The following is a 104,330-nucleotide window of genomic DNA, read 5'->3' as shown; positions in this document are numbered from 1 at the left end:
AAATAAAACAAAAGTAATAAAAAATAACCAATTTAATCTCATTTATTGTTGTTGGTTTATTTTGAGTTATCAAAACTCGAATTTAAATTAATATTAAACAAATTAAATTCAAATTAAATTATTTTTGAATTAAATTTAAATATTACTGCATAGATCTCTTGTTGATATTTTGTTTTTACTAAAGTCATATCGAATTGAGTTTTATATATATTCTAGCTGGATGGTACCTTGCATTTTTCTATTTTTCCGAAAATAAATTATTAATTAAATTAATAATAATATTTGTTAGATAGACTGACAATATCAGGCGCTGCCTTGACCTAAACTATTTAATGTGCATCCACGTGGTGTTATGTGGACCGTTAAAAATACTGGGTGCACGGCTTTTAGCGTGCCTGCCATTTCGAGACGTGGCCGGTTACTAGATTGATGGTGGACTGGAGCGAAACGATTCGCCATGTATTATTGTGTACTGGACAGTCAGTTCAACAGAACTCACCGCTCGTTAGTTCTATGTATTTTCACCAAATAAAAAGAAAATTTAATTGGAAATTAATTTTCTTTCTATCAAGAACGTGCTTGACGCTGCATTATAATCTCCAACGAAATCAGAATCCATGAGCCCCGAAAAAACCAGAAGGATAAGTACGTTTACACTCTCTTGAATTAAGATCATTTTAACTTATATTCGTGATTTGAATTCAAATGAGAGGGAATCATGTTTTTCAAATGGTACCTTATTTATAGAAGGATTACAAAATGATCCAGACAAGTTCCTTTTTGATACAATTGTGACCACGACTTAGAAAAACTTCTTCAGTTTGCGGACTGATGAGTTAGAGTTGCCTTATCACTAGTTATTTTTTAAGATATCTTTACTTTAAAGAAGATTTCAATGGGCTGTGGATTGCCAATTGGAACACTGTTCAGGATTAACTTCAGCGAGAATTTTTTAACCTACTTTATAAACAATATCAATTTGTGTTCTGCTAGAGCTGGATTTAATTTAAGTTAAATTTAAATAAAAGTTAATTTAAGATTTGGCTCGAACCTAAAAGATTTGGATCACAACCTATAAACCAAGACTCAAACTCAGTGAAAAATCAATTTTATTTAATTTGAACCAACTTAAATTTGACTTGTTTTATAAAAACGATTTAATGAGTTTTTTGGTAAAATTTTGTAGTTGGTATGGGCTCAAATCTAAAAGCTTACAAATGAATAAAGTCACGCATGATCATTTGACTAAATATAATTTTGATTAAATGTGCTTCAAATTTTATATGAGAATCAAATTGTCAAAATTGTTTTACATGTTGTTTCAATAATGATTGAGACAACCCACCGGTTTGATTGCTATTTAAATAAGCAGACTGGTAAAGCCCGACCAACTCCAAGTTTTAAAAAATAATAGTGTTATGGGTATTTACTTTGAGTATATAAATAGATATATATTTATATAAATGTGAATATGAACTAGGTCAAGTCTAAACATCTTTTAGCTTGAGTTTGATTTAAATAAAAATAGCTCAGTTCGAATTCATTGAACCAATATTAAGAATAGTTAAAGTTTAATTTGAATTTAGTTTGAGTTTAGCTCAAACTTATGGTTCAAATTCATCACTCAAATATATGACTCAAATTCATGGTTTATTGATAAAAACAACATTGTTTAACAATTATTTAACATAATTCGAATCAAGTCACGAGTCAAGTTCGAACCGAATTAAACCATCTATCCAGCTCAGGAGTCAAACTGAATTGAACTCTTTATAACTTGAGTTCGACTTGATTTTAAAACTAATCGACTCTCTTAACTCGAACTTGATTTATATTTGAAGTAAACAAATTCGAATTGAGTCAAGCCGGTTTTTGAGCTCGAGTTAACTCGGTTTGAGTCCAACCCTATATTTATATATATCATCATATGATTGAATATTATTTTATCTTTAATTCAAAATTATTCAATTACATGATAACAAACATCAATTATATAGTTATTTATACACACAAAAGGCCAAAAGACTTACTCCCACCCAAGGTATAGTGAAATCCTAAACTCCCATCGTCCAATTTTCAAAAACTCAAATACACACCCATTATCCAAAATCTGTTAAATTTTTAGTTATGGTTAAAGGTAAAATTGTTATTTACCCATAATATTTAAAAAAACAAAAATTTATATCATTTTACCTCCTTATTTAGAAAACTAACAATTTTCTCCCAAAATTAAGTTTTGAAAAGTGATATTTCCCCTTTACCTAGATTTTTTGAATTTCACCGACGAATTTCTGACCAACGATGGCTGATCTCTCTCCCTCTCGATGTTGTTTCTCCCTTCAATACGTAATATTCAATCGATGATATTTGGATTTGATATAACCCAAACAAAATCTAGATGAAAAGTTAAAACTCTTTGTCTGAATTTTGTCGCATCCAAACATTGTCAATTAGATATTAAGTACTGAAGAGAGAGACAATATCGGGAGGGACAGAAAATTCATCGATGAAATTAGAAACCCTAGGTATATCATTTTCTAAAACTTAATTTTAGAGAAAATTGTTAGTTTTTCAAATCAAAGGGATAAAATGATAGAAACTTTAAATATTATTATTAAATAATAATTTTATCTTTAATCTTAATTGAAAAATTTAACAAATTTTAATTTATAAGTAAATATTTAAATTTTTAAAAATTAAAAGTAGGAGTTTGAGATTTCACTACACCTTATGTGGAAATAAGTCTTTTGGGTCCACAAAGTGAACAAACATAATTTTGTTGTTTAAAAAACTGTTATAACTAGGCTCTCCTTTCTTTAAGCTGCAAATTGATGTCATAGCTTGCTAGCGCAATCATAGTCTTGTAATAATAAAATTATATGTATCTATTTTAAGTAAAGATAAATATATATAAATATATATTTATTTATATATAAAAAATAAATATTCATAATATTAGTTTAATTCTAAATAACAGTATTTCGAATAAATTAGTTATCCAAACAGATCCCATACCAGAGTTACAAGAGAGAGTATAATTATTGCACGTTGGGTACATATAGTATAAGAAAGCCAAACATAGTAAATTTCCGAACAACTTTAAAGAATAAAAAGACATACCGTAGCATAATTAATACGAAAAAACAAAGCGATTGAAGATGGCTTACAGCAGAAGTCTTCAATGCATGCTTGTTTGCTGCATAATCGTTGCAAATGCAATCCTTGTGAATAATGAGGTCATTGAGGCGGAACCTAAAGAAATTGCAGACCTTCGAAGCTGTGAAAAGGAGTGTGCGAAGGAGCGACCTAGTGGAACCGACTGCCGCGAGTTGTGTGCAACTGAATGTGCATTCGGCGATGGTAATACTCGTGAGACTTTTTCATTTCATTTCAATACTCATTAAGTTTCATTCTCCACTTTTTTTGTGCCGGTAGGAACAATGTCTTCAGACCGGACTACTTTAATCCAATGGTTGAACTACAAATTGGGACAGTTTGAGTAATTCGACCATGTCAAAACTAGGTTTGATATGAACCAAGTTATCTCAGTGGCAAAAACTGATTATGCTCAAATTCGAGATAAGAGAGTCAATTCATTTTTAAAGCCAAACTAAATTTAAACTACAAAGGGTTTAGCTCAATATATCTTTCAAACAAAAAAATGGCTCGATTTGACCCACATTTGACTTGTAGTTTGATTTATTCTGAGTTTAACTTAATTAAATCATGTCAAATAATTTTAAAAATAACATTATTTTACCAATTATTAAAGAAAAATACTATCATTTTATCAATAAACCACTCAAACCATAAACTTAAGCTAAGTTTTGAATTTCAAATTTAGAGACTAATACGAACATATATCACTTTTAACTCTGGTTTGATAAACTCAAAAACACTTAATTTTTATCCAAAATTAAACTTTCCTATATGGGGTTGGGCTCTGGATTTTCAGTTGGATTTATTGAATTGATCGGTCTAAATTCAGGTTTCAAAACCATGGTTGCGACTAACAAATCTGTTGGTCTGACTAAGGTATTCAATTCACGCATGTGACTATACACTCAAATGTATCACACCATATATAATATTGGTAGATTGTGATGACGTGGTGATTTAAAATCTGGATTTTCATGGAGTTCGGTGGATGGACCTTTTCTTTGCGCATTGACCAATAGTTTTAGTCCAATATTTATGCACCATTTTATTTCTAGCTCAACCATTGCATGTTACTTTACATTTAATATAAATATGCAATCTACAATTAGGGTTTTTGTTTCTCTTAGTCTTCAAACTTCAAATCTAATAGAAAACTATCTTCCTAGCCTGTTATTGTCTTCTGGATTTCATAACTATATTTAAAGTTGAGTTTTGCAAATGATAATTATTCTTCTTTCTTCTGTCATTACACAGGGGAATGCTGAGACTATGTTCCGAAATTGCTCACCATTAAAGCAACATATGATATGCGTGTGCCAAAAAACTTGAAGATTGAAAGCAATAAGAAGATGATGATGGTTATGAATTATCAATATACTCTATCCTGTATTAACTCTGCTAGCCACAAATAATGCAATTGACGTATCTGTGTATGACCGACCTATTAGAACTTGCTAATTATTCAATAAAACCACTAATTTATCATCTTATTTTATTTCTATTTAAGGACATCAATAGCCTTTTAGCGAGAAATAAAAAAAATTTAGATAAAAATATGAAAGAAAAACAACTAAAATTTTCAATTAAAATTGTACCAGAACAATGTATATCGAATTTCAAAATTTTAAGGTTTTGATTTGAAACTTCACTGTGGCAGACATCTCTCATAATACGTGGCATAAATTTAGAGGTTCAACTATTCTTGGTAGATTGAGTGTTCAATTCATATAAACACAATACATACTAACATACATATATATACTATACACTATCTATAGTTTCAATCACATTTTACTAATTGATCTCTCTTTACGTCCAAATTTTAAATCAGAATAACCCTATAATCACCATTAGTGATTTAGTGGAAAATTTTTCTTAAAGACAATAGGGCTTCTATTATAATATCAATTTGGTAATGCTGTCGTACCTGTAGCATCACCAACTTTGCTGATGATAACTGAGGCATAATTGGCAATGGTGGATTCTGGGGATTGGCGAAGGCAGCCGATCACTGGGAAAAGCTCTGATGATCGTAGAAAGTGTCTGCAGGGTTGGTGCGCACACATTTTTGCTAATGAAAATAGAGCTATCTTTAGAGGAGACTCGTTTACTGCATCTTTCCTACTTGGGTTTAAGGCCACTACTGAACAGTCTGCAACCAACTTCAACAGAGCCTGTACCATAACAATCAAAAGGAATCATAGATTCATGAGCATAAATGTCTCGTCTTTCAAAAAGATTTAACTAGAATACAGACTCTGTTAATGTCCTAATTTCTTATAGACCTTGCAAAAAAAATTCATCAAGAACCTGCTTAAAAGTTTCAAAATGTTGGTTAGAATGGCCATTTATTCAATTGCTACAAGGACAAATCCAATTCGGAATATGAAACATAAATGAAAATGCCTATCAGACTGATCTCAGGAACAACATATATGAAAAATTAATGAAGTCACGGAAATCCTGGTGATTGGTAATAGTATTTAAAGTTTCATACTGTAAACTTTAGATCATTTATATTTTCCTTTTTAGAAACTTGCTTTCAGGTTTGAATCACCATAAAAATAAAAATGCTTATTTTAACACTTAATGAAGCACGGTTACGAACCTGCATGGCTCCTTTTGATACAATGTCTTCACAGAGCTTGTTGGAATTGCGAACAAGATTACTTAGAGCACCAGCAGCATTCGCTTTGGTCTTGTCTTCCTCAGCTGAAAGCAGTATATTTGCTAACTGTGGTATGGATCTCCTCAGTTCTTCATACAACACATCGTTATGGTAGGAAGCATTACCAATCTGGAATTAAATGAGGTTTGCTATGTCATTACAAATCTAGCAAACTGTGAATTTAATTTTTGAGAGCGTAATGGGAGAAATGTACTATCTGTTTTACAGAAAATTTAAGTTAAAAAGTATATGAAAACAACATTCAGAAAGAACAAAGTGTACCGCAAAACATGCAAATTTCCTCGTTCGTTTGTCTGGATCAGCACATCGATCTATGAGGAGTCCAATAATCTGATGCTTTGCCTAGACAGTATCACATTAAGTTGCAAGGACATGTTAACAAAATTAATCTACAGGTTCATATGTTTAAAGCATGCACTAAGAGATTTACCAATGAAGTATAAAAGTAGGAGCTGTGGCGACACATGTTGCCGAGAGCACTGCAAGTCTTGGCACGCACATTGGGATCTTCATGGGTGAGATATTCTTTGAGGAACTCTAACATGGAAGCTCCATTAATGTATTCATAGAAACCCTGCAAGCTCATATCTTTTCAAATCTAACTAAGTGCATCATAAACATGAGTTCTAATAAATTATGCAAAAATTAGAAGATAATGCAGGATAAGAGAACACTTGAGCGATAAAACTGAAATCACTAATGATGAGTTAAAAGTTTGTATAATTGAGAGCTGAAAAACTGTTAATGGAAACAGAACCTAACCTTATCCATACGAGCTAGATCAGAAACTATCATCAAAACATCCAGTGTGACCTCTCTTGGACATGAGCTATCAAGCAGCCTTCTCACTCTGTTTGCATCCAACAAACCTTTGCCCACAAGCTGAATTGCAAGGGGCCGATGTCCTATCATTTTGGCAAAAAAAGCAACAGGCCTTCCCAAATCTTTAAAATCCATATGATCCAAGCAACGAAGTATAATGACTGGTACCCCAACCTGAAATTTTCAAAAATATGCGAATTAGCAATGTGCCGGTCTCTCAGCACTAGGAACACCCCAGTAAATCTGTAATAAAACATTTTAAATGCAGCTTATCCTCTGTCTCCTCTACCAAAGACCATAAAGGAAGAAGAAAAAAAATTTGACGTTGACATAATTTTCCAAATAGCCAACACTCTCTGAAAAACATGACAAAAAAAAAACCCCAAAAGCAAGAAGCTTTCACCACTCCATTCCCTAGCCTAAGATAGAAAGGAGAAGGAGATCTGACCTCTAGAAGGATCCTTATATATTTTCCCATTTCTTCCTCGATCGCTTTCACCATTTCTTTGTCTTCCATACATACTCGCCCACCTGGGGAACCCATGTTAAGAATAAACCCACTGTTTACAGAAGCAGTAGCAGAGGGCAAACTAGGAGCATTTTGTACAGCAACGAAGGGAAATGCTAAGACATCAATTACTGCATTTATTAAATCCCTAACTCCATCCTTCCCTCCACCAGGTCCACCCCAGCACTTCACAAGCTTGAGGTGAACATCGAATACCAAGTTACAGATGAGCTTCATGTGTTCATTCTTAAGCAAAATCTGACGAAAAGTTAAAACTCCACCCGGAAGGCAGTGACATATAGATGAAATTGCTGACACAACTCCAGTAGGTGATAACCCTACTCGATCTCTCGTGCTGTCAATTTCTTGAGGAGTATCACCATTGGCAAGTAAATCAATAAGAAGAAGGGGTATACCACTGGCAATCATCTGTTGTACAGCTAATGGTCCTCCCCATTTCAGTCTGGATTCTAACAAGCCAACGCATCCATCCCTAAGACCATGCCAATAGGAGAGAATACTATTTGAGTCACTAAAGCAGACTTCATCTGAATTACCTGATGTGATCTTAAGGTGATCACAAAGTGAGGCAGCTCGAGGAATCAAAGGTACTGCAATTTCAGAGATGGAAGACTCAACAGAAGCACCACTTTCAAGGGATAGAATGGATGCTAGAGCAAGCATGGCTGATGCACAATGAGGTTGAACAGATGCTTTAATTCTATCATCCGAAGAGAAGTGATGTGCAAGGATTGAGAGTCGAGAAAGCTGCTTCTTTGGGGTGGTTGTAAGCATAAACAGTGCTGAATTTCTTGAAGTTGACTTCAAACATTGAGCAACTGTTGCTAGGAGAAGGCAGGAATGCAGGACTAGGGCACAAGGATTGCTCCATTTGTACTTCACATTATTTGTTTCGCCCATTTGTTGATCTTTATTTAAAGACGAAGCACATAGAGATAATATAGAGAATATCTCTGCAACAACAGTGCCATCTGCTCCACCACTGACAACAGTAGTAACAGGGAGGGAACTGGGCAGGCCACAAAGTATGTTTGGAACAATTCCACTACGGAGGCAACACCTTGATAAAAGCTGAAAATTGACCAAAAAAATATATTTATATGGAAAGTGAGCATTTACTATCTCAGCGTGATGCAAATAAAAGAAAACAAAATTTACTTGAATAATCTCAAATGACCAATATCTCCTGTTACTACACAGCAAAGAAGAAATTTCAGGAAACTAGGAACAAATACCTGAACAACAGCAGACAATGTTGCTTCTGTCCGTTGATGCAGGCAATGATTAATAGCAAACTGCACAGCCTTTGATCGGAGAAACCCTCTTGTCACTGCATCAACTATTCTTGCTGATTCCATCCCAACTGGTGATCCTCTGTCAGGGTCCCTGATGTCAAGCCGAAGTAAAGAATGACTCCGGAAAGCATTGAGAGGAAATAGGACAGCATTTTCCTTTGTAAAATGAATTTCCAGTGTGTCTATCAGTGACCACAAAGCCCTACATGCTTCACATGCAGCATGTAACATATTTGAAGAACCAGCACTGAGACTTGCGCCTGATGTTGCTAAACAGAGACACAAATGGTCCACTAAACCAGATGTTTTAGCATGGTCTAATATCTGTTTCAGTGTTTCATTAACCACGGGAGCAGAAACTGTCTCAGAAGCAGGAGTTCGGGATGCTTTAAGATCCTGGGCTACTTTAGATAACATAATTGTGATGCAAGCAGTAGACTCAAAAAGAACCCTTCCAGAAGTATCTTCATTGGAAGAAACAACCTATATATAAACGGGATGAGAGAGCTGGAAGAAGGCACATAAATTGTAGGAGGTCATTTTATATTATAGAAAGCATATGACCTGTGAAAAAATTTCCACTATGGCAACCCAGTGCGTGAAATATGAAGTGGAGATGCTGCTTCCACTGTTGTCAACCAGCATTTTAATAATTGAGAAACCCTGCAAACGTTGAGAATCACAGTTTGGCAACCATTATCAGTCATCATAGAAAAAAATAGACAACAAATTAATTTAGGACTTTTCAAGAGCCTGGAGCAAAGTTAGTACGTAATGTCAGCATGAATTCCATCAAGTTAAATTAAGAAAACAACATACTTACCAAGAGAGAACACATTTTCTGGAAATTCTATAATATTTTTCAATTATATCCAGTGTTTACATTTTGCACAGTTTTTTCAACATATAGTGCATAACCAATGAAAAAATTTCATGAGCCTATGAGTTTGGATTACAGTTCAGGTGCTAATTGTGATCGTGATGATTTTGTCAATCGAATTATGTCCACAGATAATCCCTTTTTTAAGTAGCATGCAAAATAGGCATGACACATACAGTTCAATTGAAGATTACAAATCAAATATAGAAAGCGGTGGTAGATACCTTTACTATTAGGTCATTGAGTTCTGAAGACTTTAAGCTTACTATTGTGGCTGTGAAATCAAGAAGTTCAGGTATTATTACATCCAGCAGCTCACTAGAACGAGTAGCACCTGCTGCAACTAGGTTTGAAAGAATTCTCAGCGACTGGTTTGAATTAAGAACATCTTCTTCCCTGTGTGTGTTTGAAAAGAAGTTAAATCTTGCCAATAAAACATACTAGGCATCTATCATAATGAATCAAGAACATGTGAATGGTTTAATAAGCCACAAAAACTAGTTTCCAGAAAAATGTCTACTGAGGTAAGTCAGTAACATTATAAAGCATCTTTTTATCGAACTCCCAACAAATGATCCCTACATGTGCTATATATCCTTGGCTCATCCTCTGTAAAAAGCAAATGTTGGAATGAGCTTAAACTGCTACCACGGATAGTTCATAGTTTTAGTCCGATTTTCTAATCATTTTAAAGGATCATTGTAGGAGACTTCTGCCCATCACCAAAAGTGTGAATAATTGAGAATATGTTACAACAGACAGTCCCTCAGAGAAAAACTATATTATTCCTGCAACTTTCACATTCCCTTTTTATGTTTTATATTTATATAGAAAGTTCAACTTCATGATCTCTCTTTAGACATAAGACAAATAGAGATTGAGTAAGCTGCTTACTAACAGCTTAATCAACTATGAAGCTCAAATTAGAGTTGTTCTAAAACTTCAAAGAATATTGATTGAAATATAATATTTCCTACTGTCACATCTAAAATAAATAAATAACGAGGCCTGAAGCCTGATTTCACCTCATATTTTTGGGTCCTTTGGACCATCTTTTGAGTGGTTGCAATATAAGTCTTACTGCTTCATCATCTTGACCAATTGTTAGTGCACCTTTAACTGTGCGTGAGTTATTTTCCAATCTGTTCAATACTTGGTTTCCTGAAGACAAATAACAAATGGATGTGGTATGTAAAGATTAAAGCATTTATGTGCAAATATATGACACTAATAATTTTGATTAATAGTAAAGCTAAACAATATCTAGTTGAATAATATGAACTTGCAACTCCATTGTTAAATTGCAATCCTTTCACCTGATGGCTTAACTTCGGTAGGACTTGCAAATCCTGGGAATTCCTCATGAGGTGAAGAATTGCCTTGTGTTGTGTTAGAATTATTTAACTGAGCATCACTTTGTGAGCCTGGTGCAATATTCTTCTGAAAAGCAACTGGAGAATTGCCTTTACCTTTGACATTACAATTTGGAGTGTTAAAAAAATGCTAGAGCCTAAATATCTTAAGTAAATTCTGTACTCATAGGAATTGGAAAGAGTCAAACCACTAGATGTTTGATTAGCATTTCCTTCACTCTTCCATGCTGCATCACATCCCCTGACCAGAACAGTTGAAGCACGCAACTCCTGGAGATCGTTTGGTAATTAATAAAGTTTCTCAAAATTTATCATCAATTGAAGAAAATAGAATCCACAATAGATCTAAGAGATAAAGAGAATATAACATCAATATAAGCTAACATTACCCTAGCCTCCAATTCATCTGAGGTTTCTTTAACAAATGGATGTTCAAGAAGGGCAGGCCAAGTGAGTCGACTTTGTGGCACCTATTTCATATGATAACAGATCTCAGTTTAGAGATCATAAATCAAAATAAGTCACCAAATAAACTGTGCATTTGGGTTACAAAACAACCTTATTAAGCAGTCCCTTCAAAAAGCTTCTGAAATTTGGACTCATATCGTCTGGATACTTAACTGGATCCTGGTTTACAAGGAGTAACTTAGCTTGAAGGTTTGCAAATATAAAGGTGAGCTGGAAAGCACAAAGTCATTAAAGATTTGAACCGATATACCTTGACAATATGCCTAATGAGTGCATATACTGAATTTGTATAAAATGGTGGTTGGCCAACAAATAATTCATACCTAGTAAAATGAAAAATTCTTCAGTTTAAGATGAACAACCAAAATTTCAAACTAATTGCCGAAGGAATTTAAGGAATTTGAACTATATATCAACCATAGAGTTGCCTTAGAAGACACTGAAGGCATACCAATTCAGTGCCTCCATCCTTCTTCCTGTCCTAGACATTTTAAAACGTAAAGTAAAGAGAGGCGGAAATAAATAGATAAACTACCATAGATATCTAGAATTTTGATCTGGCAAAAGTGCAAAACATAAAAGAGAAATCTATCAAACCTATGGACTATATTTTCAAATCAGATATTATTTCTAATGTTACTTAAGTCATATAGCAAAATGAAATCGAATATAACTACAGATAAATCAACAATATAAATTTAAAATTGAAAAGTTGATTGGTACAGAGAACTTAAATTTGTCATGTACAAATAAATTTAAAGACAAATGAGCATACGATAAAATCCAATTAATTAGGCAATAAAGATAGTATGAAGTAAGATCAGGGGAATTTTTTAATGTTTTAAAAAAATGATTTAACATACAATATAACTCCAAGGGACCACAAATCTGCAGTGTGGTTGTAGGGCTGTTCCCGTACCAGCTCTGGAGCCATGTATAGAGGAGTTCCTGAAATTCATTAATAAAGACAGTGGTAAAAATTCTCAGCATTCCTAGAATCTTTAGGTTCACTTCCACCTTAAAAAGGAAAAACACATGAATTACTGAGATCATCCAGACCTTTTATGGATCTCAAAACCACAGTATTTGTAGACATTGCACGTGCAAACCCAAAATCACAAAGCTGACATGGAAAAGAGGATACACATTAGAAACTAGCTAACACAGAAAATTTGTAGAACATATCCTTAGTGAGACACATAATATGACCATAAATAACAAAATCATAATAAGCTATGTTAGTAACTCATGTGATTATAGTTCAGAGATCAAACTATGGAAACATTTCTTCATAAAGTCAATGTTTGAAATACAAGAGTAGAGTCAAGAATGCACATGAACCTTTCTGCAAAGCAAAGTGAAGAGGAAGGTCTATTTGCTTGAGTTTGTGAGACCCTAGACTAGCCAAAGCAACCCCTTAGTTGAGAAAGTGAGAGACATCAATAGGCAAAGCAGCTGGGATTTGAAAATAAGTAGGCAGTAGTATGGCCTGTTGTAAATCTAATATCTTTATATCCGTTAAGATCTGTTCATTGCAAGCAATATTATGATTCATATACTAACTAAAACCATACTTGTTTTCTACTTTTTCCTGTCTTTCAACATCAAAGTCATGATATCTAGCAATTATGTGCTTTTACTTAAAGTCCTCACCACACAATCAGTGCTCCTAGTTAGGATAGACTTTCTAACACCAATGGAAATTGAAATATTACTTTCAAATAGATAAGCAAAAAACAAGATATTTGAATTCCATCAGAAATTGATTGTTTAGCTCATTTTAAACACCAATAGTAAGTAGCTCTTTGCCAAAACTCTGTATTTTTCTCCACAAAAATTGACACAATGCATTTCCTAGGAACCTATAGATTCTATATTGGAATTAAATTAGCTTACGATGAAATTATCTGGATTGCCTCTACTATGTTATTGCATTCCAAACACTAGATACAATGCCTCAATTGACAAAACGAAGAAGCAAGCATACATTAATGCATCCTAGGCCAAGATGGCCATAACATTAGACTATTATTTATTATTTGGAAAATGAAATATGCTTATTGAGATCCTTAGCATTTAAAATGTTCTCTCTACTGATTTCAACTAACAGTCACAAAGTCAAGTATGATTATTCTTAGTCCCATAACCGTTTGAACCATCCATAAAGATAAGTATTACAAATATGATATACAGAGTTGAAATTATAGGATCAGTGAATCATCCAGCTCTCCATTTTAGTGCATAGAGCTGCTGCTTGGGATAATCAGGACACTAGAACACTCAAACTATTAAACTAAAAAAAATAACTATAACTAAAATTAGAAGCAGCTTTACACAAGACAGTATAATGTTAGACTAATAAAATTGCACATATGAATTATTCTTATGCCAAATGACAGTTAAAAAAACAGATAAGAAAATTTTAAAACAAATGTATGTTATTAAACCATTCAACCTTGACAACAGAACCAGCGCCAATAAGAATGTTTTGTGGCTTCATATCACGATGGATGATGCGGTTTGAATGCAAGTAATGCAATGCTCGCACCTGCAGTTTGTTAAACAGATAATTCAGATTGAGAGGGCAAATTCAAAGCCAAAAGAACAGATACTTGAATCTTGTGTAATCAATTAATAACCATGGTTAATAAGTAGGCAATATTTAATAAGAGGGATGTACCAATTGCTTTGCAATTGCCTGTACTTGTTCTTCTGGGAGGCATTTATCATCCTCAAGAATCTCAAATAGTTCACCCTACATATCAAGACACATCAACAATGTCTCAACCATTTGAACATGCTTTTTAAAAAACTTTTTGGGTATATTAGTTATTTTGAATGTCAAGTAGAGAAAAGAGTATTGATAATAGAGGCTACAAAAGTAGTCTAGATGTCTGCTAATGTAACAGCAACCTCACTGTGCATTGGGACAAATAACAATACAAAAGTTTACAGTATGATACAAAAACATTTCAAGGAAAATGCACCAGTCTGGGCAAGTACATTGCATAAATCCATAGTTTACAGCTGCACATAATGGAGAAAGGAAGAGATTACTTGTGCAAATTCTGTAACAACACAAAACTCTTGTGGGCTTTCAAAGGAATCAAGCATTTCAATTATATTCTCATGCTTCAACTTTCTTAGAATCTGCAATAAAAATCAAAGAAATTAATAAATTGTTATCACCATTAGACAAAGGGTAGGACTTTCAAACTTGATAAATTCTCATGGACAAATGGTAAACAAAACTACTTTGCTAAATATGGAAAGAACTTGAGTGGCAAGGGGCAACCAAGTCTTCTATACAATTTTCTCTCCATGAGTTAGTAGTGCATCAGTAGAAAGCACTTTCTATAAATATACTTAAACAGTGCTTTTTAGGGGGCAAACTAATCAAATGCATCTCTGCAGAGCATTTCAAGTACCTTTTGTACTCAAAAAAGTGGTTTCCAGGAAACACCTATAAGATGCTTCAAAAGGAACAATATTTTTATATGCAAAAAGTATTTTATCTATTCAGCAAAGCAATGTAAAATTAACATAAAAGGCATAACATTTGAATTTTTGAGAGCACTATTAGACATGTTAAATGCACAATGAATTTTACTCTACCATAGACATCTTATTGATTCTAGCTTTTCCAAATGATATATCACTACCCTTAAGAAAGAAAATAAACCCTTTTTCTATTAAAAAGGTTTATTTCATACAAGAACAAAGTAAGTTCAATACCTCAATTTCCTGGCGCAAATTGTGTATGTCTTTCTCACTTTTTCCGTGCTTCATGATAAATTTCATTGCAACAGTCTGAAATCAACAAAGAAAATTGACGCTCTTACACTAGAAAATAAACTACTGACAACAGCATAAAGAAATTGAAAAAGTACCTGGCCTGTGTACTTCCGTCTCCCCTTGTACACCTTCCCAAAGGACCCTTCACCTACAAGCTCAATTACATGGTAGTTTTCTACTCCCATCTTTAAGCAGCCAATCAAAACACCTAAGTCTCTGCACAAACTAACTATAGCCCAAACTTAGCTTTAAACTTCAACAAATTTCAAAACCCAACTTCCATACCTAGTCATATTCACTGAATCTCCTTCATTAATGAAAAATTCTTTAAAAAAAAAAAAGGCTATTAAAAATTAATTCCCACCAAATCTAAAATCCTATTTCTTTAAACTACATTGTAGACTAACCTATGCTCCTTCAAAACTCAAACTCACTTCATAACTTATAATTGCTTAAAGTTTATCAATCCAACGAAGATCAAAACCCAATTTATCTGAACCCCAACTAAAACTAAACAATTCCTTTAAAACTCAAATTCTCTGAGTAAACAAACAATTCATCAATATGAACTTTCACACAACCAAATGCAAAAGTAAATTTTAATAAACCATTCAAATTTGACTAATGAAAACCTAAACCTACAGCAATCACAACCAGAGATCTTTCAAAAATGAAAAAGAAAAATAGAAATAAACAGAACGAGCTAATTCTCAAAGAACCTGAAATGAAAAACTATACACATTCAAGTTATCTCTTTCATAACAAGTAAATCGAACGAGCTAAACCTTGAAAATCTCAAATAAGTAATACCGGTTAATTAAAAAGAGATACGAAGGATCAAGAGAGAGAATAGCTGAGATTATCAGCTACACATTCAGATTGTCAGTAACGGAGAATCTGAAACTGGCGAAACTATATACAGTCAGATCAGCAAGTTGAAATTTTAAAAAAATAATAAATAAATGGAGCGAACTTCAATATGGAGAATCGATTAATTACGAAGAAATGAAAGATCGAGACTCTGAGAGAGACAGAGAGAGAGAGAGAGAGAGAGAGTAACCTGAGTTCAACGGTTACAGAGTTGAGTGAGTTGGACTTTGAGAGAGAGAGAGAGAGAATTTGAAATGAAAATGGCTGCAACTCCCGCCCGAGTAATTTTGAAGGATATTTAGTTTGATTTTGGTTTCTCTACGGTACTGACGGTACAATTCATGCTGACAGTACCACGTCAGCAGTAAAGTTTCTGCTAATAATGCCACGTCACCAGTGAAAGATGGGTTACTAGACCTATTATCTGCCACAACTTGTGATGGCTTGAGTTTCAATTGATTTCATCAGCTTCTTGTGGATGGTTATGTAGGTGGTTAATTCGATCGCCATTGAATCCAAACAAGAGTCAGTTTGAATTAATTCCAATTCAGAAAAAGTCACTATAAATTTGATTAAAAAGTAATTAAATTTGAATTTTATCTAAACAAGTTTAAACATATATATTTAGATCGATTTAAATATAATTTATTTTATTAAAATGAATCTAATATTTAAATCAAATTTTATTTATTTAATCTTAACTTGAATTTAAATTTTAGCAACTTGAATTAAATGTAACCTTAGTTAATTCAATACGCTCTTTTTTTTTTTTAACTATTAAATATCCCCTTAAACATACCAAATGGAACTCTGGAAAATGTCCTAGTCCTCCAGTAGATATCCTCTCTCACCTTCCTTCTCCTTCTAATTGATCTATATTAGATGACTCTTGGACGCCCAAAGTGAAAACTTAATTAAGACTAAATTTAGAACTTGATCAACCAACTATATCTCAAAAACTTGGATAGAAGATCTTGTTTATTGGTGCATTTGAGTTGAATCAAGCTCAAACAAAAATTAATTTAAACTCAATTCAAATTTAAAATAATTAACTCGAAAAATAATAAGTGATATTATGAATAAAAAAGTGAAAAATTATGAAAGTAAAATAATAGATAGAGAAAAAAATAACTAAATAAGGAGAATTCTAATATAACGACATTAATTAATCTTCAAACTCGAGATAAATTATCAAATTGAAACTTTAATTTGAGCCCTTTTTGAGTTAATTTATTCAAATTAAATATGAATTCAAATTTAAATTAACTCGGTTTAAATCCACCTTTAATCTTGTCTTTGACATTATTAAATAATTTAAAAAAAAACTGGTACATAGTAATCAATAAACCATGCGATGTTGTAACCTATACGTAGTCTAGCAATACATTTTTACGTGCACAACTTCTTAGTTTTTTTTTTTAATTTCTTTGATAATTCAAACATAGCAAGGTTGGATTTGAGCCGAGTCAAGTTTGAACTCAATTCGATTTATATATAGTAGAGCTCAAGTTCAAACTTGTGGAAGTCAAGCTCAAATTCGGTTCAAATTCAGTTTGACTCATTTTGAACTCAAATTTTTAACTATTTTGTTATTAAAATGACATCGTTTTAATATATATTAATCAAAATGACGTCGTTTTATATTAAAATTTTTAATTAAAAAATTTGGTTAGTAACTCGAGCTCGAACAGACTCGGTTCAAGTCTAGTGCTAACATATAGTCTAGTAATGTATTTTTTCACTTTTAAAAGTATAGGGCTATACTACAGTTCTTGAACCTTTGGGGATCTACCTGTATTTTACGCTTTACAATTTTCAGTTTAACTCGCATGTTTTCTGGGTTCTTCAGTGATCCAGTTCTAGTCTATATCTTCGTCAGATCGCCAGCACGACCCGATTCGTCGCGTTCGCCCCAAATCAGGTCCAGCCTCTCCAGTCTTCAGTAAGCTCTCATCTTCGTCACGAAACCGAAACTGTCAGAGGTTCGTAATATTTTCTCTTTGTTGTTTCGTTTTATCGGCTTTGACAGCACGCCGACTGTTTGTGAAATCGTCTCAGCGGGAAATTTTATTTAGGCTGTTTCTCTCTTGCTTGTTTATTTGATGCTATTTCAGTAGGCCTTTTTATACTGTCACTTATAGTACCGAGCTACTTAAGAACTATGGGCCGTGATAAGAATGCTACTAACCGTAGGTTGGGCAATTGATATTGCTGGAACAATACATAGTTGCCCACATTAATGTTGTTTTTTATACGTTGTTATGTTAGGTATCAAATTGATGTTGGATGTTAGAAATTGGAATGGTAAAAAGTGTGATTATATGATTTTGTGTTTGCTTGAATTTTTGATCCTGACAGTGGTTCCAGGACTGCTGCTCTTATCCTTGTTTTAATTGGTTTGAATTCATGAATTCTTAAAGTTTTTGTCAACTTAGCATCCAGCGTGGATGGCATCTAAAATTTTTCTCAACTTCGCATCCAGTGTGGATGGCATCAAAGGAAGGCACTTTGCAGTCAGTTGATGAACATCATCCAGTTGATCAGCAGCATCCAGTTGAGCAGGAGCATTCAGTTGATCAGCAGCACTTAGTTGATCAAGAGCATTCAGTTGAGAAAGAACATGTAGTTGATAAAGAACATTCAGTTGATCAAGAGCGTTTAGTTGATCATATCCATGACAAAATGGATGCTGATGTCTTGAACCATGGGTACTTACTACTTTGTTGCATAGTACTGGATTCAGAATAAATCTTACTTTTTATTGTAAATTACTTAGCATATAAAGGGTATTTTTGGATTTGTTTGTGTTGAAGGCCTTTTTTAAAAGCTTTTGGGTGAAAGTCATTTTATGAAAAGCACTCACTGGGAGTACCTATGATATGCTCTCCAGAAAAAACTTCAAGTGTGTTTCTTATCTAGAATTTTCTTTCTTGAGAACACTAACCAAGTGTTCTACTTGATTTCAGAGTTTCAGAACCAAACCCTGATTTTAATGAAGAAGAAGTCAGACGCACACTGGAAGTCATTGCATCCAGTGGGAAGTTTTGGTATGACTTACTCATATTCCCTTATTATAGTAGTGCATGGCAATTTGAGTGCTTGTGTTGTGTAATGATTTGTTCTTCGCTATATTATGTTGCGTATGATGCATAAGCAATGGTACACTATATTATGTTGATTTGTTCTTCACTATATTATGTTGCATATGATGCATAAGCAATGGTACACCTCCTTTCAGCCAAAAGAGAAAAGTACAAACACATACTCATATGTTTGCTGTGTTGACTATGATTGCCTATGGTACCATTGTCTACCTAGAAATCCTTTTACTTTATTTTCATCTTGATCATCTTTCAAACTGACATGGCAGTAGTTAGTATATGAATAGGGTGTAGTTTGCTTAGCCAATAACTGTAAAGTTCTGTAGCAATATATTGCTTTTATAGAGTATTTTGTTTGACAATTAAAACAGTCTGCATCAATTTGTTCATTCATTAAGATCATACCATCTGAGGAAAGAGAAGTCTAATCCAAAAAATATTTGTTCTAGAGAAATGAGGAGACAGTTAATAATGATTTGGGACTTTAAAAGTTGTCTTAAACTCTTACCATTAGATCCTTATAAAAGCAGTTTCTCATGGAGTTATATCTATTAGATGCTTGACCAGAAGAAGACATTTCTCTCCCTTTTTATTACTTCTGCAAGCACAAATAAGTGATTAAAGGTCAGCTTTGGGTCCAGCTGATGAAATGTCTTGGGCTATCTTCTTTTGTTCTGAGGTTTCTTAAATCAAGTTGCATTGCCTGCATACTTGTAAGTAAAGGCACTCACCTTGGTTATCAACAGTGGGCAGCGGCACCAGCACTGTTACAGTGCCACTACTTGGTCTGGCATTCACCAGAATGCTTCTACTCAATCATGATTTTCAACATTGTCATTTTTGTCATTGCTTTATGAGATACATTTGCATAGTGCCTTTTTTGCTTCTGTGATGATCTGAGTTTTGGAAAATTTTTATTTGGGGGAAAAGGGTTAGGGGTCATTCGATTAGTTTTTAAAAGGTGCAATATTGGTGGTTATTTAGTGGTTGGAATCTGAAAATCAGGATGAGGTGGGGTTTAATGAGATAATGAGTGCTAAGGTTGTAATAGGGCTTATTGTTGCTTGTTAAGAAATGATCAAGGCAAGCAAGAAAATATGATTCAGGTCAATTAAACCTGTATTGGATAGATGTAGGAAAATACTAGAGGGTATTACAAAAGCATGAGAAGGAGGAAGAACGGAAGAGGAGAACATTTACAGCAGTCTTTGAGTGAACTCAATGGAAGCAAGAGAAACTCAAGCCCCTATTAGTTCTTTCTGCCATCCTAGTAACAACATTATTCTTTTTAAGATACTAATTAACGTATCATTATATAGTCCAATGTTGGATTCTGTGATGCATATACTGAACTTACCGTCATAATACAATCAGGTAGTTCATATTGATATTGATATTAATAGCAAGGTAATGAGTAGTGTTAGAGTTTCCTGGTCATAGATAGGCCTCTGCTTATCCAGTCTATGGGGTTGGGCTGCAGAGCAATAATCCTGCTAAAAGGATTTAACTCCTTTTAAAATTAAAGTCTTGAGAAAGTATTGTACCACTGCTTTTTGTTTATTAAATTGATTGTGATTAAATTTGGTGAAATCTGGTGGTGCTTGTACAACTTCTGCATGTTATTAATTTACAACCATTCTGAGGACTTGTTATCCATGATTGTCCTTTTAAATTCTGAGCTGTGGGTACTGATTTTGTATGATTTAGTACTAGTATTTAACTGTGTGCAGCATATATATAGTTAATTGCTCTTCAATATCTTTTTGGCCATGTACTTTGGAAGTTCGCGTGTTTTTGTCTTATTTTTATCTGCTCTGACTAAAATACCCAAAAGGGTAAATGCAGTGGTAAATATGGATTCCCGTTGAGTAATAGAGTGTATTCTACTGTAGGCATGATTGGGACAAACTGAAGAGCATGCTATCCTTTCAGCTGAAGCAGGTATGGGGAGGTATGCTAGTATGTGGGTCTCAAGTTACTTGACAATGGTCACATGCAGATTTTTAAAATCTTCCAGTAGAAGAGTGTACACCATTGTTCCTGCAATCTTTTAGTTTACAGCTGATCCTAATTCCTTTCTCTTGTGAATTTATCATGAAGGTCCTGCTAGAATATCCCGAGTCAAAAATGACTACTGAACAGCAGACTGCTTCTGTAGGAGAAACTTACCCTGAACTGTTGAAGCGACTTGATGAAGGTAATTTTCTTGTTATGCCATATGTCTGCATTTTTATGCTGTACTGAGATGAGTAATAGGCAAACTGTGAGAGTTATGGATAGTGCAATGTCGGTGACAAATAGATAAGCCAAGTTCCTTATGTGGCTTGTGTTTGATTGAAGTGAATTTGTTAAGGGCTTGAACTTGGGGGACTACCCTATAACTAATTGATTGAGTTGGTATCTGTCACCTGTCTTCTTGCTTTTGTGGTAAAATAGAAAAGTTTGAGGAGAATGGAAAGATTAGGTGGTTAATCTGTTTTTTATAGGAACAAGAGAGACCACATATATGTGACATTGATTTCTTTTTACCAAATTAGTGTGTTCTATGATTTTTTTTTTTTTTTTCATTTGTCTTGCAACTATTTACATATGTTTCTTTATGCTTTACAGCACTTTTAAGTTTCGATGAAGGTCCTCCATTTACCCTGCAGAGGCTTTGTGAGGTTACTATCTTTTGTCTACATTTTCATACATAGTTGTTCATATTTATTGAGAACATGCCCATTTTACCAAATATTGGGAAAGTTGACAATAATGTCCAAATATTGTTCCCTGATTCTTCTTTCTTTTTAATTTTCACCCTGCTTGGACCTTTAAAAGGAGATCAATAATATGGTTGCAAGCTTGATAGGATCCTTTACCTTATGAAATTTGCAAATCAAACATTACCCAAAAAAAAAAAAAGAAAGAGGAAGAAAAGGCTTCAGCAGGGAACAAAGTCTAGGGTTTGGTTACTATACTTTTCTGATATCTGTTTTAGATATTATCCAGCTATAACCTTCAATACTTATGGAGTCTGTCTTATCTTCTAATTTGGATTTTGTATTGAACAGATCCTTTTGGCTGCTCGGAGTATTTATCCAAAACTCTCAAAGCTTGTTTTGGCACTTGAAAAAGTATGTTGGTTGATAAGACATTTTTATATATTCATTTTTTTAAAAAAATTTTTGGCACTGTCATTCAATGAACTTGGGGTGTAAGTGAGTTGAGCTCGAGTTCAACTCTCAAGTTGAGCTCAAACTTGATGTTTGCTAGCTTGATAAACTTGCGAGCTTATGACTTGACTTGAATAAAATATCAGTAAACCTTTAAAAATTTTAAATCTTACATCCCTAGAATTTTACTCTTGAGTTTGAATGAGGTTATTGATAAATATATAAGCTATGATGTTTAAATATAATTTTTGAAGATTAAGAGGTTTAAATGTAATTTTATGAGCTGAGCTTAAGTTTGATGTTCCTTTGGCGAGCTTGAGTTAAGAAATTTTCAGTTTGGCGAGCTCGAGCTAAGCCTTAATGTTATTGAGTCAAGTTCGAGTCAAACACTCTTTGATTGGGGTTGATAACACCCCTAAATAAAGTCATGGTGTGCCCTACTCGATAGATAGAAGGAGCCAAAAGATTGGTGATATTGCAAATATAAAGATGCCATGAACTCTGAAATTAAAGAGAATCGATGCATCATGCTATTTGGTTCACGTTTGTTCATTTTCTTGCTATATTTTCCAGGTTATTATTTTGACGTTGGTTGGTTTGCAGAATTTGTCAGTGACATCCACATTGACTATTTGTACTGATCCATATCCACAAGCGATGATTCAAACTCCAAATGAAGCAGAAAAACCAAGCGAAGAGCTCCACTTGCAGTCTAATTCAATACAGAATGGGGTTGAACCTATAGTTGAAGACAGGGACGAGGTGATGGCAGAGGTAGAGCAGGGTGATATTGATGATGAAATGGCCATCGATATGGAAGCTTTAGAGGAGATAGTTGGATCATCAGAAACAGATGCCACACCAACGACAAATTCCTAGGTTTCTAGTAAGTCTTTCCAGTCAACTTCCTACCCCGTCTTTACACATCTCCTGATTCCATAAATTTTCTCTTAGAGAGTGACATGGCTGAGGTTCATATTTCTAAAATCTTCAACTAAGAGTCAGCAAGGAAAATGCTAGATTCTTATCACATGAAATCACCACAAATTATATCTATTCTTGTATTTCCTTGGATGCTATGCTTTTTGATCAGGGTTCCTGGCTTGTCAAATCTAATGTGTTTTTGTTGTCTCAGAAATTTTATGAATGTTAGAACGGTTCTGTTTTTTTTTTTTGGTTCATGGTGATTTGGTAGAGAAATCTGAACTTGATGCAAAATGCAATATATAACCCAGTAGATAAAACTGCTTCGGATTGAGTTTAATTCATTCAAGTCAAACATCGAGCTGAACTCAAGATCCACCCCTTGTTGAGGGTCTAATTGACTTGATATTTTGAAATACACTATTTTAGAACTTTTATTTCAGTTAATGATTCTGGATGCCTTGTTTATGGTGACGGTCTAATTGACTTAGTATGTTGAAATTACTTAATCTGGAGTCTTATTTCCGCCGGGCTCAGCTTGAGGGAGCTAAATTCAAGCTAGGGTAGCCCTAACTTGAGTTTAGTTTGAGAGGTATTTTCTAGCTTTGAGTTGAGTTCAAACCACTCTTATATTCAATTTGAACCCACTCTAGTTAGAGGGAATTTTGTAAGAACAACAATCCCATAGGGATTATTGTTTGAATACCAACCAAGAATGACCTCAATCCAAAAGAACTATGAATAAGATAAAATTAGAATATTGAATTTCAAATAATTTTTTTTTTTTACTTTTTTAGATTAATAAAATTATGTATATCAAATTTTAAATATTTAATTAGGTATCTGGATTATATTTTATTATTTGATTATATAATTTTGAATTAAAGATAAAATAACATCTAATTATATAATAAACAAAATATTTGAAAACCCAATTGAATAGGATTTTCATCCTTCAAATTTCAAATTTTAAGAGAAACTATTTCAAATTATATGATAGACACAATATGATTAGATAATTTGGGGTAAGTAGGCATTAAAGTATTTTAATTGAGGAGTTATTATCCCCTTTAATACTCAAAAGAACTATTTTCTTTATTCCAAGAGTTTACATCCCATATAAAAATATATTCTTTTTCTTTTATTCACCCTTGGGCAATTGAAGGAAGTGAGGTGAAAGAATTGTATCATTCGATAAGAGGCTAAGAAATTAAGTTTAAATCTTCTCTTTTATTTTATTTAGTTACGTTCAATTTTCGGATTTTTTATTTCTTCTATTAGATTATTGATGACTTAGGTTTTAGTTGTGTTAACATAGTATTCGGGTTAAAATTGTGTCAATGCATATTAAAGAACTGAAAATTTAGATAGTTTGTTATTCTATTTTTATTAAATATTTTGTCGAAAAAGTTTATCTCATTTGTAATTGATAAATTTTTAAAAAATTCTGTAATATGTTTTTTATATCATATTAATTTTTTATAATTTTCTGATAATTATATAAATTATTAAAAACCTTAGAACATTGATTGCTCAGCAAAAATGCGACATTTGGGGGGGCAATTTGGAAGTATGATTTTTTTGGACATTTTGATCAAATATTTTAAACTCAATTGTATCTTAAATTTTTTACGAAAATTTTATTATATGTCTATTTAATTATATAAAAATTTCATAAATTTCTAATACTTACATAAATTATTAAAAATATTAGAACAAAGATTGTCCAATAAAAATTTTCAAATCTGGATAATTTTATGTTATAATTTTATCAAATATTTTGAATATAAAATTGAATCAATTTAGATTTGAGAATTTTTTTGAAGGTTTTATTATTTGTCTTCTACATTGTATTAAATTTCTAAATTTCATGAATTTATGATGAATGGTTAATGTATTAAAAATCATATGACAATGGTTGTTCAATGAAGGTTTTGTATATGTACAACAGGTTTTGATAGAGTTTCTTATGATTTAACTCTAAGATTATGAGTTATACGGTTTATACACTGTTAGAGGGTAATTATAAGATTAAGATTTGATAGTGTTAAATATGATTTAAGATTAATAGGACAGTGTAAAGATATTGGTATTTCATTGAACAATTAAAGACGGAAACAAACACAGTTTACTTTTAAGGTAACTAAGAACTTACATGGTATTTAATAAATTGTGTTATTTTATTTCATGATGATTTATGTTTTGAATGATGCTATGTTATTCAATGTTTTAACTTAAAGTACTTTGAAAATTGTCTTCTAAGATTGTTCTTTTTTTTAAATAAACAAAACTATTGATGAAAGTATTGGATGAATTTCTTGAATAAAGATTTTTCAAAGATAAAGGTTTGTTTGAAAGAAAAGTTCTATAAAATAATTTTTGTCAAATGTTTGTTCTAAAATGAGGAATTGATAGGTTATGAATTGATAAATATAATCAAATCATAAAGTATTATGAGACATATGTTGATCGATGAAAAATCTGTAGACTTATGATGAATATGAATGATGAAAGGTTTGTAAACCTATTATGAATATGAATATAATGAAGGGTCTATGAACATAAATGATAAAAAGTTTGCGAACTTATAATAAAAAGTTTGTGGACGTATCATGAATATTAAAATAATGAAGAGTTTGTGAACTTATACAAATATGAATATAAATGATGAAACGTTTGTGGACTTATGATTAATATGAATATGAATATAACTGGATCATTGAGGATACAGGTGACACGATGTCGCAAATGCTAAATATGAATTTTATGTTTTTTATTTATGAGTTTACAAATTTTATGTATTATATTTATGAGCAACATTTTAATGAATTCTTTTAAGATAATTTTATGAAAGGAAGGGAAATTCTACTTGTCCTTATAATTGATGAATATGAAAATGTTTATATTTGTTTTTCCTTATGATAATAAATATGAAATTGTTTTATATAGTTTTTCTTATGGTTAATGAACATAAAAATATTTTATTTTCCTTATGATTAATGACTACGAAAAGTTTTATTATTGTTCTCTCTCAGGACTAATGATTTTGAAAGTAAAGAAGTTTATATAATACAATGTTTTTAAAAAATTAAATATTATGATTATATTTACTTACTGAGTTGATGATTACTCCTCCTCTCTAATATTTTACAAAATAAAATTTCTAGATTAATAAAAAGGTGTGGAATAAAATGAAATCAAGGTAAGTTAAGAGATTGAAGAGTCTTTATATTTAGATTTATTATCTGTAAATTATGTAATTACAGATTATTATTTATAAAACTTTGATTATGTTTAATTACTTTTGAAATTATTATCAAGAGGAATTTAGAAACTTTAATGATGAAGAATTACTTTTATTTTTATAATAAAGTCTTGGCCATAAGCAACATCCAAATCCAAATAAGTTTCTAATTTGGGGTGTTACAAGAATGGTAACATGCGATGCGTCTCCTCTTAAAGAATGATGAGACAAACTTCAATAATGACATTAAATCTTGTAAAAGGGGGGGGGGGGGGGGGGGGGGGGGGGGGGGGGGGGGAAGAGGTGAATGTAATACTCTTAGACAAATCTTGTATCAACAAAACACAATGGATATGTTGGACATATATTTGCATCCCACTTTGCTTGAATATGTTAATATGTGACTAGTTAAATATCTATGAACTCCTTAAATTGTTAAAACGTGTTTTGAGTTATAAAACCCAAAAACAAAATCATGATAAACTGTGTATATAAAGTGAACAATATCTTGATAGATAATTGGATTGCTAGACCAATGATGTTACAACATTTGTATTGCGTTTGAGAATTTTCAGACACTATGAAAGGTTATTCAATTTTAATGATTTAGCATTTTTTTGCACACATATAATGTTAAATAATTAATATCATACTTAAATTTCGTTGTCTATAAAAAGATTTTTAAGTTGGGTATGTCTCTTTAAGTCCATATTTCGTCTAGAAATATGTATTTGGAAAAAGAGTATTACACGTATTACCTGTGCCCTAGTTCACGATAATATTGTGGCTATAGACATTTTTAGATCCACCGCCTAATTTGATCGTAAGGTGCATACGATTAAACAATTCGTTGATCCTTTTATGATGGTTCCACCAATCTAAGAGCATTCATCATATGTAGACAACTATAATTAACAAATGAAACCATGCCTTTTATAATAATGATAAAATAAGTGCATCATAGGATCGACTATAAAACACTTACTCTATTGGTGTCGTTAGATAAAGAAAGAATTGTTAGGATTGTGTTGATTGGCTAGGACTTACCAGGATATAGAGAGTTTGACAATTGGGGTCTATATATTGATAAGGTACCATGACTAGTAAGCCTTAGAGATTGGTCACTAGAGTGGGTACGCATATTCCCTTTATTCAGTTGAGATCCGACAACCTTAGATTGAAATAGAGATAACCTGAGTTAGAAAAAGAAATGGATAAATTTGATTAATGGATATTGTGGGGTAAATCATTCCTACTTAATGAATGTTTTCAATCACTTCCTTTTATTTTGTAGGTGATAGATATAAATGTGACAATGGTGAGATGGCTGGCCAATCATCGCCTTTATAGTTACTATAATTACGACAACATGTTAGGTGATACAAAACCATATCAATCCTTATACAAGACAGTTTGGTGATCTCAAGTTTAAGGATCACATGTACTTGTGAGTTAAAACATATAATTTATAGGCACTAGAATAACCATCCATATGAATATTCTAAAGTTGGGTTAGTTTAGTAGATACATCTATAACGTGAACAATTGTTGGCTAACAACTTCGATGCGTGAGAATTGTTACCACCTTTTAGTGGAGTCGTTTAATACTATGATATCTTATCATTATTACTTATACCCATAGATCAAAGTAATAATAAGATTATAGATATTTCTAGAATGACTATCTAATGTGTTCATAAAGTTTTACGGTTAGTCATTTGATGCTCTCGTTTTGATTCTACTATTTTAAAGGCATATTATACTTATGAACACATTATATACACATTAATACGAATGAATAATAAATACCTTTAATTAATAAATAAATAAATTGCATTATACACAAGTATAAACCGATTGGCTTTAGGGCACCACCCTAACATGTACGTGATCTATAATGAATAGCAAATGAAAAGAAATGTGTTGTGTTTAATAAGTTGTCTTGAAAAAGAATATGAACTTTCTTGGTACACAACAACACCCAATGTGCCTAAAAGAGATGTTATGTAGGGCACTAGAATAACTTATAGACACTAGAATAACTTATAGGCACTAGAATAACCATCCATATGAATATTCTAAAGTTGGGTTAGTTTAGTAGATACATCTATAACGTGAACAATTGTTGGCTAACAACTTCGATGCGTGAGAATTGTTACCACCTTTTAGTGGAGTCGTTTAATACTATGATATCTTATCATTATTACTTATACCCATAGATCAAAGTAATATTAAGATTATAGATATTTCTAGAATGACTATCTAATGTGTTCATAAAGTTTTACGGTTAGTCATTTGATGCTCTCGTTTTGATTCTACTATTTTAAAGGCATATTATACTTATGAACACATTATATACACATTAATACGAATGAATAATAAATACCTTTAATTAATAAATAAATAAATTGCACTATACACAAGTATAAACCGATTGGCTTTAGGGCACCACCCTAACATGTACGTGATCTATAATGAATAGCAAATGAAAAGAAATGTGTTGTGTTTAATAAGTTGTCTTGAAAAAGAATATGAACTTTCTTGGTACACAACAACACCCGATGTGCCTAAAAGAGATGTTATGTAGGGCACTAGAATAACTTATAGACACTAGAATAACTTATAGGCACTAGAATAACCATCCATATGAATATTCTAAAGTTGGGTTAGTTTAGTAGATACATCTATAACGTGAACAATTGTTGGCTAACAACTTCGATGCGTGAGAATTGTTACCACCTTTTAGTGGAGTCGTTTAATACTATGATATCTTATCATTATTACTTATACCCATAGATCAAAGTAATATTAAGATTATAGATATTTCTAGAATGACTATCTAATGTGTTCATAAAGTTTTACGGTTAGTCATTTGATGCTCTCGTTTTGATTCTACTATTTTAAAGGCATATTATACTTATGAACACATTATATACACATTAATACGAATGAATAATAAATACCTTTAATTAATAAATAAATAAATTGCATTATACACAAGTATAAACCGATTGGCTTTAGGGCACCACCCTAACATGTACGTGATCTATAATGAATAGCAAATGAAAAGAAATGTGTTGTGTTTAATAAGTTGTCTTGAAAAAGAATATGAACTTTCTTGGTACACAACAACACCCAATGTGCCTAAAAGAGATGTTATGTAGGGCACTAGAATAACTTATAGACACTAGAATAACTTATAGGCACTAGAATAACCATCCATATGAATATTCTAAAGTTGGGTTAGTTTAGTAGATACATCTATAACGTGAACAATTGTTGGCTAACAACTTCGATGCGTGAGAATTGTTACCACCTTTTAGTGGAGTCGTTTAATACTATGATATCTTATCATTATTACTTATACCCATAGATCAAAGTAATATTAAGATTATAGATATTTCTAGAATGACTATCTAATGTGTTCATAAAGTTTTACGGTTAGTCATTTGATGCTCTCGTTTTGATTCTACTATTTTAAAGGCATATTATACTTATGAACACATTATATACACATTAATACGAATGAATAATAAATACCTTTAATTAATAAATAAATAAATTGCATTATACACAAGTATAAACCGATTGGCTTTAGGGCACCACCCTAACATGTATGTGATCTATAATGAATAGCAAATGAAAAGAAATGTGTTATGTTTAATAAGTTGTCTTGAAAAATAATATGAACTTTCTTGGTACACAACAACACCCAACGTGCCTAAAAGAGACGTTATGTGGGGCACGAGTTATATTTTAGGGTGAAAACTTAAGCAACCTGAGTTGATAATGTCATAGGGTTGTTAGATAGGACATCATGAGTTTATACTCCTTACTAGGGTTAGATTTGAAGCGAACTTGTTTTGGGCTTGAAACAAGCCCTGCTCGAACGAGCCTGAGCCTGAACTTGCCTTGAATGAGCCCCAATATGAACACGAGCTTGAATTTTAAGTAAAAAATAAATACGAGCCCGAATCTAAACATCAGTTAAGCTAGTCGAGCTCAGCTTGTGAGCCGTTCACTCAAATAAAAAAACATTTAACTTGGAACAAACGACATCATTTGTTCCTTGAAATATGAGCCTAAAATTGAGCTGTCGAGCCTAAAATGTGAGCCCAAAGCAAACCCAAACACGAACACATGAACTCGAGCTAAGTGCGAGCCGAGCCCAAACATTAAAATTATGAAACGAGTTGAACACGAACATATGCTTAGCCAACTCGGTGAGCCCAAGCCTGAGCTTAGACTCACTGAAAATGAGCCGAAAACGAGCTGGGCTCTGTTCGGGCTCAGCTCGGCTCGTATCCAGCCTTACTCCTTACACTGCTTGTATTAGGTCACGTTCATAGTAAGACACGATGCTTGTAATGGGGAACCTTGCTCATAGTAGAGCCCTATTTTAGTTTGGCAATCCATAGTAATGTAGCCGAGTTGATTGCATAATGATGCTCACATGGTCAATGTGTCAAATCCCTATATCGACTTAGTCTAGTTGATCTAGTATATAACTTTAAATGAGATAGAACTTTCACCTGAACAAGTAAAAGGTGATGCAATCACTCCAGTTTAGAATTCAAAGTAGTTCGTATTGATAAGTGAGACCTTAATAGTTTTGAGAGATATGTTATAAGGCCTAAAGGTTTCCGAGTATTCATATAAGAATAATAATGCCCTCATCATCACAGTAAAAGTTTAGGGATAAACTTCTAATAACTAAGTTACAGTGGGTCGTGCAAGGGTATTACAGAGATTTAGCAAAAGTTAGTAGAGTCTCATATTTATTGAGTGACTTTTCACCCACTTTCCTTCTTTTTATGTTTTGCAAGTATAAGTGATCATAATGGTTGTGATGCAAGAAGTGGTCAACGAGAAGGTTTACTTGTTTACTTCTAGAGTTCAGTTTGTGTATTTGACTTTTTAGTTATCATGTGGACACATTTTTTGTTATTACTACACTCAAACTTTTGTTGGGATGTTTTTATTATTTGGATGTTATTCTGTACACTTTTATAAAGTTAAATTAATAAGGGTATTTTAGTAGTTTGTTATGTTTGTGGAATGTTTGGTGTTTATTATGTAGATGCATGCTATTATAGTCAAAGTAAGTGACATATTCTTCCGAAGAACAATATTTCGAGAGTGGGGTGTTTTATGCAATCATAACAAACTCTTTTTTGTTGTGGAGTTTTGAAGTACTCATGTTGATTTGGTCTCATACTTCTCTCTCACATAACACCTCCCTTTTAAAGAGTCCTATGAAGCATTGCCAATGTGATAGGAAAATGCACCTCACATCTCAATTATAACACCCTATTTGAACGCTTCCCAAAACCACAACCTTATGTAGACACTTATTGCTCCAGTCTCAACGTTGTGGAATGAGATCGTGATAGTAAGCACCCAAAGCCTAAATTTAGCTTCGCTACTACCTAAAATTAGATTGAGAAACATATATTTATAATTTATTTTAATTTTCAATTCTTATAAACTTTGTAATACCTCTGGGCAAATAACAAATATGAGAGAGATATTGAGTATATATAAATATTTCATATCGTTTGACAATGGTAACAAAAGATGGTTAATTAGCCTATGAGTTCTTAATTTGTCAAAACACATTTTGATTTGCAAAACTCAAAATTAGAATCGTAAAAGATTATGTGTCTAAAATAAATAATATCTCAACAGTTGGGCTAAACTATTGAACTAGGATGTTGACTTCATACATGTTTTTGCAAGAAATTATAAAATACAAAAATATTCATCAACAACTTCCTTTTATTTTCTATTTGTCTTTTATTAAAAAAATATCTCCTATATATGGATTATAATCACTATTAGAATTTAAATAAAAAGAAATTCATTAACTTCATTACCAAATGTCTTACAAAGAAAAAAATAAAAGATTCTTTTAATTAATTTCTTTGTTGTCATAATTTAATGGTCCGTTATATAAAAGGGTAAAAATAAACATAAAAATGGTCATCATTTGAGCTTTAGAAAGAGGAAAATGGCAGACGAAGGCAAACAACAAGAGAAGATGATCCTAAATATTGAAGAATGTGAACTCTCGATTAAAGGCGAAAATGATGATTCGGCTCAAGTAAGAGTTTTTCATTTAAAACAGTTAACTTTGTGAGATTTTTCTATCATTTTTCCCTTATAAAATTACATTTCCGTAATTACTTTTGTTTTCCTTTAAGGTGTAAGTTCATATTTGTTTATTTATTTTATAATTTTTATATCTTACAATTTTCCAAATCTTTGCTCTATATCTCAAGACCATAAATGATATGTCTATTTCAAACAAATCTTATGTTTTGATCCATTACTAAGAAGTAGGGTTTCCAAATTCATTGATATCATTCAATTTTCGTTCTTATTTAAGGCCGATTCGAGCTTAATTGTCTTGAGCTTTCTGCTCCTAAATTATCTACAAATACTCAAAATAATATCTAGATCAAATATTAAAATTAATAGATCAACATCATTGTGACAATTTCTTTTATGTTTTTATGTCAACATAAATAGTAAAGAATGAGTCTATTTATGGAGGCTTTTTTACTGCTTAAAATATATTTCTTCATTTTACAATAGCAGAGCTTTTAGGCTTATGGTCCTAATCTTAAAATGAGGGCCACAAAACTGGTTAATCAAATTAATTTGATAATATTTCAAACCGAACCTAATTTTTTATCGGAAGAAACTCATAAATTGAAACTAAATCAATTTAGAAATTAACTGATTTTAAACTAAATAAAAAATACTAATCAATCAAACCAAACTTTTTGTTAACTAATTTTGAATTGAATTTCAAAGGATCATCCTAATTTATTTGTTTTTTTAACTTTTCAAAATACGTTTCAATATTTTTTTGAAGTCTTGTTCCATTTTCTTAAAAACTGGTTCGTTTTGGTTAATTGGTTTTAAAAAATAGACAAATTAAGAACTGAACAAAAAATCAATTTTTTTATAATCTTGAAATGGTATTTGAACTAATTTTTTAAATAAACAGTTTTTTTGTTCAACTTTTGATTCAAATATAAGTTAGAATATCAGATAATTGACTCTTGTTTAGATTCAACTCAACGCCTAATCCTTGTTTAGTTTATATTTTTCCCCTATATATATAGAAACGTCATGATGTTGGATGTATTTGTGTATGGTTTAGTTGCTTAGTGTTGATATTTGCTGTCCATTTTTCAATGCTTTGTTAAAATGGAAGGATATTAGGCTAATTATGTTGGTAAGCTTGAAATTAATAGCTTAATGATGTTCTCTTTCTGTTTTGAAAGTGCAGGAAGTTGAAGAGGAAGTTGCAATGGAGCTTGAAAGCACTAAAACGGACAGTACTGAAGAACATGTCAATTCTAAAGGAAAATCGATCATGAATGATGAAAATTATGAAATCACTGAAAAGGACAGTGTTGAACATGCCAATTATAAAGGAAAATCGATCATGAATGATCAAAAATATGAAAGGTCAGTAAACTTCACATCTCATATATATATATATATATATATAACTATGCGTATCAATTTGATATTAGATGACATCATTGATTCCCAAATTGACACTCATTACAAGTATACAAGTATACGTAGTTTTATTTTTGAAGCCAAATACCAATAAATAATCTATAAAACTATGTGCATAATTTTTGTGTACAAATAATGATATATTATCATGTGATTGTGTATTATTTTATCTTTAATTTCTCATTGTCTAATTACATGATTACATATCGTTATTTGTATACAAAAGTTATGCACATAACATTACTAAGTAAATAATTGATTATCTTAATACAATCAATTAGGCATGATAAGCAGTTAAAAAATATATAACATTAGTATGACTATTTCCAAAGGCGGAGTAAATTTCAAGAAGAAAGAAAAAAGTTCATGGAGATTCTGTCTTCCGGGGACAAATGCTCTCCATCACCCATAAAACTAGAGATTCCAAGTCAGAGACTCCCCATGGACCCAAGCAAGGTATTTTTTTTTTTTAAATTTCTGTTCTGTATTGTAATTATAAATATCTTGAGTTACTTCTGACACACTAAAATTGAGAATTACTAATTTATTTATAAAAATTGTTGTGTTTAATATGGTTGAATGATTTTAAATTAAAAAAATATAAATAAATAATTAGAGCACATTAAAGATTTTGAATTGGATGATTGGATCCCTCATAGGTTTTTGAGAGAGGTTTAAATAAGTAACTGATGTGTTAAAGTATTACAGAAAAAACTTGAATAATATATATAAGAAATTAATAGACTATTAGACCGACTTATCAAAGGTTCAATATTCCAAAAGTTCAATATAAATCCATAGGACCTTAAGGTTTTTCTATCCACTTTGTTGGACCTTCACAAATGCTATTAGATTTCTCTAAACATAAAAGCTATAGCTCAAAGAGCGAGACTTCTACGTAGAATTGTAACAATAACAATTGAACTATTTTTTATCTTTTGTATTTTCTCTTAATTATTTTGGTTAATCATTTAATGCGCATGCATATAGGAGGTAAATAAAGAAATAATTTACATATACTGATTTATATCATTGACAGCTTAATTGATGTAAAAAATTTGAATTGTCATACAATGTTAAATGTGTATCATAGATGATGTTGTTGAAAGCCCCGAAAGTATTCGATATTCAGCCGAGACAGTTTGATCCTGAGACACATGTTGAAGAAGAAGAAGAAGAAGAACAAATGGTTGACGCTGCTGAGGAGGATGCTAATCTGAAGAAACCTTCATTTTTACCAAAGAGTGTTGTTCGTTGGAGGGAAGTCCAGAATGAAGACGGCACAATCACTGTTAGTTCATAATTATTGTTTATTTACACTTAATTTTATAGCATTATAAATGTTCAAATGGAGATTTTATATTTGTCATCTCAACCAATCACAGGATACCATTATTTTTGTTCTACTCTTTGTTAAAATCATAATCTATAATTGAAAATTGCAAACTTATTTTGTAGAGAGAAAGTAATGCACGATTTATAAGGTGGTCTGATGGAAGTCTGCAGCTACAAATTGGAGACGAATATTTTGATGTAACAGAACAAGACATACAAAATGAAAACAACCATCTCTTTCTGCGTCATGATGAACTGGTATGTTTTAATTCAAATTTAATTTACTATAGGATGATGTCATGTGCCTAAATTCTAATTTATATATATATATATATATATATATATATATATATATATGTGATTAGAAGATAATAATATTAGTTTCATAAGATTTAGTAGAGTTTTTTCTTCAAGTCGAGTTTAAATCTCATTTCGTAGATCTCCAACCCATTTCAAACTCATTCTTTGAGATTTGAATTGACCTCTAATTACGCTTTGTTTGAGCTCAATTCATATTAAGTCCTACCCTGGTTATAGTTGTTAATTCCTATATATTTTTATATTAATTTCTATTATAATTAATTGATGATGATGATGATGCAGAGAATCCTGGAATCACAAGGACAGATTCAAAAGAAGCTACTTGTACGGCCATCATCTTTATCTTCTGCTTCTCATAACTCATTAGTTGCTCAAATAGACTCTCAACAACCCAAGAGTCCCAAGGTTAAGAGCTGTCCCACAGAAATTGATCCAGAATGGGTGATGATGCAAGAGGCTAAAAAGGTAGTACTAAAATGTATTAATTATAGCTGATTAAAGGATTAATTTGTCACAGTGAAAATTTTAAAATGAGTTTTAATCATATTGACCTCAATATGACATCATGCAAAAGCTAACATGATAGTTGGATTGGTTTGACCTGATGGTTGAACTGTAACTCAATACGATCAAGTAATTAAAATAAGTTTTAACTGTGATCTGAATTAGATTTATCACGGATTCCCTATCAAACTGGCCAGTACAATTTTATGTTGGTAATTTACTGGTAATTTTGCAGGCTGAGGAGAAGAAGGTCCAAGAAAAAGAAGAACCTCCAAAAAAGAAGAAGAAAACCAAAGGAACAACATCAAAAGAAGAAAAAAGTAAAGAGGTCACAAGCTTCAACTAGTTCAACTATTTTTCCTACCTTGAATTAATAACAATTTGAAGTAATAATAGCACTAATTATAATGTGCCCAACTAATTATCTAGGCTAATTAATAAACCTTCGATATCAAACTTCATTAATTATGTTATAAGTAATTACATAGTTGTTTGGTTTTCTCATTGTGATTCACATAGCATTAATAACAATAACAAAATGGGTCGTAACATGTATTAATGGCTGATGTGTTATCATTTGAATAATTTTGAATTAATCATAATGTAAACAATTATATCACCAATCATATGATGAAACACTTGTTAATAGTAGAAAACTAGCTAGATTTTGATTCTTTTGGTCATTCATCTTATGCTTTACAGTGTTTTTTAGTGCTTTATGTGTGTGTGAAATTAATCTAAACATAATTAACTACTAGAAAAGATAATCGTATGAAATGCATGTATAAAGATTTTAGAATTGGAAGACATGAACAGAAAATAACATACAAATACATTGTAAAGAGGTAATGATATAAAGATTTTATTATTTTGACTTAGGCTGGATTTACTTACTTGCAGCATGTGCCGGTTACATCCACATTGGCCTTTTGGAGTGAACAATATCCACAAACAACAATGCCAACTTCAAATGAGGCAGAAAAACAAAGTGAACAACTACAGCAGCAATCAAATTCAGTACAGAATGGAGTTGAACCTATTGATGGAGCTGGGGATGAGGCAATGGCAGAGGGTGACATTGGCGATGAAATGACCACTGCGATGGAATAGCAATCTTGACAATAATAATAACAATAGAAATTAAGAATAAATCTTAGCCAGAATGAACTATAATCAACAGCTAAGACAGAATTTCTTTGATCAAACTCTGATTGTCAATTTCATACTCAGTATAAACAAGGCTTCTTTTGACGCCAGATCTGGCATCAGTTTACAATGCCTCTGCTGACAGGATGGGGCGTCTGCATCCTAATTGAGAGATTCTTTTTTATGGTGAATTTTGCTTGTATGACATATAAATATAGAGCTACTACTAAAAGTTGCTGCCCTTGACTGCTGCAAAGTTTGCCGTAGAAGTCCATTGACATACAAGTATAATCTGAGAGCGCAGCCTCGAGAGCTTCAATCAAGTTATACTATATACCTCGAAACAATCATATAGTATATACTTTGTTTAAATTGTGATTGATGACTTTCCAAAACCCTGTTGTCTCCACTAAGTCACTAACTGATTCAACCATGGAGTAGATTTACTTACACTCTAACCTCAACTACATCACCATCTTTGAGCTCTGTATTGGGTAAAACCAACTGACCATTAACCAGAACTAGCTTCCCTTCAAGCCCTACTCTTCTAGCTGCATCTGCTGCAGTGCTGCCTGATCTCAATCTCATTATCTCACCATGGGGCCAACATACAATTACCACTTCCCCAAGAACGACTGAATCCAAATTACCATAAGATTGCCTACCAAGGTTTGATTCTCTCAGACCACCATCAGATCGTAGTTGTTCTTCCCACTGAAGCATTGTCCTCAATAAACGGACCTAGATTCAAGTATAAATTAGTCATAGGCAAAAACAAATTTGTTATGCTATTTGTTCTCTAATGCAACAAAAACATATAAATAAAATTATGCATTAGAATTTAACATGAACACAAACTGTCAGTTATTTGCATAGGAAAAACGGTTTTGTAAAACAGCATTAATACTTCCTTTCACTATGGTTATTGACCTAGTGAAGACACCTTTTAAAGTAAACCAAAAACTGCATGCCAGCGCAGACAGAATGAAAGCAATGGGAACTTGAAGATTAGCTTTGGGCCAAGGAAGAGTATATATGCAAGACAAACCTCAAGGAAACCATTTTGAATTGTATGCACCCATAGCAGATACTTTCACAAATACTGGGAAGAAAAAGTAGCGTACCCAAACAAGCTTCAACAAATTAATGATCAACATAATGAACTATAGTGCAGTAAGTTAATTTTCAGCAAACCTTGTTATTGATGCTAGCTTCCATGGAAGTTGAAGCAACAGAGTCTAAGCTTGGCCTAGATGTAATAGAATCAATCGGTTTGCCCTCAAAAACAGCAGAGACAACAGCCCAATATTCAGATTCTTCTTGCTCCGTTAAATGAGTGACCTGGATGAAGGTTGGCAGAAGGCGCTCAAACTGGTCTTGCTGTAGAAAGAAATTTGTACAATAGAATTCATAGTCAGTTCTTACATCATTGTTTTATCATTTAGACACTAATGTAATCAGACAAAAATTCCACTTAATGCAGTGGTTTTCTATATTCAAATAGTAAGGCAAAAAAAAACAAGTACTTTTACAGCTTCCATAAATTAAAATAATAAATTTTCTTAATGTCATAATTCACACATTGTAATCTGTGAAATCATTCAATGATTATATAAATGTATTGTAGAGTGCCGTAGCATCAGTTTGTGAAGTCATGACTATTTATCTCAATAAATAGTGACCATACCCTATGGTACATGCCATCTCGACAAAGTGTATACTTCTCTAGGCAAGTACACCAATCACCATGTCCTGGTTGACACCACCACTCATCCGACACCTGCAAAGCCAAGTTGATAAAAATCGAATGCTGTGAGGTAATTTGAATAACAACCTTGATGCATTTACAAAACTCGTGATAAACAACTATTACATAGTCAAATAACGCTAAATATAACTTAACAAATTTATTCCTTTGCTATGTCAAATTAGAGTGAGCTTTAAGCAGTACAAAGTATTGTTAAAGCTATGTACAGCAATTTATCACGACTTCGCTGTTGAAGAACTGGATTTAATGTTTAAAGGATTTCGATGGATATTACAGGGAGATCAACGGCCTAGGCAACTGTAAGAGAGTATGAGAGTAAGATTTGGTGAAACTAACAGCATTCTTAACACCATATGTCCTTGATCATACCATAATTCAAGCTAAAATCTTCAAGTTAAACTTAATCTAAGACCCAAATTTTTTGGAGATTAGTTTTATTTCCTAGACTGTGTTTTCATTACCCTGCAAATGAGCAGTAGTTTCTAAACATTAATAATAAGATTACTGTTACAAGTTCATCAAAACCCAATAGAACCATCCCTTCCCCCCAAACCCAATATAATTTAACTATCTTACTCCAAATAGTCATTATATTTTTTTAACCATACTGAAATGAACCAAACAACAATATTAATACTAAAACCATTGATCATCAAACTATAATTCTCTGGCAGTAACTAGAGCTATAATTTGAAAGATTAAGCAATTAAGATATATAGTGAAGCAACTCAACCTTTTTAAATAACCTTGCATAAGCTTCCCAACTTTTTATCTGTAAGGAAGATCTTCTGTCAGCTACCACTTCAGAAGCTGCCAGTCCAAAGCTCACAGCAACAAGCAATTCTCTTCCACCCTTATCTACTCTGAAAAAGCAAAATTTAGGATAAGGTTAGTAAATGAAGTTTAATGTTGGATACTAGATAACTTAGACATAATGTAATGACATTACCGAACTATAACAGCAGCAAGTATGTGGCTTCCTTCCACCCTGACAACTGGGTGTCCCACTTTCAGAGAACCATACTTCATAAACAAATCATCATCCAAAGAATTATTATCCTCCATTTCTTTTGACAGATAAGAAGACGCTTCCATATCAGATTCATCCATGCTGCTTGTATACCGCAACTTGTTTTCAGTTTCTTTATATAACCAGTGTGCAGCAAGCCCATGTTCAGCATATTCATGCATTTTCTGAAAAGGAAAATGACTAATATTATAAGCCAAATTAAAATACCTGACATAACTTTGACATCATACAAAATTAGAACCAAATACCGCACCTGTGTTCTTATCTGAACTTCCAAAGGTGAACTGTCAGGACCTTGGACAGCAGTGTGCAGTGACTGCAAGTAGCAAATAAAAGAAGGTTTTAGGTGTAAAATGTGACCTGAAAAAAGTAAAACATTTTAAGAGAAATAGCAATTTTATAAATATCCAGAATCAAACCCGTATTAGGTTAAATGAAAATTACTGTTGAACACATACACTATCCCACACATGAAAAAGATGAGATACTTTAGCGTATAAAGACACAGGAGTATTGCTTAAGTGTGGCAAATATGAATTAAAGTAGAATCCCACATGTCTGAGACCAAGAAGGCCCATACCAGTTGGAGAGTTCAGTTGTAAACAGACAATACCCATGCACTGGGAGGTAACAGACCTTTTATCGGTAAGCTTAGTGGATGTCCTATACCAAACAACTGATCCAACTGATTTCAACAACTCCAACAATACCCATCAAAGTTACATAAAACAGATGCTAGAGATAAACCACTTCATCTCTATTACATTAAAAGCAACTTGGATCATTCTTCAAGTGCAGAGATGCAGGCTATGCCTACTCAGCCAATTCATCTCTCTATCTAGCCATAGCACCACAATATGTGGGGTTACAGAAATATCTAAGTAGCTTTCTGTGGCATTCTTCTTTTTAGGTGGAAGTGTCTTTGTAAATGCAATATAAATGTTTGTGGTGCAAATATGCATAATGGTCTCCACAGTAAAGTATTCAAGGTGTAAAATGACCTGATAACCACTAGGTTTCGGATTAACAATGTAATCATCAAATTCACCATCAATGGGGGTCCAGAGCCTGCAAAGAGAGAAGTAATCACCACAATCAGTACATCTTAAGTAAGTATCTGTGCAGTACAAAGGTTCCTACCTATGTCAACCTAGTTACATAGAATACTGGATGAATGATAATATCCAGAGACTTAATGGCACTAAGCTCTGGAAAAACTAGTTTAATTTCCTCAGTTTAAAAAAAAAAAATTCATCGTGGCTCTAATGAATCATGTCCAAATAATTTTTTCATCAAATGATAATGCAGTATTGTTTACTCAAGGCAATTTTGTACAACCTCTAATAGAACAAATCAACTTGCAACATAAAATAGTAAAGGAGCAACACAGTTTAACCTATGTATGATGTCTAGAAGATTGTAGCAACACTGGATTGCTGGTCCTTGAAGAGTTCCATTCTTATCCCCCACAACCACCCTTAATGCACGTGCATCATATACTTTATGGATGCCAACATCTTTTCGTCTCATCTAGAGGGAGCAACAGTATAAACACAATTAGTCATGAACTCCCCAAAAAAAAATGAACTGTTGTGAGGACCTTTTGGGACAAAATTTAATCCATGAAGAGAAGATTTATATAACTTAACTAGCAGACTAAAATAAATTGGAAAGTGAACCAAGTATGGTTTTATGTCCAACAAAGGCTAGTCAGTCAGCCAGATTACCCCTCAACTTAAGCTTCTTTTTTGTTTACCTTAAGTGTACATGGTAAGTAATGAGACATATAGCTCACTTTTCAATTGATAGGATTATAAGAAAAGATAAAGGAAAATAACAAAAGCTGATATAGAGTATCTACCAAAAATAACTCAATGAAAAGTATAAAAGAACAAGAATTTCTGAAATTGGCAATCTCTTAAAAGGAGTGCAAGACAGTAATACATTGTAATCATAGAAAAATGACACATATTCAGTGTTCACAATTCCGAGCTCCATGCTTTATTATCAACAGGAGAACTCCTCACAACACACTGTATCATTAAAAACTCAAGTACCAATGTTATGGCACCTTCGGCATGAGGATAGAGATTAACTAGAAAGCAATGTAAATTTAATATGATGTCAATGTTTACTTCTAGATTTTCCAGAGAAACCGAACATCATAAATACTACTGAACCTCAAAACAAGTTCATATCATAGTACAATCTTTCATGTGCTTTTCTCAAAGGAACACTGCATAATAGGAACATTCTTTTCTGTCTGATTTTAAATATATGGACAAGCTATCAATAGGTTTTTAAAACTAAAGCATGGGGATTCATGGCTAAGGTGAAGAAGTAAAAGCCCAAATGCTCTAGACATTATAGCTTTAATCTAACGATGAGCTTCATTAGTACCTTACTGAAGATACCATACAAACTTTTCAGTCGGCTCGATAAAGTAACCTCCATTCCTGGAATGTAACTACAAGCATAAAACAGGGAAAGCCATTGAGCAAGAGAGAAATTTATTTTAGATAGATAACAGCTCCTCCACTGTAAGCATTTTTAGATAGAAATAAAATTAATGAATAGATAAAATTTATGTTTTCTTGACAATTTACAAGCAGAAAAGCTAATGGAAGAAAAGAAGAAAATGTACGAAGTTGATATAAGTATCTCCTTCTCAAGAGCTTCCTCACAAACTTCCAGGGATGCTAAAGCAATTCCAGCGTCCTGGACAACCTTGGCAGTTTGACCGTCTGAACCTTTCCCAAGTTCATACAGAAATTTAGTCCGTTTCTTCCGATCTGATAAGATATCAAAAGGAACCACTGCTTCCAAAAGATCCTGCAAAGAGCATGTATGTCTGTGTTATTTATAGAAAATAGACCAGGTTCCTCAAGAATGAAAGAAAAAGCAGCTCTCAAGGAAAAAAAAAACTTTAAAAGCATGTAAGGAAGTTTCAGCCTGTGGCTAGCTAAACAATATAAACATATGATATGTTCTTGAAATACAAAATTAGTAATAAAAATTTCACAGTTTCAAGCATATGTTCTCAGAATCAGGACCATGGCATCACATTTCAAGATCAAGTAAACCAATATGAGTATAAACTCTCCCTTCTCCTCACTTGCACTTGCAAGTGGACTGAATAAGCCAGAACCACAAATAAAACAATAACCATAAGAGTAATATTATGTGCACAACTTGATACACAAACAATGATGTGTCACCATATGTTTGGATAGTTGAAAATTACAAATAAAACAATACCCAATCATATGGTGACACATCGTTATTTATTCACAAAGTTGTGCACATAGTTTTATTGTAACCATAAACCCAACTTCTTTATAAATTAGGGAGATCTGAACATAAGACCACTAGGTCAACCAAGCACAAATATCATGTTAAGTTACCAATAGGTTTAGAATCTTAAGCTAATAGGTAATGACGTAGAAACAGTAATCTCTAGCACATTTAAATAACCCAGCCTTTAAAGAAATCAAGAATATGGGGGCAACCACTGTTTACATACAAACAATAACCATACCTTCATGCTTGGAATAACCTCTTCAAATGCTGTTAAACTTTCATCACCAGGAGAAGAAATTGTATCATCCAAAGATAGTGAGCTGCTTTTCGCAGATATTCTTCTTGGACACCCTACTCTGTTGCTAGCACTCCACATGGAAGCTAGATCAGCCCGCATCTTCCGGAACATTTGAGGCTGAACACAGTTTATTAAATATAAAGAAAAAATATTCATTATTTAGTACAAAAAATATATATAATTCTAGAACAGTCAATAATTAAAATTCCTAATCATATTATGCTACTGGAACTGATATGCATTTAGAACTGCCATTCTTAAAATATTACATAGTACATATTCACATAAGTATAGCAAACTGTTCAGCTTCTGGCATAATCAAAGTGCACTTAAAGCCCAAAAGGTTATGAGCAGACCTGAAGAACAGCAAAGCATAGATCTTCCAGTTCAGCTTTCAGTGCCCACAGACCCAATCTGGAAGCAAGTGGGCACCAAATTAGTAGAGTCTCCTGTGCTACAGCTTGAGCCTTTGATTGTGGCAGGGCATATCTGAAAGAAAAAATCACAATCTAGGAGTCCAAATCCATATAATAATAAAAGAAACCTAAAGTTACTTATCAACAATGCCATTTCAAGATTTTTTTTTTTTTGATTACAAAGTTTCCAGATATCTAAAGACCAGTAGTGAATAATCATAATAATTATCAACAGAGGAAGAGGAAGATCTAAAAGATCAAAAAAAGAGGAAGGGGGGGCACAGTAGAAATTAAAACATGTTGGTTCCAGACAGTTATTCTTCAGATTGAAATATAATGTAACACTGTTTAACAAGCATAACTTAATGGTTCAAAGTGAAGATTCAGTACATGGTTCTCATGTTGTGAAGACGGTCTGCAAGCTTGATGAGTACCACACGTGGATCATCAACCATCCCCAAGAGCATAACTCGTAAGTCATTGGCCTTATAAGATTAACAACAGTAGCATGAGAATCGGTAAACCATCTCAACCATGCATTCATTTGCTTGTCTTTTCACAAGAGAAAACCCATCCATTGTACATCTATTACCTTACGCTACTGTATTCATTGAACTTTAACCCGACAATGTCTCCTTTATGTCTTATATAAAGGGAAAAAAAAAAAAAACTAAAAATCCTTCTCACTCAACCAGAGTACTCAAGTAGAAAATAACTGATATCTTGAGAATTTAACTCATATTTCTGAATGAAATTGAAAGCAATAAGTATGTGCTCAATTATTCAGTATCTTCTACAAGCACGGATATTCAGACTGCAGGTTATGAAATTTGATTATAATATATGATAGATTCCAATACATAACTAGATCATCTAAAAATCACATGTGAATTGTTACTCAAGTTTACAAATAAATCTATAATTTCTATATTTGTGGCAAGGTTAATAGCAATTAAAATTCAGGATTCATATCTTGTACCTCTTCATGACCAAGGGTACCCTGATCCACATTAATCCTTCGATGTCTCCGAAGTAGCTGCAAAATTATATGTTAGTTATAGCAAACAGGAGAACAACAGATATAACAGGGCAAAATTTATCTCTAGAAATTGCAAGCTTGTGATAAAACTGAGAAGATTTCTTATTGAACTACAGAAAGACATCATAAATACTACATCAGGAAACAAGAATACTGACAGTAATAATGTCCTTCATGTCACTGGACAACCAAATGAATAGATAAAGTAAACAAGTTTATTTAACAAAATTGTCTACTTCAAGCAGCATCAACCTTAACTTGTCCCAACCTTACAATATTAGATATTACTTACAAACAGGTACATGAACTTCAACTATTCAACAAATTCAAAAAGGTAACTTCAGTACTAATGCAGCTCACAAATGAAAAACTAGAAATGAGAAGAAAGAACAAGATATAATGGACAAAAGCTATCAAAAATTTTTTAAGAGGACAAGAAATAAACTGGTGAAGATATCATCCAGAAATATCTAAAGATATACCAGTACATTTTGACTCCACTAACAATTTCACTCTGGTTTTAGTTTTTTCTCATTATTGTTATAGAAAACAATGAGCTACACGACTTGAGGCAGGCCCTCTCCTCAAAACCGAACCGATAGTCCTCTAGACAGAATTATAGATCTAACCACAAACAAATCACAGAACCAACAGCATGTGAAGGAAAGTACATTGTTTCACTCTCAAGAAAAAACAAAAAAAAGAGAGAAAAACATGATAAGCTTACTGAAATAACCACTCTATAGTACCTGATTTATGTAACTTAATCTGGAAACACCAGCTACCAGTTTTGCAACATCATCGCCAAACTCTTCTTCTATACTGCAGAAAGTTTTACATGTATCATCCACAACATCATGAAGAATCCCAGCAACGACTGTGTCAACAGCCTGCATCAGATTTTAAGATCTTAGCAATGAGTCAATGGCATAATAGTTTGAGCAGAAAATTTTTTATTTGTTGCAGATTGCACAATGGAAGAATGTTGTAAACTTCTATTGACTATATGCTCAACATCATAGAAGAAATAATAAGATTATAACTAGTAATGAAATTCCAATAAGCCCACTACTATTTCCGTCTTTAGGATGTTTTATGTAATTGCAATCTAGATATGTTGCATATAGCAGCAGACAATAGGATGGTGCAACATAACTTTCCTGAAAGAGAATTATTGTGAAAATCATATTGTTCTTTGGCATAGTTATGCCATCCCGGTTATAACATTCATACACTTAATGAACTTCATAATTTTTTAAAGAATTAACAGAAGTTTTATCTCTGAAGCTTCCAAAAGATTAGAATAGCAGCTTCCCAAACTAATGAGATACTTCTATACCCTGAATTTTACCTGAATGATACAAACCATTTTTTAAATACTTGTCTCATATTATATTTTGCTTGGCATGACACATTTCATAATCATTCTTCACTAGAACTATATATCAAAATGAAAATTTTATTTTCACTATTTCAAGGTCATTACATTCACTAATTCTGTATTTCCTACTTTATATAATGCAACCACATATCAAAATGAAAATATTTCATTCTTGACATGGAGCAATATAACCACAAGAAATCACAAAAATTAAAACCATAAAAGGTCATAATAGAAATGCATACACGATTGCCGCTTGATGGGACCAGCATGGCTAGGATTCTTCCAGTATGGATACAATGTGACAAATAAGGATCTCCTGTTTTTCGGAACTGGCCATTGTGAGCTTTTTTAGCAAATGCAATAGCCTTTTGCACCTGCCTTCACATATATGGTTTTAGTGGCAGAAGATGACTACATATATGCAAGTCATGATATGAGAGAGATGGTACACCTTTGCATCAGTAAATATAGGGTACCCAGTTACATCAACTCCATCCAGTATAAAGGAACCTGCAACTCTTTCAAAATAGATAACTCAATGGACAATTAAGTGAAATGAATAAATACTATACATACAACAATAACCCGAAGTCAACTTATAAGCTAGCTTGAATCCTAGTGAATGAAGCAAATCTTATACTTACAGTCCCTAGGAAAGAAAGACTTAACAGGAACAGTAACAATATGTAAGGTTGATATAGGCACTTCTATTCTCAATATTGAAAATTAACACATGCTTTTAGGATTTTTCTTCATGACCTCCAACTAATTTTATTAAGAACAAGAAACTTATAACACGAAAAGAAAAATTCCTATGTTTTAACATTTACCTTCCTTGTTTCAACATAAATTTCGTCAGAAGTTGATATTCAATATTACAACCAAAACAACTAATCTCACATTGTCGTATGTAAAAACATGTTGACCAGTAACATAGATAGTTGCTTCAAAAATAAGAAGAATTGTAACGTTTTGTGATTCAGTAATGTTCAACATGTACCTTATAACATCATAATTCTAACAACAAACTGTAACGATAACATTAATAACAACGCACTTTATTTGAAAAAAAAAAAAACACTCCGGTGAATTTTGTATGGATGCTACAAGTTTAAAGTTCCAGTAAAAGAACAAGAGACTATATTAGTTTCTGCGCCTAAATGAAAAATAAATTATAGATTCAAATAGATAAGGTAGCAAACAGATGATAAGAAACTAAACATACCAGGTTGTTCTTCAGATTTAGGCCATAAGAAATCCACCTTAGTAGAGAGACAAGCACCAGAGGCGATAGCCACGGCGGTGACAGCGACGTGCGTTATGGCAGATGTAACGGCTCCATGGACCTTGCCGGCGGCGGCCGCTGCGGCGATGACGTTGGTATGGTCGAGAATGCAAGTGAACCTTGGGCGGTGGCGGAGATTGCAACGGAACTTGTGGAGGAGCAACGGAAACGGAGAGGTCTTATGCGCTAACATTTTCGTTGTTCCTGATGGAGAAAGAGATGGAGAGGAAAGAATCTTTAAAAAGGAAAAATTAAATAAAAAAATCTGGAATAATCAGAGATTCAAAGGATTTGAGATGGGGTAGAGGAAAATGAATGGCTGTGATTCAAGATGAACGGAATATAATAATAAATTATTTAAGAAAATAAAATGACAAGAATAATTAATGGAGGGAAATTATATATAGAATGATGCTACGGTTACATGGTTTGGAGGGAAGGAAAGTGACAGTTAAGTTTTGTGGCAGGGATGGTTTTGGTGGGAAAAGAGAAAATGCTCTCGTTGAGAGTCGAACTCAAGACCTCCCGCTTACTAAACGGGTGCTCTAACCAACTGAGCTACGAGAGCTTTTTGTTTTGTGCGTATTGCATAATAGTATCTTCCTTCACACTACGGCCATCTACAGGCAATAAATGGATTTGGTTTGAACCGATCGTGGTGGGAACATTAATCAGCTAAACTCAAACCCTCTCACCTCACCACAACGATTTTTAATTGAGTAATATTATGTGTATCTATTTTTGGTATATAATTCATATATATAATGATGTGTTATCATGTAATTAGGTGATTTTAAAATATGTGTCATCATATGATTAAAAAATATTCAATTATATGATAACACCTTATCTGTGTACATAAATTATATACCAAAAATAAGTATAAATAGTTTTATTATTTTTAATTTCTAATAATTCTTTTTTTTGGATAATTTTTCTAAATTTAAACAATTTTATTCCCCACAATTAATTTTTTTTTTTTACCATTCTATTAAATTTTAACAATATTGTTTTTCCTTATCCATCTTCCACAATGATTCAAATAAATTAAACTTGATTTTAAATTAATCATTTTAGATTCCAACAAAGTTTTAAATAAATTTTGTTTAAATTCAATTTGACTCAAATTAATTTTACTGATTGGGATTGATGGTTAAAACTCATATCACAAAAACTATTTGAAAATCAAAATAAAGTATAGGCTCATTAGTTCTAATTTTTTTTCCCATTTAAGTAATATTACTAACATTATAATAATGAAAATTAATTATTTTACCTCAACATTTTATTATCACCTAGTCTTTCAGAGGGTAACAACGCCAACAATTACGTGACGGAGCGCTCAGCTACCGCATGAGTTAATACTTTACGAGTTGTATAGTATCAAAATTTCATATCGCCCCTTCAGCTTTTATAATTTGCACATACAACCCAACACCAAAGTTTAGATATAAACTTTGAGTTTTAATTGTAATTTCTTAAATCAAACTCAAGTTTGAGCTTAAGCCTACAACTCCTGAGTTCATCGAACTCGAGCCTTGGATAATCCTAATCAAGCCAAACTTGAACCTAATAATACTCGATTTAGCTTGACTCAATTGCAGCTCCAATATAAATAATACTGTGAGCGAGAGCATTGCAACACCTTTTACCTCAAATCTAGAGGCAATCAAGGATACATAAATCCCTGAAGCCAAGCTAATTTTGATAACAGATTCCATATCAATATACACGGGGGAACTCATAATACTCATTCATCAAATTGCTGACTATGGTCAAGGTAAGCAAAACAAGTTAGGCTTCATTAGCTATGAATAAAACCCAAAAGAATTTGACAACAGTCAGGGTTTCACACGGGGTAAATAACTCTTAAGCTTCATTATCGAATAAACCTCACAGTGTCATAATAAACGTGCTTAGGTAGAAAATTGATGAGAATTTCTAGTTTTCGCAAAAAGAAATGTTCTACAAGGATGATATTGAAGGGGAACGACAATATACAAGTTTTTGATTAGTAAGGAGGTAAGAATTCCAAACTGGAAGACTAGATTGTCGAGGTGCCTGCAGATGAGTATCCGGCAGCTCTCATCTCCTTTATAGTTGAAGCCAACCAATCCAAGCCTTCGTAAAGTCCATCTCCTCTAAGTGCACATGTCCCTTGAATGTGCCATCTTCGATTCCTGAGATCATAGAGGCCTAATCCTTCGCAAACTTCCATTGGGGTCATTGCTCCTTTCTGCACATATAAATTTATTACATCAATACCATATTGGATAAACAAATAATTTTCTGGGTACATCACATTAAAGTTATCAAAAGCAAAATTTGCCAAAAAATTGAAGAGAATTTGTAAGTGGGACTACTCTGTCAGTGATTACCATGCCACCAATATCAATAGCCACAAAAAATAAACTAGCACAGCTGCCCACTACCTTCTCATACTCTCACAAGACCCAGAAAGAAATATGGTATATTGGGAATTCATGAAACATACCCAAATCATGTTTCTTTGTCACACTAATGCTTAATTAACCAATCAATAAGAAACAGAAACATATACAAAAAAGTCAAAGGACTCTCACTAATACTTTGATGTTTTATTCACAATAGCATAAGTTCAACAATCATACAAACCAACCATTACTAACTCCACTCCCAATACAAGGCTGGTACCATGCAGCCAATATCAATACCAACAACAAAAACCAGCTGAGCCCCTTCAATACCCTCTCATACTCTTACAAGACACAGAAAGAGACATGGTAAATTTTTAATTGAAGAAACATTAACAAATCACATTTCTTTGTCACAAACTAGCGCTTAATCAATAAGAAAAGGAAACGTATTAAAAAAAGTCTAAAGACTCATTAATACTTGAGGTTTTTATTCACGATAGTCTAAGTTCAACAATCATACAAGACACTTTTCTAAAGATTTATGAGGGTCAATGTCAGAGGGACTATACTAGCTATAGTTTTTCATGCATCAACAGTCTAATAAAGTTTTTACTTCCCAGACCAGAATTCAAGGAGCCGCAATGGTCAATGGATGTAGGAAATTCAGTTAGGTGGAGTTCCAGGCTGCAAATCATGTACATTGAATTGTGGAATTCATAAGGAATCTATTACTGTGCTTATGCATCAGTGTTTCTAGTAAAAATTGCCAAGAACAAAAAATTTTATTACTGTGTCTGAAATTAACCACACAGAAATCAAAGTTTCTTACATAAGCCAAAAAGATTATAGTAATAATTCAATCTCATAAACTGCAAGTTTTGCTTTCAAATTACTTTTATGTTTAGCATAAGCTTCTAAATACACTCCTACTCACAATAAAACTTGTTTAAGAGTCAAGAAAATACATGAAAGCTTATAAGTGATGGATAATCTAGTATCTATATTTAGAATTAGAAGAAGCAATTTGCTTTTTAGATATGTAGATAAATAGATTGGCATAAATTTAATGCTAAGAGGCAAATCGATAACAAAAGGAATTTTTGTTCTTTGCTAGCAGCTTCATCAAAATATTTTTAAAAATTGAAACAGTGAAGTAACCAGATCTGCAGAAACATAAATGGTAAATATAGGCTTTGAGTGCGATAAATTTTGGCATTCTTCTTCCTAATTGTAAATTCATCTTTAAATGGCAACATACATTATTTTCTTGAGCAGACAACTCTAGTTAAAAGCTACTGCAAACAAACTTGATATAATAAGTATTTTTCTTCTTTTTCCTGATTATCCAGAAATTTGTAATCACCACATTGTAGTGCATGGTTTGTGTATCAATCCATATTGAATGAAGACACAACTCTGTCCTAAATAAAAATGGCATACAGAATTTGTCAACACTTTTACAAGGACACAGGGCAGCAACAAATAAATAACATAAATTCTTTGTAGATCCACTCATTCAACAAAAATGCAAGCACAAAACATATATACAGATATCTGCATGTCCAAAAGAAAACTGTAAATTATTGTGTATTTTACCAATATGTGAATAAATCAAATTGGAAAATAATAATGGAAACATACCATATCCTGCTTATTTGCAAACACCAAAATCACACTGTGGAGCATAAATGGATCTTTGATGATAGCCTGCAAGATATAGGGGTTAAACTCAGAAACTATTACCCACATTTTCTTATATATTTATATAAATCGCCAAACATCCACAACCTGAAATTCTTGCTTTGCCTTTCCAATTCTCTCTCGGTCCAAGGAATCAACAACATAGATCTACATAGTCAAAGATACCACTTTGAATACAAGCAAGTGTGATAGAACCAACAATGCAGATTATCAAATGAATTTATAACTACAAGCAAAGTTGGAAAATGTTAATTTGATAACTGGAACATATTCAATACAAATCACATAATAGCAGCACAAAATGCAAAAAAAGGTCCAGCAATAATCATAATCTAGCATGATAAGTCCATAAACTGAACATTACCAGTCCATCGGTATTATTAAAATAATGCCTCCATAGTGGCCTTAATTTCTCTTGCCCACCAACATCCCAAACTGTGAACATCACATTCTTATACTGAACTTTCTCCACATTAAAACCTGCAGGAGATAAAGAAATGAATACAAAAACAACATCAACTTGTTGATACATTTAACAGCACAAATTCACATGCTCCAATTTCACTTCATTTTCTAACTGAAATTTTGAATGTCACTGAGAAATCTCATGTGATTATTGATAACTTTTTTTTATGATATAGTCTATGTTTCTTATTAGTCCACTGCCATAATTTTTTATGATTTTGACATTACACACATGCACAGAGTGTAATTCCAGTCTAGTAATCAAAATGGATCAGTGTAGTAAAATAAGGTAATGACAACTTACAAACTAAGAAAACCCTTCTTATCCACAAAAGACAATGGAAGCAAAGTTACCTACCAATTGTAGGAACAGTAGATAACACTTCTCCAATGTGCAACTTGTACAGTATGGTTGTTTTACCAGCAGCATCCAAACCCAGCATCACAACCTAAACAGAAAAAAAAACCAGATCCAAGGAATATTAACAAATCAATGACGCTCATTGTCAATATATAAGAACTAACTAATGACCTGAAGAACAAATATTTACAATAGATATATAAAGGATTCTTCACAGGGTGTTTGAGCCAAACCAAGCTTAAACAAGTACCAGCTCGAGCTTGGCTCAAATGCAGATTGGCCAACTCGAATTCAAGATCAACTTGATCGGTTGGTGAACATTGATGCCAAAGAAGAAGAAGAAGAACCGCTGGAGATCAAGAGTTCTGGTGTGGTGATGTCTGTGAGCCCTCAAATGGAGCTGTAGAGGTAGATCTTCAGCTCAAGTTAGACTTGTTCAAGCTGAATATGGATTCAAGTTCGAGCCTACTCAGCGTGAATCCACCCTTAATTCTTGACAAAATAAATTGACAATGGCAAAGGACCTAAGAAGAAAAACAAAAGCACAAAGCTACAAATACATTACGAAAATAAAAACACGATGAGAAATTCAAAAGACCTCCCCTCTTCAGCACTAAATCAGAGCTACAGCTCATACAATGCGTTGTAACCCAGAACTGGCCAATAATGTTTGTTGCCAAATAAAAGGAAGCGTAAATGTCATTAACTTCTATAAAAGTTTGGACTAATTAAAACTCAAACTCAAACTTTCAGAAATTAGTCATACACTTCCCTTGAAGAAGAAATTCTGATATACAGAAATTCATGAGAGTTCCTATATAGATTTTAAAAATACTATTTTCCACCTGTAATCATCCTCAAATTATGAACCAACAGTAAGTTCTTCGGATTTCAGGACCTTTAAGTATCAAGCGAAATCACTTCCACAAAGAAAATATAATAACAAAAAATAAAAATCAGATTAACTACAAAATCAAATTTCCATCTCTCTCTCTCTCTCTCTTTTTCTCTTTTCAGGACATCAAAATGAACAACCAATTGCATGCGAACTCAACAAAGAACATTCAAAAGAAGAAAACGAGCCCTGGCCGTGTCAGAAGAAATTGAAGAAAATAAAAAAGAAAGAGAGGTAACTTACACGCATTTCACTGTTGCCGAAGAAGGTATCAAAGAGTTTGCGGAAGGCTTGGCCCATGCTGCAGCGGCTGGCGACGCGTTGTTGTTGTTGAAGTATAAGCTTCAATTTCGGGAATCGATTTGAGAGAAATTAGAGAAAGCGCGACCGAGAGATATACGTATGCGCTTTCGTGCTTTGGTTTGGATTACCGTTTTGCTTAAGCTTTCTCTCTTTTGTTTTATTTTATTTTTTTGTCCTTTCGGAAGAACAATCAGAACTGTGACCTTTTTGAAAATCCGTTTACACCCTAGTATTTAGAGACGATCCTCTAGGCCCAAATATTAGTAATACTGTCAATTTAACATCTACAAAGTTAAATCAATGTTTTTAGACCCTGACTGGACCTTAACCCAGTGAAAGGGCCAGTCTTTGGGTCGAACGGTTAGTCTGATAGGTGACATCTGAAAAACATAATAAAATTTTATATACATTAAATATATTTGTTGAACAAAATGGTATATGTGTGGCCAAAGGACTATTTCCCATCCAAATTATGTTGAATTATCAAAGTTCCTCCCGTTAACTATAGAAATACTGTTTATTCACCTATGAATAGTTAAAATTAACGAAACTCTAACTCCTAAAAATTTAATCTCATTTTCCCCCCTAAAAGTTTAAAACCGAACATTTAATTCTCTAAGCCAAGTTTGAAAAGATCGCATTCCCCCCCTAGGATTTAGTTTCAAAATCCGTTCACTTTTTCCGACGTCATTGCCAGTCGTCTCTCCCTCCCGATGGTTTCTCTTTCACCGACGGCCTATCTCAACTCCACTCCAACCCATCCGGCACCGAGAAACTTCTTCTAGGAAGAGAAATCATCTTTCCAGATGATCTCATCGTTTGGGAAGACGATCTTTTTCCTAGATGAAGACGTGTCTGGTCTTCGTCTGGAAAGATGATCATTTTCCCAAAAATGTTTCTTGACACCGGATGGGTTGGGGTGGAGTTGAGGCAGACCGTTAGTAGAAGAGAAGCGTCGAGAGGGAAAGACGGCCAACGATGGTGCCAGAGAAAGTAAATGGATTTGGAAACTAAACTCTATGGGGAAAATGTGATCTTTTCAAACTTGGCTTAGAGGAGAAAAATTAATTTTTTAAATTCAGAGAGAGAAATGAAACCATATTTAAGTTTATTTTTAATATTAAATATAAAATAATGATTTTACCTTTACTACCATTAATTTTAATTGTTTATGAATGAGTAAACGATATTTTCATAGTTAATAGGAGGAACTTTGACATTTTAGCATAGTTTGGGTGGGAAATAGTTCTTTGGCCTATATGAGTTCATCTGTTGACGGTTTTCTGTTTTTAATCGTTTTTTAAAGTATATCAGATTGTTCAGAAACTAAGTCTTCTCTTTCTCGTTTCTTCTTTTACAAATTTTCTTTAACCTTTTCTTGTTACATGTTAGGTTGTTAGTGCTTATGATTTCTCCAGTCTCTGCCTCTTCACATAAAGTCCACTTGGCAATTATTGCTCGAACCTTTAGAGAATTAATCTCTATCTTCGATCTTGTATCACATAAGGACAAAAAAAGAAAAAAGAATGAATTTGGTTAAATGGTAATGCATAAGCTTATATAACTAAATATGTGAATTACAAGTGACAGATACCAACACTTCACCAATATTTACATAAATTTCCTAATAGAGACAATTAAACTGACAAGCTGTAAAGATGGCTAAGAAATGCAGTAGGTGTCCAAGGCATACATTTAACCATCTCCACCCACAGACAGGCAACTAAATCTAGCCATGTAAAAGGAAAAGAAATGCCAAACAAAAGAAACTAAGAAACTTACAGATTGTTCTTTAACTTGCATTCCTCATTCAGCACATCCTATCATTGCACTCTTGTACCTTCAAACTAGAGGGAGAAGAGAACACCATAAGATTCAAAGCATTAAAAGAAGGAAAATGTGAGTAAAAAATTTTAATATTCTATAGAGATTAGTCAGAATACAAGACTGTCTCCTCATGTGACAAATAATCCATCAGTCTAATTCAACCTTAAAGGAAAAAAAAGGGACATTGCAAAAAGGGATAAAACTTCTGACTCTCTAGCATCAGGTAAGTTCCTAGCATAGTCACCAAGAACAGGATCCATCACTGGGGGCACAAACTGTTGTCCGATCTGGGGTTGATCTTCAGCCTTGTCCAAGAATGTCTCAATGAGCTTCAGAGTCTCCAGATTAACAGAGCTGCCCAATTGACAGTAAATTAAGAAAACAACAAACAATTAACTTAAACCAATCAGAAACTAATTCCAAATCATTGGTTTTACAGCAGACGTTTCACATATGATGTTTTAGATGCAAAAGGCACACCTTCTGCAATGCTACTTGATATAAGCTCACTATTCATTCTGGTAATAAAAATTGTAAATAACAAGATTAGTTAGTAGTCAAGAAACAAACAGCGCTTGCATTTATCATCAGTAATGAAGATGAAATTACTTGTAGACATTTAGCATGTCCAATAAGATCCCAGAAATTTGCGACAAGAAGAACGTTCTAGGAGAACTGGCAACACTTGTATTTGTCTGCAAAATAAAAATGACTTAAATCACGAAGCTAAGGAAGATGTGAAACCAGCAATAAATTTATTATAGAAGTCCATATACCAGAACAAAAGAGTCGGCACACATGAAAGAGAATAAGTTTAAGAAAAAAATTAAATCCATCACAAATGCCAAAAGAAATATTCTGGTTTGTAAAGAAACAATACAACATTTAACGATTGTAATTTCAGAGAATCATTTTCCCAAAGAATCCCTTCATTTTGATAAAGGAAGCCATTGCATAATTCTCATTAAAAGCACCAAAAGAAGTCACATACCTGTAAAATATTTAGCACAGTCCTTATGACATCTAGATCTTTCAGAAAATCAACGCTTTGGTGTGCCTGTGCTAGAATTTCAGCCCATTTCTGCATCAAAACATAAAGCCACAAAGTCATCAATAACCAGCAAAGTTCAGATTGGGAATCTGAGAGAGTATGAAATACACGCCAATCAATTAATCTCCTGAACAAACCTAGGTTGGAAGAGCCATCAACCTCGGCAAGTATTCGTCCCTCTTCTGGGTATCATGCTCAGCTTGAATCTGATAGGTACCTGGATATTCAACACCACTGCCTCATGCTCTCTTCACTTTCTAGGCTGCTTCCTGCAACTCAAACTCCCCTTTTCCACACAAAACCCACACAATTCAACAACAACAACAACATAACAGTGCAATATAAATTCTGGAACAACGTTTTTATTGATATCTGAATAAAGCAATCTTAATACATTGAAACAAAATTACAAAAGGTTCCAGACAACCAAAATCCAGCTGGTGTAATGTTCCAAACACAAAGAACCAACAACAAAATCATGGGGTTTGCTTGGCATTCGAGAGGCCAGCACTCTCCTTCGATTCTCTCAACTTCTGTCAACTTTCCAGGTACCCCTCTCCTTGCCTTTTCGGCTCCTTATTTCCCTCCAGCCTTTAACTCTGTTAGTACATAAGGAAGAAAAAGAGGAAAGGAGCAAAAGTGCCAGATTACAAGAAACAGATGGCAAGCAGCAGGCTGAGGAAAAGGTAGCAGATCAACAAGCACACAATGAAGAAGCAGCAGCAATATCACAACAGAAGCAGGGGACCATTAGTATATGCACGATTGATGGTGTGGCAAGGCTGGATTGACAAGGCAGTTATGCAGGGAATGAGAGTGATATAGGCCTGGAGGTGGAGAAAGCAAAGGCAGAGAAGAATTTGAAAGGAAAAGACAAAGTGGGAGAGAAGCAGCCTCTTGAAAGCTGGAGGAAGATGGATTAGACCTTGAGTGTCAATTTCTTGTTTTCAGTTTGCTCTTGATGTTCATGTAAAAAGGAAAGCTAGTAGAGTTTCAGTAAACTTTATTTGTATTATATTCAGAAAAATTGCTCGATACAAAAATCTGTCTATTTCCATTAATTACATCGCAAACTTCTGTGACACAATCTCAATATTTATCTATTCTATTTTCTGCACTGTTATATCTGATTGTTGCTTGAGGAGGAAAGATTGGTGACTGCAGCTGGGTGTATTCTGGCGTTGAACTTGGATATAATGGTCTTGCTGCTTGATAACTCCAGGTCTGTATCAAATTCCTCTCCAAATAAGACGTGTGCACTTCCTTATGTTTGTGGTCCTGCTCCCTGAGGATTTGCCACCTGTCCTGTCATTTGCCACTGAATTTTCCTTCTCCTTTTGCCCTTTTTTTTCTGCAAGAAATGTATATATGAGTTCTAATGGAATCATATGACCAACCTGAAAACAAGATAAGGAAAGGAAGAATAAATGTTATGGAATAGTGAATTTGATGAATAAATTTATCAACATGGACAAATAAAGGAATACAGATTCAGTTTAAGATATAATCGAGTCTCATTTATATTCAACATAAGCACGGCAATGGGATGCCACATGCAATGAAGGCCCACAAGAAAAAGTGGCATCCTTTGTTGATGGTCCAAATTCATCTTTTATCACTGAAGTAGAAACGGAAAGAAGCCAAGTCCAAGCTAACAAACAAGGACAAACATCAGAAGGAAAAAAAGGAAGGAAGCCAAGTCCAAGATTTTATAAAGCAGAATAGTTACTGCTTTTCAGTATCCTCATGGATGGTCAAGGTGCGACAAGTATATTAACCTCTCCCTCATAGTCTGCAAGACTGAAGTTCCATCAGCCATAAAAGACAACAATGAACATGCAAAAAAGATCATGCAAACACAACATAGACTAAGGAAAGAAAAAATCATGAGAAAGTAAAGTTCTGAAAAAAGAAAATTATTTTAAGCCAAGTCATTTTTAGATTTACTAATAGGACTAATCATGCAACTTATAGTCATTCAAAATGGTCTCTCCACCACAATCACACATACACAAATGCAAATACACAACATCTGATAAGTTGATTTCATATAAGTCCTTTTGATAAATAAATTTCATATTTTGATAGATCAATTTCTTATATGTTACCCAATCATATTTAAAGGCATGTATATGTGTAAAAATTCGACTTCTAAACCAAGAGGTTTATCACCTTATATTGAACAAGACTATCATTGCCCTTTATGGTTTCACGGACAATGTTCCCATTTTCATCTTCAACTGTCAAGCCTTCTTCAGGATTAGCCATACAACAGATCATCAGCATTCTCAACTTGGACATTGGAACAGCATAAAGCTGCCTTCGCTGCATTAGTTGTGTTCCAATACCATCAACCACAGCTGGGATTAAAGGAATCTGATTCAATACACAGAAAACCACTACAGTTTCAACTTGAGAAAGCAGATCACTTTATAATATTAAAACATGAAACCATAAGCAGCAAAATCCAACACACCGGCAGACCCATCATGTTTGCAGGTTGTTGGGAACCTAATCACTAGAGTTTATCACCGCAGGCCCAAAGGAAACATTACAGAAGGCAGCCCAGGAAAGAATGACCCAGCTGAGTACAGAGAAGAAGACCAAATGAAAGAAGGCAGCCCAGGAAAGAATGACCCAGCTGAGTACAGAAAAGAAGACCAAATGAATGAGGGCAGTCTGGACAAAGCACCCAGGCAGCTGAATTAATTGAAGCCTCCTTTCCAGAATTCTACAGTGGTGGGGTCCAGTGATGGTTAGGGAGCAGCACATAAAATGGGAAAAATGCAGGAATGAGAGCAGATTATGTTGGATGAAGTTTGAGTAGCAGAAAAGGATTTGGAGAGGGCTGACTCTCGGAACTCAGCATTCCCTAGCTTTTATTTTATTTTCTGTTATTGTTCTGGTGGTTGTTTTGTGAGAATCTTGCTGGAATTGTTGATGAATTTGTTGTTGCATTTGATTTTGTGGATTGGAGCAATATTACTGGAACATTATTTCACCATGGAAATGGAAATGAAATAGAAAACTTGCTTGAATTTTATTCAAATAGAATGCTGTCAAATTACATTTATATGTTACATGTGAATGAATATGGAGAATAAATCAAATAGTTCTTCCTTTGCTTGGCTGTGAACAAATGCTTGTGAGATTAATTAGTTGAGTTGATGCTGGAGAGATTGTTGTGTTGAATCATTGTTGGAGAAAATTCTGGAACCTTGAGACTGCAGGAGGAGGCTGTTTCTGGAAAACTTGCTGGAGGAGCTGCTGTGGAGCTGCTGGAACCTTTAGTTAGCTGGAAATCTTGGCCATTTTTCCAGGTCTGTATCACAGGTACTGCAGGGCTATCCAGATTATGATGTGCACCAAACAACTCAAAAATAAATATGTTCCAATAGTCCAAGCAAACCAGCTTATCCAAAATACCTATAAGAATACGAAAGAGCAGAAAATCAACTGCACTCAGAGCAAATGCTACATACAAGGGAAAATGAGAAATCACCACACCTTAAGTACCTCTGTGTCATCCACAAATGAGATATTAATTAGATATTCAGGACCCATAAGCAATGCATTGATATTCTCTTGAGTGGATTCCAAAACTCAAATATGAAACTGCACCACAAAGGAAAGTCAGTTCAACAACAAGAATCTCAACACTGAAACATGAAACTATGCCAAAACATTGATGAACAGGTATAATGTGTGTGTGTCTCTGTTCTTCTGCTAATAAAATATCTGCATAATCGCATTCACTAACCTATGGTTTGCCAATTTTCAAAAAGCAAAGCCAAGCAACTTAGTGAGTCCTAACTGCATTTTGTGCTTTTGCGAGAACCTAAGTATCATATAGAGATTTGAAAAAAGAGTGAAAATCTAATTGACAGTATATCCACCATTCAAGATTTAAAAAAAAAAAAAAACCAAGAAAATTATAGCTGGAAAGAAAATAAAGTTAGCTCCGGCAATAAATATTGGTTAAGAAAACATATTACTCTGCTCCATTTTGGAACATTGAAAATATATATGAAAAATATTAATGAAGAAAAGGAATAGAAAATTTTAGAGTCAATGTTCTCATTCAAATTTCTGTCATTTTTATTCTTAAAAAGAAACAAAAGAAGCGAAAAAATGACAACTGTAAAACCTATTGTTCTAACAAAATGTACCACTCAAAGGATCTATGTTGTACATAGGTGAATTCAGTGAAATATCTGTTGTGTCGGAAGATTACCATTACAAAAGCTAAAAACTTCATCAGATCTTCCTTCACAATACAACATGGAGAAATTTCAACTATCAGACACATCAAGTCTAGGCTAACCAGTAACAGTAAAAGAGTTAACAAGGCAGAAACAAGAAAAATCTTTAATTAAAATCATCCCATTCTAATAACTTGTTCAGTGAAAGACCAAAAGAGAAACTTGCCTCGTAAAATGATGCAAAATAGAGTGCCAGATTCTGGATAAATGCCTGTAAAAACAACATAAAGAAAAAAAAATCAGTATATAATGTTATTATTAACATACATATCATGCTTTAGATTCTAAGGAAACTACAAGTAATGAGAGCAATCACCTGTTCCTCACTAGAACCATGTGCATAAGCCTCAGGGATGTTTGTAGCCGGTGGGAGAATAGATTTCAGTAAAGTCAACCTCTGATTTCATAATTTATTTTTTCTCTCGGTAATGTGTACAGTCTACAATTTACAGTATACAAATCTTTTTCCATTTTCTTTCAATATCATTGAAGAAAAACCATGACTGAATCATATGGCCCAACAAAGTCAAAATACAAAAGTTCAAAACAGTCACTTCTCTTGTTCTCTGAGCTTGAACTGAGTGCAGAAATCTTTATATGGTGAAAAACCTTCCTGCCATCTTAAGAACTGCCTCTTAATGATATTGTAAGCTTTCGATTCAGGAGGCATATTGTTAATAATATTAGTATCATACTTCAAATCAATTGGGCAAAGATCATCACCCAGATCTACAGCAACACTATCCACTCTGTCTTTAGGACAAGGCTCAGACTTGGCCACTTTGGAAATCAAATTGAAAAATTTGTCATCCTTGTAAACACAATTTCGAAGTGCATGATCCTTATTGGAGCAATCAAGCGCACCTGGACGGTAGTATATAAAAGGCTTTGGTTTACGAGAGTCAACCCATGTCTCATCTCTGCTATCAGCAAGAGAGACAGCATGTTCCTCATTAAAATCAATGCCAGAATCTGATACAGCCATCTCATGGGCCACCTGCATAACTTCCTCACACCGAAGATATAGTTCTCCCTCTGATGAAAAATTGCTGGCTTCTTCTTCTGAATATGGAGAACCATTACGGAATTCATGAAGTGTAACAAGAATTGGGAGTGGAAGAACAGGACCTACAAGGGCATCATCGCGCTGCACTTTCTGTGTCCACTTATTGCTGCGGCATGAAGGTTTCCTTAAGAAAAAAGGTGGCAACTGGGGTAGGTCTGGAACAACTAAAAATTCCAAAGAGATCTTCTTCTGATCCATAAGTACTTCAAGAACTTCATTGTAGTTGGAGAAGGCCAACTGTAAAAGTTCCATTGGCAAGCCAGCCCACACTCTCCTCAAAGCAACCTCACGAATGCTTGCTGGCAAGCTTATGTCATTAAAAACTACAGAAATTGCAGGAGATGTTCTAAATCGACTCAAACCACAAACTTTCAGCTTCTCACATAGGATTTCATGGAAGTCTACTTTGAAAGAATCTTTCTCTTGTAGATTATTAAAAGTATTTTTCATTTTGGAATCCAGAACTTCAATAAGATTACCATTCAAATGCCCATAAAGATAATCAAGTTTCAAATACTTGTATCTTTTGGGAAATTTGTAATTTCCATATCCTCTAGAACATAATAAGTTATCTTCTGAATGTAACAACGAGTCTCCATGGGCTACTTCTAATTTTTTTACCGCATCCCAACAGGCAAAATATCTTTGTGCTTCAACTTTCCCTGAGGACATTAACCTAATCAAAGTGAAACCACCAAATTCATCAAGTTCATGGATGCAGGTAGGAAAATCCTTGTTTAGTATGCCAAATCCCAAAACCATGTCTTCTTTCTGCTGCCAATCAGTCCATTTAGGAAGATAATCTTTTGAAAACTCTTTTCTTAGAAGACAAGTTCCACTCCAACAACCACGTCCTGACAACAATAAATCTGTAGGGAGTTCCCATGCATAAAGAGACTTGGTAAATGTTGAAATTTTTGAAGTAAAAATCCCACTATGACCGGGTAAAGGAGGTCCATAACAAAAGAGACGAAATTCGCATGTCCAAAAAGATCCCAAGATAATGCCATAACCCGATTTATTTGCCCATTCATACATATCACCACTTGGGTTTGATCTCAGCTCAGACAATCTAAGAGAATCAATATAGCTTGGTTTATCAAGTCCATGAGCCCACTGCAATACCGGCATCAAAGGCTTACGCACATCCAAGAGGACCAACAAACTATCAGAAGCCAAAACAAAATTAAAACAATCAGATCCCACTTTACAAAATGATTGAAACTTCTCCGTTTCAACTGGAACATATAAACTAAGCATATCAATCTTTGCTAACAAACTAATATTACAGTCATCAGACCTCAAATCAACTAAAAAAACCGAATCAGATCGAGCAACAATCAAGATTCTGGGATGCCAACTGAACTCACAACCTATCCATTTACAATTCTGTAAACCATCAGAATCCTCATTCCACTGAACTCTCAACCTCTTCCCTTTAAAGTACGTATTCGTTTTTGAAGTTCTAACACAATCATCCAAATCAAACAGAAACAAAGCACCACTTTGTAACAAAACCACACTCTCTTCAGTTAAATGCGGGCTCCAGCAAGCACACACAACAGAGCAACTCTTAAACAGCTTAAACCCCAAATAACTCAAAACAGGCTTCACACTAACTCTACTAACGTTAACACTAAACCAATGAACCGAATACATTGTAAAAGCCAACAAGTACCCTACATTAACCGAAGATGTACCTTCAAAATCCGAAAAATCCCCAACAGGATTAACCAAAATCTTACATATCCGATGATTGAACCGATTCCTGGCTACAAAAACACCATTATTTTCATCACGGAAAACATCAAAACCAGATTCCTTCACCAAAACCACCAAAAACCCAATTTGGTCATGGTTGTAACCAGTGGAAAAGAACACAATGACACTGCCATTAAAAGGGCAATGAAGAAACTGAAGACGGTTGTGGGACAGAGCAGAAACAGCTTCGTTTTGGGGAGAAGATGAGAGGAATGAAGGGAGGGAAAGCTGTGGAAGAGGAGAAAGCAAGGGAGGAAAAAGAGAGGGAGAGGAGAATAGAAGGGTTAGAGATTCAGGATTTGGATTGAAGAAAAGAGGGCCAAGAATGGAACTTGCAGCTCGGCCTGAAATAAGAAGCGGCGGCGTACAAACTTTGCCTACCGGGAACTGGGACTTCCATTCATCTGAAAAGTCCATTCTTCAATTTTATTTATTCTTCTGTTTTCGTTTTTATGATAGTAATGATGATGATTCACAGGCACATTCAATCTTCTCAAAAAAGCATTCAAATCCCAAGATTAAACTCAATTTAAACCAGTACCCGCCTAGGCAGCCGTCCATCCACCAGCGGAATAGAATCTAGAGGGTCACCTGTTGCCGCCGCCAGTAGCAATCATGCGAAACTCAACCAGCTGAAGCCACAGCAAAAAAAGAGGTAAAGAGAGTTGGAAGAGGATTCTGTGCTTTGTGACCAATTTAGCAATTTCCGGCTTTCCGCCTCTTTAAATTACAAAGTTTTTTCTGTTGGGCCGGGCCGGGCTAATTATCTCTAAATTCACCCTGATATTTCAGTTAATTTAAATTATAATCACAAATGACTGGTATAAAATTACTTTTACAAAATTTACCATTGGATTATGTGAATTTTATTTCTTTACTATAAAATTACCCAATCAAATAATATCATATCAAGTTAGATAAATAATTTTTATATATAATATTATTTATTTAAAAATAAAAAATAATAATTTATACATATTTAATTATCATATAAAAGAATTTGTCGGAAAGTGATGTATTTTATGTTGTTGTCGTTCTTGTTCAATTAGGATGCCATTTGGAGACACAGAGAGAGCAGAATGATATAACGAAAAAAAATCTGTCCACGTCAATTTAAAAACAACGAAATATATGTCCTTACTGTGACTTGTCCATGTCAAGATAGATACAATTATTTTATTGGCCAAAACACTATTTCCCACCCAAACTATGCTGAACTCTTAAAGTTCCCCCCATTAACTTTTAAAATCTCATTTACCCACTCATAGGCAATTAAACTTAACTGAGTCCGTTAGTCATATCATTTTCCTCTTCAAACCCTAAAAACTAACATTTTTCTCCCAACCCAAGTTTTTAAAAATTGCATTTTCCCCCTTAGGGTTTCTAAGCTTCAAATCCAATTTATTCGACGACAACTAGTGATCTTCAAGCACCTACTCTCTCTCTCTCCGACGGCCTCTCCTTTCAATTGTACACTTCTGACGCTCCTAGGCGTCGTCGTCGTCAATGACGACACCTAGGAGGGAAAAACGTCGCACGATCACAAAGAAGAGATGTCGGGGAGGAAGAGACGTCGCCTGGAGATCGTCGGTCGTTGTCAAAAAATTCAATCCGAAAGTTTGGAAACCCTAGGGGGGAAATGTTGTTTTTGAAAACTTGGGTTGAAGAAAATTGTTAGTTATTAGGGTTTGAGGGTAAAAAAGAAATTAAATTTAAGTTTATTTTTAATATTACAGATAAAATAATGATTTTACCTCTGAATCCGTCAACCTGACTTTTTTTTAACTACTCATAGGTAGGTAAATAGGTTTTTCAAAGTTAACAAATGAGAATTTACATAAAAAGCATACCTTGGGTGGAAAATAGTCCTTTGGCCTATTTTATTTGATTAAAATTTCAAACAGCTTTTTCTGTGTTTCTTGCCTCTCTGCCTCCACAAATAATGTCTCTGTTATCTCCAAAACGTTGCGCTTCAATCAAATGACCGTTGGTGTGCCACGGTGTCATTCAACTTAAAATGATTCAAATCTGAGACAGGTATATGAGCTTCAATTTCAAGAATTGATTTGAGAGAAAACTGAGAGAGCGGAACCGAGAGATAATTGTTATTAAAGTGCCTCGGGATGTTTTGATCAATTTGTTCAAGTTTTTTCTTTTTTTTTTGGCCAAACGACTATTTCCCACCTAAGGTATACTGTAATGATAAGTTTTCAATCTTTAACTATAGAAACACCAAATATCCACTCATAACCGGTTAAATTTAATAAAACCTTAATGGTGATAAATTTAATCTCATTTTTCCCCCTAAAAGTTTAAAAACTAACAATTTTTCTCTAAGCTAAATTTGAAAAGATCACATTTTCCCCCCTAGGGTTTATTTCCAAACCCTTTCACTTTCTCCGACGTCATTGCCGGCCGTCTTCCCCTCTCGATGGTTTCTCTTCTACCGACGATCTCCCTCAACTCTACCCCAATCCATCCGGCGTAGAGATACGTCGTCTGGGAAGAAAAATCGTCTTCCCAGACGACCACGAGTTGTCTCGTCTTCATCTGGGAAGACGATCATCTTCCCAAACGACAACGATTGGGAAGATGAAGAACTTTGTCTTCTCCGACGAAGTTCTTCGTCTTCCACGACTTCTCTGATGCCGATTGGGTATCCAAATGGGAGAAAAGAGATCGTCAGAAGGAGAGGATGTTTCGGGAGGGAGAGGTCGTCGACAATGGAGCCGGAGATGTCATCAAAGTTTTCAAAATGAAACCCTAGGGTGAAACTGCGGTTTTTTAAAACTTAGGCTGGGAAAAAATTTTAGTTTTTAAAGTTTAGGGGGGCAAAAGTAGATTCTATTTTAGTTTATTTTTAATATTATAGCGAAAATGACGATTTTACCTTTACTACCGTTAGAGTTTTGTTAAATTTAACCAGTCATAGGTGGGTGTTTGGTGTTTCCATAATTAAAGGGTGGAAACTTGTCATTACAGCATACCTTGGGTGGGAAATTGTCGTTTGGCCTTTTTTTTTTTTTCTGAATAACTAAAATTCGGAACTGTTTTCTTTTTAGAAATTCCGTGACACCCCAATATTTAGATATAATTCACTAATATCCAAATATTCATAAATCATTATTTTTTAACCCAAACCAGGCTTCAAACGTGATTTCAATACGAAATAATTAAAATATTATATATATATTAAATATAATTATTAATTAAAATATTTATCAACAAATGTTTTTCCATCTTCACTAATTAGTAAGCATGATGGATTGTTGATGACTAATTTCCCTCTTTCAAGTTTGTTCTACTCTATCTCTGCCTTTTTTCCCAAAGTCCACTTGGTAAAATGTTATTCGAGCCTATAGTATATCAATCTCTATCACTGACCATGAATCAACAAACGTGCAAACATTTTAATATAGAGATATATTTGTTTATAAAAAATAATATATATAGTATTATTTAATAAGATAAATAAAAATAAAAATAAATATAATATTAATAAATATAATAAAATTATATATATAAATAATAAATATAAATTTATATACAAATGATAATACATCATCATTTGATTAAATAATTTTAAATTAAAAAAATATCTAATTATATAATAATATATCAATATTTGTATATAAATTTGTATTCATTATTTTGTATATATAATACTACTTTAATAAATGTACATCAAATAATAATTAATAAAATAATAATAAATACATAAATAATAACATATCATCACATGATTAGATATTTTTAAATTAAAGATAAAATAATATTTAATCACAAATTAACATATTATTACAAAATTATGCATATTGATTGTACATCTAATTTTATTATAATTAATAATATAAAAATACAAAATACAAACACATTATTTCTTATTTATAAATTGTACCTTCATACAGAGCATTTGTAACTTAAAAATTGCTCATACATACGTCGTCTAATAATTTTTTTAACTTAATTCAAGAAATTAATTGTGTTTCAATTAAAATTGACATTTTATATTGATTTATTAGTATTTTTAACATTTTGTGTTTAGCAAATGTCATTCTTGAATACCCTCTTGGTGGATTCAAATCATACCAAATCCAAATAAGATCCGACTCACTCCATTTAAACTGACTTGACCCAAACTCCAGTTCAGATTACTCCAGTTTGAGTTAGACCCGTTCAAACTAAGTACCAAGAATCTTAAATCCACCCCCACTCCTGTAAATATCAAGAGGTACACAAACAAAAGGAAAATAGTGGTAGTTTTGGGAAATAGAAAAAGGCATGAATCAGAAACACAATGGCAATCTATTAATATGGAAATATTGAGGGAAATTTCTGCACAAACTCACCAAGGTTAGTGTGTAGTATTAACACCTAAGGATTGAATCAACACTTCAAAATGAGTCATCTAATCAGTCAGATTTCCAACCATCATCACTGAATACAAAATATATCAAGCTGGATCCAGTAAAAACTCGTACAATGACTCGACCGACTCAGTATAATGCGCCCCTACATTAGCGTTCTAAATACTCTACACCCAGCCAATTAAGAGAGAGAGAGAGAGAGAGAGAAGCACCAATGCCCGCAGCAGCCTAAGCATTGGAGTACCCACACCATCACGATTTCACCTGTTTCCATAGAACTTAAAATTCTGGGGATGATAAAGGGGAAAAAAATGCTCCAATCTGTGTTGATATCGCCTGACTCTGGTAATTGAACCAAGACGCCTAGAGCAACTCCCAGATTCAAAAAATTAAAATTATGAAATTAATTTCCAATGGCAAAGTAAGCCATTCTATGAGTCCACCATTTCATCTTGTATTATCTCATTTGGGGCGATAAGTCCTGGAATTGAAAGCATCCGTTGCCGCTCTCTTTCCTGTTGAGCGGCAGCTTCTTCTGCATACAAATCCTTGTTGTCCTGTAGAATGAGATAAAAATTAGTCACAATACAACAATAGCTCAGATAAAATGTAAAGCGAATATAGGAAAACTACTTCCGAGTGTCACCTGAGCTGAAAATTCTTTTGATTGCACAAGAAAGTCTCGTATGTGATTTTTAAACGTGGAAAGGTCATTTCTTGACTCAAATAATCCATTCACAAATTGAGTAACCTAAAACGAAATGCCCATTCAAGTCAATAACTGATGAAATATTAAAAGAAAAGTTAAGTAACTCATAAAATGTATATTTTATACCTCTGATGCAGTCATGTTGGGAAATGAAGTACCCAAAAGTTTTATGGTATACTCACGAACAAACATTGAATTATTCGGATATGGATAAGAAATTGTGGCAACATCCCACAAAGGCTCCGTTAACAACCCACTATCAGCCTGAAAATAAGCTACTATCAACTGAAAAACTCAACTCACCACAGAAAACAAAACAAGGTGTTGTTATGATACATTACCAAGCAAAACAAGTGCTGGAGTACAAGAACATGCAACTTGAACCCAGGTTTATGAAATGTGTCTGTCAAGACAGCAAATATTTCTTGCTCGATTGTCAAAAAATATGTCCTGTAGAAATGGTTACAGAACTCAGAAGCCTGCCAAATTGAAACCACACAAAAAGTTAAACATCTCACATGGAAAATATTTCATCAATCCAGCAAGAATATGCAGGTCAGCAATAAAAAAGATACCTGGAAGTTCTTCAGCATCTCCAATAAAAGATTTAACCCAGTTTCAGCAATATTCCGTTCGGTATGCCGAAACGCCCAAATGATTGAATCCATTACTAGCTTAAGTTGCTGATGTAGAACAAAAATACCATTAGAAACAATAACAGTTGATCAAAACAACCTAGAAAGCTCAAATGTGATTAAGTTGAAAAATGACTGAATAACATTTAATCCTGACAAGATATAGATAATCTGACATCTGGAATCCAACCACTAATAATTAGAAAATGCTCAGCAAAGGAACAAAAGCAAATCTAATCACCTACCTGACTTGACAGCCGAATCAAAGCAGGAAAACAGTGAGTTGCAATGGCACGGAGCAATGAAAAGAATTTAAGTCTATGCTCAGGGTAATCTTCAAAATTTTTTGTTATCATCTGCACGGAAAACAAATACATCAATCAAACCTCTCAGGAAAAAATATTCTGGTATGTGGCAACAATGAGAGGTAAACTTTCAAGAGCAATCTCCTTTCAAGCAAAAAAGCTTGCTAAAAAGAGTAGGTTTTGCATCAAAAATCAAAAGGGTCATACATACATAAAAAGGGTACTACGTTGTCCAAAACTAAACCATTAAAACAAAATAGGTAAATGGTGGAAAATAGTCCTATCTAAAACAAAGGCAATATCATATAAATATATATCGTCACCTCCAGTGTGCACTGGAAAATGGCTTCAAATATTCGAGGCACGTCATCTATCATAGCACTCTTGTACCTTCAAACAAGAGGGAGAACACCATAAGATTCAAAACATTAAAAAAAAAGGAAAAAGTGACTAAAAAATTTTAACATTTTAGAGAGATTCATCAGAAAAAAAGACTGACTCCTCATTTCATAAAGAATCCATCAGTCTAATTCAATCTTACAGGGAAAAAACAACAGATAGTTAAAGAATATCACTGCCACAACACAATAATGAATTATAGGTGTGCCACAACCAAAAACATTATAAGCCCAAAAAAAAAACCATACTTGTTTATTATTGTCGCAAAAAGGGATAACACTTCTGACTCTCTAGCATCAGGTAAGTTCCTAGCATAGTCACCAAGGACAGGATCCATCATTGGGGGCACAAACTGTTTCCCAATCTGTGGTTGATCTTCAGCCTTGTCCAAGAATGTCTCAATCAGCTTCAGAGTCTCCCTCTTAACAGAGCTGCCCAATTGACGATAAATTAAGAAAACAACAAACAATGAACATAAACCAAGACACAAACTAATTCCAACTCAATGGACTTACCGCAGAAGTTTCACATATGATGTTTTAGATGCAAAAGGCCCACCTTGTGCAATGCTACTTGATATAAGCTCGCTGTACATTCTGATAACAAATATTATAAAAAACAAGTTTAGTAGAAAAGAAACCCACAACACTTGCATTTATCATCAATAATGAAGATGAAATTACTTGTAGACATTTAGCATGTCCAGAAAGATAACAGTAATTTGTGACAAGAAAAATGTTCCAAGAGAACTGGCAACACTTGTATTTGTCTGCAAAATAAAAATGAATCAAATAAGTCACAAAGCTAACTCAAATAAATCATGAAGCTAAGAAGTGAAAACATCAATAAACCTTCACTTTAAGAACATTTTGCTTAAACATCTGTTCTATAAAGCCATGTACCAGAACAAAAGCGTCAGTACACATGAAAGAGAAAAACTTTAAAAAGAAAAATAAGTGAGATCCATCACAAATGCCGAAGGAAACAAACCAAATTAATAATTGTAATTTCAGAGAATTATTTTCCTACAGAATCCCTTCGTTTTGATATGGAAGCCATTGCATAAATCATCATTTAGGAAGCATTGTTCAATAAAAACATCAATAGAAGTCATATACCTGTAAGATATTAAGCACAGTCCTTATGACATCTTGATCTTTCAGAAAATCCACGCTTTGGTGTGCCTGTGCTAGAATTTCAGCCCATTTCTGCAGAGTCATCAATAACCAGAAAAGTTCAGTTTAAGAATCTGAGAGCATATGACATACACGCCAATCAATTAATCTCCTGGACAAACCTGGTTTGGAAGAGCCATCAACCTCTGCAAGTATTCCTCCCTCTTCTGGGTATCAGGCTCAGCTTGAATCATATGACCAACCTGAAAACAAGAGACAGGGGGAAGAAGAAATGTTATGAAGTAATGAATTTGACAAATAAATTTATCAATATGGACAAATAAAGGCATACAGATTCATAAAATATATGGATCTGGTGAGGTTCAAGATCTGCAACGGTTGTTGCAAGGCCTGTTAGAAGTTCAGACACAAATGGCTCATTTTCTCCAACCTGAAGGCATGAAAAGGTACATCAATGTGGAAAGTGTTTCTTGAATTAAACAAAAATTATATATCTCAACAGTTACATATATTAAGTCAAATCACTGTACCTAAGGAATGTGGACAATACATAAATATGATCCGAAGATAGTAACATCAGAAAGAATAAATTTTGGGGCAAAAAGTTACCTGTACAATAACAAACTTCCGCTTGCACTTCTGAACAATTTTCAAAAATGTGTCACAAGCCATATCCTGAAAGAGATGTAACATGACAGTTGAAAAACACATCAATAAATAAATGTAATTCTAACAGCAGCAACATGAAACACATTCACTTAGGAAATGGAGAAAGACATATGACAAATATATCAGCCCATAATTAAAACACCCATGTCTTTCAGAAACAACATATCATCTATAATTTGAAAATCAATGTTACTTCACAAACAACATATCATATTTGAAGTATGTTGTACATAGTTCGCATGCATTGTAAACATAATTTTATACAGTAAAAACACAGCATTGTTAACAACTCTTAAATATACATATAATTATTTGTTCCTTGCCAAGTAATTGCAAATAGCTCACTTTAATCATACACTGCAATTACATACATTACTATCACGAGCATCGAAATAGTTAGAGTTGTCATAAGTTTTATGTAGACACCTCAAGATATCACTTTACACAATCTTAAAATATAACCAGCATTTCATGAAAAAAAAAGTTACTCAAAATCCTGTTTGGGGAACAAATAGCTTTCTACCACAAATAGAAACACACATAACAAGATAATACATTACCAATATCACATCTAATCTTAATTCGGAATAACAGAAAAAATAACCTGAACTCCAGGATGTGTTTCGTGCATGAACTCAAATAACTTATTCACAACAGTCTTCAAGAACTTCCAATGTGCTCTCAAAAATCGTGGATACTGTCCAACAACATACCTGCAAAAAAACCAAAAGGAAACATATTGGACATCGGATAATAGATCATTTGCAAATCTACCACCAAGGCCAGTTATATGGGAAGACCATTTCAAGTACAGCAAACAATACACAAAAAAACAGGTCCATATAGTTACTTAAGGCTTTGTTTCAGAAATATTGAATATCTTGATGAGAATCAATTGGAAGGGCAGAGAACTCTTTAAAAAAGGTGTAATAAAAAACATACTAGCGCAGCCTTCATTTGTCAAATCACAGAGGCAACTCTTGTAGAGTGGTTGCGCTCATCAGTCATTTTCTTATACCAAAAAACTATAGCAAAAATTTGGCTCTAAATATTGAAAAGAGTCTTGGAAGAAACCATACAAAACTTCATCAATTTTTTGTTTCCAAACAACTAATCTTTCCAAGCCTTTTGTTTCTTATATAAAGACCAAAACATGGTTTTTCCTTTCTAGTGACTCCGATTAAGCAAATCTAACTCCACAGAAACATCTTCCACAAATATTCTATAATTAGAACTTACATAATATTACTCGCAATTACAGCTTTGTTATCTTTCCCTTTTGTCATTTCACATAAATTCAGTAAGTCACGAATGACCATTACCAGAAATCTGTTTTCCTGAAAGCACACCAAAAAGGTAAGAAATGTCAAGACATGCAAATCACAATACTACTGGTGTTAAGCTTAAGATACTAAAAAACTAAAAGTAAAATTTCTGAAAGATCAGCCATCAGAGGAAATGCAGCATGAAGAATAGTGAAACCAATCTACTCTTGTATAAATATTTCTGACAATTTTTAATTTCTCTGAGGCAACATGCAATATGAATAAAATCAGCATATATTAAACCACTAATCAATAACAAAAAAAACAAAACCTGAAGCTTTAAGCAAACAAATATGCATTAAACATAATTAAAGATAGCTAAAAACTTGAATGTTGGAAGGAAGGTAACACTAAGCCAAAAAATCATAACAAAATAATAAAGGGCTGACACAGAATTAGACTAGACTAGAACATAACAAGATACTATAGATTCTCTAAAAATAATGAAGAGGTTATCTGTTTAGAAACACTTAACATGTGTTGCACCCAAATCATGGAACCATTGTATCTAAAACTAATTAGTGAAGTGCTAAAAATTCAGCCTAGTTAGTAGAGGGTAATGTGACAACAAGAACAACAAAATTCACTCATTTAGAAATTCCAGAGAGCAGCATCATTTAATAAAAATTCCCAAGAAATTATAATGAAGAAAACCTGAGATAAAACCAACAAAAGACATTCAATTTCAGAAATAAAGAATACCTGCTCCTCCATCATGGACCCAGATATGGATCCTATCGCCCAACACAAAGTGTTTAGATTGTTCCATGTCCAATCTTCACCACTCAATTGTTTACTTAACTTTTTTAGCATCTGCATCGTGACTTAAAAAAATAAGCACAATCCAGTTTAAGATATCATCGAGTCTCATTTATATTCAACATAAGCATGGCAATGAGATGGCACATGCAACCTAGGCCCATAAAAAAAAGTGGCATCCTGTCTTATTGGTCCAAATTCATCTTTTATCGCAAAAGTAGAAACAGAAAGAAGCCAAGTCCAAGATAACAAATAACGACGCCATCAGAAGGAATAAATGGAAGGAAGCCAAGTCCAAGATTTTAGAAAACAGAATAATAATAAAGTTATCAACCTATACCTGCTTTTCAGTATCCTCATGGTCAAGGTGCGACAAGTATATTAACGTCTCCCTCATAATCTGCACAATTGAACTTCCGTTAGCCAAAAAGAGACAACAATGAACATACAAAAAAAATCACACAATCACAACATAGAGCAAGGAAAGACAAAATCATGAGAAAGTAAAGTTTCGAAAAAAATCAAATTATTGTAAGACATGTTATTTATTAGATTTATAAATAGGATAATCATGCAACCTATAGTAAATCAAAATAATCAAGCCACCATGATCACACACGCACACATGGAATTAGACAACAACTGATAAGTTGACTTCACAAGTTCTTTTGATAAATAAATTTCACATTTTGATAGATAGATTTATTATATGTTACCCAATCATATTTAAAGGCATGTATATACGTAAAAAATAGAATTCTAAACCAAGAGGTTTATCACCTTGTATTGAACAAGAACATCATTGTCCTTCATGGTTTCACGAACAATGTTCCCATTTTCATCTTCAACTATCAAGACTTCTTCAGGCTTAGCCATACGACAGATCATCAGCATTCTCAATTTGGACATTGGAACAGCATAAAGCTGCCTTCGTTGCATTAGTTGGGCCCCAATACCATCAACCACAGCTGGAATTAAAGGAATCTGATTCAATACACAGAAAACCACATCAGTCTTCAGAGAGCAAATTACTTAATAATATCAAAGCATGAAACCATAAAAAGCAAAAATCCAACACACCGGCAGGCCCATCATGTTTGCAGCTGCCGCAGGATTATCCAGATTATGATGTGCATCAAACAACTCAAAAACCAAAGAGTTCCAATAGTCCAAGCAAACCTGCTCAACCAAGAAACCAATAAGAATACGAAAGAGCTGAATTTCAACTACAGACATAGCAAATACCACATACAAGGGAAAATGAGAAATCACCATACCTTAAAAACCTCAGTGTCATCCACATATGAGATATTAATTAGATATTCAAGACCCATAAGCAATGCATTGATATTCTCTTGAGTAGATTCCAGCACTCGAATATGAAACTGCACCAAAAAGAAAAAGGTCAGTTCTATAACTAGAATCTCAGCACCAAAACATGAAGCTATGCCAACACAAGGTTAAACATGTATTGTGTGTGTGTGTGTGTTCTTCTGCTAATAAAATATGTGCATAACAAATCCACTTCCCCTCATGACAAAAGGTAACCTATAGTTTGCTAATTTTCACAAAGCAAAGCAAAGCAGCTTAGGGAGTCCTAACTGCACTCTGTGCTTTTTCAAGAGCCTAAGTGTAATATAGAGATTTGGAAGAAAAATTAATACCTGCTTGACAGTATATCCACTGTTCAACATTAAAAAACATGAAAATTATAGGTGGAAAGAAAATAAAGTTTAGCACTGGTATTAAATATTAGTTCTACAAAAACATATTACTCGGATAAATTTTGGAACTTTGAAAATATATATGAAGATACTATGAAAAAGCGAAGAGAAAATTCTGCATTGATGTTCTAAATCAAATTTCTGTCATTTGTGTTGGCAAAAAAGAACAAACGAAGCCAAAAAAGAATAACTGCAAAACCTATTGTTCTAACGAAATGTACTACTAAAATGATCAATGTTGTACATAGGTGAAATCATGAAATCTGTGAAATTTCTGTTACATTATCATTGCAAGACTAAAAACTTCATCAGATTCTCCTTCACAATCCAACACAGGGTGATTTCAGTTTATTTTTAATTGCCAAACGCATCAAGTTTATGCTAACCAGTAGCAGAAAAAGAGAGTTACCAAGGTATAAAGAAGAAATATCTTCAATCAAAATAATCCCATTCTAATATATTGTTCAGTGAAAGACCAAAAGAGAAACTTGCCTTGCAAAATGATGTAAAAAAGAGTGCCAGATTCTGGATAAATGCCTGTGAAAACAACATAAAGTTAAAAAAAAAAAAAAGTATAAAATGTTATTGTTAAAACACATATTATGCTTTAAATCCCAAGGAAACTATATGAGAGTAATCACCTGTTCCTCACTAGAACCATGGGCGTAAGCCTCAGGGATGTTTGTAGCCGGTGGGAGAATAGTCTAAGAAAAGTGATAAAAAAAATGTTTTTAGAAAAAATGGGATAAAATTTTCACATATGAATTAATAATCACGAAAGATCGCAAATTTGAAGTATATGAAGGAACTATGTACTAACACACCTGCAACTGAACCATGAATACGTTATACATGTTAACATACTGCCCATTATAGAAGTCACCAAAATTGAGGGCTGCAACCTGCACATATAGAAAATAAACAATATCCAAAAAATATTAGAATAAAAGAAAAAATAAGATTTACCAAAACAAAATCGAAAAAAATCTATAAGAAAAATAAAGGTACCTCAGTTAAGCACTGTAGAGTGAGATTCCTATATGATGGCACCGGAAAAAATTTCAGGAGTGTTTCGAGCTACAGGGCACATACAGAATAAAGTATATGAAAACTATGATAATTCAGAATGAGAACAAAATCACAACAGCAGAAGAAAATACATACTAATGGGGATTCAAAAATATAGCCTAAGGGAATCCAGGAAAGGAATGCATGCAAAGTGGACAGTGTTGCCCGTATAAGCTCAGTTCTCTGAGATGCCGATAACACATACAAGCATAACTCATGAATGAGCTGAAACTCACTGCAATGAACAAAGAAATAATTATTACATTGCACCAACAGAAAAATCCACACCAGATAAACAGAAACAACATAAAAAAAAAATTAAATAACTTAAACATTTGAAGTTTTCAGATACCATGAGGCCAACATGTCAAAATCAAGATAGCCAAAATGTAAGTTTTACCAACAATTGCAATAAGAACAATCGCTTAATAAATTTATCTACATGAACTTCATTTTCACCCCTTCATTGTTATGACTCTTTAATTAAGCAAAAACAGGAAAGCTAGCAAATAGCCATTATCCAACAAATGGAACAATTCAATCAATAATGATTTTTTTCACTTTAGGATTCAAGAAGAAAAATAACACAAAAGTTCAATGTCCGACTTTGAGGAATAAAGAAATGCATCTAGTAGTAAATACCACTGATGTTAATGATGATTATCATCTTAACATAAGGCACAGCTGATCTGTATCCAAAGAGAATATGTTCCTGTTCCTGGAGCAACTAAATGAACAGTCATCTAAATCCCTAGTGCGCACCAGGAAAAAGTTTTGCAACACAAGTTCCAACTTAAACTATCTGCAAATAAAATCTCATAATTACAAAGTAACGTAACTCTCAGTGCGGAAGAGAAGACATTACTTGTGTTGATTCATAAACTAGAAGGAAGCAACATTAATGAAAAAATTGGCACTTGAACAGATTTTCTCATGCAAAAATCCTAGCAGTTTACAGCAATGAAAATTGCGTTGTGTTGTACCACTGACATCAGCATCATATAAATAGAGATGACCTTGACTTTATTTTTTCTAAAATACAGAAAAATGTCATTATATCAATTTGAAAAACAAACTGGACCAAAAAAACCAATAAGAAGCAACTGAAAGTAGTATACCACTGGAAATAACTAGAATTTTAAATACATCAACAGACTTGCCTATTCAATGATTGTTTGAGCTCCTTGATCTTCTGCTGAGTCATTTCCCCTCTCGAAAAATCAAATACTTCTTCACTTAGAAGCTGACATAAAAAAAAAAATTGTGTTACCAATATATCCAAGAACATTAGATTACCAAAGAGTTACAAGAGCTTACCTTTAATATTGCCATGCAATTCTCACATATTGTTTCACTGGTTTTGGCAGCAGCGACAAGATCTGGTATAAAGCTTCGCCATCTTGCTGGCCACTCATGCTTCAAAATCTGCAAATTCATTAGGCAAATATTTGATCAGATGAACAACACAAATTCACTTTGAAGGACCACTGTATAAATATAACAGATAAAGAGAAAGGGAAAATAGCATCCTCAATAGCAATTAATCAAAAAAAGCACATACTAGGAATGTCATTGGAACAAGTTTCAGGAATTGGTAAAATCAATCTGGGATTACCTGCACCAATATGATATTGAGTTTGTTGACATACAGCCTTTCTAGTCTAAAAGATCCCTCATTACTGGAAAGCTGCAATAAAAATTAAATAAAATGTCAAGAGAAAATAACATTTCAAGATGCTTACATATAAAAATAGTTCAGTCCGCCCAACCCAATGAAGACATTACTTCAAAATACATACCTGTACAATGACTTCAGAAATGTAATTCTTCATTCCATCCCGCTGTTCAGCAGGCAATGCATTCCATCTGTATTTAATAACTCCTTCAAGAACCTGTATATCGTATAAGCACAGATAATAAGAAAGCTCCCCAAAACCAAAACCTTAAAAAACAGTATTACATTATCTTGATATAAAATTATATCATAAATCTGTGAATACCAGGTGTAAGGCAATCTGTTATGTCATTCAGTATAACTTTTGACTCTTGCAACAAAGTCAAAATTTCCAGGAAGCTTTTAGATATTAAATTTTGACTACATATCGCTACATAGTTAGGTACTCTACATCATCAAACCAGCCCACCACCCAGCAAAGAGTTCCAAAAGAAACACCCACTTAACAAAATTGCTGGCATGATAAAAAATTCAGTACAAATTTGCATATTACCAATAATTTTCAAGAGCTGAAATAACAAAAATATAAAAACCAGGCAAATAGCAAGAGGACATTTTCCTGGATGTAATTTCCTCATTAGCAACAAGAACCATTTGCTAGTCATAATATGACATAAGGCTTTCCAAGTGAAAATACAATTACCTATAGCTATGAGCATAGATACTCGTAATTTTCCAAAAAAATGGTCAATCAATATTTGAAAGCCTTTACACCAACCTCGCTCAAATTAGAACCAAGCCCAATCACCTATCCTCAGCCAGCCTTATGTTCTCATTGAATACAAGGAAAAAGTTTCAGTCAAAATTTGTACAATGTCTCATCTGCTTGTATTTAGCATCAACATCAAAGGGTGGCAAATGCTACTAACCCAACAGAAATTCTATGTTACTTGTTTTATTAAAGATAACTAAAACAGCTATTTATAATGTACTAGCCACAGAAATATACTGATGTATAAGCATAGATTTTGATAAGCAGAGATGTTGCCACTAACCTGCAAAGCAAAAAACTTGGTGTTCAGGTTTTTTGTGTTCTGTAGAATGTGCACAACTTGAAGCCACATGTCAGGATTGTTTTGCAAGTCCCGCAAGACCTGATCTGCAGCTGTTCTCTATATCACCAACATAAACAGCAAATAAACAATGTGAGATAAATGAAATGCATGGTAACAAACAATATTGTGTGTCTATAATTCTGAAGTTCCTAACACAATTGAGCATCCGTTTTTAAGAACACAGAAGCAGCTACTAAAGTTAAAAACCTATCTGCTAGAATACTCCGGCAAAAGAACCTTTCTACAATAAACATTAATACTTAATTCGCGGGTTGTATGTTTGGTTATAGTGCAATTGTAATAGCTAGAAAAATGTTACTAGCAATGATGGGAACCAAAGCCAATGAGGTTCACATCAAGCAAATGGCTCATTAATTGGCAAACAACGCAATCAAAAACATAATGAAAAGATAAATGTGCTATAGGGATCCCACCCAAAATAGAATTTATCATTTAAAGAGAATAATTGTGTTAGTACTAACCCTGACTAAATCAAAATATGATATAAAATACGGACATGAAATTGTGAACCTCATAATTATAAACATCAGATTTAAAAACAATGTGCCAGAACTGTATCAACACGCAAGAATCACATATTCTCATATAAACCTATAAAAAACAGTAGAAATGCTGCAAAACTTATCAGAAGACTTAACAGGCACAAAATTATAAATTACATTTCTTTCTAACAGTCAGATAAAAGCCATCAAATTTCCGTAAACAATCTAGGCAACCAAAAAAAAAAAGCAGTCATACAGTCATAAGGTCATACAGAAACCCCATTAAACACATTAAACCCAATGAATTAACCATAGCACAAAACACAGTCTAACATTAAGAGTTTCTACTTCAATCATTTTCCTATACTTTTCAACGGAAGGAGGAAGAACACTGAGACCAAAGCCCTATGAGTAAAAATCTTGTGCACATTTAACCATAGAAATTTGAAGCTCACTTCCATTTTTTGGAACCTAATGGAACAAGGGTAAAAATCTGATCACATAAAAAAAAAAACACTTGTAGAAAGAGCATCAAATCTGCCCCTTTTCTCCCTCTATAAATTACCAAATGGGGAACCCCCGAATTATTATAATAATCAAGCTATGCGTTTCTATGAGAGATACTGCACTCTAAACCCTAATATTCAAACGTTCAATGTGCCCTCGTTTTCACTCATTTTCTAGGCAACCAAAATGAAATTCATTTAAAGAGAACAACTGAATTGCACTAAGTACATGCCTAAACCCATAAACCCTAAAAACAGACACAAAATTCCAATGATGCCTCATCTCAAGCAATTCCAGAAGCAAACAAATACTTAGCCATTAAGAACAATAAACACAAAAAAAACACACAAACTTTCCCTCATAATTAACCTTCAAGCACACACTAATCAAGCAACAAAAAACACACCATTTTTCCATTCATATTAAAAAAAAAAGAGATAATGCTACAGAAAAACAAAAGAATAATATAGCTCACTCCTCCTTCAGAAACCCCTCAAAATTAACCCTAAACTAAACCACACTTGAACCATTCCAAGAAATGCAAATTATCCCTTCGTATTCTGCAGCTTCCTAAGAACACCCAACTTCCACCAGTACATCCAAAACATTCTGCACAATCAACCAATTATCCCCTAACATTCTCCGGAAACAAACATAAACAAAAACCAAAAGTGGAGAAAAGGAAACGCTCACTTCTTCTTTGGATCCGGTGCCGTAGAAGGCCGCAACAGTGGCGTCGAGCAACGCGACGTCAATCGGCTGGCTTAAATCTCGAAGCTTCTCGGCCGCCATGGCGCGGTGAAATGAAATCGACAGTAATCTCAGTCGGAAAAGCCGCCGACAACGACGACGTCGACACTATCAAGAGAGCAAGCGAAGCGACAGTGAAGTAGTAAACCCTAGGAGTGTACGGACGAAAGCGAAACCCTAAGAGAGAGGAAAAAAGAACCAAAAAGCAAAAATCGAAAAAGAAAAGGCGAAAGAGTTCGATTTGAGTGGCCTGTAGAGAGAGAAATGAAGAGAGAGAGTGAGTCGAGCAAGAGTCCACAGAGTGTTTATATAGAGACAGAGTAAGAGTGAAGAGATGGGAAAGACAGCTTAAAATTGAAGCAGAGAGGCAGAAAATGGGACTTTGAATTGTGTTTTATTTACGATTTTGTTTTTGTTTTTTTCCCTTTTAAATGCTGGAGAATAACTATGTACTACTCCAATTGCCTTAAACTATCAAGTGACCACCAAAATTTGAAAAATTACATTTTCTCACTTTTCTATTGTAAACTTATAAATTCATTAATTTTTAAGACTGACACCCTAAAAATGTAAAAACCCTCTTCATTATTTTCAATGTTCGCTAGAATTACACCTAAAGATAGTATTTTTGTTAAACCACGCAATTATCACGTGATTTTGACTTAATTATACTATTTTAGTACGATACTAAAATTAACTTCATTCATTGTGCACTTACAGGTTTGGATTGATTAAATATATGGTTGGGTTTTGATATTTTTAATTGAAGATAAAAGTTTAAATGATAAAATTTCACATTTGTGAAAAAAATGTAGTTAGATTGAATTTTACAGAAGAGTAAATTAATTATATAATATTTTTATGTAATATAAAGACCAAAAGACTTGTTCTCACCGGATCTTTACTTTATTGTCAAACTTTCACATCTTAAATTTTAAAAATTTAAAAATTTACTTATTAATTACCAAAATTAAAAAATTCATTAATATGAAAGATGTAATTATTATTAAAATAATATTATTAACATAAAATAAAATTTTATTTTTCTATTATATTTTAAAAATTAATAATTTTTCAGAGCTTAAATTTGAAAACTTACCTTTTACCTCTTAAGGTTTCATTTTTTTTTTCTCTTTTCCGACCAAGAAAGTTTTCAACTCATCTTCGAAATTGATTAGCCCTCTCTCTCACTCCAAAGTTGGTGGAGTTATTACCAAAAAAGCAAAGACAAAATCAAATGAAGAGCCAAAATCGATTGACAAAGAAAAGTTGAAGTCAAGTGTTTGAAAATGAAGACAAAGAACCAATGGGATCTCGTCTTTGGGAGTGAGAGAGAGCAAAAAATTATTAATTTTTAAAATATAAGTGAGAAAAATTAGATAAAATTTTATTTTTTAATATTATTAGTTAAGCAATAATTATACCTATCATACTAACAAATTTTTTTATTTTAATAATCGATAAATGGATATTTAAATTTTTAATAATAAACTAAATTTTGGGTGGGAACAAGACTTTTGGCCTAATGGAAATAACAAAAATATCCTTTTAAAAGTTAAAACTTAAAATTAATGTTTATATTTGGATGGAATTTGAAAAAAACATTATTTTCCGACTCCACAAGAATTATTGTTTTGACAAAAATAAGATATAATATAATTATTCTCCTTTCAAATATTTTTTAAATAATTATCTTTTTCATAGAGAAAAAAACAAGGGTCAAGGGATTGAGGGGGTGTTTGGTCGTGGGTTTAGGGCTGCATGTGGATAGTGTTATTATTTTATATAATATTATGTGTATATATTTTAAATATATATATATATATATATTTATATATATATTTATATATATTTATATATATATATATATATATATATATAATTATATATGTTATTATATAATTAAATAATTTTAAATTAAAAATATAATTATATTTAATTATATAATAATATATAAATATCTATATTTTTATATATCTAAATTGAATATAAATAATTTGATTATATTGTTTTATAGAGTTAATCACAATATCGTCCGCAAGGTTTGGGTAGACTGCAAGACGCCTAAGAATTTCATGTAGTAACAAATACATTCATAATTATTTGCTGATTGACGACCGCATAGAATGTGCAGTGAGGTCAACAATGGAGATTCTAGAATCACTAGACAGAGAGAATAGGATATGACGTGTATAATTTGTCTTAGTGTCATTGGATGGCATCTGACATTGAAGATTCAGAAAAATTCGAAAGGTACCAAGAAATTCAAATCATCAAATTCAGGCCTAAAGTATCATGCCTTGTACTATGTGGGTTGTGGTAGAGACGGCAATTGGTCAGATTGGGTTATATCGAATCAGAAATAGCAAGGTTCAATATGCCATGAGTCATGTCATGCCAAGACTCTTAAGCCTCAACGCCTCATGCCTTTGTGAGCTCCATCGCACGTTGGCCTGCAAAAATATAACTTTTATTTTATTACTTTTTAAAAAATTATAAATTTTTGCAATTGTGTCAATTCAACCTATAAGTCTTTTTTAAGACTTCAACATCATCGATGTATTTTCAAGGTTTGATATGTGTCTAAATTTTATGAATCGTGTCAATCTACAACAACCTCTAGATTGTAATTTAGATTGTAAAAAAGCTAAATTAAGTTTTATATTATTTATTCAATAAAATTATGTATACAATATCTTTTTATTGTTATTTATTTATCTTTTATCATACGTTTAGTTCATGAGAATATTATGAAAATATTTTTTTATTATTGACATTATAATTTTTCATTTATTAGGTAATAGTTTATTATGAAACTAATATGATAGGTAATATAAAAGTAATATGATTACTACTTTATCTTGAGTTATTAAAATATCGATATAATTATGTATACAAATTTGTACATAAATGATAATATATCATTATATGATTATGTATTATTTTTTCTCTAATTCAAAATTACTCAATCATATAGTGATATATTATCGTTTGTATATAAGTTTTGACTTATTATTTATACACATAATATTACTCTTAAGAGATTACCAATATAATCTCAACCTCGTTACAATTTTACCTCAACTTAATAAATTTAGTTTTATATATTGACATATACGTAAAATAATATTATAATATTCTTTTATTAATACTAATTAAACATAATAATTATTTATACATATTCAATAAAAGATTTCTCATGCTAAACACACCATTTTGGAAGATAATATAAATCTCATATTTATAAATTTTAGATATTAAAATAGATTTACACTATGAGGATAATTTGATAATATCTATTAACTCTTACCGATATAGATTTAAATGGTTGAGAGAAGTGAAGGTTAAGCATGATGATAAAGTAAAAGTACCTCACCATTAAGGAGGCACTTGGTTTCTCATAATCAAAGATTATTTTGATAATTTATCTTTTATTATTTGTATTATCTTATTAATAATAAAAGACTTCATCAATCCTTTATAATCAATGGTGATATGATAGATAATATAAAAAATAATTTAATTACCACTTTTATATTAAATATTAAGGTAATATTGATTTTGTTACAATTTTATTTTCATTTATTAATTATTTAAGACTAAAATACTCTTACTCTCAATTAAAATAACAAAAATAATTATACTTAAAGATATTTAAGTAAAATAATATTTTAATATTCCTTTATCATATCAAATCAAATATAATAATTATTTATACATATTAATTTTTATCAAATATAATAATAATTTATATCTTATAATTTTTAAGGTAATTTAACTTTATAATAATTTTTTATTTTTAGTAATTAAAAAATATTTGAACCAAACGCAAGATAACTTGAGTGGCAAAAAGACACTTAAATAAGTGAGCATGAGTTTGAAACCTATTTTTTTAAGAGAAATTAAGAATTTTATACATAGATAATATAATACAAAGATACAAGAGAGATACCTCAAACAAATATAATAAAAACTCAAAATAAAATGAAACTGAGTTAAAATCTCATATTTTGACTCTGAATTAATAACTATAGCATGAACTACATCATAGATGTTTGCAACTATCTCTTGTCAGGTATGTAATGTTGATAAAACACTCAATTATTCCTTTTATACCATAGAGAGTAAATTGTGGCAAATAAGGATACTCGTGAAAGAATACATCTGAAGTCTCTCGTGTGCTTAACGTGCAAAAAAACCTAATGAATCAGAGCAAACTAAAGGAAATTCGGTCAAGTCATGAGACTCTTAACTTTGACTTCCCCTAGACTGAAGAAAAGAAGTCACATCCAAATATAGTTAAACTACATAAAGCACACTTGATATAATTAAGAACTCCATGAACTTGAAGACAACCTATCGTGCACGAATGACCTAAGAGGGCAAGCCAAAGAATGAAAGAGTAGTGTAAAACATGTCTTATGAACCAAAAAAAAAATGGTGAATAAAATTGATATCCCTTCAACATTGTAACGCATTCCATGCATAGTCAATGGTAAACTTATCAAAATGGTGACCTTTCTAAGCAAGATGATCAAGAATCTCAACTCATGGAAGAATCTTGTTTGAGTCCCAAATATGTTAATAATTGAAATTGTTCTTCAGAAAGACCCATGAACCCTAATGAATAATTTTTGATACCTTGACATCCCAATGTGTCATGTGGAAGATAATACCTTATAAAAGAGCATGTCACATAAAGGCCCATACATTAATCAATAATCTAATCATATAAAGTTGTCTCGTCCATCACCAACAAAAGTGACAATAACACCTCGACACTAATATTGGCTAAAAAGAATCTTCCTTCACGATCACAAACCTTTAGAGGTAACCATGACATGCCAAAAAAAATGACCATGAAGGAGAATCTTGTGAACCCAATACGACTAAATAGATATGCTACTTGTAAGAAGTCTCTAACCATACTTTAGAATCATTGCCCTATTCTAGTCTTGTGTTTTCTTGGTCCCCAATCCTCTCTCCCTTGATGGATAACAAATTGACACCCATGCCACCTTTGTCAATGGAAAGTTGTCAAAATACTCTTAATCCTCCCTACAGTATATATAGGTACGATAAACATAGAAAACCAATAGATCTATCTAGAAAGATGTATTGATGTAATCAATTGTAGCCGCCCAACATAAGTTAGGGAAGCCAAGGTCCATAACTTAATCCTAGACGAAATCCACTTAATCAAAGTTGATGATTCGAATGTTGAAATTGAGTATTATTCAAAGGCATTCCCAAATATCTAATAGGCAAATCACTTGTGACATTAATACTAAACTTTTGACTTTTATAGTGTAATGGTTATGAGATTGGTAAATTCGAGAGCTTAAACTCAATTTGAATGAGTCTGAAGGCTTGAGTCAATTTGAGCTTGAAAGTTTAATATTTTTGAGCTTAAGTTTTAAGGGTGTTCAATTTGTAAAACTTACGAACTTAAAAAATTCGATATGAATTGATTAAAACAATGTCATTTTGACCATTACGCATCAAAACAAAATTATTTTAGTATTGAATTGAGCTTAAAACTCAATTCAAGATTGAGCTTAAGCTTGAATATTCTCAAATGAATCAAACTTGAACTTAAACGAGCTTGAGTTTGACTTATGTCAAATCCAATCCTATTTAATTTATTTGGTATAATTGAATGGTTTCACACAAGTAAAAGTTTCTCCTTAAAAAATTAAAAAAAGGTCTCTATTATCTTTGAACATGGTTTCTACTCGTGTTTTTATCTAACTCTGTATATTTGACAAGTTTGATTATAAATCATATACTTTGTTATTATGTAATGACTATTTATCTCTTGAGTGTCAAACTTGTAAGTTCGAGCAAGAAGAAATTTTGATGGAGCAACACTATTACACGTTAATAAAATTTACATGAGTATTATTAAACCATTTATTTTGATATTTAAAAATTATAGTGTTATTTCGTAATTTGAGGATATTTTTGTTATTTTCAATTAAAAAAATATGCTGTATTTTTTCTGGTCTACTTTTAGAGTAAACGCCAACGTAGTGAAGGGTTAAGACTAAGCTACTAAATATGTCATATTTACTTAATTACCCTTAATTTTTCCCTTGTTTATTCTGGGAACTGGAGGAGATTTTTGCCATTTCAGATCTTAAAACAATATATGTAATATATTTTATTTCATTGGTCTCCTTTTAGTCAAGTCTTAAACCAATATCCATAGTGGAGTCAACGGCCACGCGGCGCGTGAGAAACCCCGTTCAGAAAGCAAGCCCACTGACTATGAAGCACTTTTTCTGTGAAACTGAAACCAAAATAAGAAGAAAAAGCAAAACGAAGAATCCGAGACAACAGCTAATAAAAACCAGACCAAAAAAGTGAGCAAAAGCACCATAAATCAACCATGAACCCGTTTAGATTGGCCGGGGACATGACCCACCTCCTCAGCATTGTGGTACTTCTCCTCAAGATTCGTACAATGAAATCCTGTGCAGGTTTTGTTTTTGCTTTTAGCTCTTTTTCTTTTGTTTCTAGGTTTGCTCAAAGTGATTTTTAAAGGTATTTTTAGGTTCCCATTTTCTTGTTTTTGGTTGGCTTTTAATGAATATCTTGTTTTGTTGAAGAATTGAATGTGGGTGTTTGGTTGAATTTTTATGAGTTTCTGGGTTTTTTTTGTTAGTTTATCACTTTAACTTTTTCATTGTTTGTTAAGAATATGTACTTGATACGAGAATGTGAAATTTTTTACTTTGGAGCTTTTTTATTTTATTTTTTACTAATTTTTAATTTGTCCCTCACTTGCTGCAAAGTCATCAGGCGATTATTTTTGAAATGCAACTTCAGCTAAATTGTTCTTTCTATACTAGAGTAGAGTTTAAGGAGTTTCTAGTTTACGAAATTGTTGTTTTTCCTTTGTGATAAAAAAGGCATCCAAAATCTTATTAAAGATGAGTCTGTGGTTACATTTTGAGCTCTTCGGGCACGGTATTCAAGAGTTTGTGCTTCAATCTGTGCAGTTTGAAATATTGACTATAAAAACTTTAGTTTCCAAATTCTAAAATTACATGTTCATAAAAGCGTTTGTTGTTTGTAGAATTTAATGCTTGATTGAAGGTTGGTGGTCTTGGGTATTATTAGCGTTTTAACTGCAAAATTGGTTCTAATTTTGAACTCCATTGTTATTCTGGCTTGGTTTATTGTATGATTTACCTTTGTGCTTATAATTATTGAAAGTAATTTAGAGATCAATACTGAATAAAATTTTCTTGTATAATTTGTATCATTCAACCTGCAACTTAAATCTTGTCAACCCAAATTATCTATATTCCCATTTTTGCGTTTCTGTTTTCTTGGAAGTTATTCAATGTAATGTCTAAGGACTTTATCGACTGGGAAAAGAGAGGTTTTTTTTTTTTTTATATATATGGAAATGCTCTCAAAATTCAATGTTTTTCAATGTTTCCATCTGTCATATATTTAGGGAAAATTTAATTTGGGGGAAATTTGTATTTGAAGGAACATTAATGTGTGCATTATTCACTGATGCTCTATTAAATTTTGAGTTGCTTTTGCATCGAAAGTTACAATTTTCATTGACCATAATTTACTTGTTTTAGAGACTCAAAGGGGGATAAGTTGCATGACTTTGTTATTGTTTCTTTGACCTTGCTTCCTGAAATTTTGTATGAATCTTGAATTTTATATTCTTTCATATATTTTTCAGATCCATATCCAGAAAGCTCTACAGAGCTTTGGTCTCCTCTTTATTTCCTCATAATCTTTACTGAGATGAGGGATACCTATTTTTTTAATTAATTCATAGATTCTGAAAATATCTGTGCTTTATGGTTTCCGGTTATGTGTGTGCTTAATACATCTTTTAATTGCCCCAGGAATTTCACTTAAAACTCAAGAACTCTATGTGATAATCTTTGTCACTCGTTACCTTGATCTGTTCACGAGGTATGTCTCATTCTACAACTCTGTAATGAAGCTAGTCTTTCTTGGAACTTCAATCGCTATTGTTTGGTATATGCGGTACCATAAAGTTGTGAAGCAAACATATAACAAGGATGAAGACACCTTTAGACATTATTACCTGATTCTCTCATGTTTTGTTTTGGCGTTGTTGATTCCCCATGAGTATAATACTATTGAGGTACGGAATTTTCTTGTCTTCTTCTTCCTTTGTTTCCCCTTCAATGTATTTTTGGCTAAAGAAAATGACCTGGACTATGCCAAAGTGAAAGCAATTCTTATTGACAAATGCTGCTGCTTATTGTTGAAAATGTTACAATGCTGAGGCCATGATAAAGCACCTGTATTTCTTTTAGTTGATGCCGTCATAATTCTCTATTCTAATTCACATATGCCTGACCTATCACATTTTCTGTCACGTTAGAAATGTTATTTTGGAATGCTTATACATGTTAATACTCTGACAATAGTTCATTTATCAAGTGGCTAAAATGTTCGGTTTTGGTGTTTTGAGTCCCCTTTAGAAACACAAATTTCAGAGACTTACTTTCATGTTTGCTACATACGGGTATCACTATAAATATATAGAATAATAATATCATAGTCACCGTAAAAAAACTTAATTTGAAAGTTGGGTCATCCCTATACAGGAATTGAATCTTCAAGTTAAAATAATGATGATTTTCACATGTTCTGTCCTTTAGAACATTGATAAATTTTTAAATTCTTTTATGCTCTCCTTGTTGCTCTTATAGCTCAGATACCAATTGCTGATTTATAGAACAGAAAACAGAAGGAAAATTATCGTTCTCTTTAAACACGTAAAGTGCATTGGAGCTACAGTAGATTAGGTTTTTCTTAGTCTTCAATTAGTACAACAAGGAGCTTATCATCTCTTATAGCTATGAAAGCACTTATTTTTCTCCTTTTTAATGAAGGACTTTATTATCTTGTTTTGAATGAGTTCTAATATATGAGTTTTATCTAATCACGGATTGGGGTTTTTGTGAATTACTGTTCTCTCATCCTAGAACATTAAAATTGTTACAAATGAAGGATGCACTAAACAATATATAGACTTCACAAGTTGGCTAAGATAAGTCAGTTACATGGTGTTTGATTATCCTTTTTTCTGAAACCTAAGCAATTTATTATCTTCATAGTCAAGGTTTGGCATGATAAAGCTGTCAAATAATTAACTACATGTGAGCTTCCCATAGGTTTTTTTGATAAGTAATTCAAATCAAGGTTTCACGAGTGTGATAGAGGCTTGAATCCGGACCAGCTTCCCATAGTTGTTTATCCAACATGGTTACAACTGGTTTCTTTTTCTGCTCTAGGTGTACTTTCTTCATGATATGGTTTGTTTTGAAAAGAGGTCTTACTGATGTAAATAATTCTTAATTTTCCATTTCTGGTAAATTTGTCTTCTAGTCATATTTTGTCAACTATTTATTTGTTAGCTACATAACCCTCTAATTTGGGTTTTGGTATGAATCTGTTCCTTTGCTTCAAAGTAAGATTCAACCATGGTTTCATTAAAATTACCTTTTACTGGATAAATAGATTTGACTTCTGATGGAAAACTCATCCTGTTTTGACAGATTTTGTGGAGTTTCTCTATCTATCTTGAAGCTGTGGCAATCTTGCCCCAACTGGTCTTGCTGCAAAGGTCGAGCAATATTGACAACTTAACTGGAAACTATGTTTTCCTGCTTGGGTAAGCCACATATGTTCCCAAAGCTGCTTACTTTCTTTCATCTATTCATCATATTGTTTCATTTTCTCGAATTACTGTTGCAGTCCTCAAAATTGTATTTAGATGTAAAAATAATCAATCAAATCGAATGCCTTGATAGGCTACTCTATAAGTATCAAAACTGTCCAAAATCTCCAATGTTATTTCAATTTAAAGCACTGGAAAATGTCTTGAAAATATTATGTGGCCAAGGCCGAAATCTTCTATTACTTCTTCAAGGTTCTCCCCAAAAGTCCAAAACAAAATATTTCCTTAGAACCATTGCTTTGTCTCAGTATCCAAAATATTGTTACTGCTTGAATTATTTGAAGCCACTTCTATTCAAAAAGCACATAGAATCTATTTGTACTGTACAATGTAGTAAAGTTGGTCAACATATTTCGTATTCCTTTTGCACTTTCTTGTGGTATGAATTGTTCTCAAAACATGTTATGTAAACCAAAAAATTAGATTTATATCAGTATTGCTGGAAGAGGATCCCAATATGACTGACCTAGATTGGTCGTAGTCATTCAAATACAATGAAGTGAAATGGTCCCTGGCAGGCTACTTGCATAGACCAGTTTTCTCTTGATTGCACATTATTTCTGTAGAAATAATTCTTGTAATACAGTAAGAGTGATAATTGGGTTTCTATAATTATTAAAAAGGGAAATTAGTATTGGAATAATAAGTTCATAGATGCAAGTTTATAGATGAGAATTCAGCCTATTATGTTTGTCTCTTCTATCATTTCTCCTTTTTCTATGTAAATTAGTTTATATTTGGAAGAATTTTGTTCTATTCTTTACGGAATTCCATCATGTTTCATCTACTCTCTCTGGATTTCCTTCGATGAGATTACTGGTGGTGATATTTCTTTTTGTTTTTTTCCCCCTAAATAGTGCTTACCGAGCTTTATATATCCTCAACTGGGTTTATCGTTACTTTACGGAGAACAAAATCAGATGGATACGTAAGTTTTTATCTGCTATATGTCTCATCAAACTTTTAATTCTACTTAAGTATATCATTACTAACCAGCAGTTATGTCAAAATGTTGAAAACAGCTTGGGTTTCAGGCCTGATTCAGACTGCCCTCTATGCTGACTTTTTCTACTACTATTTTAAAAGGTATATTTCCATGTTTTCTTTTTCATTTATATTCCCAACTTTGCTGCTTGTATTGATGTAATCAGAAGTAATCAGTTCATTTCTGGTTTAGAAAAAAGAAATATTGAGTAGGAATTGATTTTTTGAGGTGGTTGATTTGATTATTGGCTTTTTTTTAAGAAGCAATCAGTTGCTTCTTTTTTGAGCTTTGTGAACATAAAATGCTTGCTTTTATGCAGCTGGAAGAACCATGAGAAGCTGAAGCTGCCTGCCTGAGTTGATCAAGTCTCTTTTGGTTTAACGTTCCACTTGCATAAGAAGAGTGTCTCTCCCATGGCTGTATTTTTAGATCACAGATAATTTCCGTATTTCACTTTAAATACACTGAAGTTTGGCTTCAATGCTTGCCCTGTATTTTCTTACTATCATTACGCCTTCTGTACAACTTTAGCTATAGTACATCATTGTACGAGTGCAGTTTACAAGTTTTCTCTGTATAATTCTTCAAAAGTTTTATGTAGTTGTATTGATACAACGATATATTGTAGCAAAACTCCATACACGCCAGTGATTTTAGCAGTTAAGCCACATGGGTTATACTTGTTTTTTCAGAACAAAGCCTGTGTGTTTCTCAAGGCATCAACATTTTAAAAATTTGAGAGTTTTACTTGATGATTATTTGATTTGGATGGAGTCTGTTTAGAGTGTTTATTTGATTGCACTAGAAATGGTACCTACGAAAGTGAGCTTGTACACACACATATGTATTAGAATTCAATGATATAATAGTGAAAAACCTAACCTCTAGAAGTTCTGTTTTTGTCAGATTTTTTCTAGGCTTGGGTTCTGCTTGGTTTGTTAGCTTGTGTGTGTAGTGGTTGTGAGCAAAAGCACTGGTTGTCCTTGTGTAGAATGACAATCAAAACTCATGAAAAGTTTTGATTGTCATTCTACTTAAATCTTCTTAATAATTAACAGATGAAGGAAAAATTTGTCTGTTTAGTAACTATGTCATATCATGCGACATTGAAATGCTGTATTTCATCCATTAATTATTCTTCTGTACAGTCAGTTTCTGCTTTCTGGTTGTCCTTGTGTCACTGTTTCATTTGCTTTTGGGTTAAGAAAACAAAAGCCTAAAACATGAGTTAAAAGAGTTGAAAGAAATGAAAATTTAAGTTTCCAAAGTTTGGTAGGGGACGTATTTTCAGCTAGAAAATGTAATGGGGTTATGAGCCCAACATCTCAGAAACAATACAGAAGCCTTATTTCCAAGTGATCAGCCTATTTGAACTTTTATGTGTTGATTTTTTTAATTATACATATGGTCCTAACCCATACTATCTCTGTCATTCGGATTTAGCATTAAACTTCTATTAGTGATGGTGGGTCCTATATGTCATCTCTATGTTCATATTGAACTTTAAAAAATGTCTAGACTACATCATTTAACTTGCATATTGAACTATGTTTTATTCGATCACTAAAGAATCACTCTCTAAAGAATCACTCTCTAGATTCCTATTTTATATGACCATAACATCTTTCAGTGAAAGCATCATCGTTTGAAAACTATATCTATAGTTGTATACTAGGTTGATTGAACTGGATCGAATATAGGGAATTGACAATTTGGTCATTTGTGTTCTTTCTCTATTCCATTACACTTAGATACAATCTCCATTGGTTTTACTATGAGTAAATACCTTACCACGGGTACAACAACCTACTGCAAGTAGTGTAGGAAATGCGCACTCATAGTGTCCCATTGTAACGATCCTATAATGTCTAGAATGTATGTATCTCAAGCCTCTTTTCATCTTGGCTCACAAAGTTTTCACCCAAATCTTATCTCATAACTTCTTAAATTCTCTTTTCTTAAGCACACAAAGTACTACTACGTATCTAGGACTTTTATACTGTCTTTTGGGACAACCCTTTAATCTCTAGTCCAATTCTTTTTATCTTTTCTTTGTTCTACTCTTCATGCACCAACTTGTCCTTTAGGACACATGAGGGTGTATCTCCCTTTAGACATACACGATCTTCTTTCTCGTGGCCTCTCCCCATGTAACATTTTTCTATATACATAGGGGTGTATCTTACTGACATGGGCGTGTGCGTTCCTGATATTTAATACACTTTCCATTTTCAAACTTATCTGGATTGGACTACTTCTTAGGGACATTTTGGTCATTCTATCTCACACACGGTCGTGCTAGAACCATACATGGGCAACCTTCATGCCCTAGTTAATTGCTCAACAGTCAATGATGTCTAATGGTTGTCGGATCGCTGGAAAACTTAATCTATTTTTTGACTTTCGTGAACACAAGTGTGTGTTTCATACCATAGGATCATGTATTGAACTCAGAAAATAACAAAATCAACTAAATCATACCTTAACTTGGTCTCTACGCATTTTCAATATTCCCTAATTCGGCTTCCCATATTCTAACATGATTTTAAGCATTCTTAACAACACTAAACATCATAGCAGTCTTAGAACATCGATTGAATCCACAACAATAAACACAATCGCTTAACATATTAAAGTAACTGTAGATTATAAATGTTAGTCTCATAGCAATATTTATGGCATAACTTAAAAGAGTAATCATCCAAACATGCTATCATTCTCAAATATCTCAACAAGTAGCCATAACTGATATTTCTATGCAAGACTATACTCATAGGCTCAAACATCAATAATTTATCCAATCAACTTAACATGGTATTATACATAAACTATTATCCATACTCAATGTTGCATCATCAAATCAATTCTAAAATGAATAACTTAACTTCCACAAAGACAAGAATCAGAACCCATCGTAATTCAAAAAAGGCAATAGTGAATTGAACGTACTTACCTCTTAACAATTTTTGGAAAAACATGTGCATTTGGATAGGGATTAGAATCTTTAAAACACACCCATTATGCCTTTTTAAAATTGAAATTGCGTAACATCATACATAGGTGTGTATTTACCATATACGACTGTGCAACATCTAATTCAAATTTTACGTAGAAATTACTTTATTTGGCTGATATGGTGACAACATACAAGTGTGACCTTTACATGCATGACTGTGTGTCCCTAAAATTCATACTTTACCATTAATTCACTTTAAACCATTCATACATCAATCATAGTCATGCACAAAGACTATTTTGCCCTTGAGACGTACCTGTTGGTTTAAGTGTAGTAGATCTTTAGTAAGAAAAAATTAACAAGGAGAAAAAAATCTAATTGTTATAAGTATTATTTTCATTAATTAAACAATTAATTATTTATATCCTTGTTAAAACTAAATAGATGCATACTTTTAACGATGGACTTATAGATTTTTCACTGAAAAACTTAAAAGCTCCTCGTTATTGGTAAGACTATGAGTGTGCATAATTCGATGCAAATTGTAAAGATTGATTGAACCATTTGAAAATTATAGTTTGGTTTGCTTTCAATTATAAAACAGTTCAGTTTAAGTTGAAAAATTTTGAAAAAAATTATTTATGGTTTGGATGGTTCTAAATCAAATCAAATCGTCAACCATATTTATTTTTCAAATATACATAGAGGTATTTTAAATAGTAATCCATGCCCAACTTTGAAAAAATTTCTTATTTCGCTATCTACAATACAAGGTTTTGTGCAAATAACAGCCATATTTTTTATATTTTTTAACAAAAGAAGATAATTTTATATATTTAAAAAAAATATATTTTGTATATGATATATAAAATAGACAATATAGAGGCAATCATAAGTCAAAAAGCAAATATCACTATCTTTCCCACTCGACATCATAGTGTAGCTACAACTTACTGTTAACCTTTTCACCTTGAACTCTCTAATGTCACTATTGTTGTTTCTTGCCAAAAGTCATCGTCATTCTAGTTTCGGTAATCTGAAAGCAATATTGTTACTTATCTTTTGTTGAATATGCATAATGAAAACATACTTGATGCTTCAATCATTGTTGTTCAAATAAAACAATAAAACACAAACTCTCACCTCTCTTTTGAGTGTCTTCTAGCCTATACTAGTGAGATACAAATTTGTAGTATAATGATGATATTATCACAAGCCTTTTATACTTGTTAGACTAGGGATAAAATGAAAAAACGTTTTCTATTATCAAGAAAACATAATTGATGTATTTTAATTAACTATCAGTTTAATGACTTTTATTAACTCTCAAAAGAGAGTTACAAAATAATAAGTACAATGGTCATTAACTCTCAAAAGAGAGTTGCAAAATTTTAATATAATGACCTTTAAAAGAGGGTTACAAAGAAATAATAATCATATTAACTCTCAAAATCGAGTTATAAGGAATTAACTTAATAACTATTTTTAATTATTTAAAAGAGTACTAAAAATTAATGTAAATTACAATGCTCAATAAGTAGGCCACTTTAAGTCTAACATCATTATCTCAGACGTTATTCTTGCCTGTAAGTAGTTTACTTTCTGATTTATTTTTTATATGCAATTCCTTGTTGTTTACTTCAACTAGATCAAACAAGTTAGAAATTTCTCTATTTATTTTTCGTTGTAATTCTTTCTTACAACTTTAGCATAAGATTGTTTACCATTTATTTGGTTAATGAGAAACTACATGAGTGTCTTCATTTGTTTACCATTCATTTGTTTTTGTATGTTGTCAGAAGAAGTCCATTTGTATTTGATAATAAAGTTTTAGTGCATTATGATGCTTACAACGGGTTTGACAAAATTCCTGTAATATTAAAAATTTTCACTTTATAGTGAAAATATAAATAGTGTTTTGCTTATCTGCAAAAATTTACAGATCTTTTCTAAAAATCCTGAACCTAAACTTTAACTACGTATAGAGTTCTGATGGAAGCCTAATAACAAAAGTTTATACGCGCAGGACCCCAGGTGCAATTAAAGGAAGGAAGCAAGAAAATTTAGGAAAATCAGAAGGAGGCAGCTTGGGAAATTCAGAAGATATGGAAGCTACCAGTTTAGAGAATCCTGATGTGATATTCAACAGTAGCATATAAAGGAAAACAGAGAAAGAAATAGGCAACAGAATATTGTGCAACAGCATATATTGGAAAGCAGAGAAGAAATAGGCAGCAAAATATTAGTTGACTTAGGAAATATTTCCTTTAAGATTTAAAAATATTATTATTAATATTATTCCTAAAGTAAGTTAGTATTACCTCTTGGTGGCTATTTAAAAGGCCTTGTTGAAAGAACAGGGGATATGAATCAGATGTTGAGTTAATAATATTAGTATTGAGTTATTATTTTTATAGTTTTACACCTTCAAATTAGTTGCATTATCCAATTAATTTCTTATTTACTTTCCGCTATCAACCTGTTTGCGTTGTATGGAAGATCTTAGCCTGAGACCTTTCTGAAGGAGCTGCTGTGCGTGCTGGAACCAACAGATTGGATTGCAGGTTCGTAACAAGTTCTAAGGTGAATAATGTGTTTTACAACAATTTATTGAACAACGACATGAAGAGCGAGTGATCATTATAAGTTCCAAAACAATGTGGTTTCTGATGCTGAAAATGCGCTCCAACATATAGCCACTTTGATTTTAAAGGTGATTTTATGCTCTACCGTGCAAGAGTTCTGTTTTAGAAATCTCTATTTACTTAAATTTGAAAATGTAATTTACAAGAAGTTGCAATGGACTGAAGAAACTGCTGCTGCCAAGTGTATTTATTCTTGCAGACATCGTGTCTATTGGCCTGAAAAGATTGTCAGCAGACTAATGTAATGTTTGTGTGTTTCTTGTTGTAAATAACAGGAAGATGATAGCAATTTTGAGGCTTCAAAAGTAACTGCAGGGCATGTGGCTGCTAACACAATAAGACTTTTGATTGTTGGGTCACAAGTGGGTTGTCTAATTGGGATGTCTGGTCAAAACATTGAAAAATTGAGGAATTCTGCTGGTGCCACAATTGTGATTCTTGCTTCAAATAAATTACCTTTATGTGCATCTGCTCATGAATCTGACTGAGCTGTAATTGTTAGATTTTTTGTTCAGTCTTTTTCACTTGCTTTCACTTTATCGCTTCTTTTTTTGTTGTGTTGCTGAATAATGGTAACATTTTTGTTAAACTCAGATATCAGGTGATGTTCCTGCAGTGTTAAAGGCATTGGTAGAGATTGGTTATCAGCTCAGGTTTTCCATGAAACTTTTACATTACACTGTTTTTCCAGCCTGGTACTTTCTATGGTTTAGGTGAGGATAAATAGGGAAAACCCACCCTGACAAGTGATATCCATTAACCCAGGATACAATTATAGTGCGGTAAGACCAGCACAACCGGTTCTGGATCCTACTTCAGGTTATTCATGCTTCTCAAATCAAATATTGTAAATCCATTTCATCGAAGAATTGTAATTTCAGTCTAGTCTTATACGATAATTAGTAATTTTGGTTGTATCTTGCTTTTTATTTATTGAAATTAAATTTGATTTCTTGTTGTTTGACTTGGTCCCCACATGATTAATTTATTGCTTTTTAGAGTATAATTTGGGCTTATAATGCTTTTCAAAGATTTTTACTTAACTTGCTCATGCCATATGTTATTTTTGTTTATGATTATTGAACTGATTTGCTCATTTAATTTCCTTAATGCTTGATGTTTATTATTTAGTTTAAAGGTTATTATCAGTGGATGATTTTGGTGAGTTATTGTGTAGTTCATTGTATTTATGCTTGATTACGATTTATTAGTACTTTTATGCATTTTTTATTTGATTCTAGGAATTGATTTCTGAGTGACTGACGGCATACATCAGTGTTTTTAGTGCTCTAATGAGATTAAATTTGATAAGTTTTGGATGCTCTTTTTTGCTAAACTGGTGGTATACTTCTTGCCTTCATGGAATGTTTCTACTCATCTGGTGATTATAGTTTAAGTAGGTTTATATGTTTAGTTTTCGACTTGAAAGTTGACTTAAGTAAACAACAAAAAATCATTAAATGATTGCTTTGCTTATTAAAACTAATTGACGAGTATTGTTGGGCTCTCACATTTTCTGGGTCGTTTTTAGTTGTGGAAAGATTTGATATTATTCGCATCTAAGATTTAGTGTTGTGGGCTATTGTGTAATTTTTGAGTGAAATATCTGTGCTAAATTTATGCTCATAGACAAAATTCAGGTTTTTTTTTTTTTTTTTGTGTTTCTGTTATTTATTCTAGTAATCTATAAAGTGGCTTTATAGATTGTCATTATGACATAGTTAATTTAGAAGGATTTTATCAAATACTATTGAGCTTAAGGACGTGTGACATTTTAGGAAAGTATTGGTTGTTTGGTAGAATTTTTTTCGTGTGGTTGCTTCTTGGAAGATGCCTTTGTCTTTGTCAGAGTAATTATCTACATGCTACAACTTGACTTGACTCAACATTTTCCACAACAAATGAATAAGGTGATTGGTAAACTCAGGCTGGCGTGCTATTAATTGTAAAAGTACAGTTATGTGGTAGATGCAAATGAGTTTATGAGGTGAGCAGGGAAGAATGGTTACAGTGGAGGCCTACCACAAGAAGTTGAAAGAGGGTTGAGAGTCAAATTTAGTCTCTTTCATGTAGTTGTTTCTTAGAATATGTCTTTGTCTTTGTCAGATTAATTATCTACCTGCTACAATTTGACTCAACATTTTCCACAACAAATGAATAAGTTGATTGGTAATTTGCAATGTCAAATCAATTGCATTTGATGAAACTTTTATTTCATGTTGTAAATGAATTTAAATGATAATCCGTTATTTATAGTGAAGGCAAAGGATTATTTTTTACCCAAATTTTAGTTTAATTTTAAAAATGTATTTGTGACAGATGCAAAATCTAAACATCTATTCATTGTTAAATTGCTGTTAAATTTTTCATTAAATATAAGAATAAAATTGTTATTTAATAATAATATTGAAAAATATATAATTTTATTTTTTTTCTCTTTCAGGTTTTAAAAATTAACATTTAACCCTCTATACACGAACTTTGAAAAGTGCATTTTTTCCCTCTAAATCGTGAAGTTTTTTTTTTTTTTACTTTTTTCTCTGACCACTGACCGCCAACGAGGCCCATTGCTAGAGGATGAACATTGTCTAGATCTAGACGATGTTCATCGTCCATTATGGACGACGAGTCAACTCTATTACTATTAGACAACTCCTTGGAAGTTGACCAAACTTGCAATATGATAAAAATCAATATTTTTAAAATTGAATTGGTGGTCAAATAAGTTGTTTACTGATTTACAGTTCAATTTGTTCAACTAGATAACCACTCAGTTCAATTTATTTCAAAATCATTATGTATTATTTCTTGAATAGTATCAAATATTCATAACATTTTTTAAACATAAAATATATAAAACATAATTTTAAATATTTTAATTAAATAATTAGCAATCTATTACAAAGATAAAGAAAAAAATCAATTACAAATTTTTATCATTAATTTAACTAAAATCTTATAAATTATAAAACTTTCAAGTTTTAAAAAACTATGTAGAATTATGTAAAATCGGTTTACTGATTTTAAATAATTTTTTTGACTCAATGAATTTTTCAAGTTTGATCGAATATCAATAAATTAATATTTATATAAATATCAAACCACTATAAAATTTAATTGACTTGTAAACTGATTTATGGTTTAATCAACCAAATAGATTGGTTCGGTTCAATTTTAAAGACATTGACAAAAACTCAAAGACATTGTTTGTAGTAAATTGGGTAATGTTCAATTTTTCTTAATTATTATTATTACATTGCATTTTTTAATAAAAAATTTAAAAAAATCTAGCAGGCCCCTCATTTCTTGTGTCCATTTTGAATAATGTGCGACAGATGGGAACCAACTCAAATTTGGTTGTTGGATGCATGTGATGGCCATCAAGTATTATTAATGCAGATCGGATGTATGCTAGTCTCTGGTAGAGTAATGTAGTACAAGAGAATGTGCGCCTAATGTTTGAAGACTGGTTGGGGTCTTCTATCTATGCTAAATCCTTTATATTCGTAAGATTATGTGATAAGGTTTCAACTGTATATGCAAATGAGATTCAAATAGTTTATTGAGATTTATTCTTATTATAAGTCATTATACAGTAAGATAATTATATTAAAGAGATAATCTTGACTTGGTAAAGGTGATTATTTTCTTATATAGCTATCATATATAGTAGGAAAGTATCTTCACACGTGAGGAGATGAACAACTATGTCAAGTTTTTGCCAGCAGATCTAAATGATGAGATTTTTATTTGTTTTTAAGATGATCTGTGATAAATGATATATTTAGTTATTGTTGACTTTTGTGACAGAATTTTCCATATAACATTTATAAATATTTATTAAATTTGAAATAGATAAATCCAAATATTTTACCCTTAAAAAATGACTACAATTCTACTACATTTGTGGAATAACAAAAAAGTTTCTAACTGCAATAAACAATTTATATCGACAAATATTGTAGTATTAGTATATATAGATGTATTTTTGTCACTTTAGAAATCTCAAAGGACTTTTATCATTCATTGAATTTGGTACGTATAACAAACATTTTTTATTGCTTTTCTTTATAATAGAGGGGCTAGTAGGCCAAGTTGTGTCAGATCGAAAATGACGAGGTTTAATGTGTCACAAGTTGTGTTGTGCTATGCTAAAACTTGCAAGCAGATCATGTTAGGTCACCAAATGTAAACACCCACAACTTAGTCCACGTCAAGGTGGCTTGTGCCTTCGAGGTGTTTTTGTGGGTTGCTCCACAAAATATAAAACTTTTGCATATTGCATTGTCGTAATTGATAAGTCTTCTCGTGAGATTCCAAAACAATTTGCAAATTTGTAGACTCTGTCCAAATTTTGTGGGTCTTGTTACTTTTTGAAATTAACTATGGTTAGATTCAAATCAAACCAAATTCAAATATGAGTTGATTTAAGTTTGACACAAATCTATAATGGATAGCTTGAGATTGAATACATTCAAGTTAATAGAAAATATCATTAGAGGTTAAAAACAAGATAAATAATATTATCAATTAAATAAATAGTTTCAACAATAAATGAATAGTATCATTAATATGATAAACAATATTATCTGATGGAAATTTGAATTAAACTGAATGTCGAATCGAATTAAGTTACCTTGATCTGAATCTATCTGTGGAAGCTATGCAAAGCCTTGAGTTGAGATGAAACTTTTTGGTTCAACTAACAATTGATGAAATTGACTTACAAAAGACTGGCAGAAAGAATAAGACTAAAATCATAATAATTTGAAAAAAAAAACAAAATTATAATATTTGAAACAGTTGAACTACAATGTAATAATCTGAAGTCAGAAGGATGAAAATAATTATCTGTAAGTCTTTCTCCTACCGAAAGTCTTTGAGTAATGTCTTGCTAAAGTCTATTTTGGTTGAAAATGTGCAACATAGCAATTCACTTTTTAGCTAGAAACCACGCATTTGCTTGAATGTCTCTTTTAGAATTTAAATTTATCTCCCAGTCGAAGGCGAATCCTCTTTTGGGGTGGAGGGTGTTGCAGGGGGTTAAGGTAAATATTCGAAACTAAGTTGAAGAGTTGTCGATAAGAGAAAGTTCACCGGAGATTGGAGGATGAATATGAAATCCAAAGGGGGAGTAAGTTTTCAAAACTAAGTGGGAGAAATTGTTAGTTTTTAAAACATAAGTGAGAAAAAAAGATAAAATTTTATTTTTATTACTTGTTCAATGACGATTATACTTTTAATACTAACGGATTTTATTAATTTTAATAGTTGACGAGTAGACATTTACATTTTCGAAACTTAATGAATAAATGTTTGACAGAAATAAGTTTTTTGGCATATATATATATTAATATATAAAAATCGAAAGGTGAGCAAGATTTATGAGTATATATACGTATCTTTTCATGACTAACACTATATTCATTGAATCGTATAATTCTAAAGTTTTATTCGCTGCAACATTTTATCCAATTCTAGCTCTGGTAGGTCTTGAACTCATGTCAAAGCTTGGTAAAGGGATTCCACAATTTTTATAAATTAAGTTATCTTTGTGATAATTTATTAGTACTTTTGAATGGTTGATATCTGGAGACTAGAAGATAGTGAAAGATGAAGAGTGATTACAGTGGAGACCCACCTGTGTAAAGATGAACATGGATACTTTCCAGTGTCAAATCAATTGAATTTGGTGGAACTTTCTTTTACAACAACATAATAATCGATCATTTACAGTAAAATTAAATGCAATTGATACGTTTTTACTATAAATATAAAATTTTACATGTTTTTAATTTTTGTAGATTGCTTCATAATGACAATAGGATAAGTGCTCATAGACTATACAAATGATTAAGGTTAGACTGAAATCAAAACAAATTCGAATATAGGTTTACTCAAGTTTAATTTAGATTCATAATAATTAATTTAAGATTGAACTTGTTTGAACTGATTAAAAATATTATTAGAGATTATTGACAGGGTAAATAATATCATCAATTGATGAATGATATCATCAACAATATAAAAAGTATTTTGGATAGAGTTTTAAACTAAACCCTAATTAAATTATCGAATTAAAATTTTGATTTAAATTCAACTTAAAACAAACAAAATAATGAGTTAGATTGAATTAATTTGAATTAAATCCAACCACGGAAGTAATATAGTGCCTGGAGATGGGGCTTTTTTGGTTTAAGAAATTTTTGTGTTGTATCATTTCATGTTGTCCATTTTATTAACAATCAATGGAATTGGCCAAAAAACGATTGAAAAATGAATGAGATTAAAATGATAATAATTTGAAAATTTTGGTACAAAAATAATATTTGAAACAATTGAACTAGAATGCAAGTCTCTCTCCTGCTGTAAGTCTCTGAACAATATATTGTGAAAATCTATTTCCATGACGGCTCACTTTTTAGCTGGAAAGCACGTGCAGAAACTGGAGTCAGGCGTTCAGATTAAAAATTTTTTCTAATCGATTTTCTTATAAATTAGGAGTTGAATGAAAAATATCTGGAGTCCCACCAAAAACAAAGAATTGGAATTTAAAAAAGTACTGTTTTGAAAATAATTTAACAAACGGA

At 32.6% G+C, this 104,330-nt stretch overlaps 9 protein-coding genes, 2 long non-coding RNA genes and 1 other non-coding gene across 26 annotated transcripts; 4 read left to right on the top strand and 8 right to left on the bottom strand.

Moving 5' to 3' along the window:
• Positions 1-4,833: 4,833 nt before the first annotated feature.
• On the bottom strand, positions 4,834-16,178 carry LOC123205143 (serine/threonine-protein kinase TIO-like). Of its 4 annotated transcripts, XM_044622013.1 has the most exons (24): positions 16,071-16,128; positions 15,821-15,913; positions 15,106-15,239; positions 14,951-15,025; positions 14,273-14,365; positions 13,896-13,970; positions 13,671-13,763; positions 12,275-12,338; positions 12,079-12,163; positions 11,466-11,538; positions 11,306-11,374; positions 11,137-11,217; positions 10,936-11,017; positions 10,691-10,843; positions 10,400-10,535; positions 9,599-9,770; positions 9,059-9,157; positions 8,435-8,977; positions 7,119-8,270; positions 6,611-6,844; positions 6,279-6,422; positions 6,110-6,190; positions 5,768-5,956; positions 4,834-5,333 (listed from the first exon to the last, which is right to left on the bottom strand). In XM_044622013.1, the coding sequence occupies exons 3-24, from the start codon at positions 15,193-15,195 to the stop codon at positions 5,064-5,066; spliced, it is 4,053 nt and encodes a 1,350-aa protein (XP_044477948.1). In that variant the 5' UTR covers positions 15,196-15,239; positions 15,821-15,913; positions 16,071-16,128; the 3' UTR covers positions 4,834-5,063. The 4 variants fall into 4 exon arrangements, with proteins under 4 accessions (XP_044477948.1, XP_044477950.1, XP_044477951.1 ...); XM_044622015.1 differs by lacking the exon at positions 15,821-15,913 and having other exon boundaries at positions 15,106-15,226; positions 16,071-16,178; XM_044622016.1 differs by lacking the exon at positions 15,821-15,913 and having other exon boundaries at positions 16,071-16,155.
• A 1,478-nt stretch (positions 16,179-17,656) lies between these two features.
• On the top strand, positions 17,657-23,308 carry LOC123205121 (serine/threonine-protein phosphatase 4 regulatory subunit 2-like). Its single transcript, XM_044621944.1, has 8 exons — positions 17,657-17,862; positions 18,363-18,588; positions 18,847-18,927; positions 20,874-20,922; positions 21,082-21,178; positions 21,592-21,644; positions 22,035-22,097; positions 22,740-23,308. The coding sequence occupies exons 2-8, from the start codon at positions 18,368-18,370 to the stop codon at positions 23,013-23,015; spliced, it is 840 nt and encodes a 279-aa protein (XP_044477879.1). The 5' UTR covers positions 17,657-17,862; positions 18,363-18,367; the 3' UTR covers positions 23,016-23,308.
• Positions 23,309-32,303: 8,995 nt separating this feature from the next.
• LOC123205218 (protein LEO1 homolog) lies at positions 32,304-37,113 on the top strand. The gene is made up of 8 exons (XM_044622146.1): positions 32,304-32,407; positions 33,605-33,786; positions 34,176-34,299; positions 34,937-35,134; positions 35,302-35,436; positions 35,782-35,964; positions 36,239-36,331; positions 36,904-37,113. Exons 1-8 carry the CDS (start codon positions 32,315-32,317, stop codon positions 37,111-37,113), a joined length of 1,218 nt encoding a protein of 405 aa, XP_044478081.1. The 5' UTR covers positions 32,304-32,314.
• Positions 36,835-47,994, bottom strand: LOC123205198. 4 transcript variants are annotated; one of them, XM_044622123.1, is made up of 18 exons: positions 47,610-47,994; positions 46,836-46,894; positions 46,627-46,758; positions 45,750-45,890; positions 44,941-44,997; positions 44,352-44,446; positions 43,902-44,034; positions 43,486-43,662; positions 42,592-42,779; positions 42,348-42,414; positions 41,344-41,477; positions 40,949-41,015; positions 40,201-40,263; positions 39,867-40,111; positions 39,651-39,780; positions 38,837-38,929; positions 38,344-38,529; positions 36,835-37,890 (listed from the first exon to the last, which is right to left on the bottom strand). In XM_044622123.1, the coding sequence occupies exons 1-18, from the start codon at positions 47,860-47,862 to the stop codon at positions 37,597-37,599; spliced, it is 2,514 nt and encodes an 837-aa protein (XP_044478058.1). In that variant the 5' UTR covers positions 47,863-47,994; the 3' UTR covers positions 36,835-37,596. The 4 variants fall into 4 exon arrangements, with proteins under 4 accessions (XP_044478058.1, XP_044478060.1, XP_044478061.1 ...); XM_044622125.1 differs by having other exon boundaries at positions 46,627-46,762; positions 46,836-46,902; positions 47,610-47,746; XM_044622126.1 differs by having other exon boundaries at positions 46,836-46,902; positions 47,610-47,746.
• Positions 47,995-48,163: 169 nt separating this feature from the next.
• Positions 48,164-48,237, bottom strand: TRNAT-AGU. The gene has a single exon. It is a non-coding gene; the product is annotated as a tRNA-Thr (tRNA).
• A 1,279-nt stretch (positions 48,238-49,516) lies between these two features.
• On the bottom strand, positions 49,517-53,963 carry LOC123205120 (ADP-ribosylation factor 1-like 2). Its single transcript, XM_044621942.1, has 6 exons — positions 53,731-53,963; positions 52,590-52,680; positions 52,131-52,246; positions 51,854-51,913; positions 51,707-51,772; positions 49,517-49,905 (listed from the first exon to the last, which is right to left on the bottom strand). Exons 1-6 carry the CDS (start codon positions 53,785-53,787, stop codon positions 49,714-49,716), a joined length of 582 nt encoding a protein of 193 aa, XP_044477877.1. The 5' UTR covers positions 53,788-53,963; the 3' UTR covers positions 49,517-49,713.
• Positions 53,964-55,688: 1,725 nt separating this feature from the next.
• LOC123205201 lies at positions 55,689-56,363 on the bottom strand. Of its 2 annotated transcripts, XR_006499824.1 has the most exons (3): positions 56,227-56,241; positions 56,098-56,135; positions 55,689-55,971 (listed from the first exon to the last, which is right to left on the bottom strand). It is a non-coding gene; the product is annotated as an uncharacterized LOC123205201 (long non-coding RNA). The 2 variants fall into 2 exon arrangements; XR_006499823.1 differs by having other exon boundaries at positions 55,689-56,135; positions 56,227-56,363.
• A 249-nt stretch (positions 56,364-56,612) lies between these two features.
• LOC123205199 (protein EXPORTIN 1A-like) lies at positions 56,613-61,457 on the bottom strand. 7 transcript variants are annotated; one of them, XR_006499821.1, is made up of 6 exons: positions 60,429-60,511; positions 60,176-60,283; positions 58,841-59,044; positions 58,398-58,468; positions 56,806-58,019; positions 56,613-56,698 (listed from the first exon to the last, which is right to left on the bottom strand). XR_006499821.1 is itself a non-coding variant. In XM_044622131.1 (5 exons), exons 3-5 carry the CDS (start codon positions 60,230-60,232, stop codon positions 57,933-57,935), a joined length of 348 nt encoding a protein of 115 aa, XP_044478066.1. In that variant the 5' UTR covers positions 60,233-60,283; positions 61,097-61,141; positions 61,247-61,457; the 3' UTR covers positions 57,018-57,932. The 7 variants fall into 7 exon arrangements, 4 of the variants coding, with proteins under 4 accessions (XP_044478066.1, XP_044478063.1, XP_044478064.1 ...); XR_006499820.1 differs by having other exon boundaries at positions 58,398-58,460; XR_006499819.1 differs by lacking the exon at positions 58,398-58,468 and having other exon boundaries at positions 58,841-59,028.
• On the top strand, positions 59,030-60,043 carry LOC123205200. The gene is made up of 2 exons (XR_006499822.1): positions 59,030-59,167; positions 60,002-60,043. It is a non-coding gene; the product is annotated as an uncharacterized LOC123205200 (long non-coding RNA).
• A 23-nt stretch (positions 61,458-61,480) lies between the features above and the next one.
• LOC123205217 lies at positions 61,481-64,174 on the bottom strand. The gene has a single exon (XM_044622145.1). It carries the CDS (start codon positions 64,172-64,174, stop codon positions 61,481-61,483), a length of 2,694 nt encoding a protein of 897 aa, XP_044478080.1.
• Positions 64,175-68,039: 3,865 nt separating this feature from the next.
• Positions 68,040-81,774, bottom strand: LOC123205181 (protein EXPORTIN 1A-like). The gene is made up of 32 exons (XM_044622087.1): positions 81,347-81,774; positions 79,584-79,700; positions 78,653-78,745; positions 78,469-78,540; positions 78,171-78,278; positions 78,014-78,096; positions 76,950-77,088; positions 76,794-76,862; positions 76,610-76,687; positions 76,427-76,489; positions 76,278-76,322; positions 75,339-75,446; positions 75,142-75,240; positions 74,842-75,045; positions 74,402-74,461; positions 74,005-74,115; positions 73,217-73,314; positions 72,582-72,690; positions 71,918-71,983; positions 71,640-71,738; positions 71,470-71,550; positions 71,291-71,380; positions 70,856-70,941; positions 70,688-70,768; positions 70,421-70,603; positions 70,097-70,163; positions 69,714-69,824; positions 69,409-69,516; positions 69,175-69,312; positions 68,960-69,097; positions 68,771-68,875; positions 68,040-68,681 (listed from the first exon to the last, which is right to left on the bottom strand). Exons 1-32 carry the CDS (start codon positions 81,443-81,445, stop codon positions 68,556-68,558), a joined length of 3,234 nt encoding a protein of 1,077 aa, XP_044478022.1. The 5' UTR covers positions 81,446-81,774; the 3' UTR covers positions 68,040-68,555.
• Positions 81,775-87,682: 5,908 nt separating this feature from the next.
• LOC123205147 (ER lumen protein-retaining receptor-like) lies at positions 87,683-92,786 on the top strand. 2 transcript variants are annotated; one of them, XM_044622019.1, is made up of 6 exons: positions 87,683-87,885; positions 89,284-89,549; positions 90,973-91,088; positions 92,012-92,082; positions 92,177-92,240; positions 92,459-92,786. In XM_044622019.1, exons 1-6 carry the CDS (start codon positions 87,795-87,797, stop codon positions 92,493-92,495), a joined length of 645 nt encoding a protein of 214 aa, XP_044477954.1. In that variant the 5' UTR covers positions 87,683-87,794; the 3' UTR covers positions 92,496-92,786. The 2 variants fall into 2 exon arrangements, with proteins under 2 accessions (XP_044477954.1, XP_044477955.1); XM_044622020.1 differs by lacking the exon at positions 87,683-87,885 and adding an exon at positions 88,276-88,375.
• Positions 92,787-104,330: the final 11,544 nt, after the last annotated feature.

Source organism: Mangifera indica, unplaced genomic scaffold (assembly GCF_011075055.1).
Source record: "Mangifera indica cultivar Alphonso unplaced genomic scaffold, CATAS_Mindica_2.1 Un_0002, whole genome shotgun sequence".
NCBI lineage: Eukaryota > Viridiplantae > Streptophyta > Magnoliopsida > Sapindales > Anacardiaceae > Mangifera > Mangifera indica.
Note: the sequence above shows the minus strand (reverse complement) of the source record. Positions and strands in the feature narration are given on the sequence as shown.

Coding starts and splice junctions, on each gene's coding strand:
- LOC123205147 (XM_044622019.1), top strand. CDS start 87,795: ATGAACCCGTTTAGATTGGCCGGGGACATGACCCACCTCCTCAGCATT. Junction 89,550..90,972: donor ATGAGTATAATACTATTGAG/GTACGGAATTTT, acceptor CTGTTTTGACAG/ATTTTGTGGAGTTTCTCTAT. Junction 91,089..92,011: donor AACTATGTTTTCCTGCTTGG/GTAAGCCACATA, acceptor CCCCCTAAATAG/TGCTTACCGAGCTTTATATA.
- LOC123205143 (XM_044622015.1), bottom strand. CDS start 15,195: ATGGGAGTAGAAAACTACCATGTAATTGAGCTTGTAGGTGAAGGGTCC. Junction 15,026..15,105: donor GACGGAAGTACACAGGCCAG/GTACTTTTTCAA, acceptor TGTTGATTTCAG/ACTGTTGCAATGAAATTTAT. Junction 6,845..7,118: donor ATATAAGGATCCTTCTAGAG/GTCAGATCTCCT, acceptor TGAAAATTTCAG/GTTGGGGTACCAGTCATTAT.
- LOC123205199 (XM_044622128.1), bottom strand. CDS start 60,232: ATGGGTCCTGAATATCTAATTAATATCTCATTTGTGGATGACACAGAG. Junction 59,045..60,175: donor ATGACACAGAGGTACTTAAG/GTGTGGTGATTT, acceptor GTATTGAATCAG/ATTCCTTTAATCCCAGCTGT. Junction 58,066..58,840: donor ATAGTCTTGTTCAATATAAG/GTGATAAACCTC, acceptor TCTTGTTTTCAG/GTTGGTCATATGATTCCATT.
- LOC123205198 (XM_044622123.1), bottom strand. CDS start 47,862: ATGTTAGCGCATAAGACCTCTCCGTTTCCGTTGCTCCTCCACAAGTTC. Junction 45,891..46,626: donor TCCCATCAAGCGGCAATCGT/GTATGCATTTCT, acceptor AATCTGATGCAG/GCTGTTGACACAGTCGTTGC. Junction 38,930..39,650: donor ATGCAAGGTTATTTAAAAAG/GTTGAGTTGCTT, acceptor TTGGCTTTGCAG/GTGTCGGATGAGTGGTGGTG.
- LOC123205217 (XM_044622145.1), bottom strand. CDS start 64,174: ATGGACTTTTCAGATGAATGGAAGTCCCAGTTCCCGGTAGGCAAAGTT.
- LOC123205218 (XM_044622146.1), top strand. CDS start 32,315: ATGGCAGACGAAGGCAAACAACAAGAGAAGATGATCCTAAATATTGAA. Junction 32,408..33,604: donor AAAATGATGATTCGGCTCAA/GTAAGAGTTTTT, acceptor TTGAAAGTGCAG/GAAGTTGAAGAGGAAGTTGC. Junction 36,332..36,903: donor AAGAAGAAAAAAGTAAAGAG/GTCACAAGCTTC, acceptor ACTTACTTGCAG/CATGTGCCGGTTACATCCAC.
- LOC123205121 (XM_044621944.1), top strand. CDS start 18,368: ATGGCATCAAAGGAAGGCACTTTGCAGTCAGTTGATGAACATCATCCA. Junction 21,179..21,591: donor GTTGAAGCGACTTGATGAAG/GTAATTTTCTTG, acceptor TATGCTTTACAG/CACTTTTAAGTTTCGATGAA. Junction 22,098..22,739: donor TTGTTTTGGCACTTGAAAAA/GTATGTTGGTTG, acceptor GTTGGTTTGCAG/AATTTGTCAGTGACATCCAC.
- LOC123205181 (XM_044622087.1), bottom strand. CDS start 81,445: ATGGCGGCCGAGAAGCTTCGAGATTTAAGCCAGCCGATTGACGTCGCG. Junction 76,490..76,609: donor TATTCATGGTTCAGTTGCAG/GTGTGTTAGTAC, acceptor CACTTTTCTTAG/ACTATTCTCCCACCGGCTAC. Junction 76,323..76,426: donor ATGGTTCTAGTGAGGAACAG/GTGATTACTCTC, acceptor TTGTTTTCACAG/GCATTTATCCAGAATCTGGC.
- LOC123205120 (XM_044621942.1), bottom strand. CDS start 53,787: ATGGGCCAAGCCTTCCGCAAACTCTTTGATACCTTCTTCGGCAACAGT. Junction 52,681..53,730: donor TCGGCAACAGTGAAATGCGT/GTAAGTTACCTC, acceptor TTTTCTGTTTAG/GTTGTGATGCTGGGTTTGGA. Junction 51,914..52,130: donor TTAATAATACCGATGGACTG/GTAATGTTCAGT, acceptor TTGACTATGTAG/ATCTATGTTGTTGATTCCTT.